General features: G+C 38.9%; 10 protein-coding genes, 1 long non-coding RNA gene and 3 other non-coding genes across 17 annotated transcripts in view; 9 read left to right on the top strand and 5 right to left on the bottom strand.

Moving 5' to 3' along the window:
• Nucleotides 1-1,463, top strand: part of nlgn2a (neuroligin 2a) — a 229,095-nt gene extending 227,632 nt beyond the window's left edge. For both annotated transcript variants that reach the window (XM_056242851.1, XM_056242852.1), the window contains one exon: nt 510-1,463. In XM_056242851.1, the coding sequence (XP_056098826.1) occupies nt 510-1,341 (832 nt within the window). In that variant the 3' untranslated portion in view covers nt 1,342-1,463. The remainder of the gene's footprint in view (nt 1-509) is intronic.
• A 6,242-nt stretch (nt 1,464-7,705) lies between these two features.
• On the bottom strand, nt 7,706-22,403 carry si:dkey-85k7.12 (interferon-induced very large GTPase 1). The gene is made up of 5 exons (XM_056242850.1): nt 22,374-22,403; nt 22,118-22,217; nt 12,878-13,135; nt 12,511-12,771; nt 7,706-12,398 (listed from the first exon to the last, which is right to left on the bottom strand). Exons 1-5 carry the CDS (start codon nt 22,395-22,397, stop codon nt 7,711-7,713), a joined length of 5,331 nt encoding a protein of 1,776 aa, XP_056098825.1. The 5' UTR covers nt 22,398-22,403; the 3' UTR covers nt 7,706-7,710.
• A 1,216-nt stretch (nt 22,404-23,619) lies between these two features.
• On the top strand, nt 23,620-26,911 carry si:dkey-85k7.11 (endonuclease domain-containing 1 protein). The gene is made up of 2 exons (XM_056242857.1): nt 23,620-24,094; nt 26,121-26,911. Exons 1-2 carry the CDS (start codon nt 23,633-23,635, stop codon nt 26,718-26,720), a joined length of 1,062 nt encoding a protein of 353 aa, XP_056098832.1. The 5' UTR covers nt 23,620-23,632; the 3' UTR covers nt 26,721-26,911.
• A 3,017-nt stretch (nt 26,912-29,928) lies between these two features.
• Nucleotides 29,929-32,584, top strand: si:dkey-85k7.10 (endonuclease domain-containing 1 protein). The gene is made up of 2 exons (XM_056242858.1): nt 29,929-30,276; nt 31,690-32,584. Exons 1-2 carry the CDS (start codon nt 29,959-29,961, stop codon nt 32,269-32,271), a joined length of 900 nt encoding a protein of 299 aa, XP_056098833.1. The 5' UTR covers nt 29,929-29,958; the 3' UTR covers nt 32,272-32,584.
• A 1,057-nt stretch (nt 32,585-33,641) lies between these two features.
• Nucleotides 33,642-34,434, bottom strand: ufsp1 (UFM1-specific peptidase 1 (non-functional)). Its single transcript, XM_056242859.1, has one exon. The coding sequence runs from the start codon at nt 34,408-34,410 to the stop codon at nt 33,673-33,675; it is 738 nt and encodes a 245-aa protein (XP_056098834.1). The 5' UTR covers nt 34,411-34,434; the 3' UTR covers nt 33,642-33,672.
• A 14,805-nt stretch (nt 34,435-49,239) lies between these two features.
• epoa (erythropoietin a) lies at nt 49,240-60,394 on the top strand. Of its 2 annotated transcripts, none has more exons than XM_056242865.1 (5): nt 49,240-49,391; nt 54,998-55,128; nt 55,212-55,298; nt 55,421-55,585; nt 59,300-60,394. In XM_056242865.1, the coding sequence occupies exons 1-5, from the start codon at nt 49,379-49,381 to the stop codon at nt 59,450-59,452; spliced, it is 549 nt and encodes a 182-aa protein (XP_056098840.1). In that variant the 5' UTR covers nt 49,240-49,378; the 3' UTR covers nt 59,453-60,394. The 2 variants fall into 2 exon arrangements, with proteins under 2 accessions (XP_056098840.1, XP_056098839.1); XM_056242864.1 differs by lacking the exon at nt 49,240-49,391 and adding an exon at nt 49,464-49,822.
• Nucleotides 60,395-62,030: 1,636 nt separating this feature from the next.
• pop7 (POP7 homolog, ribonuclease P/MRP subunit) lies at nt 62,031-63,900 on the bottom strand. Its single transcript, XM_056242867.1, has 2 exons — nt 63,787-63,900; nt 62,031-62,707 (listed from the first exon to the last, which is right to left on the bottom strand). Exon 2 carries the CDS (start codon nt 62,696-62,698, stop codon nt 62,252-62,254), a length of 447 nt encoding a protein of 148 aa, XP_056098842.1. The 5' UTR covers nt 62,699-62,707; nt 63,787-63,900; the 3' UTR covers nt 62,031-62,251.
• Nucleotides 63,901-64,154: 254 nt separating this feature from the next.
• Nucleotides 64,155-72,493, top strand: mettl3 (methyltransferase like 3). Of its 2 annotated transcripts, none has more exons than XM_056242853.1 (11): nt 64,155-64,360; nt 64,716-64,906; nt 65,809-66,264; nt 66,347-66,522; nt 68,236-68,449; nt 69,456-69,643; nt 70,130-70,168; nt 70,255-70,363; nt 71,212-71,277; nt 72,030-72,142; nt 72,265-72,493. In XM_056242853.1, exons 1-11 carry the CDS (start codon nt 64,258-64,260, stop codon nt 72,374-72,376), a joined length of 1,767 nt encoding a protein of 588 aa, XP_056098828.1. In that variant the 5' UTR covers nt 64,155-64,257; the 3' UTR covers nt 72,377-72,493. The 2 variants fall into 2 exon arrangements, with proteins under 2 accessions (XP_056098828.1, XP_056098829.1); XM_056242854.1 differs by having other exon boundaries at nt 64,719-64,906.
• A 703-nt stretch (nt 72,494-73,196) lies between these two features.
• On the bottom strand, nt 73,197-81,470 carry LOC130077581 (uncharacterized). Its single transcript, XR_008805785.1, has 3 exons — nt 81,359-81,470; nt 76,286-76,384; nt 73,197-74,170 (listed from the first exon to the last, which is right to left on the bottom strand). It is a non-coding gene; the product is annotated as an uncharacterized LOC130077581 (long non-coding RNA).
• Nucleotides 81,471-88,618: 7,148 nt separating this feature from the next.
• tm4sf5 (transmembrane 4 L six family member 5) lies at nt 88,619-93,804 on the bottom strand. Its single transcript, XM_056242863.1, has 5 exons — nt 93,549-93,804; nt 90,744-90,824; nt 90,135-90,277; nt 89,744-89,936; nt 88,619-88,698 (listed from the first exon to the last, which is right to left on the bottom strand). The coding sequence occupies exons 1-5, from the start codon at nt 93,717-93,719 to the stop codon at nt 88,681-88,683; spliced, it is 606 nt and encodes a 201-aa protein (XP_056098838.1). The 5' UTR covers nt 93,720-93,804; the 3' UTR covers nt 88,619-88,680.
• A 2,884-nt stretch (nt 93,805-96,688) lies between these two features.
• Nucleotides 96,689-96,879, top strand: LOC130077589 (U2 spliceosomal RNA). The gene has a single exon (XR_008805792.1). It is a non-coding gene; the product is annotated as a U2 spliceosomal RNA (small nuclear RNA).
• Nucleotides 96,880-102,411: 5,532 nt separating this feature from the next.
• On the top strand, nt 102,412-102,575 carry LOC130077595 (U1 spliceosomal RNA). The gene has a single exon (XR_008805798.1). It is a non-coding gene; the product is annotated as a U1 spliceosomal RNA (small nuclear RNA).
• Nucleotides 102,576-106,970: 4,395 nt separating this feature from the next.
• On the top strand, nt 106,971-107,134 carry LOC130077597 (U1 spliceosomal RNA). Its single transcript, XR_008805799.1, has one exon. It is a non-coding gene; the product is annotated as a U1 spliceosomal RNA (small nuclear RNA).
• Nucleotides 107,135-130,664: 23,530 nt separating this feature from the next.
• Nucleotides 130,665-132,813, top strand: LOC130077560 (serine/Arginine-related protein 53-like). The gene is made up of 3 exons (XM_056242840.1): nt 130,665-131,716; nt 132,303-132,475; nt 132,809-132,813. The coding sequence occupies exons 1-3, from the start codon at nt 131,526-131,528 to the stop codon at nt 132,811-132,813; spliced, it is 369 nt and encodes a 122-aa protein (XP_056098815.1). The 5' UTR covers nt 130,665-131,525.
• The last annotated feature ends 11,031 nt before the right edge of the window (nt 132,814-143,844 follow it).

The raw sequence follows: 143,844 nt of genomic DNA on the forward strand, positions 1-143,844 counted from the left end.
TATCTATCTATCTGTATGTCTGTCTGTCTATCTGTCTATCTATCTATCTGTATGTCTGTCTGTCTATCTGTCTGTCTGTCTGTCTGTCTGTCTATCTATCTATCTATCTGTATGTCTGTCTGTCTATCTGTCTGTCTGTCTGTCTGTCTATCTATCTATCTGTATGTCTGTCTGTCTATCTCTCTGTCTGTCTATCTGTCTGTCTGTCTGTCTGTCTATCTATCTATCTATATGTTTGTCTATCTATCTATCTCATGCAGACTTTTGAGTGACTTGCACCAGATCGTATAGATGTAAGCTAAAGTTTATTATTGATATTGTGGATTTATTTTTCTGATAAATATCGGTTTATCGCCCAGCCCTAAATCAAATTGCATTTATCCATCCAGTTATAAAATTGCAATTTTGATAGTGTTTCGAGAATTCACAATTTGGTTCTGAATGTCTCACATCCTCGGTGTGTAATTCATTAAAACACCTTTTTGACAAAATATATCTGTCGTCTCTAGGGATCCCAACTTGCCTGTTCCTCAGGACACCAAGTTCATCCACACCAAGCCCAACCGCTTTGAGGAAGTGATCTGGACCAAGTTCAACTCTAAAGACAAGCAGTATCTCCACATTGGCCTGAAGCCTCGCATCCGGGACAACTACCGAGCAAATAAGGTTGCCTTCTGGTTGGAACTGGTTCCCCACCTCCACAACCTTCACGAGGAGGTCTTCAGCACCGCCACAACCCGACTCCCTCCGGGTACCGCCCGAACCCCACACTGGAAGGGTCCGGGACCCCGTACCACACGCCATCCCATCCCAACCTTCCCTTCAGAGCCGGACGCCGATAGTTCAGAGCCGCCTCGATTCCCTCCCTTCCCGAGCGACACCCGGGATTACTCGACAGAACTGAGCGTGACGGTCGCCGTCGGGGCGTCGCTCCTCTTCCTTAACATCCTGGCCTTCGCCGCGCTTTACTACAAACGCGACAAACGGCACGAGATGCGACGGCACCGGTTGTCCCCGCAACGAGGCGTTCCCTCTAATGACTTGGCACACAGCCAGGAGGAAGAGATCATGTCCTTGCAAATGAAGCACTCGGAGCACGACTCCCACCACGACATGGAGCCATTGCGACCGCATGATATTTTACGTCCCGCATGCCCTCCCGACTACACGCTGGCGCTGAGGCGGGCGCCCGACGATGTCCCGCTCATGACCCCTAATACTATCACCATGATTCCTAGCACCATCACCGGCATGCAACCGCTCCATGCCTTCAACACCTTCCCCACAACCACCGGGCACAACAACACCTTACCCCACCCTCACTCCACCACACGTGTATAGTAGCGCCACCGAACGAGAGGACTAGCTCTCATACGTATCCAGTTTTCTCTCTCTGTCCACCTTTTCAAGCTCCTGAACTTCAGACGCTCTCGGTTACGCTGCCAAGAACAGCGACAGCGAATCCCGTTTATAGACAAAATCAACGGTTTGGTAGAAGTTGTTCACACTAGAGGAGCTCTGTCTATAGACTCTGCGGCGAGCAACAGATTCGGCAGGCAGTGACAAGCCATCGGCCTCGTCCTCGATTCAACTTGCTGTTTGTTTTTCCACAACGTCCTTAAGAAGAAGGGGCGTCGATGATTGACTAAGCTGATCTGATGTCATGAGTTGGCAGAGTGCAGATTTCATCCATCCCTTTCTTTTTACCATCCTTCCTTGTTATTCCATTACCAGCGAAACGCTCTGTCCGAATGTGATCTGTGTCCTTGGATTATGTTTTACATGAATCGTAGGGGCATGCGATAAGACAGAAGCTGGATATGTTGTGTTTACCTGCAGTCTTGTGTCAAGTATTAAATCATACCTTGTAACAAGAGACACAGGGAAAGAGAGAAAATAACAGCGTCTGACAGACAGCGAAAACAAAAGTGCCAACCTCCTCTCTTTTTCTCTCGCCCTGCCCTGTCATTCTATCACACATATTTGATTTGGCAACGTGTTGTTTCTTAGGAAGATTTTTTGTATGTATAAATATAAAGACAAATATATAAAAGAATGATATAAATATATATTTACATGGATTGCTCTGGGGGATCTATGCATGAAATATTTTAAAGCACCAAGAAGGACACTGAGCTGTAAACTCCCACAGCATTTTGCTTATTTGCATTTTTTTTTTTCCTTAACTTTGCTTGCTTAAAATGGTTGCAGAAACTTCTCCCCAGTGGTGTTTTCATCAGCATTACTCAAACTGTAACGTCCTCCTCAGTCTGCCCACTCTATAGGACACATCCAGAAAGAGATCTATTGGCAATATTCTTTCAAATGGTTTTATATATATATATATATATAGTTGTTGGTGCTATTATTTGACCATCAACCATGTAGTGCTCTACCAGAGCCATCTGTGATGGTCCGGACTGTTGCATAAATACTGCAAATGGCGAATGCATATGTAGCTTTGCATCTCTTTCATGGGCCTGTGACCAATATTCAGCTTTTATTAATATCATTTTTTCACCGAGACAAATACAAATGATGGCCTCAGCCCATCTCTCTCTCTCTGTCTCGGCCTCTCTCGTTCAATCTCTGTCCTTGCTCTTTTGGTTCTACATCATTAGGTATTTGACGACCCAGTTTAATCAGCATCTTTTTTGTGTATTGGTGCGCGTACAAACATGAAGAGTGTTTTCTTGCCAATATGTCTCTTGCCAGGTGCCCTGTAAATGTGTGAGATAAAGAGTATATGTGACAGAGGCCCACTTGGTAATAAGATTGATCGGATCACAAGTAGACACATTCCCGTTTACTAGTGTTTTAATCTGTCTCTTTTGTCCACTTTCAACCACTTCTGTCCTGATTTCTTCGAGCGGAGGGTCTATGGCCGGGTAAATGTATGCGCTTTATTCAGATCTTTCGATCTAATGGACTAAATAAGCTTGTCTAATTTACATATGAACAAGACCGGAGATGACAGAAAAACACACAGAGAGCATCAGCTTTAGTTTCTGCTCTGACAACAGCAACACCAGCTGAACACTGTCAGTGTTAGATATCAGGAATGGAGAAAGAACATGGTACGTTTTTCATCTCCACACCAAACTTGGGTCTTCAGCCGAAAAAGTTTAAATCCCGACTGGCTTGAGCGCTTCCCATAATGTTACGCATGAGGTCAGGAGACGGAGAGAAGACGGTCTTTTGAGGCTGTTTGATCACATGAGCGTTTACACTACGAAAGCAATCCGATCGAATGTGTTTTCTACCTCTGGAAGTGGTTGAAAGTGGACAAGCTGAAATCGTTTTAGACCCTGTTTACACCTGTATTTAGTGTCGTTCACTAGTGATCCGGTCGGCCAAAACACATAGTAATATCAGGTGTAAACAGGGTCAGCAAGGCACAAAGAAAGAGAAGGCTTCAATCTTCATAACACACAAATCACATCTGTGGTCCTCTGTCATTCCTTCATGAAAACCAACCTGGCTTTAGGCCGTTTTACATGCAAAGCAGTTGTATGTTGTGCAATAGGAATAGGCTGGAAGTGCCTAAGCACCTCATAATATCAGTTTGGTGTGTTTACCCACATCTCGACATATCACACATCTGTCAGTGCACACTTGACCTTTTCGGTTATGACAAGCACAGCAAATAGAGGTTGCGGCGAACCAGATCTATATAAACGAATTTTACATGATTGTTTCATGTTCAGGTTAAAGATCGAATGGCTCCGAATCACTGCGGGATTAACACGATCACTTCTCTTCTGTTCATGCCTAGTCTTATTTTTCTGCCACTGCTGTCTGTGTCAACGGGAGGATGACGGTTTGTGTGTGTCTCACTGTCGGCTCAGTGTATCGAGTCTGAGGCCCACAATATTTCTCTCAGACAAACACAGGACCATCATCACGGAGCAAGAACTGATGCCAGTACGCTGTACTAAAACATGAACAGACTCGAGCTGAGTGAGCATACTGGAGGCTTAGTGTGTCATTAAAACAGGACTTTATTCTGTGTTGTGGACTAACAGCCCAATGGACGACAGCAACAACTGGACACTAACCAACGGGAGACTGTAACAAGCTTGGGTTACTGAGAGTCTAGACTGGACCTGTGGATATGTACCATCTGTGGACTTTTGTGTGGTTGTAGGTATATCTAAACTCTATTTTAAACAAACTATGAGGAGTTGACTAGAGCTGCGTACAAAACAACCTCAGTTCTAATAATCAATACTGGTATAAGAGATGAGTTGACTCTCTTTTGTTATTTTTCTTGTTTGGTTTTGTACGCTCAACCACTAGAGTGTGATGTTGTGGTACATCCAGAATAAAGACTCTACATCCGTTATGAGCCATTCATTGGGTCTTCAGTAGGCGTACAGTGAGAGGAGGATAATAGAATTTAACTGTACATTTTTAAGTGTGAGAACAAATCAACTGAAAATATTTGTAAATATTCAGTTACTTGTTTGTTTAATGGGTTTTTTTTTTTCCCCCTTTGGTTTTTTTTTTTTTGTGTGTTTTTTTTCTGGTCAAATGAAATATAAGATACTCTGTGACCAGGACAACAGGTGCAAGTTGTAATTCAGCCACCAGCAAAATTGATGAATCCCATTCGTTGGAGGTTAAATTCACTTTCTGCTGCTTCATTTAGTTTTGTGATTTGTGTATAGAGGTGATTTATTGCTCTTGTATTTGAGCATAGAGATGGTGTATCATGTAGCATATCAAAGTCACTCATATTTCTGCACAAGTATGACCAGCTGTTCATTTCAGATACAAATCTTTAATATGGAGATATGGACTGGAAGCACTGGAAACAATGGTGGATATGAGAAGTATTTCATCTGCCATGAAATTGTTGTAGCATTAAACCAAAATGCAACCAGGACTTCTTTAAATATCTAAAATAGATGAAAAGTATTATTTTGTGATCACATTTTTACTACACTTAAGTATATACTATTGTTAACGAATTAAGCATCTAGTAGAATAATGCCAGAATAAAGATGGCATAAAGTGCGCAAGAGGCTCTCAATATGTCAAGCCTGGTGTTTTAAAGATTACTGAATAAATGAAGCACATGTTATTTCTAACAAAATAAACATTTTACTGGGTCCTAAAGCAAATTTACACCTGTTGCCCTGTTTTACTATATGTTCAGAATCAGAACGCCACACGTGATGAAGAATAAACATGCTAATAATGGATTTTAAAAAAGAAAAGGTAAAAATATATAAATAAGGTGATGATATTTCTCTTTATTTAGAAGTTATTACACACTGTATGCTGTGACTCTGATCTGGGGAACATTAAAGAAATTCATAGCCAGACATCAGACTCTGTTTCCTTTTAATCAAATTACTAATCATCTAAATGACTCATTTAATTGGAAGTAGTGCATTAAATAACTGCATTAAATTGCTGTACCTGAAGGGTAATTTCCAACAGCAACCTTGATGGACAACAGTATGGTCAACACACTATCAGGAGATCAACATGTTCAGCTATTCGCCACCCATCACTGGTGATTTGTTTGTGTCCGAAGTGCAAATGAGAAGCAAGTCAAGTCATCCTCATTTATGTAGCGCTTTTAACAATGTAGATTGTTTCAAAGCAGCTTTACAGAGATAAACATATCATTTAAGGTAACAGAGATTGGTTTGTCTTTATAGCGGTTCTTGAATAATGTTATTTCCAGCTAAAGTTAGTTTTGATTGATTCACTTCCGTCGAAATAATCATTTGTTATTAAATTAAGGGCCGCTAAGACGACACCGTTCTCTCTAAACAGACTTTAAACGCGAACCTGTGATAAACGCTTATGGCATTCACATGCGCATTAAGAATTTATTCTATAGTTATGTGCGTTTGAATATATGTGCGCAGGTTTGTAATTCCCTACAAACCATGCCTAAACTAACTACTTGTCTTGCCTATAAATGTATACATTTATAAATTTAAATTTAAAGCAAGGCTGACTGGAGAAGAGAGCGTTATCATTAGTGTTGGATAATCATTAAAGAAATTCATAGCCACACAAAACTAATTAAAATTAGTTAAAATCGGTCTTTTGAGGCTGTTCAAACACATTTGATCACATGAGCGTTTACACTACGAAAGCAATCCGGTTTGAATGCATTTTCATCTACCTCTGGAAGTGGTCGTAGTGAAGCTCAAAATGTTTTAGACCCCTTTACACCTGTATTTAGTGTCATCCACTTGTGATCCGATCGACCACAACGCATCTTAATAGCAGGTGTAAACGGGGCCAAAGGGTAAATAGACGTTTGTCATTTCAATTCAGGTTTTTTCACCTCAGAAAAAAATGTACCAATAAGTTGAATAAGCAAAACTTTCAGTTAACAATAAGTAACATTTTGCATTTGCATTCACATTTATTTATTTAGCAAGCACTTTATTCCAAAACAGAGGTTTGTTTAATTGGTTACATTAGGTAGTACATTAAAACACAATACATCAATATCAATACCTACATATTTAAAACAATAATTGTTTTAGAATTCTTCACATAAAAGTATTCATGCAGTATATAGTTTAATATCATCAGTATATAGTAGTATATCATCATAAAGATATAAACTATTCAAATTTGATTATTTTGGCAACAATGAAGAAAATGTTTTATCAAATAAACAGTAAATTTACACACAAAAAGAACAAAAAAACATTTCACCATGTTGTTCCACATTGCATATGAAGAGTTCAGATGCAAAAGCCTCTAAGTGCCATCTGAAATTTTCTTATAGAATGATAATTTTTATCAAGCTTGTTTATTTAAGTTCAATAATTTCACTTAAATGACAATTAATAGGTAATTTTCAAAGGCATTTAAGTGAAATTACTGAACTTAAATATACGAGCTTGATAAAAATGATCATTCTAGAAGAAAATTTCAGATGGCACTTAGAGGCTTTTGCATCTGAACTCTTCATATATATTTCACCTTTTAAATGATTAACCCATATTCCCATTCCCCAAGTGCAAGCAGTATTGATGGTTACTGGAAGTCTGAAACCTTTTGCAAGTAATCAAGTGTTATTCGATCACTAAGCAGTCATGTGTTTTGGTGATGGTCATATGTTACCAATGTATATTTTGTGTTTATTTTGTAGGCTGAGTGTGAGAGCGTTTCCAAAATGCTGAATTTATGGTTGTGAAATGGAACAATTGTAGCCTAGAAATCTAGACTCCCCCTAGCGGCTGCGAAAATTATTTTTCAGCCAGTGTAGTCTAGCAACTCTCCGTTGACTTTCGAGCTGGAAAAACCAAACTCTGGTCAGGCCAATCACATCGTGTATAGAGTCAGCGGGCGGGCTTAACATAATGACGACAGAGACAGGTTCACTACTACTTGAAAACAAAGAATGGCTGCTGCTGGCGAACAGCTGTCTTTCGATTCGGCTTTGGCCGCGACTCTGGATGATTTAAAGTTAAGCTTTTCTTTGAAACATGAACGGCACTTGAGTCGTTTTTAAAAAAGGAAGATGTGTTCTGTGTGAAGATGTGTGAGATCGCTCTGACTACATCACCTTCTTCGTTGCTCTGGTTGGTTGTAGCGCTATCCTATTGCGTGCAGAGGGAATTTGAAAGACAACCGTTTATCCCGCCCCTCGTATTGAGCCCTGTCAATGGTGAGTTCCCAGACCTAACATCCTGATGTAGGTCTGGCATGCCAGGCTAGAACAATTGTTTATTTGATGCTAAAAGATTCTTTTAAACTCTCCTCTGCTTGTTGCTTTGTGATAGATTTCCACATCAAGGGTACATCAGCAGGGAGAGCATTGTACTCTTCACCAAACTTATCGTTAAACCGGGCCATCACATATTTCCAGTAATCTGAGGCCTGTATGCTAGCATCTGCTGGGATGTGCCAGTCAGGAAAGATTTCTCTGTATCTTTTGTAAGGATGATAGTTATAATTAGTCTGGAAACACCTAAACGCTGCTTCACTGTGGACATCTGTTGAGCAGATGTTAGCCACTAATTTTTCATTCTTTACATATCTGTATCCACCGAGTCCCTTTGGTCTGTGAACTGAAGCACAGTGATCAGTGTGAGCTTCTCCACCAGCCTCACATGGAGCACTGCAGAATGGACACTGTTTCCCACATCCAAACACTCTCTTGAAGAGCTCATCCTGGGGTTTCATCTTGAGTTTGTGGAGTTTACCCTGTATGTCGACTTTCTTCAGTTGTTCCTTCAGTGTCTGTTCCATCTCCTCTACAGATTTGGTTAGCCAGTCAGCAAATGGCTCTTGAGATGCATTGTTTAGGACCATCACTGTTTCTAGAGCATCTTTGGGAATTATTAGCTTTTGTTCAAGCTTCTTGCATACGCAATGTATGAATCCTTTGATACCATCTTCATATGTCTCATTCTGTGCCATTTTGACAGCTTCTAATATCTCCTTAGTGATTCCTCTAAGGTGATGTTCCTCCAACTCAAACACTTGATGTTCATTTGAAAACTGTTTGGTGATTTGATCTAATATCCAGCCCTTAACAAAACACTCATATTTGCTGATGTATTTTACATACTGTTCAAACTTATCTTCATTCACAAGTTCCTTTAAGAGCGTGTACTGAAAAAATCCTCGAGTGCTGAACTGAAATGCATTTTTACCCTGAAGCATTTTGTCAACGATGTCTGGACCCAAGGAGCTGTAGATGAATGCCTCAACTGCAGGCATCAAGCACAGTTTAGTGAATTCTTCTGCCTTTCTCTGACACTGGTCACGGTCATGGAACAGGTCCTTGAAATCATTGCGATATTTGTCTTTATACTGATCAAGGCATCTACGTGGGTCATTCTCCTTGATGAAACACTCATGCATTTCTTGAAATATTCTTGCAGAAGACCCACAAATGTGCAGTTTCAGGGACAGCTCAAATTCCTCTGAAAACCCTATATTCTTGTTGGACATAAATCTGTCATCAATTCTGTGTAGGATCTCCTGAATGTAGTTGTCATGATAATCTAAATGCTGTGAAGTTGTGTCCAGGACAAACTGAGAGCATGTCTGAATGATATTATCTGCTAGATTTTGTAGGTCCATTGCAGAGTTGTCATTGATTAAATGTTTATACCACCTTTTGTAAAAGATTTCTTTATTGATTTTGAACAACCCTGTTCCAAAATTCACCAGTTTTACTCTCGTTAATTTCTCTGCAACAGAACTGCTTTTCATTTTCATGTTTTCGCGAAGTTGCCTGAAAACAAAATCGAATATATATTTTTTCTTCATTCCAGTAAATGACAGCTCGTTTATGGTTTCTTGCCATATTTGTTCAAAATATCCATCAAGCTCTTTGTCAGTCGTATGTGCATCACTCTTTGAGCTGTTATATTTGCGTAACTCCTCTAGTAGACCCAGCACTTTTTTCTCCATTGTATCAGTGAATGTTTTCTTGATCTTGTCCAGATTATTCATTCCTCTCCTCATATCCACTGTAGCCACAAGGTGTGTCAGCAAAGAGCTCTCAGTTTCCCTCCTGAGACATTTTACGCTGCTCGCAAATTCTTCTTTGTACTTTTCCACAAGATAGACATGACCTTCTGTTTGTTCAAAGTATTTGGACAGATTTTCCATTGTGGTCTTTTCCAAGGTGTCAAGCTTTGTGACAGCTTCTTGTTTCAGTTTGCATAAAAGATCTTTCAGATCTGATTTGTCTGATTTCAGTTTGAATGTCTCAAAATTTGACACTCTGGTTTCAGCTTGAGTTGACCAAGAGTGCATATGCTTTTTGAAAGACCATTCCCATTTGTGGAATTCTGTGCACAGTCTCATGTATGCATCAGCCACCAAGCTGTTCCTAAAGCTAAATATGAAGTTTTCGTACTTGACTGCATTCCATAAGCTTTTAGTCCACTCCAAAAAGTCTGTTATGTTGTTTCCAGATGTCTTGTTTTTGCATTTTCCAATTACTTCCATCATGTTCTTTTTAAGGTCATAGACAGCCTCGGAGTAGCCAGCGTTCACTGGTGCCATTGGAGGATTTCCATGCCAGAGCCCAGGGATATACCAGTTGCAAGTCTCTGGATCATAATCAATCACATCACTGAACTTTTTATACTCCTCCTTGTTCTCCATTTTAGCTGCCGCTTCTGTCATCTCATTCAGCTGCTCCAGCAGAAGCTTTCGATCTCTCATGTTCTTATCGTGGGCTGATACATCAGCAACATTTTGGTGGACGAACAGACACTTGGGTTTTTTACCTATTTCCTTCATTCGGATGAAAGCATGGACTACAATCTGCAAAATGTCCTTCATCTCTGTGGAATTCTCCATTGCGATGTTGATAATTGTGATATCACTCAATCCAACAACAAGTGTGGCTAATTCATTGTCATGTTCATGACTGTCATCTAGTTTTGCCAGTTCAGGTGATTTTAGACCTTCAGTGTCAATTATCACTAAATAATCACAACCAAGTTCTTTCTTGATGTCCTCTGTGACTTTGATCAGCTGCATAAAAGCTCCTCTGGTGCATCTTCCACTGCTGACGGCAAACTGAACTCCAAACATGGTGTTCAGCAAGGTGGACTTCCCTGTGCTCTGGACTCCTAAAACTGTGACCACCATGATTTTATTGTTGGGCTGCACCGAAGAGTTCAGATACAGAAGCACATCACTCACCCATCTAAGAGGAATATTTGATGCATCTCCATCAACCAGTTCCAGAGGGAAGCCATCCAACATCAGCTCAGCACATAGCCGAGGTAAGTGTAGCATTTGTTGACGTGATTCTACGTTTTCTGGAAGCGACACTGCGGCTTCATAGAGTTGTCCCATTTCCCGCAGAAAGTGCTCTATTCCTAAAGAACTGTTAGAGATCTGTTGGTCAAGCAGTGCGATTTCCTCTTTGTTTTCTGAAAATTTCTGACACTTTTCTTTGTACTGCTCTCGGAGGCTTGAGAGGTTTTTTCGGGAGAGATTGTCAAGGTTCATCCGCATCCACTTTAAGAAGTAGGGCCTCTCCTGGCTCGAACTTAGTGCACTAACAAAGCAGGACATTGCCTCTGAGATGTCATATTTACTTTGTTGTTTCCTGAGTTCCGTCTTTTTAATCTGGAGATCACTCTTGTATGTCTCTATGTTTTGATTACCAGCTTTCCGGAGTCTGCATTCCTCTTTTTCCAGTTTTGCTAAATCTTTCCAGATTTGGTCTTGAAGGGGAAGCTGATTTTTCTTGAACTGCAGTGTTTCCTGTATATTTGTCGTCAAGACATGTGCATTATTTTTTGCTTTCTGACAATCTTGAATGTCTTCATCAACTTGAATTCCGAGTTCATGTGCTACAGTGTCCATTACCTCCAGACAAGCTTTTTTGCCATGATTATTAATTATGAGATTTACTACAGAATGCAGATTTTTGACAAAATTTGCATCATTTTGATTGGTCTTCAGAATGATGTTGTTTTTCTTCAAACTCATTTCATTGGCTGTCCTTTTCAGCTGCTCCAAATCAAATGCTTTATTTTGCACATTGCCCACTAAAAAAAACTGTGCTTTAGCATGTTGGTTGGTGAGTAACTTGTAGTTTGTGTCCAGATTGTCAAAGAACACAAAAACTGCAGTGGAGGTCTGGCATAAGAAAGAGTACTGTGTTTCAAAGGTCCTGATGTCACCTCTCAAGTTTGCAACAGCCACAGGTTCAGGAAAAACGTCAATGTTTTTGTTTCCACAAGGTAAATACCAACCCATCTCAACTAATCCATTTGATATCTTTCTTGGAATGTCTCCGCAGTCCATGTCATGATGTACAAAAGTGTCATGATATTGTTGGGGATTGCTGAGCAATTTATTTAGGATCTGAGATTTAGAAATGCTGCAGTCACCAAGTCTAACAAAGGACACTAGGGGGAACTCAGAGTGAACAATTCTGTCCTCCACAAAACCTTTTGAGTCTGACAAGGAATGAGGTCTATATTTTTTCACAATATCTCTCATGGCCCAAAGCATGTACATGCACTGTTGTGTGTCACACTTTGGAAGAAGTAAAGGAACAGAGAACTGACACATTGACATTTTCGAGACCATTTCCTGTTGTAGAAAACCATCTGCACAAAGCAACAGGGCAGTCACTATATCTAAAGGGTTTACACTGCTATTCTGATCATTCAGAAAATCAAATGTGTCATTGTACAAATCTAAGCTTTGCAAATCCTCAATCTCATCTGATGAATATTTGACACTTCTTGTAGTCACATTCACCATCATCAGTTTCTTCAGGAACAGCCATGGCAAAGACGATAGAGACTGGGCTGGCTCATCTGTCACTGACCTTTTGTCAATCTGTAGCACATCGCTGAGTGCGAGTTTGTTCGGGTAGTACTGCTCCAACCCCAAATCATGTAAAAGGCTCTGGATGTTTGTTTCTGTTGAAAAAGCAAGCATTTCATCAATTGTTTCAACTCATTTCACAATTTAAAAAAATGTATCAAATAAAATGAGGCATGTTTGTAGGGAAGTTTGCTATATTATACTAACTGGTTTGAGCATATGTGACAGCTTCTTTGCTTCTGTTGCCATTTGAAAGAATTTTTGTAATGTGAAAAGAGTACTTCTTTCCAGGAATTAGGTCATGGAAAACCACAGTTCTTGATTCTTTTATCTCTTCCTGAATGTTTTTTCCATTGTGGCTGCAAACAACATGAAACTTGTTCTCCTCACAGCCAGATCCATCCCAAATAAGAGTAACTGATGTTGTGCCCACACTCTCAACTTTGAAGTTTTTAGGTGGGACTGGCCCTGCAATCATGAAAACATTTATGTTGTTAGTTCTTTTTCAATTTCAAAGGCACATTGTCATACAATTCTAGATTCATACTACATGGATAAACAGAAAGAGAATTACTGGTGCATGCAGTCACTTCAACTCCCACACTTCGTTTTTCATTGTCTGATATTGAAACAAGGGTGAAAGTGTATTCAGTTCCTGGACATAGATCTTCCACCTCTATGGCTGTGTCATTTGTGATAGTAGAGGTCTTTGTAGCGGTGATATCATAGTAGGTCAACTCAAATGTAGATATATTGTCTGGGCTATCCCAAGCAAGAGTAACAGAACTGGTCCCAATAAGCTGCACTAAAATTTCCCTTGGTGCAGGAACATCTGTGGAAACAAGAAGCATACATTTTCAACTTCTGGAAAGAGTATTAATAAAGAATTGTCAGTAGTGATTTGTTTATCAATATAAATATGCATTCACTAATGCTCAAACAGTTATCTCTGCATCTCAGATGACGAGGGATTTTTTTCTTTTGTAATAATTTGCAACCTCAGTTACGTTAGTAACCAAACGTTTATATAACGGTTCACTCGACATTTCGTCAGTAGCTGATGCTATGGGGAACGCAATCCAACAACACTGTATTATTAGTGCAGGAATGTCCCAGCCCATAAGGCAGAAAAGAGGCACTGCGAGCCTGGCCCAGGGATGGCTAATTTGCCTAAATTTGAGGCAGGATGAACTAACAGAAAGCGCCTACAGGTCTCCAACTTGATTAACCAAGGCTAGAGTCAGCAATAGAGTGGTTTTAAGCAAGTCGGCTGACTGCAGCCCTGAAGGGCCCTCAGAATGGTGGACAGGTCCCAAGTCAGAAGCATATCCCCGGATTTCCACCAACTGCGGGACGGCTGCGGATCGGCTCCGCTACGTGTCGGCTCCGTGCTCTGCCGTCCTTCAATACCCACCAGGTCCGGATTTGTTGCGGAACAGCTGCGGCCATGACTGACAGCTGAAGTCACAAAGACCCACAAGATCTCGCAAACTCGCATATGATCGCGCGATATAACAATCTGCCCTGTGCTGAATTGCTGCAGAGCTCTCTGGCACCGGCAAAAATAGAAGCTCTGCGTATCTGCTCTGGAGGACTGCGGATCGCCGGAGCTGGGACGGAGTCGGAACGCAGCCGTTCCGCAGTCAGTGAAAATACACATATTGACTTTAATGGAAACCTATTTACTCCGCCGCCGTTCCGGAGCGGATCCGCAGCCGTTACGCAGTTGGTGGAAATTGCAAGTTAAAGGGCGAGGTGGGTTCAGCCTTCAGACTCCTCTAAGGAACTTAACAACTAGCTAATTCCTACTCACCAACTGGCCTGCAATGAGGGCGTGGTGCGCTGCAATAGTTGGCACATAAACTTTGATCATGGAAGGGGTCTGGCCCTTGTCAGCTGCTCTTGGAGAAAGGACAGAATTGACGTCACAATTTACAGGCTATGATTCCAGACTGCACACTAGTCGGAAAAGCGGAAGCGGCAGCGGAAGCGTATCAGCCTCCTCGTGTGAAGACCGACTCGGGTAAAGACCATCGACTCTACCTGTGCGACTCCACCGAGCAAGGCCTCCGGCAAGGCACTTAGGTATCGACTTCTCTCCTTTTCCTTTTCCCACTTCTATCGTATTTCCCTTTCGCAACATGTGCTTTCAATACATTCCTGTTGTCTCTCGACAACGTGCACTCATCACGCACAGAAGGCAGCGCAATACTGCTAATCTGCGTCCTATTCTCTCATCCACACACACACCTCTCTCTCTTTCTATGGGTCTATGGAATTGTCAGTCAGCAGTCAATATAGCTGACTTCATTCCAGCCTTTGCATCTCATTCTACTCTTAATAAATTGGGCTTGACTGAGACCTGGATCCGTCCAGAAGACTCAGCAACCCCTGCTGCTCTCTCTAACAACTTCTCTTTCTCCCACACCCCTCGCCAGTCTGGTCTTCTCATTTCTAACAACTGGATATACTCAACTCTCTCTTCTCTATGCAATAACAACTCGTTTGAATATCATGCAATTACACTTACAACTCCCATTAGGATCCATATTGTAGTTATTTATCGCCCCCCAGGTCAACTGGGAAGCTTTGTTGAGGAGCTGGATGTGCTGATGTCCTCTTTCCCTGAGGATGGCACCCCACTCGTAGTCTTTGGTGATTTCAACATTCATCTAGAAAAGGCGTATGCAACAGACTTCATATCTCTTCTAGCCTCATTCGATCTCAAACGGCTCATCACCACAGGTACTCACAAATCAGGCAACCAACTGGACCTGGTTTACACACGCAACTGCATCCCAGACAACATTTTGGTGAAACCTCTCCATGTTTCAGATCATTTCCTCATTACATTCAATCTACAGCTCACTACCCATGTTCCACCAACCCCCCTACCAGTTACTTTCAGACGTAACCTGCGCTCACTTTCTCCGTCCCATCTTTCCTCTGCTGTGTCATCTTCACTTCCCTCACCCTCACAATTCTCATCTCTAGATGTGAATACCGCAACAGATACTTTATGCTACACTTTAACTTCTTCTTTAGACAATATCTGCCCTCTCTCCTCCAGGCCAGCACGCGCTACTCCCTCTAACCCCTGGTTATCTGAGGTTCTTCGTGAACACCGGACCAAACTCAGGGCAATGGAGAGGAAATGGGGCAAATCAAAAGACTGACCTGAGTATGTATGTATCAATCTCTGCTCTCTTCCTTTTCTGCTGATGTTCACGCTGCAAAATCTTCATATTTCCACAGCAAGATTAACAGCGCCTCTAACACACGAACACTTTTCAAGACATTCAATTCTCTCCTCTGTCCACCTCCACCATCACCCACCTCCTCTTTAACTGCTGATGACTTTGCTAACTTCTTCACCAACAAAACAACCTCTATCAGCAGTCAGTTCTCAACTCCACACACACAGGAACCCAAACCATCCTCTCCCACTACCAGAAACCTTCTCTTTACCTTCTCTCCGCTAACCGAGGAAGAAGTATCTAAACTTCTCCTCTCCCGTCATCCTACCACCTGCCCTCTAGAGCCCATCCCCTCACACCTTCTACAAGCCATCTCTCCCACACATCATCAACTCATCTCTCCACACTGGCATTTTCCCTACAGCATTCAAGCAGGCTCGGGTAACTCCACTGCTTAAAAAAACAACACTAGACACATCACTTTTAGAGAATTACAGACCTGTCTCTCTCCTACCATTCATTGCGAAAACACTTGAACAAGTTGCTTTCAACCAAGTATCATCTTTCCTGTCTCTGACCAACCAGCTGGATGTCAACCAATCTGGCTTCAAGAAAGGCCATTCAACCGAGACTGCACTACTGTCGGTCACAGAAGCCCTGCGGATCGCAAAAGCTGCTTCCAAATCTTCAGTTCTCATTCTGCTGGATCTTTCTGCTCCCTTCGACACTGTGAATCATCAGATCCTTCTGTCCACCCTCTCATCACTTGGCATCAAAGGAACTTCCCTCCACTGGTTTGAGTCCTATCTCACAGGGAGGTCATTCAGGGTTACATGGAGAGGCGAGGTATCCAAAGCACATCAACTGAACACAGGGGTTCCTCAGGGTTCAGTTCTTGGACCACTCCTCTTCTCCATCTACACCACATCATTGGGATCCATCATACAGACACATGGTTTCTCTTACCATTGCTATGCGGATGACACACAGCTCCACCTCTCATTTCAACCAGATGATCCCACAGTAGCTGCACGGATCTCAAGCTGTCTGGCGGACATCTCGGCATGGATGAATGTACATCACCTGCAGCTCAACCTGGCAAATACTGAGCTTTTCGTCCTCCCTGCCAATCCATCTCTACAGCACGACTTCACTATCCAGCTAGAGTCATCCTCAATCACCCCATCAAGGTCAGTCAGAAATCTTGGAGTAATATTTGATGACCAGCTGACCTTCACAGATCACATTACAAAGACAGCTCGATCATGCAGGTTTGCAATGTATAACATCAGGAAGATCAGGCCTTTCCTAACTATGCATGCAACACAACTTCTCGTCCAGGCCCTGGTTATTTCTAGGCTTGATTACTGCAATGCTCTTCTGGCTGGACTTCCATCATGTGTTACTAAACCTCTACAAATGATCCAGAATGCTGCAGCCCGCCTTGTCTTCAACGAGCCCAAAAGGGCCAACGTCACTCCGCTGTTCATTTCCCTGCATTGGCTACCACTCGCTGCTCGCATCAAATTGAAAGCTTTGACGCTTGCTTACAGATCTACCACAGGATCAGCTCCGTCCTACTTTCACTCCCTACTACAAGTCTACGTCCCTACCAGAAGCCTACGATCGGCCAAGGAGCGACGGCTCGTGGTGCCATCACAGCGAGGCACTAAATCACTCTCCAGAATATTCTCATTCATGGTTCCATTCTGGTGGAATGAACTCCCCACCCTTGTCCGTAATGCAGAATCCCTGACAGCATTCAAAAGACAACTGAAAACTCATCTCTTCCGTGAGTACTTAACATAAAAATAAAAAATAAAATAAAAATTCTTCTCTTTTAAATCTTTCCTTCCCTTTTAAATCTTCCCTTCCCTTTTAAATCTTCCCTTGTCTGGCTTTTGCTACTCTGAGCAATGCCTGAACTTTGTATTTTGAGCACTTCTTGCGTCGTTCTTTCCTCTTCACGATGACTCGCTTGCTTTAGTCCTCTGATGTAAGACGCTTTGGATAAAAGCGTCTGCTAAATGACTAAATGTAAATGGAAATGGAAATGGAAAAGACAGACCATTTAAGGTTGCAGAGGCGTCTTGTAGATGGGGCTCTTTCCTCCCAAATGGTGTTCAGCACACTCTGAGACAAGTGCAAAGGGCCCCTTTGAGGGGCCACATATGAAGGCTCCAGCTGAGGGTGCCAGATGGAACTGCCCGCTTGGGAGAGAAGGTACCTCCGCAGCAGAATAGGCCAGGGTGCTGCCGTCAGCAGAGCGGGGTCAATGACTGTATGTCCTCTCTGATCTGGTTGATGACCTGTGGAGCAAAGCCACTGGTGGAAAAGCATACAGGCGCGCAAGAAAAATATTGCTACATCGGGAAAAATATTAGACAGTGAGTGATCTCCTTCGAGGCGAAGGGTTCCACTTCCGCCTGCCCACAGACACTCCAGATCATCTGAATCATCTGGGAGTGAAGTCTCCATTCCCCTAGAGTCACACCACTCCGGGAAAGCATGTCCGCACCCTGGTTTAGTCTGCCCGGCACATGTACTGCCCTGACCGAAGATTGTGCTGTGCCCACAGGAGGAGTCTCACCAGTCTGTTCAGAGGGTGCGATCTCAGGCCTCCTTGGTGGTTTATGTATGCGACCCCTGTCATGTTGTCCGACCAGGACACGGTGGTCTCTCAGGTCTGGCAGAAAGGCCTTACACCAGCTGCACCACCATCCTCTCCAGACAGCTGATGTGCCAGTGGAGCTTCGGACCTGACCAGGTGCCGAAAGCTGACCTGCCATTGCACAGCACGCTCCAACCTGTGTTGGAGGCATCTACAGTGACCATTTTCCTCCCGGAAACCAGCCCTAAATTCACTCCCAATCAGTACAATTGCGGAGCCAGGACTAAAGCGGTCGTGTTCGAGTCAGGCCTAGTGGAATGACTGAGGAGGCTGCTGCCATCAGCACCAGCATCATTTGCAACATCTTGAGCAGACAAAGATTTGAATGATTCCCTGAGTCACTGAATTTTCAGAGAGCACTCCAGCAACAGCCAGGTCTACATCTGGGCAGAGTCGAATGCCGCAAGCACAAGGAAACATATTCACTGGCTGGGTGAAAGCAAGATTTTCACCAGGTTGATACTGAAGCCCATACACTCTCAGTGGCATAGCTCATTCCTCAACTGGGCCATAATAAGTCAGTCGTTGAGATAAGGATGCGTACCATCTTCTGTCTCAGGGGGGAGAGTGCCGCATCCATTTCGTGAAGGTGAAGGGTGCAAGTGACAGTCCGAATGGTAGGACGGTAAACTGGGAAGCCAATCCTATGAACCCAAACCTCAAAAACAGTCTGTGATGAGAGGCTATCTGGAAATCAAAGTATGTACTTTTCAGATCCACTGATAAAAAATAAATCCACTGAGCGAATCTGAGAGGGGATTTGTTTCAAGGTTAACATTTTGAACTGACTATTTGAAAATTTAGCGCCTTCTAAACCACAGTGAAGTATTCTGGAAAGCCGTCCACTGTCGAACCGATAAGCCAAAGGTGGCGCTCAAGGTGGCGGGCTGCCGTGTAAGCCCTTGCCACCAGGGTTGATGTGGCTCTGCAGGGGTTAGAGAGATGGGCAGCTCGGTCAGGCGTTTCAGCCGAGGGCCGCAGGTGGACAGAGGTGCGTAGTGACAGCCTCTTCCGGCGGGGTTCTCGTACCCCCTCTGCTCCACGCCATCAACAGAGGTGAGGGTGGACAAAACTGATGAGTGGACGTGAGCCAAATAGGGGGCACGCCATGACTTAGTCAGCTCGTCGTGTACTTCCAAGAGAACTGAGCTGGTCTCTGGCCCGTTGGCAACAACCCGGCTGCAGGAATCAATAATTGAGACAGCTGCATGAGGGCTTGGCCAGAGCTGATCAGTCCAAACCCAGCACCTCAAGGGTCTTGGACAGGACTCAGATGAGATCGGGCTGGGAATCATCTGGCCTGCTCTGCAGCAGGGTGGCGAAATCCTCCACAGGGATTGACCACTCCCCCGTATCTGAAGCAGCCAGGGACAAGGCATCATCGCTGTCATCCTCCTCGGAACCACCGAACAAGATCATGCTGCTTGCACCGGAAGAGCCCGCTTCCTTAGCCCAGCAACTTCGCTGCTTCTTCCTCTTAGGCTTGTGAGAGGAGGGGGATGAGAACAGGGGAGCGTGAGGGGTGGAGTCACTTAGCTTGAAGGCGATCCGCGAGTGCAGCGAGGCGAGACTCATGCTCTCAAAATGAGAGCAATCTATCTCAATGAGCGCGGCCTCGGCATGGCTGGGCAGGCATTCCACTGCAAGTGCCACACTGGTGGCAGAACCTTTTGAAACAAACGTCGCTAAAATTTGCTCTTAAAACGTGAGATAGCTCACAGGATAGCCGCAGGGGTGAAAATAATCGACAACGAATTTGATTATCGATTAGTCTTGTCTGCGTGCTCTGCTTGGAAACCATCTGCCAGTTACATCGCTTTAGAGTAGTGAATAACCCATTTCTGTGGACAAAACGCATATGGAAAATAGCGGAGGACACAGAGAGAGCTGCTGCCAGAAAGGTACATGATCCAAGTTGTTTGAAACATGAGAATGCTTTATATTTATAAGAGCTTCAATTAAAAGCATAAGTGTTTAACGCCTTTTGCCCTCTCGTGCTTTGACAGATGCGCGTGCTGTTTAATAATGCCTTTCCTCAGCACACAACTTAAATTTTATGGTTATATCCTAATCTGCAAATGCTAGAAAGAATAGCTGTGATGATTTCTCGATTAAATTTGAGTACTCTATTTTTTTTAATCATCAATTGCAATTTACCTGTGTCGAGTAACCGGCAAAATATCGGAAGTGGCGCATTCCACGGACGAGAATCCATGAATCGCTTTATTAGACCATTTTCTAAGGCTGCACGATATATTAAAAATGCTTTAAAAATCATAGCATAGTGCTATTGTGAATTCACAAAGGCATAAATGCCCCACAGGTTTAATATATGTGCTTTATTTACATACGTCACGTGCGTCTCAGAGCGGCTCCGTTCAAATGCTGCTCAAAGGCTGAGCGCGTTTCAAACTCCATCTCTGAGTTTGGGTTGCTTATAACGTTCATCTGGGAACGCAATATGCACCAGAGAGGCATCAGAATTGTAAGGTGAATCATTTATAAACCTACGCCAATACAGGAGAATATATCAATGTGTTTCTAAATATGCAAACTGTTCATCGCAATTTCAAAATAAAAGTTTAAACCGTCTGAATTTTAATGTTTTGATGTCCACATATTCAATTACATGCCATTTGGCCAAAATTAAACAAGGATTTGATCTGCTGTAAAGTGTAATAACACCAGACCGCTGGCGCCCTCTGCAGGCATTTGTTATAATACATAATGAATTGTTTATATTATATATATGTATTTTGACAGTGATGTTCTATGAAACCATATGATTACTTTCTTTTGATACTTTATTTGAAGAAAATTTGCTTCATTTATATGTATTTTAAGTCATTTTAAAGGCTTATGTCTTTGCTTAGGTCTATTTTTATTACCAGAAAAAAACATTATCTGATTACTCAATTAATCATCAATATAATCGACATATTACACAATTACCAAAATGTAACAGAAGTAATCATATTTATGAAAGTAGGAACAGTAAAGGCACTATTGTTGGTATAACCCATTAATGTAATATAATTACTATGTTCAGAAGAGTGAATGTGTGTGTTCCTCATACAATTTAACATTTTGTGCTTTTTTTTTTTTTTTTTTTTTTTAATTTTTAATTTAGTCATTTTAATTTCTGCTTTAAAATAGTGCTCAATTACCCTACATATTAACTATGTTTCTGTCACGGCACGCACACGCAAACAGGTAATATCCAAGTGCATTTATTGGTTAATCATAAATCCAGGCAGGCAAAAGGTAAAAGTCCATACAAGGCAATCCAGAAACAAGAGTAACAGACTTCCAGAAGCAGTGTGACATTCAACAAGGACTCCGTGACAATGACTGAACAGACAGGGTATAAATACACAGATACTAACAAGGTGAGGGGAAACAGCTGCTTGCCATGATCAATGATGAGACAGACAAGGATGATGGGAAATGTAGTAAATAAGTGTAGGACACCGTGGAGGAAGAGGACCTCTAGTGGTTACCCAGGGATACACAAACCAGACACTGTGACAATTTGTTTTCATAGGCTTTATATTATACGTTGTTTGGAGGACAGCATTGGGCAGGATGTGGAATAATATTGTTTAAAATAATATTATATATATTATATTTCCTGGAGTTTTTTTGTCTACTGAAATTCCTTGGAAAGATATTTTTGCAGTGTTTCGTCAGCAGAAATTCAAAAACAACTGTTTTTGTACAGTAAAGTACAACCCACTGAAGAGATTTATGTCTATCCCTCAGCCTCACTTTCATTCCCGTTAAAAATCAAAGATGGCGCTTGTGGATAAGGTGTATTGTAATGATAAAGGCTGTTTATATGTGTTTAACTGTTGTATAAGGTAAACATGTCCATTTAAATTGTGGCCAACATTCCAAAATCATTATTGTGCACAAAGATGCATATATGTATAACTGATACATTTACCTTGTTGTAACTTAGAAACATCCTCCTTGTGATATGACTCAACAGCACATGCTCCTGTTTGTTGTTTGTCTTCAAGGTGTTCAATGGCGTCTTCAAATTCCTTGATTTGAAAGTTTTTCAAGCATTAGTGGGATGCAAACTCATGTCTGTCAAGACTAAATTTGACTAAATGCTATATAAGTGTCTGCAACTCTGTCTAAATCACGTTATTTGCAAAGAAATCTGCCTTATGAAAGAAAGAAAAAGTGGTGCTTACTTCATCCTCACTGGGGCAGTCCATTTTTCTTGCGAGACTCCTATAAGAAATATGATGCAGAATTAATTACATAAATGAATAGGCTATAAATATGATTCAGTAGAGTGATAAAAATGGTGGCTTCAATTATTATACATTATTATACATTAAATAATCTCACATTGTATTTTGGATTTAAAGCTTTCTTAACGATTTGGTACATTTCTTTTTGCAAACCATTTTACTTCTAAAATGTGATGTAGGCCTATGTGAAACTTAGGCTACAGCCAGATATGTACCTACTGTTCAAATGTTAAAATGGGATAAATCAGTAGTCTACCTATCAAACAGTTTGGAACAAAGCAAAACTTTTAACACTCGCATGAATTATCATGACCAGATTATCCAATTAGGCTTTTGTCATTTGGGAACGATTCCATTAACCGAGGATGAATTCACAATCACAAATAACACTGTAGGCAAATAAAGACGGTGATTCAGCAAATCTTATCGATTATTAGGCTACTTACAGCTTATTATCAAGTGAAGGAAAACCTCTGCATTTCAAAGTCGTCACTCCAGATCTTCTTTTGACGGGGGCGGGGGCTCTAACCCAATTTATACGCTAAAAAAGCGAGTGACTCACCAGACTAAACCATTTAGGCAACAAGTCTATTTTTCAATAGCGTTTATACCCTGTTAGTTTAAGCGCTTTAAGAATACTTACGTTTGCTTACAATTTAATTTTCTCCTAATTAACCGAAGTTTCTACGCCTTAAATTTGTGCAAAAACGCAACCACAACACATTTTCAGTGGTTTGGTCCTAACACTTAAAATGAAACTATGCATTACCGCTAAAACGAAACTTAAACTAGAAGGACTAGCCTGTGGCATTTCTGGTAAAAAAAAAAAGCCGAGTAGGATTGTGAAATGGCAACGACAAAACCTTTTTATTTATTTTTATTAGATGTAGCCTAGCTAGTAAATGTAATTAAAAAAAAGTAAAAAAAAAAATGGGTGTTAGTTTACCATGTGGTGTTAGTCATAAATATAGCCTACATGGATGGAGGGCAAAACATCCATAGAACTGTCAATTGTTCATCTGTTTTAAACTAAATATTTTGATAGTTAGTTTATTCCAATAGACATAGGCCTACTCTGATTGCCATTTCCTATATGAACTGAATTTGTGATCGATCATTAATTAATTCATTCATTCATCATTCATTCTGTTTTTCGAAACCTCCCAGTGTTATAGTGATCAGATAGGCTTACACATATGCAGGCTAAGAGAGGTGATGATTTGCATATGGTGACTTTCACTCTTCCAGGTTATCAGTCTGGCTTGGAACACCATGGAAGAACAGATGGTTCGGCGTGTCTTTGCCTACAAAAAAATGGAAATTTTGTCATAGACACTGATATCTTCTCAACTTCTCAATCTCTGATGGCTCTTTGTAAGGTTTTTATCTTCAGACTTCTTCTATTGACAGGTTTGCGTCTGGCAGGCGGCTCAGTCTCTGACAGCTTTAAGGAGTGCAGTCAGTTCTTCTATATGCATACGGCGCCCACAGGCATCCGAGGGGGGAATCTGAAGAGGATATGCCAACGCTACGGAGATAAACTACGTTATGCCACTATGTACGACAGCAGTCGCCGGCAGGCACTTTATTCAGCGTACACCTTTAAAAAGTCAGATGGACAGAGGAGGATGGACACACCCTGGATGTATGAGCCACAGGTAAAGCAGAGAGCCTTATTTTATCTCATTACATTTTATTTAAAGGTGCACTATGCGGGAATTCCGTTTTTGTCAAACAGCGACCCCTAGAGTCGCTGTTGAGTACTTGTACTGTCGTGAATAGCACTCACGCAGAGATGGCTCTGCACTCACGGCCGGATCCTCTCCCCCTGTACACCGGTACCTGTTCAGTAGGATGGACGCTGTAACGAGTGGAAATAAGGTATGGCCCTTTAAGAGCTGCGCGCCCTGTTTAACTGTCGGCAGTCTGTATTGTATGTGCGCCTCGAACACCACATGTATACGGCGCCGGGTTATTTCGGTTTGATGCTTATTTTATCAGAATTTTATCAGATCTTTTTTGCCGTAAAGCAATGCGTTACATCGCGAGACCTGATATCACACGATACTTCCTGATGCTGCGGCCGGCGGGCCGCCGGCTCAAAGTTGCAAGTGTGTTTTTTCCGCTCACATGCGATAGGGGGGTGCGAAACGACCACCATTCAACCTGAAAAGAGTAATATAACCATTCCAATGACTCTGAAGCTGTTCGGTTGAGGTAAAAAACCTGCATAGTTCACCTTTAAAAAATAAATGAATTGACCATATGCACGGTTACTTCCTGGTTTTCGATAAGCTTGGGCATTTCCATTGTCATTCTTGCTGTAAATCGACACAAAACCACCAATGGTTGACTTTTCAATGTTGTATTTATATTTCAATGCAGTTATCACACTTATAACTTGTCAATAAACCAGTTTTATTGATTGCAATAAAGACAAAGCTAATGGGAACGTTGGAATAAGAAACACGGTGTCTGTAATTGGACACATGCACGCAACATTTTTCCAGCACTTCAAATGTTATTTTTAATGTAATGACCAAAAACATTATTTTTGTTCACTCTTCTGAGATTGTCCCCATTTGTAAAACCGAATGTTTCAAGATTTATGAAATACAACATTTGATAGAATAACATTTTATATTTAAAAATAAACAAGACATTAATTACCACTATAACAAGTAGATGGCAGCAGAGAGGCATTTTTTTGGCTCATGTTAGGTTTCGCTTTTGAATAAATATTAAATATAATAAAACCCTGGGTTTATAAATACATTTTGCCAAGGTGAAGTATGAAGTAGGCTACTTACAAAGTTTTATGAAAAACAATAACTTTTCTTCAAAATGCAAATAAATTTAAAGAGAGCAACGCGCACTCCCTTTATAATCACAGAAGCTGTCAGTCAGTGCAACGCATTTCACCGGAAGTTTTCCTATATTATTGCGGAAGTTCTTAAGAATATTCAAACATTCACATTAAAATGCACAAATTCACGTCATTTCATATTTACATGCAATCCAGGGATGCCTGCATAATTTTTGAGGTCTGAACCTCTTTGACCTAATATATTTACTTAAAGCACCCCCTGAAATTTTAAGGTTAATAAGGTTAATAAAATTAAGTTAATTATATATATATATATATTTCATGGTTCTCTGATGTCGATTAATGGTCACATGACATGCAGGTAAACAAATAAAATATGTATCTTTTTTATAATTTTTAGTAAGTGTTTTATTTTGATTGTTTCTATTTTAAAATAATGTAATTTAATTAAAAAAATGTATGATTTAATAACTTTTTAGCTTTTCATCAAACTCATCATGAGCCCCTGTCAGGTAAACCCTGACGTAATAATGCACTTCATAGTTATTGACAACAAAGAATGGAATATATTTTCTTTCTCTTGTATTTCTATATCAATACGGTACAAGAATATCCTATTCAAATCAATATGATAAACGAGTTAGGTCAAAAGTAATCAAAAAGTAGTCGATACCTTAAATGTGTAATGTAATGGATTATGTTATGTAATTTGTAATCAGTAACCGACTATAATTTGTACGTAATATACTCAGCACTGCTCATAAAATAAAACCAAATTATACTGTTTAAATACGTTTGATATTCTTTCAATATGAGTTTCTATGGTTTCTGATTTCTTGTTCTTTTGCCTTCCACAGCTGGTTTCTGCTGATGAAAGCGGGAACATGAGAGTCTTGCCCTCTAGTGGTGAAACGGACCAACTGCTTGAGGAGAGCCAGGCCGTGCTAGCAGACTATGTTGATGCAGTGGAGTTCGTGCGAGGCTCACTCAACCCTGACCAGCACCAGGCCGACAACCAAGACAAAGCAGCTACCTATACACTCACAAATGTGGTACCTCAGATCACAGACTTTTTGGAGGGCCCATGGGCCACATATATTGACACGGTGCGGCGGCGCCTGAATAACTTCTGCCGTGGGTCTGCCTATGTGGTGACCGGGGTGACTGTTTCGGGGGTGACCATCCGAAGAGAGAGTGAGGAGCGCATGGCTGTCCCGAAGCACTTGTGGTCGGCTTATTGCTGCCCCCGCTTTGATCGAAACTCTCCCTATGAAGTACGGTACATGTTCCCCACTTACGCAGCATATGCTTTGAATGAGATAGTGGGACACAGTGTGACAGAAGTGCCTTTGAAGGCTTTAGAGACCTTTCTGAGAAGTCAGACTGACATGGACAAAAGCGTGAGCATCTTTTTCAAGGACTGCGTCTCAGAAAATACGCATACCAATGGGAAGTGAATGAAAGCGAATTGAACTCTGGATTTGTGTGTGCATCTGTGCATGTAGTAAATGCAAGAACCAGGCAAGATAATCATATAAATAAACTAATAATGAAAAATTAACTATGAAGAAAAATGTCTATGAATGTGGCTTACGGGGAGTTCTGCTAAGAGCGCTGAGCAAAGACAGATAAAGGTTTAATAATCAAAACATATGTGCTCTAACCGTGTGCTGTAATATTTTGGACTTAATTAATTAGTCAGCCAGTAAAAACCCACACTCTAAAAAATGCTGGGTTGTTTCAACCCAAATTTGGGTCAAATATGGACAAACCCAAATGTTGGCTTAAAAATGCAATTAAAAAATTTACAGTTGAAAGTGAAATTTGAAGTTGGGTTAAAATTTGAAATTACTTTTTTAACCCAACATTTGGGTTTGTCCATATTTTACCCAAATTTGGGTTAAAACAACCCACCATTGTTTAGAGTGAGAACATTGCCCTGATTTCCACTAACGTTCTAAAGTTATGTATGTTAGGACAGCAAGTTTTAAAATAATGTTTATGGAACATTCTTATAATGCTATTAATATTTAATATACGTTCTCATAATGTTGAGAAAACTTTCTTAGAATAGCATTCTTGGAACATCTTTATAATGTTATTTTTATTTTCTGAATGTTTTCATGCACTCTAAAAAATGCTGGGTTGTTTCAACCCAAATTTGGGTCAAATATGGACAAACCCAAATGTTGGGTTAAAAATGTAATTAAAAAATGTACAGTTGAAAGTGAAAGTTGAAGTTGGGTTAAAATGTTAAAATAGATCTTTAACCCAACATTTGGGTTTGTCCATATTTGACCCAAATTTGGGTTAAAACAACCCAGCATTGTTTAGAGTGTGATGTTATCATAAAACGTTCTGGAAAATGTTCATACTTTGTTTATAATTTGTACTTAATGAATGTTCTCGTAGAGAGAAGCCTTCATGGAATGTCCTTACAAGGCTATTTTTACTGGATGAACATTCTCATAACATTGAGAGAACGTTCAGAAAACATTCAGAAATAATGTTTCATAACATTTTCAATATGATAGAATGTAATGTTCCTCTAACGTTCACATAAACCAAGAAAAAAACATTCTTGAAGGTGCAGTAAGCGATTTTAATAAACTGTTGAAAGTGGATCGGACTGAGCACCAAAACACACTTGTAGCCAATCAGCATTAAGGGGCGTATGCACTCATTAGGGGGAGGTGCCTGTGTTCCATAGCGGGTTTGTGAATTTGGGGGCAGAGCTATCAAGATAAGGGTGTGATCCTTTTAGGTAGGGGCGAGTTTATTTTGGTGATTTCAAATACAGTATCAACAGTGTTTCTCAGAAATCGCTTACTGGCACCTTGAATACATAAAAAAACCGGATGTTTTGAACGTAAAATTTTCATAACATTTTCAAAATGGTAGAATGGAATGTTCCTTTAATGTTCACATAAACCAAGAATAAAAAGCTTTCTTAATACATTAAAATGAATGTTACGAATGTTAAAAAAAAAAAACATTCAGAAATAACATTTTCATAACTTAAGGGGAATGTTAAAACATTTGTGTTACCTTCCCAGCAAACTCTACCTGGGAAGTGAATAAAGTCACATATCAGATTTTGTCATACTCTTTGTGGATCATTTCCATTCTTATCCTGTCGTCACACTGTAGAGCAGAGTGTGTGTTATGAATTCATTTAGCTTATATCATTCCATTAAAATATCTCTTTGGTTTTATATATATATATATATATATATATATATATATATATACATATTCATATACAGTATATAAAGTGGTGCTTGAAAGTGTGTGAACCCCTTGCAGAATCTGTGAAAATGTGAATAATTTTAACAAAATAAGAGGGATCATACAAAATACATGTTATTTTTTATTTAGTACTGTCCTGAATAATATTTACATAAAAGATGTTTACATATAGTCCACAACAACAAAAAAGCTGGATTACCTGGTTGGTTACCTTTTTTTTTATGTTCTCCCAATGTGCTTCAGAAAAATCCTCCAGGCCCAAAAAATTCTTTAGTTTTCCAGCATCTTTTGCATATTTGAACTTTTCCCAGCAGTGACTGTATGATTTTGAGATCCATCTTTTCACACTGAGGACAGAATTGAGAGCCTCAAACACAACTATTAAAAAAGGATCAAAGATTCACTGATTTTCCAGAAATAAAAACACGATGCATTAAGGGCATGAAAACATTTGAACAGGATGAAGATCTCCAAATTGTTCTTATTTTGTTTAAAAATCTATTTATTTATTTGTTTAATTTAGTTCTGCACTTCTGAAGCAACAAAAGATACTTACATGTTTCCTGGAAGACAAAAAAAGTACAATTTACCAAATTTAAAAAAGTTTTCACTGTGAAAAGTGTTTCTATCTGGAGCATTAGTGAATGTTTGAACTTTTTTAATAGCTGTAATTCAGTCCCTCAATTGTCCTCAGTGTGAAAAGATGGATCAAAATCAAAATCATACAGTCACTGCTGGAAAGGGTTAAAATATGCAAAAGATTCTGAAAAACTGAATATGTATGTTTTTAATTGCTCAAATTGTTGGCTTTTTTACACAATTCACAGGTGAGCACTCATATAGTTAAAGTCTGCTCTTGTTATTGTTAGATGGTATTTGTTAGAGTAACTGCTGACATTTTGTCCTGAATGAAGAACATTGGTGTAAGGAAAAGTCCCTGAGTACAGTTTATTGTTTTCACATTTATTGTGCTTGCGTAAATTAAGTGTTTCATTGCATCAAAAGTTTGTCTAAAAGTAGATGTCAGTTCAATTTTAATTAATTTTTCCAAAGCGTCTTATTTAGGCACAGTGCTGGGAGACTATAACATTAGTGAACATTAGAGCAGTGAGCAAATTTACCTTCCTGATTTGCATGTAGACGAGGATAACGGCACACTGAAGTTTGTCTTATCAATATGCTTTACATTCAAGTTTTACAGATCAGACTCTCCGAACATGGTTTTGCATGTAGGCCTACTTTGTACTCTGTCTCGGCATTTTCAATGGCTCTCGTTTTATTCTCCACCTACCAGTGAAGAGTCGATTTTAAACGAGATTAAGACAGTCGATTGGAGACAGCGAATAAGCCAGTCACGGAAAAAGGACCAACGTTTTTTTCTGAAACTCTTTGCTGTGTTACTCTCCTCCTAGAAGAAAGACAACAGTTTAAGCTCTTTAAAAGAACATGAAGCTCTTGGTCAATTGCTGGTTCTGGTTTGGATCCTTGTTGATCCCACTGACGTGCTTGATATTAAGATCACAAGCTGGAGTGGTGGAGGACTTCTCCCATGTCGAGCGCTGTAAGGATTTTCTTTATATGGGCACTCCGCCACGAGGTTACCTCAGTACTTCTCTAAAAAAGATCTGCCAACGGTTTGTGGACGAGCCTCGCTTCATCACCTTCTACAACCCCCAAAAACACATCCCCATCTATTCAGCATACATCTTCAAGAAATCAGATGGGGAGAAGCGGGTAGACGTTCCCTGGATGTTTGAACCACAGGTGAGTGTGTGCTAAGAATAACATATTCAGTAACCTCTGTATGAACACTTTTGAAACATGATCAAAAGTGACAGTAAGACTTTTACATTGTAACAAACAAACAATGCTGTCCGTAGGACTTTCCTGTATCATGTTTCACATGAAAATTTTAATCAGCACAACTGTTTTCAACAATGATAATAATAGTTTCAAAAAAAAAATTCTTGAACAGCAAATCAGCATATCAGTAAGATTTCTAAATGATCATGTGACACCGAAGACTGGAGCAATGATGCTGAAAATTCAGCTTTTATCACAGGAATAAATTATATTTAAAATATGTTCATATAAAAAGCAGTATATATATAATATATCAAATCTGTTTTAAAACAAAATGTTTATCTGTGAATGTGAATGTATGGAGCCCCTAAAGGAACACTGTGATGGAAAAAATATAAGAATGGAGGGAAAATGTATTTTAAAAACATTAGCATTCTCTCGCAAAAGTTTTGCGTTCCCTCACAAAGAACTCAAAAGGTTTGCAAAGATTTAGCGAAAGAACGCAAAAACATCGAAAAATATTTTTTCCTCCCATCTCATTTTTTCCCCTCACCATGTCCCTTTAGGGGCTCTGTATGAATATGATCTGGATATTAGTTTATTGTAATCATAACATTTGGCAAGGGGGTTCAGTCTTCTTTTTCTTCACTCCTCTGGGTCTCTTAATCTTGAATCGCTAGAGACTGCGGTCTTTAGTGTCCTTGTTAGCGCACCAGTCTCCCATGCCGGAGATGCAGGTTCGAATCCCACTCGGAACGGGGCGAGTAGGACCGGAGGGGTTACATTAGTGCCGTGATCTGGAAAGGAGAGAGGTTTAGGGCCAGCTAGTGAGAGCTGTACATTTAAACCTCACTCCCCTGATCTCAAGAGGCGTACTAGCGACTGATTTTATGGCGCTTATCCACTGCATGGTACAGCTCACTTTTCATATGCATCAGACGTTCAGCCCACGATCCGTGGGCGTGACGTCAGAGGCTAAAACTATACAGTACCTAGTACTTTTTTAAGTAGCACCTTGGTTCAGGTTATAAGCGAGCCGTACGATACTAAAATGTGACGTGTAAACACTGCAGATCACTGATTGGTCAGAGAGAATCATTACTACCAGCGTCATTCGATTTGCAATATTTGGATTTGGCGCAATCAGTCTATAATCCCACCCACTTTGAAGCTGTACTAAACTGCAGTGGAAAAGCAAACTAAGCCAAAGTAAAGCGAGCCGAGCCGAGCCGTACCATGCAGTGGAAAAGCCCCATTAGAGACTTGTTAGCACGCCTGACATGCCGGTTCGAGTCCTGCTCAGAGCGGGGTGAGTAGGACCAGAGGGATTACATATGTTAGATCTTCCTCACCTGTGTTTCTTATTTTTCACAGCTGGCAACTGATAAAGGAAGCAGTAACATGGAGCCGTTCCCCCAGTCCACCTTCATGCACAAAAACTTTGAAGACACGCAGGCTGTGTTAGAAGACTACGCGGACGTGGTCCAGTATGAACGTGGCCAACTGAACCCAGATGAGCATCAGGTAGACCCGCTGGACAAGGCCGCCACCTACACCTTGACCAATGTGGTTCCCCTGATAAGAGAGTTCAGTTTTGGTCCCTGGAGCACACAGGTAGAGGTTACCCGCAAACGCCTCAACAACTATTGCCACGGAAAGGCTTATCTTATCACTGGGGTCACAACATCAGGTAATATGATTCGACGTGAGAACCAAGATCGTGTCGCCATCCCAGAGTTCGTGTGGACGGCCTATTGCTGCACGGATTACGATCACAACGCCCCCTACTCAGAGCGGTACAAGTTCCCGGCGTTTGGTGCCTATGGTCTCAATGATCGCGTGAACAACCACATAGTGGAGGTTCCCATCAAGAATCTGGAGAAGTTTCTCAAGGGCAAAATGGAGGTGGACAAGAACTTCCAGATCTTTTACAATGACTGTGTGCCAGACTTGTAAGGATTCATTGAATGAAGGCCTTCAGCCACAGGTTAAATCATTATTATTTCAAGATATCATACAGGGTTTCTGCAGGTTTTATGAAGGTAACCTTAAGACGTTTTTAAGACCAAGTAAAGAATATTTAAGGAGTAAATTGAAGGGAACACAAAACATCAATATTATGTTCTCTAAATGTCTAAGGAGAAACACAATGAGTTGTATTAGCAACATTTCAGAGTTTGAAAATAAAACTTCCAACAGATATCCCTTACTTTTTAATTCATTTTACAATTATTCTGCTCAAAGCCACTACAATATGGAAATAAATTTTACTGTACCTTCTGATCACACTGCAAAAAAAGTCTTTATTTCCAGTACAAATATCTAAAGATTCCTAAATCAAGATATGTTTACTTCAGATGTAAAATGACAAAATATAAAGTCTGTGAAATTGATTCAAATTAAGTTTATAACTAAAACAAGAAAAAATATCTGCCAATGGGTTTAAAAAAATAAGCTTAATTTAAAAGTTTTGACAGATATTTGTTCTTGTTTTAAGCATGAACTCACTTCATTTTGTTCAATTTTTCAAGACTTCATTTTACATCTCAAGTAAATGTGTCTTGGTTTAAACTTGTTTAGATATTTGTTTTGGAAAACAGGACAAAAATACTTCAAGATATTTATTTTTTGCAATGCATGCAACATTTAATGCCATGACTTTATGAATTTATGACTTTCTGCTCTGATTTAAGACTGTTTTAAGGCCTTAATTTGTGTCAGGGAGAATTAAAACTTTTTAATATTTTTTTAAATCTTGCAGAAACCTTGTTATATATATCTATACACATTACAACATTAAAATATATATGATAATGATGAACTTATTATCTATTCCTTGGGGACAAAGTAGTTCAAACTGCTTTTTTTAGATTAACAATATCTACATGCTAAACATTTAAGCAAGGCAACTGGGCCTCATTTATGTTTTGATCTTTTTCTTTAGAAGCAGTATGTTTTATAACATGCTTTATAGACTTCATGTGAAAGTCAGATTTTGGATCATTTAAAAATAATAAATTACTATAAATGTAAGCAAAACAGTGAGACAAACATCAAGATGCCGTTATTAGAGTGAGAAAAAAATGTTGAAATAAAATGTAGTAATAAAATGTAGTGTCCCATATGGTTCATTTATCAGTTCGTTGTCATGGTTTGGTATTCAAATCATCTTTGAGGTACATGATGATAATGCAAGAAAGAAATGATAATGGAAGTCATCATGCCATTTTTATTTAGTTTTTTTTTATTCACGTGATGAGGTCAAACAGAAAATGACTATGACATCTGTAAAAATCCTATACTACAGGTTACAACAGATAATGTGAATTTTATTTTTTACAATCTAACAAGAAACAGTCACTTCTTGGCACTAAGAGGCAGGCAAAGATTATAGAAAGAACACTGATCCATAGAAGCAACTGGTTTCCATGAAACCCAACCTTTTCTTTGCAAAGAGTTTTTATCTAAGGGACAGCCAAAGTAGTGAGGGTCCATAACAAGCAGATAACTCTCCTGTTTACCAGTGCACACACCTAAGATCCCCTTGGAGGAATTATCCCTGTCTCCTCCCATCATAACAGGTGACCCACGGGTAAGAAAGTGGTTGTGAAGATCCTCAACGGTTTGATCAAGCTCCTTTCCGTTCCGCACATGCACTATGCGGCAGGGAACATCATAGAGCTGGTCAAGAACAAGACTTGCCTCAAATGTCCCTATCCACTCCCTGGATCCCATGAATGAATCTGGTTTGTCCCCTATTTCCACCAAAGTTTGTTGTATTTCAGGAAGACTAGGTGGGTGTCTGCGCCTGTGGCTCACACTCTGAGGTTGATTAAGACACAGCCATGAACACATGGTCTGAATAGTCCTGTATCCACAACCCCAGCCTCTGTCATCCTTGCCATCACAACCATAATGATAATAGAGACAGTCTCCTGATATCACTGAGCATCTGTCACAGTCTGGAGACGGCTGAGGTAGTCCATCGTGAGCATTTTTTACTAATATATCATCCCATGTTTCGTTGTTGGCTGTTATTTGTCCACAAACATGTCCACCCCAATCTATACACTCAGTTTTCTCGGTCTCTTCCATGTCAATACCAATTGCGTCGTGTATATCTACGATAGTTACCGTTTATTTACTAAATAAGAGAATGAGCGTTATATGGGATTTTGGCATCTCGTTACAAACGTCCATCTCCGAAAGTCTTCCCTGTGGTGTGGGAGCTCGCTCGAAAACAGTTCCGCCTCAATTTCGCGCAATTCACGAATCTTTTCTGTTTTACACACAACCCCCACATATGACGACTTATGCTTCTGATGTGAAAATGTGTAAAGCAATTACAACTAAATTAGATTTATGAATCTTCAGTTATTATCAAATAACGAAACAAGGACATATATTCTTTACCTTATGTTTAGAGGGTTTATTTAAGATTGACGCTATGGAGGCCTTCGCAAACGGTCCAGGTAAACTTTAGATAAAAAAATATGTCAAAGCAGTAAATCTTTTTGAACGATTCATCAAAAGAAATATGAAAATAATAGAAAAGAATGCTGTACAAAGTCTTTTTCTTGTCACAGTCCATCAGCAGAGGGAGCCAGTGTTCTGGGAAATATCCCTTAACCCATTCAAGTTTTGCTGTGGAGAGAACTGATAATTTTGGCCAGGACTATGAATAAGGTAAGGAGTGAACCGCAACGTAAAAAAAAAATGATACCATTTCGAGATTAAAGTCGAAACATTACGGGAATAAAGTCGTAATATTTTGAGAATAAAGTCAAAATTACTCGAATACAGTCTTCCGTATAAGTTCTTTGTGTGTCTGAGAATAAAGACAGTTGACTCTTCTGTCCATTTAGAAACAACTTAGAAAAACAAAAAGAGTGTAACCTCCAATCAAAAGGTTAGAAAGATAAACCACACAACAAGGGGAGCTATAAGATGTCAAATAGGCCTACATTGTTTTCTAACGCATATTACGCAAGACACGTGATCTCTAAACAATCATATGCATTAGCACAACAAAACATAGGAAATATTTCGACTTTATATTCTCGCAATATTTCGACTTTATTCTCGTAATTTTAGAAAAAAAATGCGTTCTGTTACGTACATTAATTATTGAGACAATTTGGCTGTGCAATAAATCCCAATCTAGAGGTTGAGTATTGCCTATGTTTTCTTGTGCTAATGCATAATTGTTTAGAGATCACGTGTCTTGAATAATGCGTTAGAAAACAATGTATTTGACATCTTATTTGCTCCCCTTGTTGTGTGGTTTATCTTTCTAACCTTTTGATTGGAGGTTACACTCTTTTTGTTTTTCTAAGTTGTTTCTAAATGGACAGAAATAGGTTCATCCTCAACTGTCCATTTCCCATACAAGTGAAGATAAACATAAACAAAAACTTATGCAACCAGAGAAACGACACTGGTGGCAGAAGGAGTATTATTATGCATCACTCTGTCAATAATGGTTCCAAAGCAGAAACAAAGCCCAAAATATCTCTGGATAGACTGGATGCCATTGTCAAGGAAAAGAAAACAACCTGTATGAGTATAAACAAATGGATTGGTAAACACAGTTGTTTTTGACCTATTATTGCATATTTCTGTTTGAGGCACTGTACGCACGTGATGGCCATATTTTCATTGAATTATTAAATTAAATGACGCTGAATTAAGAAACGCTACAATTCAGCAACCAAATATTTAATTTTGAAACAAAATGCTGGAAATTAAGGAAAATTTTATACTTAGATAATGGCTGACGATACTTAATACTTGAAACATATTATATTCCAATCATATATTTTGAAGTAAACATAATAGGGCTTGACATTGACACTCACCCAATGCGGGTGTATTTCAGCAGTGGCGTGTAACGCAGTCACTCCTACTATCTACTTTGGCTGGTTGAATTTTATATATAATATATCCATTTTTATTTTGTAGTCTTTTATAAAGGCATCTGAAATAATAAACTAAGTGCAATGTAGTGTTGCCAAAAAAAATTATATTTCGATACATATCTATACTGAAATATATGAAACGCTTAATACTCATTTTCCGCAGAATAGATACACGATACAGCTGTGCTTTCCTGCTCTCTCATCTCTCCGACAGCGAGTTACACACAAACCCGCCTCCCCTCACTCACTCGTTTCATTTGCTCCGGATGAGTATTGTTGGTGTTACAGGGCTTGAATATCGGCGTGGGATTGCGTGTATTGTGCATAATTTTACTCAATCCTGCAGATTTGTGCTCACACACAAAGTGCAGTCAAATACACACAAAATAATTTCAAAATGCCCGTCTTGGCAAGTATTCACGTAAATACAGTCAGTTATGTTTTAAGTGAACGTAAACAGTTGAGATTAAGAAAGAAAACGCATGTGTAATGGTATAATGGATCCGTGGGTCAGGTCTTAAAGTGACAGCAGCCTAATATACCGGCTGCCAAATAATGAGATCATATTAAAAATATCTATATAACCCCAGGCAGTTTTCTTCCATGGTATCGATGTCAAAATTGTGGCCAGTGAAAATGTTGAGTGGCATTCACTTTTTTGCTCTCCAGCTTGTTGCTACTGTTGCTAGTTGCTGGTGAGCAAAAAAAGTGAATGTCAAGCCCTGGTTGTAACAATGGCTTTTGTGGATGGTCCATTGAAACCAAAGGGGTTTAAACCATTACTAAAACAAGGTCAGATTTAGCAGGTAGCATGCATGAAAACAGATCACAAGGTCATGGAATAGACTACGATAAACAATGCATGATAAGAGAAATATGAATGCTGGCCTGAAATTGAATGTTTTGACTTGAGATAGACTAAAGATGAACACTTAAGATCAGACACAAATCTGGATATGGAAGACATTTCAAAACTAACTTAAATGTCAAGTCCCTGATGCAAAATACTGTGGTTAGGATGGAAAAATAAAACCCTGTGCTTAAAGAGGTCAAACTTGTGGGTATGTAGTTATGAGTCAAGCTGGACACAAGACTGTACGGATAACTGTAGGTGAGTGGAGGCTGGCAAAGTCATTGGATGCAACTTTTTCTTGATGGGTCCTTTTCTAAGATTTTGTTGACAATGTGTGTCCATTTTTAATGCTTAAGAATAGCATGCAAATAGTTTAATTAAAAAGCATATAGGAATTATTCATTTGAGTGTTGCCAAAACGTTTTTTTTTAACACTTTGTTGCCAAAACCTTACTAAGCTCACAGATGTAACATTTTTTTTGATGTGTACAGAACATTTATGTAATGTTATGTAAGACACTTGCAACTGCATTATTGGTTTAGCTTCAGAAGTTGTTTAAAGTACAGCTGTCTTCATTCATGAAATTGCCTCAGGATTTCTTTTTGTCTGTCGGCTGGCTGTTTGTAATTCTCTGAATGGTTTAACTGTGGATTTGGCATAGTGACATGATTAGCATGCATCTGCTGTTTAATAATGTGCAACGGCTAGAACAAGGTGTAATTAACCACAATAACTGTCAATGGTAGCGCATTACACACAAGCCTCTAATTTAAAATGTTCTTAACCTATGTTTATTGGTGTTGAATGAAATGTACACTATGTGACTTTATGCACAGCGGGTTTTTGACTAATGCTTTTTTGCACTAACTAAAAGCTTAAAAAAAAAAAAAACATTTTATCCAGTGGCTGTTTGGCAATTTCTGGAGCAAAACTATCTTATAGCATTTTAATTATAACGAGTTGTAGAAAGGGCAAATCATATGCATTGGGAAAGAAAGCTGTTAAGCTGTGGATGATATGGAGGTTGTTTGAAATTACGCTGTAATTTATTAAAGAAGCCGTTTGAATGAATTATAAAAAAAAAGATTTCTATTTCTTTCTGCTGGAGAGAGCAAAGGCTAAAGCTAGAAATATCCCGATATTCTTCAGCCAGTAAAAGCTGGCCTTCTTATCATTGTAAAGTGCAGATTTTATCAGTAGATGAAGCTATTTGCAGTCTATTAAAATCCCCACACTTCGGAAAGAGCAGTGTGATATTTATAGCTGAAGATGAAGAGGTGGGTAGCAGGGTCCCGGGGTCTTCCTGAAACCATCAGTCAGGTTGATTCGAGCAGAGCCACCATCAGGCTGTGTGTGGGAGAACGCTGCCAAAGATCATCGGCAGCTTTCCTCTTTTGGCCTGCAAACCCTTATCTTGAAATGAAGAAAGAGCTTCACATATTTATCTATCACTATGACAGCAATGCATTAACATAACAGTGCTTTGGAGTGATGCATTAAAGTTGGGATAGAAAATGGGATATCAATGTGCTGTGTGTGTGTGTGTGTGTGTGTGTGTGTGTGTGTGTGTGTGTGTGTGTGTGTGTGTGTGTGTGTGTGTGTGTGTGTGTGTGTGTGTGTGTGTGTGTGTGTGTGTGTGTGTGTGTGTGTGTGTGTGTGTGTGTGTGTGTATATATACAGTATATATAGGCTATATATATATATATACACACACACAGTACTGTAAAAAAAAAGTTTTTTAAATACTCTTATGCTCACCAAAGCTTTTTGATTTGATCAAAGATACAGTGAAAAAGTTAAATATTTTTACAATTTAAAATAACTGTTTTCTATATTAATATATTTTAAAATGTAATTTATTCCTGTGATGCAAAGCTGAATTTTCAGCATCATTACTCCAGTGTCACATGATCCTTTACTCTAATATGCTGATTTGGGGTTCAAGAGTTATTATTAACAATGTTGTATTGCTTAATATTTTTGTGATAAGACACATCAATATTCTTTGATGAATAGAAAATTCAAAAGCATTTATTTGAAAATCTTTTGTAGTATTATATTTACTGTCACTTGTGATCAAATTAATGCATCCCTTTTGAATAAAGGTATTAATCTCTTTCCAAAGAAAGAAAACAAAAACATTTACTAACTTTTTTAATAGTTTGTGCATGCTTGCGTGCGTGCGTACATGTGTGTGTGTGTGTGTGTGTGTGTGTGTGCACGTGCGTGTGTGTGTGTGTGTGTGTGTGTGTGTGTCTGGTAGCATGTGGGCAAGGATAGAAATACCAGTAAATTTTGACCTTATGGGCACTTTTTTTTGTTCACATGAGGAAAACAGCTTATAAATCATACTTAATAAAGTGTTTTGAAAATCTAAAAAATTCCAGCAAGTTTTCTGTGATGGGTATAGATTTAGGCGTAGGGTTAGTGTAAGAGGATAGAATATACAGTTTGTACAGTATAAAAATCATCATGTCTATGGGAAGTCCCCGTAAAACATGGAAACCAGTGTGTGTGTGGGGGGGCAAACAGTTTGTCTTGTAACAAAGAAAGCGCTACCCGATGAACTCACGATTATTCTGGATGCTTCTTATTCAGAAACAATAACTTCCGACAGGCCACCTTAGTGGCTCCGACGTCCCCGTCCCCCATTCTTTCATGTGAGTTTCCTGTCTTGTGGCGCGCCACTGGACCTTAAACAAGGAGCCTGATCTGGCTCTCGTCCCATTCAGGAATCAAGACAGTGGACGCATAGTCATTCTCTATTTACTATGCAGATCTCCCTCTTATTCTCACACTCTCTCTCTTTCTTTGCATTGCCAAATTCTGTCTGTCTTTGTTTAGTAGTAAAGGGGGGTTGTCCTTGGGTCTTCCTCCCACACATAACCCCCCTCTCTTTTTGAATCATGGCAAAATCAATGACAGGGTCCAAGCCTCGGAGTCACTATGCCGAGACTGTCCCGCCCTCGCCCCCTCCTCATCCATGACACATGTTCCACAGCACGTACCTTGTCTCTCCCTGCTCTCGGTTTGGCTCAGGCAGAGCAAACAGTGGTTTGATCAAACAAGGCGACAAGTGATTCCGAAAGATTTCTAGCTATGACAACAAACACAGTGTCTGTAGGCAATACAGAACTTGTCTATGTGTATCCAAACACTTTATTATTGTGATGTTTACTAAAACAGAGGAAATAATATACAGCGATATCCAAATTGTTTTTTACAGTTTTGTGAACTGCAGAGCCATGACAGATAACACAATGACTCTAAGGCTTTAGGCTTTTCTGAATAGTCTATCGATCTATCTATATCTATCTATCTATCTAGACTGAGCACAAATAATTATGGGAGCGTTTAAAAGCAGCTGCCTATCAGTGAGTACCGAATTGAGTCGAAATAGTCTTGGTTATTGGACCCAGAGTCCGCCTGTGCCTATTGATTCCCGACCCACACCCGCACCAGAAATGACAACGTAAATATTAACTTTCACTATCAAATATTACATCAAATATTAGTAGTACCCGTCCGCATGCAGGACTCTGCTATGATGACCCCTGTCCCCCGTTGAAAGCACCTACAATGGACACGCAAGTATCAGAACTGGACCTTGGATCAGTAAAAGAAGATTCAGTTCAGTTCAATTCACATTTATTTGTATAGCGCTTTTCACAATACACACCATTTCAAAGCAGCTTTGTCCACATCTGAACTGTTATCAGAGGTAACTGTCTAAGTTATGTATTTCAGAAATGTACATATAGTTATTAATTTAAACAATGTGATATTTAATGCAGAAACAATGAGCTCATTGAAGTAATGAATACTTGTTTGTTAACAAATGATATTATGACATTTAGAAAAATGTAGCATTGGTGCATGTTGATTCAGAGTTGCGTTATCTGAAGTCTTCGCGGGGGTTGGCGCCGTCTCTTCATAGGTGTTGGGCATCTGAAGTCTTCATAATAGGCTGGATCCAAACTGGAGCCGACACACTCTCAGGATGGGCATCCCAAGATAAAACAGAGAAGCAAATAGAACATAATTAGCGTAGCTGCTGTTTATAACATTAAGCAAGAATAATCATGTGCATTTGATCTGATATAACTATAAGGTTAGGAGATGCATTATGTGAATGCTAGGCTAGAGAGATGCATCTTTAATCTATTTAAACTGGGAGAGCGAGTCTTAGCCCCGAATATTATCAGGAACGCTATTCCAGAGTTTAGGAGCAAAATGTGAAAACGCTCTGCATGCCTCCTTTAGTGGACTTAGATATTCTAAGTACTATCAAAAGCCCAGAGTTTTGTGACCTTAAAGATCACCTGGTCCGATGAATCCTGTTTTCTTGAACATCGTGTAGATGGCTGTGAACATGTGCGTCGTCTAAGTGGGGAAGTGAGGGCTCCAGGATGTACTGTGTGATGACAACAAGAAAGTGGAAGGAGTGTGATGCTCTGGGCAATGTTCTGCTGGGAAATCATGTGGATGTAAATTTGACACGTGCCACATACCTAAACATTGTTGAAGAGCCCTTCATGACAATGGTGTTTCCCGGAGGAAGTGGCCTCTTTCAGCAGGATAATGACCCTGCCACACGATCAGGAATGAAGAGGTCAAGGTGTTGGCCTGGCCTCCAAATTCCCCAGGTCTCAATCCAATTGAGCCTCAACAAGTTCGACCCATCAGCGGGTTGGCGCTGTTTTGGCAGCATGTAGAGGACCGACAACATATTAGCCGGTCATAATGTTTTGGCTCATCAGTATATACAGTCATTGTCAGAATTTTTGGCACCCTTGGTAAATATGAACAAAGCCTGTGAAAATAAATTTGCATTGTTAATCCTTTTGATGTTTAAATTGCAAAAATCTTGAAGATTTACAGTTAATTGCACCCTTTTATATTTAGTTGTTTTTTGCAAGATAAGAGTCTTCTCCTATAATGCCTGATGAGTTCAGAGATCAGAGAATCTCTTGGGATTACATGGCAGAAGCTTCACTTTGTGCTAGATTTCTAGCAGAGGCAGTCAAATTTAAAAAAGTTTAACTCTTGGTATTTGATAGAATCCATGATCATGTTTCTTAACAAGATGATCAGGACCTCCGGCAGAAAAATAGGTCCAGAATTTCAAAGATCCTGCACTATTTAATAGTGGGCATAGGGTACTATTTATCCTCCTTTGCACCAAAGTGCGTTTGCTGGCAAAAAGTTATTTATTTATTTTCATTTTCTCGTATCTTCCTCCATCAGAGACGCTCACAGATCTGATTGTTTTAGAACCCAGTCCTGGTTGAAGTTCCAGTAGTGTCTGAATTTGCTGGAGTTTGTTTTTGAATGAGAGCAGAGAATTTTTTTGCAATCCTCCAGGAGTGATCCTTTGGCCATTCGAACTCTCCTCTTCGCCGTGCATTAAGACAATATAGACAAGCATCCTCTTGCAGGCATATTTGTAACATCCATGCTGATGACCTGGGTCTCGAGGTTCTGTGGGGTGCGGACTGGATTGATTCCATTCCTAGAGCTTCCGAACAAATGGGTTTTTGGGGCAGTGAACCCGAGGTTACCCCGTGAGTCAGTCCTAGAGCTCCTCCTGTCCATCGGAGATGTCCAATAAATTTCTTAGGCAACGAAATAACACCACAGACACAGTTTAATCACCATGGGAAAATCTCAGAGTAAAAGGAGTTGTGAAATATATGATACACCGGTGTTTTGCCAGATGAGAAGTTTATCTATGTATCATATTTTTACTCTTTTCATTCCTTTTTTACCTGTATCATATATCTATTTTAATTTCTTTTATAACTGTTTTAATTTCCCTTGCTTTTATTTTGTGATTATTTTCATGTCTTTCTGTAAAGCACTTTGAATTGCCATAGTGTATGAAATGTGCTATATAAATAAACTTGCCTTGCCTATAGTTGATTGGAACTTCTTAATTAAAGGGATAGTTCACCCAAAAATGAAAATTACCCCATGATTTACTCACCCTCAAACCATCCTAGGTGTATATGACATTCTTCTTTCAGACGAATACAATCGGAGTTATATAAAAAATGTCCTGGCTCTTCCAAGCTTTAGAATGGCAGTGAATGGCCGTTTATATTTTGAAGTCCATCAAAGCGAATCGAAGGAGCCTCAATGCAGCCTCTGAATTGGGATGCAGCTAGTAGTGTATGCTCACACTGTTGTCACAGTCACGTTCAGTTTGGTTACTGATATGATTAGTCTTCTTAGTTCAGCTATGTCTCCTTATTAACCTTACTTAAGTTCCTTTGGTCCCTCAGTTCACTGTTGGTTGTTGTCTGTGCACACTGTTTCATATGTTGGCTTGTTATTCTGAGTTCATAATAAATCGTCTCGGTTACGGATGTAACCCTCGTTCCCTGAGTAGGGAATGGAGACATCACGTTATGACGACAAATGGGGTTTTGCTTAGAAAGCCTATCAACTTCGAGAAATATAAAACAAGCCAATGGCAAGAAAATGCCATGGGTCAGCGGAATTTGCATAGCGTAACTCCGCCCCACCTCGTGGGTATAAAAGGAAGGACGCTGGCAACATGCAGATATGTTTCTTCGCTGAGGGGCCGAGACTGAACTCAGGCAATTCCTGCGGTACAGCAGAAGTGGCAGGGAGACGTAACATAGTCCCTTTCGTAGTCACTACGAGTTATGTCTTGCAGGATGGAATGTTTCAACTAGTGTTGTCACGATACTAGAATTTCTGACTTCGATACGATACCTTGAAAAATATCGATATTCGATACCATTATTGATACCACAAAGAAAAAACTGCCACAATATTAAGGGTGCTTTCACACCTGGATCGATTTGTTTTGTTCCGGAACAGATCCGAAACAGAATACTTTGTTCCGAATCAATTTAATACGTCACTCTGTTCACACCACACTGTTGTAAAGCGGTCCCTAAATCGCGCACCCTTCGAGGGCTTTCCTTACGCCTTTTCGTCACTACCTCATGCGTGCAGGTCGCGCATTCCATTGTGGGACATCGCCATGACAACAGTAGCCTAACACAAAATGAATCGCGGGTTGACTTGGTGCTACTTTGGTGCTACGAAGAGGTGAAATGCCTCATAGATATTTGGTCGGAAGAACACATCTCCCGGATATTGGACACTACACACAAGAACACGAAGTGTACAAGAAGATCAGCTATAAAATGAAAGAGCTGGGTTATGAACGGTCCGTCGAGCAGTGCCGCCCAAAGGCGAAAAAACTCCGACAGCAGTACATAAAGGTACGAGACCACCTTGCCTATTGATTTGTTCCGGTTCGTGGGTCGGTCGTGTTCTCACTACAAACGAACCGCTCCAGGGTTCGTATGGAATCGAGCCGAGACCACCTCTTCTAGGCGGTCTCGGCTCGGTTGTTTTGTTCCGATTCAGAGTGCGATTGTTGTGTTCACATATGACCAAACGAACCGGGCCATAAGGGAACAAGGGCTGCCTCGACGACCTTCGTGAAGACGCGAGGAGACAGGACTAGCCCGAATGGGAGGACCGCATACTGGTATGCCCGCCCCTCGAAAGCAAACCGTAGAAATGGTCTGTGTCGAGGAAGAATGGAGACATGAAAGTAGGTGTCCTTCAGGTCGATCGCTGCAAACCAACACACTGGAAAATGTGTTTGGCCATGAGCATCTTAAACGGAAGCCTGTGAAGGGAACAGTACAAGACGCGCAGGTCTAGGATTGGTCGTAACCCACCGGTTTTCTTGGGTACAAGGAAGTAGGGGCTGTAGAAGCCGGACCTCATTTCGGCTGGAGGGACAATCTAGATCGCACCTTTCGCCAGTAAGGTAGCAACCTCCGCACGCATGACAGGGGCATTTCCACCGACCATAGTGTAACGGACTGCACGGAAGCGGGGAGGAGATCGCGCAAACTGAATCATGTAGCCGAGCCTGATGGTTCTCGTGACCCAGTGGGACAGGTTGGGAAGCTCTAACCAAGCTCCCAAGGACTGTACCAGCGGGGTCATACGAACCACAGACATACCACAGTCATTGACCGTGTCCTCACAGAGGAGGCCAGGGAAGGACCAGCGTTCCACGGGGGCCTGCTCTGCCAGGGGTCTGGCGACAGAGGGGGACGAGAGTGGCGAGGCTCGTGAGCGACACGCACAGTCATCTGGGACCTCTGATGGCTCAGAGATGGGTGGGTCATTTCTTTCTTTAACCACATTAGGGTGCTGCCCACCAGGGGGCGAGCAGCGGGGAGTGGAGAACAAAAGATTCTCCCCCGGCCCTCCACCGGGGGACGGAGAGGACCTGCTACCCTCTCCTGGAAAGAACTGAGTGCCATCTCTGAGCTGCTTGTCTCAGGAGCGCCGCTTGGCCTGGCGTTTAGCGGGGCGCGGGCTGGACCACCTCCACGGCGTGGCCCGGATGAAGGCTGCTGCTGGGGCCGAGCAGGAGGGGCGGGAGCCACAGGAGAGCGTCCTCGGTGGCGAGCAGGCTGAGGCATCTGTGCCGACGGTTGGGTGGAGGCAGCAGCGGGCCGTAGGGGCAGAATTTGTTTTATGGCCTCAGTCATCTTCTGGACGGTTGAGAACTGTTGGGTAAAGTCCTCAACCGCGCCGCCGAAGAGGCCAGCCTGGGATATGGTAGCGTCAAGCAAACAGGTTCGCTCAGCGTCTCGCATATCGGCCAGGTTCAGCCAGAGGTGTCTCTCATGTCCCTGAGCATCCGTGCCTGATATACTTGCAGGATGGCCATGGCATGCAAAGAGGCGGCAGCCTGCCCCGTAGCTCTATAGGACTTCGCGATAAGGGTTGATGAAAACCTACAGGCTTTGGAGGGGTGCTTTGGGTCACCACGGGAGGAAGCGCTCTGACGACACAGGTGCATCACAACAGAACGTTCCACCAGGGGAACCCCAGTGTACCCATTGGGCGCTGCAGAGGGTTCCACTCTATTCCGATGCACGCGGCTGCCCGAGAGAGCATGGCTGTCGAAGGCGAAGGCGGCAGCACAGCCGAATCATCATCTCCCAACGACTCGAGCCCGCCTTGTGATGTGGATGAGGGGACTCTTGCTCTAGTAAGCTCATGGAGTCTCGACCGCAGTGTCGCGATGGTCATGTTCCCGCAATGAGAACATGAACCATCCACAAAATGCCCTCCAGCGGGATCAATGCCCAAACACACAAAGCAGCTATTGTGCCCATCAGACTGAAAAACCATCCGACCGCAACCAGAAGTGCACGGGCGAGACATCTTTCACTGTTGTCTTGGAAAGACGTGCCGCGTGCGCTAACTCTATAATGAGAGTAAAAAATACTCCGCAGATGCTGAAGCGACCAGGGAGAAACACACGTCTGGCAATCACTGCACAGATTAGCAGGGAATGTGAATCTCGCTGAAATTCGCCGTCACACCAACACCTGGAGAGTTAGCTCGTCTCGAAGAGTGAAGAGAAGATCTCAGAATGGCTTGTGGGGTGAAGAAATGCTCTTGGCTCTGAAGCGAAAACATAATTGCATGTTGCCAGCGTCCTTCCTTTTATACCCACGAGGTGGGGCGGAGTTACGCTATGCAAATTCCGCAGACCCATGGCATTTTCTTGCCATTGGCACGTTTTATATTTCTCGAAGTTGATAGGCTTTCTAAGCGAAACCCCATTCGTCGTCACGACGTAACTCGTAGTGACTACGAAAGGGAACTCATGTTCTTTTATAATCATCTTCATCTTCTGTGGATCAAAGCATTACAGCTGTAGAGTTGCAGCCACTGGGCTATAATAATATTCATAGATCTATCTTGCCTATGTGATGTGATTGTGCATGATTTGGCAATAGGGAGCCTATATACACACATAAAATTTAAGAGTTCGGGAGGTGCTCATAACGTGCTCGGCTTGTAATTCCTCTCACACAATGCGAGCCACGACCATACAAGCATCAGCCATTTCCATGCGATTTCTCCTGAGAGAAAGAAATCGCCTGCAAGCTCGTACAGCATAAATCGTACGGCTACAAGTTTCCGACTCATCTAGATCATCTAACTTCGTGACGCAAATGACATTAATAAAGGCAATTTCAAGTGCTTCAGTAATTTATTTGCTTAAAATTCTTTTAATGCGTTACAGATTTTAAATTAATCGCATGCGTTAACGAAATAATGTTGACATATGTATATATATATATTGTTAACCATTATATTTGGAAAACGTTTATAAGTATAGAGAGGTTTTCATATTGATTATCCTTAGAACTGAGAGAAGCTGGGCCTCATATCCTAATATATACATTGTACAACTATTGCCCAAACAACCTCTATCCTGCCCTGTCACCCTTCAACAAACAGACCTGGTTTAAAGAGCATGCAAGATAAAAGTATAACCAATTAAACTATGGAGACAAAGGGAACTTCCAATTTACTCAACTGAACATCATTTTAATTCAGCCAATTTTGGCTGTAAGTATATAGTCAAAAAGCCACACAAGTAGGCGAACCTTTGAGCTTAGACAAAATGCATAGAGATTCTGTTTTGAATGCCCTCTAGATATGTATAGATAAACTTTATTGATCCCTGAGGATAAAATCAGGATCTTTGAACTCTGGACACTCTGTCTTCCCAGAGACCTAATATGTTTTCCTGGATAGACTCATATCTTCCTGGATTACACTATTCTGTGCCAGCTACTAAACACGTTTGAAGTTTAATATTTATTGCTGTCGGAGCCAATAGCCCCATGGGCAGCGCTCTGACATGTGGAGCAGTTGTGCTTTGGGTGACTCGAGTTTGAGTCCCAGCTTGTGGACATTTCCTGAACCCGTCCCCCTCTCTCTCCCGCTTCACCTCCTGTCTATCTACTATCCAAAGAAAGGCAAAATGCCAATAATTTATTTTTGTGTGTATATATATACACAAAATATATATAAATCCTGGAGAGTGGTAAAAGTAAACAGATTTTGCTGTTCACAATGGAGGGTGGTGTTTAAGTTCTCCTGATTAATTAATATAAATTTACGAAATAAGGGTGGAGTTGATGTTGTGAAGGGATTCTGGAAGAATTGTCCCACAGGTAAGGTAAGTGACTGCTATATCCAGGATTAGGACAAACTTTAATTTATCCCCTTTTTTTCATTTTATAGTCACAAAACAACCTTCCCAGAATGTTTTTTTTTCTTTTTTTTCTCCTGAATGTTACCCATTTAGATTTAATTCTTGGGTTTTTGGCTTTTCAACATATGTGAAGATAGTCCCCCTGATTAGTGATTGCAAAAATCAAAGTTTCAGTCGTTCGTTTGACTTACCACCTTAAAATTTATAAAGATTTCAGCATTTATCTGAAATAGAAAGCTTTTGTAACATTACCGTTCAAAAGTTTGGGGTCAGTAAGATTTTTTTTTTTTTTGGAAAGAAATTAATCATTTTACTCAGAATGTGTTAAAATGGTCAAAAGTGACAGTAAAGGCATTTATAATGTTACATTTCAGATGCTGTTCTTTTGAACTTTATTCATCCAAAAAATGGTACACAACTGTTTTCAAACTCGATAATAATATTTCTTGAACATCAAATCAGCATTTTAGAGTGATTTCTGAAGGATCATGTGACACTGAAGACTGGAGTAATGATGCTGAAAATTCAGCTTTGTCATCAGAGGAATAAATTACGTTTTAAAATACATTCAAATAGGAAACAGTTATTTTAAATTGTAATAATATTTCACAATATTTTGGATCAAATAAACACAGCCTGGGTGAGCAGAAGAGACTTCTTTCTGACAAAAACGTTAAAACATCTTCCTGATCCCAAACTTTTGAACGGCAGTGTATGGATACTTCTAATGAATAGGAAGAACTGCCTCCCTGATCCCTGAACAAAAGTACCAACCTTTAATACAAAGCATGAAGCAGGGGTACATAATTGTGAGTATTGTTTCATTTCTTTGTATTACCACCTTACCTGGAAGTATGCCAAGTGGAAAATGCAGTTAAAAGATCATTGTAGAAATTGCATTGAGAGGAAGCCCTTTTTAGTACACTGTTTATTTTGTAGACTACTTTGAGAAACCAGATATTATGTGAGTAACAATGAAAGACTAATTTCTTCCAAAACAGGAAGTTGATCTGATAACTATCACGAGACTGTTATATTTAATTTTTTATTTTCAAAGTCATGGATTGAAAATAAATAAATAGCTAAGCATTACGGAACCGATGAGTGCTGACAATACCTTAAAAAGCTTTGGTTGCAATTAATGGGCTATAGACGGAGCTATGGACAAAACGGAGAGGATCCTGTGAGGACTGGATTCTGAGATGCAGATAACCAGTGAGTAAATTAAACGACCTCAGCCTTTTTTTTCTTTTTCCTACCTGAGCTTCAACATTTTGTAGCTGTCTCGTGGATGACACGTCCATTCATTCTCCACCTCTGACATTAGTGAGCGCGTTCCACCGTTTCTGCTTAATCGCTTTCGTGGAGAGAGGGGGCATTTACATTCATAGAAAGCTTGCCAATAGTGTGATGCAAAGCCTGACTGATCTGAGTACGTGCCTCCTGGGAAGGGACGGTGTCATTGCATTTGATCTCGTGTGCGTCCCACAGAGGACTTGAAGCAGCGCGCAGGGCTGGATGCGTCTGTGCTCCAGTCTATCCATGTCTTTTGCGCCACCAGTCGAGCTGTCTTTGCGCGATATTTGTCATTGTTAATCATGTGTTTGAAAAATGCCAAGTTGCTTTGCGAATGTTTCACGGTTCAGGTAAGATCCTTACGCTTTTACAAAAGTTGGCTTTACATGTGCGCTTAGCAACAAGTGGAAATGTATGTTTTTTGTTGTTTTGGTGCGTTAAATTCATATTGAATTCAATGAATAGCAAGAAATACGTTAATCGTTTACTGTTTATCAATGCATAGGGCAAAATACTTTTTTTTTTAAACACTGGTATTATTAATAATTTGAAAGTGAGCATGTAAGTGAAAGTGAATTGAATGCTGGAGCAAATCATCACTGGAATTATAATACGTTATTAATAATTATTATCATATTCTCCTAGTGATCAATCAAATTGCATTTTAATTGGTAAACATAAGAAGGTATTATTCATAAAGGGGGTTGTTTTAAGCTTTCAGTATTTCTTGTAATGAATTTGTGTTGGAATTCCCCATGCATGACCTGGCAATCTTTATAAGCATGAGCTTTACATTACAACGAGAGCTGACTCAGTGCACTCTGTGTAAAAGTGCTGCATCATCAGTTGACAATTGATTAGCAAATTCATTGTGAAAATGAGAGTGACTTTGCAGAAAAAAAAAAAGCTTGTAGACAGATCGGATGTTCACAGATTGCTTCTCTAGGGGGTTTCTCTGCAAGAAGGGAAAATAAAGTTATCACAAATGTAAAAAAAAAAAAAAGATATTTTAATTGAACCATTAAGTTAAATTGTACTTTCCTGTACAATTGCATTAATGAATTTCCACAGCCGAAGTCCAATTTAATGAAATATTATTATTTTAATGAAGTGTTCACACACAGTTAATGTATTTGATGATTTTTTTTTTTTTTTTTTTTTTTTTTTTTTAGGTCAAGGTCCTTGGTTTACCAAGGGTAAAACCCGCCACTTTGACAGTGCTCTCTCTTGTGAGGCAAAAAATAGACTCTAGTTGTTGGCATTTAGTGTTGGCACTTCCCCTGTTACCTTTAACATTGGCTATGATCCCAACTTCAATCCCTTAGACACTCGGTGTAGTTGGCGGTTCCCTCTGCTGGAGAGTAAGGCATGTGATATAGTCTCTCCCCCTCTTTCTGTTGCTATCCGTTAGTCATTCAGTGAGGTATAAAAGCCTTGTGTTTGTGCAAGGATATGGAGAGTTAGCACATTCTCCATTGAGTGATTCTCTTTAAATCAACCTCTTGCCTCTGGCTGTTTAAATCTTAGGCCCTATAAACAAGTGAATAATTTATTGTCTTTGCATGGCTTAATTGTTGTAATTTAAGTATCCCCTTGAAAACATAATCAACTTCCTTCATTCCTCCTCTTAAACTAAAATTCTCAATTATATTGATTTCACTCTTTTTGACAATTATTTATACTTTTTTATTACATTTTATAACTCACTTAAATTTGTAATATGATAACCCACTAATAAAATCAGTAAAGTTCGCTGGGAGAAACTTTTATGTTGGCTTGACAAAGCCATGTTTAAAAGTTTTATAAAAAATTTGATCGTCCGGTTAATGAAAATCTTAAGTCTGATCATTTGGAAAATAAATGGCAACCCAAATCAGAACAGGCCTGACCCGAGTTTGGTGGTTGTATACTGAAATTCCTTGGAGATACTGTAAGTTTACTTTCTCAAGCCAACATAAATATATTACGATAGAAAACAGTTGTTTTAAAATGTAATATACAATGCAACATTCACTATACTTTTTGATCAAATAAATGCAGCTCGGTAAACGTAAAAAAAAAATCCCACTGTGTAGTCCTAACTTTTATAGTGTGACTAAAACAAATGTGTATATGGGGGCCTGCAAGTCACTATAACTGAATGAGAGATGGAGATGGCTGTTTACAGAGATAATATCCATATGTTTAGCTGTGGGAGAAGTGGCTTCATCTAATTAAATTACGTGACTGTAAAATGCTGTTGGCTTGGTCAGATGAAATGTAGCTGTTAGGGATTGGCTGATTACACGGTGGACGACGTGCGTTCTGCAGCATTCAGACAGACTCTGTGTGTTTCTGCAGCGGTTCTTGGTTTTTCCACAGGTCATGGTGTCAACAGAACCTCTGTTGCTTTCGTGACAAGACGCCATTCTCTGCCAAGATCAGCAGTAAAGTGATTTGTCAAGCTGAGGCCGACAGAAAAACTCGCAAAGAAAATTCTGATCGTTGACATTCTACTCCAAATTTTGGCCCAACTTTGAGTGTTTCATGTGCTCAAGATCAGAGGGTATCCGCTTTGATCAGAGTCCCGTTGCGTCATAGCCTGCTAAAGCTGAAAGAGTGCATTCAAAAATGTTCCAATAAGAAATAAATGCTGTTCAATCACATGGCCAGCTGCATAGGATGCATACTTATTCACTGCCCTAAACAAGCAATGTCGAACCTCATGGCTTCAGCTCGGCAGAGTAAAGAGAGGAAACGAGATTGAATTACAATTTGTTGCCACTGCAAATATGTACTTTTATCATTTCATTTCTGCTTTGACTCGGACGTTAGGTTTCTGACACGCATGTGATAGAGGATTAAAGTTTGCAGACCAGACACACACAAACACTCTTTCTGTGTAATCTGTCTCTTTATTCCAGATAGACAGAGTAGTCGAGCGTTGTGTGGGTGTTGCCTTTTTTCTTATGGTTTTTTCGTCGTCTTAAATCTTGACCTCTTTTACAGGTCACGGGTCTTATTTATTGGCTTGTTTGCCCAAGTGATTTTTTACAGTGGTTTGTTTATTTACAGATGGCTATTTACTGCACACACATCATGAAACTAATGGCATCTGTTGGTGTCTTTCAGAGAAGTGGCGTATAGTGTAATCTCGGGATTGTCCTCGTCTGTCGGTGCGGTGTGAACTTGCCTTTAAAGGCCACTTCACAGGCGACGACCAACAGCACTTTGTGGGATCAGTGTTTCCCCCTGTCTGCGGCTGTTGCTGTTGGTCGGCACTTGTTTTCACCGATTGAACGTTGAATCGCCATTTGTCGGGTTTTGTCATGTCTGAGAAGTGACGGTCCCATTGTTCTGTGTCTGTCGGTGCTGTGTGAATTTGCCTTAAGAGTCTTGAAGTCACTGCTGGCGTATACAACCCTCGTCTACACACACCTTGGCAATAGAATCACCATTGGCTATCACATTTTTTAGTTTACTCACCAGACTGATGTACATATATATATAATTCCAACAAATCAGCTTATCTTTGTAAAATAGCACGGCTTTTTAAATATCTCAAACGTACACTCTTAACATCAGTCAATCAAGAACGTAACATTTAGTTCAATTAGTAATTAGAACTAAAACTTGGTAGCCATGTATAGTTATATTTGTCGTTTTGCTTTAGTTGATGTTTGATTTATCGCGGGTTCCCTCAACGTCACATTTGCACTGCTTAAAAAAACAGTGCTGATTGTTCACATGCTAAAATATATAGATTAAAATCTACATACCTATTTAAATGGGATGAAAGATGTACTGAATGTTAGCTTTCTTATTGTGCCTAAGAGTACGATCTGTTTCCACATGTCATTTCAACAAGAAACTGTGCTTCTAACCACAGATCAAGAGCTGTTGTTCCAACTATACGTACGTTTGCGAATGTTTTTTGGTATTATGGTTTCGTGAAATGCCAAATTGCTCAACTGTGTTGGTTCCCACGGGTCCTTGAAATCCTTGAATGTTTGTGAATCTGAATTTAAGTTCCTGTAAAGGTTTTGAAAATAAACCTACAAAGATACAGGTCCTTGAAAGTGCTTGAATTTATTTTGTGCAAGAAGTTTTCTGGAAAAAATGTCATATTATTCCCTCCGGTCTGCTAATGTGTTATTTCGCCAACACTTTGTGGCCTATGCATATAGCTTGCATGATTTATGTTAGTTACGCGCATTTACACGTTACGTTAAAGTAGTTCACTTTAAAATGAAAATCAGCCCATGATTTACTCATCCTCATGCCATCCTAAGTTGGGCTTTAGACTTAAGTGGAATCCGTATGTTTGTTTGGCTGGAAGCTAGTTATTTTACTTTATAAAGTTCTAAATATGGATATTTTTCTTACACAAACTCATTGCTTGGCTTCAGAAGGCCTTTATTAACCCATCAGAGCCGTGTGGAGCACTTTTAACATGAATAGATGCACTTTTATGAGCTTGGTTACATACATTGGTTGCAATCCACTGGCATTATAAAGCTCGGAAGCATCAGGATGTTTATTAATATAACTCCGATTGTATTCGTCTGAAAGAAGAAAGTCATATACACCTAGGATGGCATATACTCCCGCGTGAGGTACTTTGTGATGTACGTTGCCATGCATTCAAGCGCACACGAAACTACTACAATGGTACCTCAACGTTTCACAGACACACCGTGAAACATTGCAAAAATAGGCTGAAAGCGCTGAAACGTGATGCCTGGAAAATGCTTCAAAGTTTAAATATATTTGGCTCACCTAAGAAGATTACAAAGAATGCTTGTTAAGGTAATTTAAACCCATGAGGGAAGAAAAACTTAAAAGCATATATATCTTAAAACTATGGTTACATGAGCCTATAAGCTTTTTTCCAAAAAAATCCGTGCAAAAGTTAATACCGGATCATTTTTGAATACAGAATAGGATGTACCAAATATTTTTCAGTTTTATACAAAACAGAAATACAACACTCTAAAAAATGCTGGGTTGTTTCAACCCAAATTTGGGTCAAATATGGACAAACCCAAATGTTGGGTTAAAAATGTAATTTAAAAAATTACAGTTGAAAGTGAAAGTTGAAGTTGGGTTAAAATTTTAAATTACATTTTTAACCCAACATTTGGGTTTGTCCATATTTGACCCAAATTTGGGTTGAAACAACCCAGCATTGTTTAGAGTGAACAAATAGAATATCAGATATCTGTCATATGGGCATAGTTGTGTTTGACACATGAAAACTGTAACAATGTATAAGGTAACACGATGTAACCTTGCTCTCACTTGAAATGTATCCCCACATTACTTCTTTGAATTTGAGGGTAACGAAGGTGTGGGAACCCTGTAGTTGGCTAACAAACTTTTTGGGGAACGCACCCCTAGAATCTGTTTGTCCCGAGTCCCAACTTGAATGCTAGTCTCTTGCTAGAGAGTATAAGTGTAAAAGTGCTGGCGTTTTTTTGTTTATTTATCTCATCCAAAGATTGAATTGGTTTGTAACTGATCTTCATCTGTTCTGTGTGTGTCAGGACTCTTTGCCTTACTGCTGATGGTGCTGGAGTGGACCCGTCCAGGCCTGTCCTCCCCATTACGCCCCATCTGCGACCTGCGCGTCCTCGACCACTACATTAAGGAGGCATGGGATGCAGAAACTGCTATGGTGAGGGACATTCACATGACGGCTAAAGCTGTTCATTAGAAATAGAGCTCATTCTCAGCGTGTGAATGTTCTTGTTATCGCAGAGAGCTTGTAAGGATGATTGCAGCAGTGCAACAAACTTCACTGTTCCTCTGACCAGAGTTGATTTTGATGTCTGGGAAGCGATGAATGTAAGTAACATGAAGCTACATGTTCCTGTGATATAGTCATTTCCAAAATCAGTACGATAATAAATAACATGCTTAACACTGCATTTAGTTTTAATATTCCTCTCTTCTGTATGTCGCTTCAGATAGAGGAGCAAGCTCAGGAGGTCAAGTCAGGCATTCACGTGCTGAACGAGGCCATCAGCTCATTACAGGCATTTAATCAGACTGACGTGATACAATCCCACATAGACGCCACTCTTAGAAACATTGTCAGCATCAGACAAGTGCTGCGAAGTCTCAGCATACCGGTGAGTTACACAGAGACCTCTTGAGTCTCTTCTGCTCACCAAGGCTGTATTTATTTGATACAGTGAAACAGTGCCCCTTTTTACAAGATGTAATATAAGTCTCAGGTTTCCCCAGAATGTGTCTGTGAAGTTTCAGCTCAAAATACCCCACAGATCATTTATTATATCATGTTGTTAATGCCCATTTTTGAGTGGAAGGAAAAGCATGCTTTCTTCGTGCATGTATCTTTAAAGGAATAGTTCACTTAAAAAAAAAGAAAATTCTGTCATCATTCACTCACCCTCAAGTTGTTTCACACCTGTATGAATTTCTTTCTTCTGCTGAACATAAAAGAAGATATTTTGAAGAATGTTTGTACCCAAGCAGTTGATGGACCCCATTGACGTCCATAGTATTTTTTTTTCCTACTATGGAAGTCAATGGGGTCAATTCACTGTCTGCTTGATGACAGAATTTTCTTTCTTAAGTGAACTATTCCTTTAAATGCAAATGAGCTGCTCCTCCCCGCCCTACTTTCCAGAAGAGGGCGGAGCCTGTACAGCTCCCTCGGATACTCTGCTAAAAATTAAAGGTGAACTAAGTAACTTTTTTACCTTAACCGAACAGCTTTGGAGTCATTGTAATGTTTATATTACTGATTTCGTGTTGAATGGTGGTCGTCTCGCACCCCCCTGGTGCCTGTGAGCCGCAAAACCACCCTTGCAACTTTGGGCCGGCGAGCCGCCGGCCTCAGTGTTAGGAAGTATCGTGTGATATCAGGTCTCGCGAGGTAACGAATTGCTTTACGGCAAAAAACAGATCTGATAAAATTCTGATAAAATGAGCATCAAACAGAAATAACCCGGCGCCGTATACATGTGGTGTTCGAGGCGCACATACAACACAGACTGCCGACAGTTAAACAGGGCGCGCGCAGCTCTTAAAGGGGCCATACCTTATTTCCACTCGTTACAGCGTCCATCCTACTGAACAGGTACCGGTGTACAGGGGGAGGGGATCCGGCCGTGAGTGCAGAGCCATCTCTGCGTGAGTGCTATTCACGACAGTACAAGTACTCCACAGCGACTCTAGGGGTCGCTGTTTGACAAAAACGGAATTCCTGCATAGTGCTGCTTTAAATCATCTGTTTGGTTTTGATTAGCATCTCTTTCGCGGTCACACTCACGTGACACTGCAGTTCTCAATTCATCCCTAATTTATGGAGTGTGTAGCTTTTCATTTCTTAAACAACCATGTAGGAAGACACATCATGGCCATATTCCAGGATGAACATGTCAAGATTCACTAGGCTCAAACTGTGAACGAATGGTAAAGAATCATTTTCACACATGAATTGGCGCCTCATGATGTGTCTTCCTACATGGAGTGTGTAGCTTTTCATTTCTTAAACAACCATCAATTAGAATTAGAAAAACACAATAATCACGGCAATAATGATCCAATCATTGACTCTTAAGTATTTTCCTATTTAAATCCAAACTGAGACTTTTTTTCTTTTTCTTTTTTTTGGCTGGGCTATACCAAAATGTATTTGAAATACATTTATTTCATACTAAGAATAATACAAACCATGACATATCGCTTGAGAATGACTGACATAAATATTATAATGAAACTTTACCTTAAGCACGTCTTTATTGCACAATGCAAATGTATTAATATTAAGCCTAAAATGTGTTTTAATATCACTATTAGTAAGGATATTATGATCTCTGTATAATATCAATCTTTAAATGCAAGATATTTAAAGTTTACCTAAAGTACTTGCAATAGTTTCACTTTAGCACAATCAAATAAACTTAAGTATTTCTTAAGTTGGACCTCGGCACTTTTCCCGGATAACTAAAGTGCATTAAGTGTAGACAAAATTTAGCAGACTCTAAGTATACCAATTTAGTATACCATAAGGTCAATGGCAGGGTATTTATATGAAGTACATAAATATGTAAACGTATTTGTACTTAGCATAAAATAATTGTATTTCAAATACATTTTAGTATAGTTATTTAACTAGGGTTATTACAATTTAAAATAACTGTTTTCTATTTGAATATATTTTAAAATATAATTTATTAAGTAACAAATGTATTGCTCATGGTTAGTTCATGTTAGTTAATACATTAACTAATGTTTAATAATCTTATTGTAAAGTGTTACCAACAAATCTTACTAACCCCAAACATTTTAATTACATTCTTCATTAGTGTAACGGTTAGGATAATACACTTAGAACTGAATTAGCTTTTTTCTAAAGCATCATACTGTACTGTCCATTCAAGATATACATTTGATTCAATATGCATACATTACATTTACATTTCATTAGCTTGTCTGTTCCCTGGGAATCAAACCCCATGACCTTGGCATTGTTTGCTTGCGTCATGTCATGCTCTACTACTCAAGCTACGGGAACAGGAAAATGGATGTTATGCTAATCAAGTGCAGTGCACTACAAACTTATGTCAGCTTCAGGAAGAGATCATGTTCGTCCCTTTGATTGTGTCATAGTGTTACATAAAAACAAGCAGCAACTATGGGAATATACTCTAGTCTGTAAAAATAGGGTCCAATGTACTGTCTTTATATGAAGGAATTTGTCCGGATTTATTTTTTTAAGTTTTTTGTGTGTGTGCAAATTTTTTAATTACTCATTGTTTTGTGTTGTGTTTTATGGTTAAAGGAAATGTACATAAACTTAATGTAAAATATTCTGGCAGAAAATGACCAGTACCTTTTACGTTACGATTTTTTTTCTTTTCTTACGGTGAATACAGACAGATTGCTTACAATTTTAAATCTTGAATTTGTGTGTTTAAAATGTAAAACTGTCACAGAACATTTGAGTCAGTGTTATTTTAATTTTATTATAGATATAAATAAATTTGATCAATATTTTTGTAATTTTACTTTTCATGCACATTTTTAGCTTAATTTGTCATTTTTTATTTTTTAAACCTATTTTGGTTGAATTTTTTTTTTTTTTTTTTAGTTTTAGTTTTTATTTATTTCCAGTAAATAATTTTAGTGCTTCAACTGAAAGAGGACCTATTATACCCTTTTGCAACGTCTTGATTTTGTTTCTGGGCTCTATTAGAAGAGGTTTTCATTGCTTAAATGTTTAAAAACACCTTGTTTTTCACATATTCTCCATTGTTGCAGCTCCTCTCTTCCCAGTCTGTCAGTAACGCTCTGTTTAGTTCCCGTCTCTATGAAGCCCCTCCTTCTGAAAAGCACAGTGTGCTCTGATTGGTTGGTTGGACCAGCGTGTTGTGATTGGTCAACCACTTCAAACGTGTTTAGGAAATGCCACCGCCAGTTTCAACACACTACTAACTAACTCAACCCGGCCTCGTCCCTTTATTCTGTGTATGCCTTGGGCGGGAATTATTTAAATGAGGAATATTATAGCTGGAGGCGTTTCAGGGAGTTCAGAAACAGTGACACTGATATAGAGAATAACTCCCGCTGGATGGACTTTGTGCTTTTGTCCTTTTTTATGCTCAAACAGCAACATTACACACTAAAGAAAGTTGAAAATTTAAAAAAGCATAACATTTTAAATTTCCGTTTAATCCAAGTTTTTCCAACTATTATTTATATTTTTATTTTTTATTTCACAGAAATGCTTTAATAGTTTTAACAACTGATAATAACCCTGATTCGAGTTACACTGTATCCGTTTATTTACGCTTTCATTTCTCTCTGTCTCTCAGGAATATGTGCCTCCAACCAGTGGTGGAGAAGACAAGGAGACGCAGAAAGTGTCCTCGATCTCAGAGCTGTTTCAGATCCACGTCAACTTCCTGCGGGGAAAAGTGCGTCTTCTGCTGGCCAGTGCACCTGTCTGCCATCAAGGTGTCAGCTGATACACACTTCAGGGCAAGAGTCAAACTAACTGAAGCTCCTCATATCAGGAGGCAGGATATGGACTATTACAAAGGATATGTCGCCGAAGTTTGAATGACTGGGAGTTGTAGCACTTTGAAAGATTTTACTCACAAAGGGAAAAGAATACATCCCCCAGAATGCCAAGCGCCCCCAACGGCCGTCTTCACTGTGTGTCGAGCATTTGCAAACCCACCCGGCAAAATCAACCAGAAGGCATCGTAAAACTGCAAGAAATCACTCCTCTTTCCCCATATGACTGATGCAACTTTCCCAGCTCGACTGGGGAAGGGTTATCTGGGACTCTTTAAAAAGTGTTTTGTACTGCTTATGAAATTGTCATTATTTATATAGATTATATATATTTCCTAGAGCTGGAATCACTGGCTTTTTGCAGGTTCTTCTCTGAAGCTATTCAAGAGAAAGCCTCTCTTCCTCCATCCACCATGGCCTCAAGCACCTCCAAACGTTGAAGATGTTGATAGAGAAGACTATTTATCAATATTAATTATGCACTGTAGGTTTTATATTCATTTCCGTGTATATGTGTGTGTGTGACACTTTTTGAGAATGCTGCAGGGAATGATTTAAATGTCAGGGGAGGAAGGTTGTAATGCTGAATTCTTACGGGTCAGTTGGGGTGAACAGGAAGAAGGACTAGATTGCTGCTTGCGTCGGGGGAATTGAAAGCTTTCGTGAGAGAGCTGATGAGGCTCTGCGTTTGCTCATGTCTGAATTACGCCGATGAGCGCGGCCTTGTACAGATAACGCTGGTGCCAGGAAAAATATTGATTAGTGTATGACGAACATCCTTCCACTTCACGCTCAACGCTGCATACTTTCCTTTGGGAAATGATCGTAAGGTTGACATCTTGTTTCTCTTTTTCTGTTTAACTTGTTTGTGTTTTTCGTAAATAGCCTGTTTTTTTACATCTGGGTGCAACTAAGTATGTTTGTAGATGTTTTTTCCTGTTATTTTGCTGTTGTGTGGTTCTTTCATCACAATGTTATTTGGTATTCAAATACAAAGTATTATTCTTAGCTAAAAAACAAGGAGGAAGTTTTTATTTTCGTCTTATGAAGCATCTTTGCCGAGAATACACTGCAATACATGAATTTCCAAGGTGAATTTGATGTGAATACAAGTACTTTTTTATAGCTATATGATAGAGTGAATATAGGCATACATTATGCCTAAGCCATAACTGGAGTATAAGTATTGCATTTTTGTCATGTTGTTTCCTCTGAGGGAATTTAGTCACACCACTAAATATTTTTGAACACAGTTTTGTGTCATTATTTTCGCCTTACCAAAATTTCTGCTCTTTTACAGTCTGGTCAAGAATGGCTGGACAAACACTTTAATCCAGTAATACTTTTTGAAAGAAGATCTAATCTATTACTGGTCAGCCAACAGCTGTCAGGTATCCTTGTATTCAATTCACATTTATTTGTATAACACTTTTCACAATACATTTCATTTCAAAGCAGCTTGGCTGGAAAATGCATGTTTCTACATTACAATTTAGTCATTTGTTATCAGAGGTGACTGTCAACGTAATGTCAAAAATGTACAAGATAATACAAATCATGCAGTTAGCCAACATCATGTATTCATTTAGGCAGAAACAATGAGCTCATTAAAGCAATTATTACAAGTTGTGATCGTAATGGATACAATATATAGAAAACTAGCTTTTCCGCATCAGAAACAGATAGCATGTGCCGTAGCTTAGCAATGTTTCTGAGGTAAGAAGAAGGCTGTTTTTGTAACATTTAAAATATGATTATCGAAAGACAAGTTGCTGTCAAGTATAACACCCAGATCTTTAACTGTAGAGGATGAAGTAACAGGACATCCTTCTAGATGAATATACAGGTTTTTGGTCCAATAAGTAAATACCTCAGTCCAATCCAAATTTAAAATTAGAAAATGACTGGTCATCCAGTATTTTATATCTTTAACACAATCTGTCAAATTGGATAAATTAAAGATTTCGTCTGGTAGTGATCATCGGCATAGTGGAAAATAATTCCATGTTTATTGCAAAATAGTAGAGGTTCTAAAACAGACCCTTGTGGCACTCCATAATTTACTGATGTTCACTTGGATAATTCTCCATTTAAATAAACACAATTTTAACAGTCGGATAGGTACAATCTAAACAACCCTAATGCCTGTCCCTGAATGCCGGTGTAATTTTGTAATCGATCTAAGAGTACGTCATGATCTATAATGTCAAACACAGCACTAAGATCAAGTGAGATATCGCCTTGGTCAGAAGCTAGAAGTCATTTGTAATTTTAACGCGTGCAGTTTCTGTGCTATGATGGGGCCAGAATCCTGACTGAACTTTTTCATAGATATTATTATTATTATTTTAAAAAAATGTTGACGGAAGGAGCAATTGACTGCACGTCAGATGTAGGTATAATGTATATTAGGAGGGGGGGAGGCAAGGTCCAACAATGTCTTTTTACTTGCCAGCATGGTCATTAGTATACCACACACACACACAAAAAAAAAATACTTAAACTGTTTCTGAAAGGGGAAACATATGAAATGGCACATTTCCTTTTTACTTCTTGGTACACTAAAGCAATAAAGTTCATATGCAAACTCAAATGCAAGGCTTAAAAGTTTTAGCTTTAGTCTGAACAAGACCAAAACTCATACCAAATAAAATAGACAACGCCTTTAAAGCACACCACAAACTTTACATTAATGTTTATGAAGTCTTTGAAGTTCCCATTTATTGTGTTGATAGTTGATACTGGCTCTACGGGTTGGGATAAAACACCTTGATGTGGATGGCCGAGTTATTACGGGTGCGTGTTAGCGGCTCTCCAGCTTCATCTGGATCCTCGGGCTCCAGGTCGTCGATGAGCTCTACGGTGGATGTGTTGGCGGCCAGTTGCAGCGCACCCTGGCTGGACGTCTGAAGCTGTAGGGCGATGTTAATGGCCCGGTTGATAGCCAGTCCCAGACCGTGGATGCAGATTTCCCTATGAGCGTCCAGAAGTTTCTGACATCTCGCCAGCTGGGCCTTGAAGTCGGTTTTCATGTTGACGTAGACGTCGTTCCGTCGTTTGGGCAGTTTGCGAGGCAGACGCTTGCGGAGGGTGTACTCCATCGGGTCCATCTCAAGAGACGAGCCCTCAGGGGTGGGCAGCACCATCGGATTGTGGGGTACAGAAGCGGACACTGGGCTGCGTGGCTCGGCCATGACAAATCACTGAAAAAGCAATGTACAAAGAGAATCAGACGTGTTAATCAATGTTTAAAGGTGATTTCTTCACAGAGTGACACAGAAGACATTTGTGTGCATACTGGGATTGTGTAACCGGTCCAACTCAAGCGGGACTCGAATCAGCGTGGGAGGTGGGCGTGCTAACAAGGTAGCTAAAAACCGCAGGCGCTAGTGTAGGTCGCTAATGCGCCTCTTGAGATCAGGGGAGTGAGGTTTACACGCACAGCTCATTCTGGCCTATGCGTTACACTCACCCCCGTAAACCTCACTCCCATCCGGGTCACGGCACCAAATTTAAACGGTCCAACTCCACCCACTCTGTGCGAGATTTGAAATAAGGAAAAATGCTATTCCAAATTCAGATATAAATAAAGCTCTGAATAATTCATGTGTTTTTTATTTGAACTAAACGAACTAAAACGCAAATCCATGATGTACTACACGGCTGCATCCGAAATCGCATACTTCCCTACTATATAGTAGGGAAACACAGTATGAGACAAAAGTATATCCGAATACACAGTATTCATAAAAGAGTATACAAAAAGTACCCAGATGACCAACTACTTCTGGTGAGATTCTTAATACGATGGAGACTTTACTATCCCATGAGGCCACAGGAGATTTGTGAATGACACAGCGAAGCAAGGGAACTGATGCTGGTAGGTCACATAATAATGACAACATGGCGAATGTTGTATGTCCAGTTTACATTCACTAACGTTACACACATTCATACTACATAGAACATACCTTTTTTTAGCGGTCCTGAAGTAATTACTTAATTATTCAAAATAAGTAGCTACTCAAGTATGCGATTTCGGACGCAGCCCTTATTTCGGTTTTGATTCATAGAACCGGCACGTTCATTCCGGAATCGGATAGTCGCGCTGTATGTTAACGAATCACTGAACACGAGCCGACTCATACGAGTCTTTCGTTTGTGAATCTATACACTGTTCGCTCTGTTTGTTTTGAGTGTGTATGTTTTTAGCATTACGGATTAATCGATATGCTACATACATTTATATAGTCGTTTTGTTTTTTTTGATTGTGAATCGTACCTTGAATTAGAAGAGCTTGGTTTTTTTCCAGCTCTACGCTAAATAGATGGTAAATAAACTAATCTTCGTTTCGGCAGGTCTGTCTTCTCTTCTCATGTACCGGAAGTTCTCTCGCTTCTCCCAGGAACTGATACTTAAAGCCGCTCTGTTTGTTTACATAATACTACCCTGTTTTTGAAAATTATGTATTTGCTTATTCCGTATACTGTATAGTTATAAATTAATATAAAATAAAATAAACATGTATAAAACAGGTTCTATTTGTCTCCGTACCAGTATGAAACTAATCATTACTAAATGGAGAATATTGCCCTGTGAGTGTCTTTTATTTTGAAATTCATCCAGTTCATCCGCGTATGACCAGTGCACTCACTCAGCGTTGGATTACTAGACGTAAACTAAACTCAATGAAATCTGTTTCGTTTGTAAGGTCTCTTTTTAATTCACTGTTTATCTAGTTTCATTTAAACCATGTCGGACACATGGAGTCACATCCAGGCGCACAAAAAGCAGCTGGATTCCCTGCGAGAGAGGCTACAGAGGAGAAGAAAAGACCCAACTCAGCTGGGCACTGGTGTGTTGACTAACTTCTTTACATGCTATGAGATCTGTTAACTGTGTCTTACGTGGGATTTTATTTACTTGTTAATAAAATATAACTACCCAGAAACGTGATGAGAGTTACCACGTTTATGCTGATACAATCAGCTTTATTTTGCTTGCCTTTAAGTGCTGAATATTGAAAACACACAGGATTCTGTCAGACCAGAAGTGATGTTAAAAAAACTAATTGAGAATTTGAATGTGTGTCAAAGAAAGAATGAACTAGGTTTCACTTTCAACCATTATTTGCAGTAAGTGATTTGGTGAGTATATGGTGCCACCTACTGTATGCATTTCCCAACATTTAGTTCTTGTTTTTATTTTAGCAGAGGTTGGAGGTGTTGAGGGTGGATCTGCGAGGAGCGACAGTCCTGGACCGGCTCTGCAGAGTCCTCCACAGGTGGAAGATGAACAGCCTCCCGATCCAGAACTAGAGAAGAGACTGCTGGGATACCTGTCCGAACTGAGTCTTTCTCTGCCTACTGATTCCCTAGCAATCACCAACCAACTAAACACTGTAAGAACTGTGAACGTGCTTTTGTCCTCTACCAGTCACACACCTGCTGTTACTATTTTCCACATTTTAGAAAAATAGTAAAGTTGTCAAAACTGTGAAGTATGTGGATTATGAGAAACATAAATTGAGTCACATTTTATTGTGAAAACTCCAGACACACTCATATCTGCGTAATTGTGTTTCTATGGCCCTGTTTACACCTGGTATTAAGATGCGTTTTGGTCGATCAGATCACAAGAAAACTACGAAGACATACACGTTTACACTTGATGTTTTAATCCGTCTCTTTTGTTCACTTTCAACCACTTCTGTCCTGATTTCTTCGAGGGGAGTGTCTATGGGCGGGTAAATGTATGGGTCTTTTTCAGATCTTTTGCTCTAATTGACTAAAGAAGCTCACGCAATTTACATATGATTACGACCGGAGATGATGGAAAAACACACAGAGAGCATCAGCTTTAGTTTCTGCTCTGACAGCAGCAACACCAGCCGAACTCTGTGAGTGTGTGTTCGAAATCAGGAATGGTGAGAGAACATTGTGTTTGGTACATTTTTCATCTTCAAACCAAACTTGGGTCTTCAGTCGACAAAGTTTAAATCCCGTCAGTCTAGCCGCTTCCCATAATGTTACGCATGAGGTCAGGAGACGGAGAGAAGACGGTCTTTTGTGGCTGTTTGAACACATTCGATCACATGAGTGTTTACACTACGAAAGCAATCCGGTCGAATGTGTTTTCTACCTCTGGAAGTGGTTGAAAGTGGACAAACTTAAAAGGTTTTAGACCCCGTTTACACCTGTATTTAGTGTCGTCCACTTGTGATCCGATCGACCAAAACACATACTAACATGACCTGTGTTTTTCTGTAATTCTTCCCTCTCACTCTTCCTTATTTATACTCAGTCTGAGTCTGCAGTTTCCCATGCCTGCATCCAAAGTCTCCTCCTCAAATTTTCTGCTCAAGAGCTAATCGAAGTTCGTCAGCCATTCATCGCTGCCTCCTCATCCTCTTCCTCGTCCACCCTCGTCACTTCTGTCGACCACACCAAACTATGGGCTATGATTGGCGGCGCAGCCCAGCCGCAAAGAACCGGCGTTAAAAGAAAAGGAGATGACATCATTCATCAAAAAAGAGCCCCAGGCTCCTCCCCTTTGCTTCAAGCTCCATCTTCCCCTCCCAAGAAATCCTCTATCTCCCTAGCTCCTGCCTCAAACTCCCAGCTAACCGGATCGTCTGGGGTCGGGGGGGGCGGACCTGAGAAAAAAGGGCGGAGCAATAAAGTGCAAGCTTCTCACCTGGACATGGAGATCGAGAGTCTACTGAGCCAGCAGTCCACTAAGGAACAGCAAAGCAAAAAGGCATAAAACTAAGTAGCAAATCACTCAAGCTTTGACTATTTGTATGTATGTGGAGTCTTATGTATGCATGCTTGTGCGTCAGGTGAGCCAAGAGATCCTAGAGCTTTTGAACACCAGTTCAGCGAAGGAACAGTCGATTGTGGAGAAGTTTCGCTCGCGAGGCAGGGCTCAAGTACAGGAGTTCTGTGATTACGGGACTAAAGAGGAGTGTGTGCAGTCGGGGGACACACCACAGCCCTGCACCAAGTTGCACTTCAGGTCAGTTCACACGCACACATTATTAAACGATAATAAATAACAATGCACACACTCACACACACACTTTCTTCTCTGCATTTCTCCTCTTCTCCAGCTTGCTTCCTAATCTAGTTGTCTAATAAACTTGGCATTGTATATTTCTATTATTGTTGGCTCTTTGACAAATCACTTTTGTGTAAGTCACTTTGGATAACAGCATAAATGTAAACAACAAAACAACATATACATTTTATATAAATAGTTTTAATACATTTAGAGATAATAGTAATCATAATAATCATGTTTTTTTTTTTATTAAATATAATAATAGGATCTGAACACTATTTTTTTTTTAGCCTTTTTATTTGTTGACTGGGTTTCTGCGGGTCTTGAAAAGTCTTAATTCACCCTTACACAAATTAAGGCCTAAAAAAGGTCTTAAATCAGAGCAGAAAGTCTTAAATCCATAAAGATGTGGTATTAAATGTTGCATGCATTGCAAAAATCTTCCTCAGTATTTGTTGTCCTGTTTTCCAATGCAAATATCTAAACATCTTTGAATCAAGATACGTTTACTTGAAGATGCAAATGTAAGTCTTGAAAAATTGAACAAAATAAGGTGGGTTTATTCTTAAAACAAGGGCAAATATCTGCCAGTGAGTTTTGAAAACTTTCCCTTGAATTATGTTGATTTTTCTGAGCACATTTGCAGATATTTGTTTTTGTTTTTTAATCATGAACTCACTTCATTTTGATCAATTTCACAGAAAACAAGACTTCATATTTTATGTCATTTTCTATCTCCGGTAATAGTATCATGTAAAATTTATTTCCATATTCTAGTAGTTGGAACTTGGAAGCAAAAGCAATTCAAGCTACTTTTTTTTTGTTAAATAAATTGAAAAGTAACGGATATCTGTTGTAAATTGTTTTTACAAAGTCTGAAGTGTTGCTAATACAGCTCAATGTGTTTCTCCCAAGACATTTACATTTAGAGAACATATTGACATTGTGTTCCCTTCAGTTTCTTCAATTAAAATGTCTGTAAAAAGTCTTAAAGGGTGAGTTCAACCTAAAATTACAATGAGGTCATCGTTAACTCACCCTGGTTTTGATCTAATGCTGTATTACGTTCTTTCTTTTTTGGACCACTAAAGGAGAATTAAAAGAAAAATGTCCCTCTCGTCTACATAATGGCAGTGAATAGCAACCAGCATCAAGCTTTCAAGAAGAGACGCAAAAGTATCACAGAATGGTCTAACGCGACAAATGCCGTGTATTCCAGGTGTTCTGGGGGTTTACGATAGGGTTTGGTGAAAAACAAATACTGTTCAATGAAAATCCTACGGTGGCCGAGGTGGCTCAACATGCAGTAACTGAAGAAAACGCATGTGAATAGAAAAAACACCAGCAAATTAAGAAAACATGTTATCAGTTTGACAACAAAAATACTCCCGACGCAACCAAATACAGAAACGCTGCAAATACTCACAACAAGTGACTAACCTGGCTGGGACATGCTTGTTGATTATTTGCAGGGCGTTTCTGTATTTGGTTGCGTATATGGACAAGTGTGAATAGGAAATCTCCTTTTGTGGGCTGAAAAAGAAAGTTAGACATACTTTATTAGAACAACACCAGGGTGAGTAAATTACAACTTTTCATTTTAGGGTGAACCATTTGAATTTACCTTTATAAAACCTGTAAATGCTGATTATAATGTGTTTTTCCTAGGCGAATCATCAACAAACACACAGACGAGAGCCTGGGCGACTGCTCCTTTCTGAATACTTGTTTCCACATGGACACTTGTAAATATGTGCACTATGAGATTGACAGTCCTCCCGAGGCCGAGGGGGATGCCCTGGTCCTGCAGGCGGGGGCCGCTGAGCTCGGACTGCACTCCACCGAGGAAGACAGCAACGTCGGCAAGCTGTTTCCTTCACAGGTACAGGATCGGACAAATTGGCCTTTTCCACAGCTTCTGTCAAGCTATAATAACATTGATCTGAAACTGAAAATCACCAAAACCAATATAATATAGTAATATAGAATTAGGCTAAGTCTCTTGATGTGTTTCTAATCTGTAATTGCTTTCAGAGCCTCTTCTATTGCACATTTGCTGTTCTCGTATTTATCTCGTAAAATTATTTTGATTTTGATTTCAATGGTTACATTTTTTTTTATTTTAAGACACACTACAGTTCAATACTTTGTGGTTGGTAAGATTATGTAATCATTTAATGTTTTCGAAAGAAGTCTCTTATGCTCAGGCTGCATTTATTTGAGTATAATACAGTAAGGACAGTTTAAAATAACTATTTATGTATTTTAAAAAATACAATTTATTTCTGTGATTTTCATTATTATCAATGTTGAAAACAGTTGTGCTGATTAATATTTTTGTGGAAACTGTGACAATTTTTTTCAGGATTCTTTGATTAATAGAAAGTAGAAAAGAACAGCATAATAGAAAAAGCATAATAGAAATAGAAATCTTTACTCTCACTTTTGACAAATGTAATGCATCCTTGCTGAATAAAAAAAAAAAATAATAATAATAATAATTTTAAATCGTACTGACCCCAAATAAGTAGTGTAGACTAATATTGAAAGGTTTTTGGGTCTATTTAACAATGAATCCTAAAAAAATAATTCATTCGGTTAAAACATTTACACAAAAATACTAATCAGCACAACTGTTTTCAACATTGATAATAATCAGAAAAGTTTCATAAGCAGCAAATCAGCATATTAGAATGATTTCTGAAGGATCGTGTGACACTGAAGACTGGAGTAATGATGATGCTTTGCATCACAGAATTAAATTATATATTAAAATACATTGTAATAATATTTCCCAATATTACTGTAGTTTTGATCAGACTTTCAAAAGCATTAAAACTTTTGAGTGGTAGTGCATAACAGACACATGCCCTCTGACCTTATCTCAGTGGATTTGCTGTGACATCCGTTATCTGGATGTGTCCATCCTGGGGAAGTTTGCAGTGGTGATGGCCGACCCGCCGTGGGACATTCACATGGAGCTTCCCTACGGCACGCTCACAGACGACGAGATGAGGAAACTCAACATTCCTATTCTGCAGGATGACGGTTTCCTCTTCCTCTGGGTGACAGGAAGGTGTGGGCTCTGGGGGATCGGGGCGCACAAAGCTTCATGAGACGCTTCTGTCTCGGTGTAATCCAATCAGCTCGCGTCACTAAATAAAGCTAAAATACAAAGAGTAGTGATCGTAGCATAGAGGAATTTGATATATCAGAGTTACATATTCAAAAGCTTTCAGCAACTCTGCACACTTGATTAAACCTGTGACTAAATACATTTTCCATTATCGTATGCATGCCATAAGAGGAGTTAATAATAATAATAATAATACATTTAATTTTTTAATGCACTTTTCTCACACCCAATGTGCTAACAGAGTAAAAGACAAGAAAAACACAGATAATACAATATACAACAAACAATTTAAAACAAGACTATACCCTGATTAGCATCTAACACTATTTCTTAAAACGTTTCTTAATGTATGAATAAATGATCTGAACAGTTGGAAAGGAGGTGATGTAATGCAGGTCAACAATAGTTTATTTTCTGTTTCCACAGAGCTATGGAGCTGGGCAGAGAGTGTCTGAGCTTATGGGGGTAGGTGGAAAAACGTAACGTGATCTCTTTTAACGGAACTAAATCAGTAAACGAAATCTTTTTATCTGTTTCTGTCACTCAATCAGCTATGAGCGTGTGGACGAGATTATCTGGGTGAAGACTAACCAGCTTCAGAGGATCATTCGTACCGGAAGGACTGGACATTGGCTGAATCATGGCAAAGAGCATTGCTTGGTACGTGTGAGAATATATATACACTCCAGTTCGAAGTGTTTGGGGTCAGGAAGATTTGTTTTGAGGTTGATCAAATGTTTTTGAAAGGACTCCGTTATGCTCACCAAGACTGAGATTTGATCAAAAACGCAAAACAGTAATATTGTGAAACATTATTAAAACTTAATATTAATATTAATTTATTCCTGTGAATTTTCAGCATCATTACTCCAGTCTTCAGTGTCACATGATCCTTCAGAAATCACTCTAATATGATGATTTGCTGCTCGAGAAACATTTCTGATTATTATCGATGCTGAAAACAGCGATGTGTTTTTGTTGCAATGTTGGTTTTTGACGCTTTTGATCAATTTAATGGATCTTTTCCTGAATAAATGTTGTTGTTTTTTTATCTTACTGACCCCAAAGTTTTGAACGGTAGTGTAGAATAATTTTTTTATTCAATCTGACAGTGTTCAGATATCATTACACGGCTCTTTGGAATAACTCAAAACTACAGAGCCCTTAAAGGGACATGGTGATGGAAAAAATATGAGATGGGTGGAAAAAATATATTTCAATGCTTTTGCGTTCTCTTTATGAGAAACTGAGAAACTTTGCTCAAGCTCGCAAACCTTTTGCATTCGCTTGCAAAGAAAGCATTCATTTTTCCTCCCATCTCATATTTTTTTCCATTCCCATGCCGTACAAAAACAGAATTTCATAACCGTATCACAGTGAAAGAATCCTGATCTCACTGTCGGGGTTTATTTTAGTGATCATAATGACAAGTTGGATATATATTAACCCTTACATGTACTCTCTCTCTCTCTCTCTCTCTCTCTCTCTCTCTCTGTTTGTTTGTTCAGGTGGGAGTAAAAGGAAACCCACAAGGCTTTAACAGAGGTCTTGATTGTGATGTTATAGTGGCAGAGGTCAGTCATAACCAATATTACTGATAAAGCAGTGATGAATTTAAAGTGCCCCTATTATGCTATTTTAAAGGTTCCTAATTTTGTTTTGGAGTTTCCTACAATAGGTTTACATGCATCTAAGGTCAAAAAACACTTCTCATATAATATACATTGCACATCACCTCATTTCTCAAAGATTCAGTGTCTCTAAACCCCTCCTTTCTGAGAGTTTACTCTGCTCTGATTGGTCAGACGGCCCAGTCTGTTGTGATTGGTCGACCGCTTACAGCGCATGTCAGAAACTAAACATCCATTATCATATCTGAATATCCGAACAGTAACGATGGCGTCGGTTTTACCGTGTCGATTCCCGTGTGAGTCCTTGTTCTTTTGAAGTGCATCACAGTGGATTCTCAGCGCTGAAAACAGCGTCTTCTCGACATGAACAACACGAACCAAATTCTTCCAGTCTCAGCTACAACTACAGTGTTTGAGGGTCAAAATAGACGTTGTTCACGGACAGCCAATGAACACCATAGACTGGCATTATGCAAATGTGTTACAGGTTTGTAACAGAGTGAGACTGGAATTACTGATGACTCGTTTCAGCAGATCAGAATCAATTCTTTCATTTAGGAGACAATTTTTTATTATAAAGCAATATTACGCACTGCATGAAAGGTAATATTTGAAAAAGCATAATAGGGGCATAACTTTAAAAGTCTGTGATGATCAGTACACTAAATTATCTGTTTAATCTGTCTACGCAAAAGGTCCGCTCCACAAGTCATAAACCAGATGAAATCTATGGAATGATTGAGCGTTTGTCTCCGGGCACAAGAAAGATTGAATTGTTTGGTAGACCACACAATGTGCAGCCCAACTGGTGAGTCAGACGTTCAGGAGCTTTCTTGATTCCCAAATCACTTATAAGACAAAGTTGGAGAGTGTCATCAGATGTGCTGTTGTTTTCCTTATTAACTTGTTATCTTTCTCATTGTTTTCCAGGGTAACTCTTGGTAATCAGTTGGACGGTATTCACCTTTTAGACCCTGAAGTAGTGGCACGTTTTAAAAAGCGCTACCCTGACGGGGTCATTTGCAAACCTAAAAACATGTGAGGACTAGACTAGTGAGAGAACGTACGGCCGCTGGATGAACTCTGCCTCAGGATTCAAGACTGAAAGGAACAGACTTTTGTACCACTTTGCTTTTTTCAATAAAAATGCCAAACCACATTTTTAGTTGTCTTTCCTTACAGATTGATTCATAATTTCACAGATAATTCTTTAAAGTCGGCATGAAATTGAAGTTCCAACAGTCTTTTCTTCCCTATTGTGACTATATCCAAGTAAATTGTCTTCTTAAACGAGAAAAAATGTAGGGCGGGGCTTGATTTTGTCCCTCAGGAATTGATTGGATCGTTGAATCATTGTGGTTTGCGATTGGTCGATCTCTTGTGAGTGACAGGTTTGCCCTCCCTCGCGCCAGTAAACATCATCAGAGATATTGTCGCGAAGGAGGGGAAGTTTGATTAAAGATTATGAATTATGGTGACTTCAAGACAACTTTTCTGATAGAATAGCATAAAACAACTTGTTTCTTTTTGACAGTTTTATTGTTTTACAATCATTAATGAAAGCAAAAGTACATGTGATGTTTTTATCATTTAGTTTAGTTGCGGTCTTTTTACTTATTACGATTGTTATTTTTTAGAAAATTTATTTACACATAGTTTCATACAAAACATACAAAAATATCTTTCATATTAATTGCGACTTCAGAGGTGTAACATGTCTTCTGTTCTTTTTCTGGGTTCGGGTGTAAAATACATATTTAACATCTAAAAAAACACATGTTAATACGTGCACATGATAAAGTTAAGGTGGCCGTATGCACATAATCTAAAACCTGTTATTCAATGACAAACACCTTCGTTCACTCGACTGGTTTTATGCATACAATGAGAAAACCTTTTAAAAATGTTGAAAATGGAAAAACTTTAGAATTATACATTAGTTTTATGTTACATACAGTTCATGAAACAAACACTTTTCAAACAAAATGTGTTTATGACGGGGTCTGTTTCAGAAAGTCCTGAAATCTATACATCAGAAAAATGAACAGATTGTATATACGGGCTAGAAAATGGAACTTGCATAGAAAGCAAAATAAGCTTTAGAGACCTTTCCGTTTGTGTGAAAGAGAAAAACATTCAGTTGCTTTTACAGTACACTGTTTTTATAATCAACGAGGCAAAGCGTGGTTAAATTTGACAGGCAAAATAATCGGTAGACTGCTAAACAGATTCATATCTGGCTCAAACCCCTCAATTGCCTTAAGATAACAGAGTCTCCTCTGATAAAACCAACCAGAAGCATCCAGTTCAGATCGTGAAGATGCATATATAGCAGAGATGGTGGAGGGCAGATGCTACAGGCTAAAAATTAAAAAGCACTTTGTGATCATGTAAACGTTGCCCCTAAAAATGTGTTTCACAATTCCCCCCTTAACCAAATTACACTCAGCTGTACCGTTACTGTTAGAGAACATCAAACACTTATCTTGACATTGTTACAATGCATACAGCTGACGCTCATGAGTGTCCAAACTCCCAGTTCCTACTAATGGCTCGTCCTCCAGTTCCCCTCAAACGCACTCCAATGAGGGATTTAAACTGGATTGGGACGGTAAATCTGGTTTACTTTCAAGGATTCTCCAGGGATCACTTGCAGAAGAAAGTTAGTATGTGGCGTCCACTGCATTGATGTTGCTATCCATCTGGTGCCGAAGCGAGAGCCGAGCCTTGTGGGAAAAATAGGCCTGTGGGCAAGTTGGACTGCTGGCGCTGTCCCCTTCACTGCCCCAGGAGGTGGTGGAGGACAACCGGGGCTTCAGCTCTTCACTTGCTACTACTGAAGACATAAGTAGAAATGAAAAGAAGTTAGAAAAAAATATATATTTCTGCTTGGAACTTAAAGGGATAGTTCACCCAAAATTCTGTCATTAATTTCTCACCCTCATGTCGTTCCAAACCTGTAAGACTTTCGTTCATCGGAACACAAATGAAATCTGAGAGATTTCTGTCCCTCCATTGACAGCTATGCAAATGACACTTTGACGCTTCAAAAGGTTCATAAAGAGATCGTAAAACTAATCCATATGAATTGAGCAGTTTAGTCCAAATTTTCTGAAGAGACATGATAGCTTTATATGATGAACAGATTAAATTAAAGGGTTAGTTCACCCAAAAATGAAAACTCTGTCAGTAATTACTCGCCCTCATGTTGTTCCAACCCCGTAAGACTTTCGTTCATCTTCGGAACACAAATTAAGATATTTTTGATTAAATCTGAGAGCTGGATCACTCCTCCATAGGCTTCTTAAGGGATCGAAACTGGCTGGCCCAAAAGTTATGAAAGACATCGTTAAAATAGTCCGAGTGACTACAGTGGCTCAACCTTAAGTTTATCAAGCGACGAGAATACTTTTTGTGCACAATAAACAAACGAATATAACGAATTTATTTAACTATTCATTTCCTTCTCTGTGGGCCGTGAGATTTCACGTAGTGATATTGCGCAAAGCTTCTGTGTTGCACGTCACACGCAGGCTCACTATTGGCCGACGCTGGTCATGTGTGTGATGCGTGACGTACAACCTCTATGGTACAACCAAGAAGCTTTGCGTACGTGAAATATCATGGCCGTACAGAGAAGGAAAGGAAATGAATAGTTGAATAAAGTCGTTATTTTGTTTGTTTTTTGCACACAAAAAGTATTCTCGTCGCTTGATAAACTTAAGATTGAGCCACTGTAGTCACTCGGACTATTTTAACGATGTCTTTCATAACTTTTGGGCCGGTCGAAGCCTATGGAGGAGTGATCCAGCTCTCAGATATAATCAAAAATATCTTCATTTGTGTTCCGAAGATGAACAAAAGTCTTACGGGGTTAGAACAACATGAGGGTGAGTAATTACTGACAGAATTTTCATTTTTGGGTGAACTAAACCTTTAAGTCTTTTATTCATGTAACATGAACAGAAGCTCAAGCGAACATGCTTCAGCTTCCGTTGATCACAACTGATGTGTGAGTTGATTAATGTTTAGATGTGAATAAAAGCCTAAATTCAATCTGTTCATCTTATAAAGAAAAAATTGGACTAAACCGGTCAATTCATATGGATTCGTTTTACGATCTCTTTATGAACTTTTTTAAGCGTCAAAGTGTCATTTGCATAGCTGTCAATGGAGGGACCGAAATCTCTCAGATTTCATCAAAAAGATCTTCATTTGTGTTACGATGAACGAAAGTCTTACAGGTTTGTAAAGACATGAGGGTGAGTAATTAATGACATAATTGTCATTTTTGGGTGAACTATGATATCCCTTTAACCTTTTCTGCAGAAGTTTATTTCTTCTACAAAAAAGCGACATCGCCATCTACCGGGCATTGGAGGAACTGTATCTCTTGTTTACCCAAACTTGTCAACAAGGCTAATGTAATGTGAGTGCATTAGCAAGTGTTTCATAGGCTTTATCAGATGAGGACATGACTGCAGCCGAAACCAGCACGTCCAGTGTAAGTAGGCTCTGACCATTTAATTTAATTTTTACTGAACATTATTTTATTTCTCCGTTACATTGAAGAGACCTTTTCGGAACTTGAGCTTAAGTCTTGAGTGTTTGTAGGCTTTGTGTCGACTTGGATTTATTGCAACATGAGGTGTTCACTTTTGTTTTTTATCGATTTTAGAAAATAAATGTGATTGCTCTCCTCACAAACCAACTGTTTCTTGTTTTTCACTGGCATCTTAGGTTTTGAATATTTGAGCCTAAAGTCGGTACGAATAATAAAATAAGATTAAAGACATTTACCCAAGTGACACTGGATGGAATTACGGTAACTTGTAATTTTCGCTATGTTTTTACTGTTTTCACTGCTTACATTTTACACAACCAGTTTATCATTTAGCCATCATCAATTACAATTTGGCATTATAAAGTTTGAGAATGTGAAATATCTCACCCGTCTCAGGAGGGCACTGTCTTTTGCACCTCTCCTTGCAGCGTCTGTAGAAGGGGAAGCACTGCAGCATTTTTACACCCATTTCACCAGCAGGGGGCGCTAAAAGACAAGAGAAACACCTGTCAGTCACACCAGTGCTTGCCTGCCGACTTATCTCTATCATTCATAACAACCCAACCTATAGGGTTTCCTTCTAAACCAGCTGGGGGGTCGATTGCCATTTGCCTTTCTTGTAGCCTACTGTACTGTAAAACAGCTTCAGTTTGTTGTGTTTATTAGTTTTCTAAAACTTCCCAGTGACCATGGGTTTTATGCATACCGGTAATCTCATTAGCTACAGCCGTGTGTGTGCATGCATGTAGACTTCAACTCTAATCCCATAAAGCGACGTCATTGGATAGCCTGACCGGAGACATCCGATCTAATAAATCCTTGATTGGGACTTATGCGCCAGGTCAAGTTCCCTGATGGAGACGCCGGGTAGTTTTTGTAACGATATGCAGTTTGTAAATCACTTTTAAAGGGACAGGTCACCCAAAAATGAAAATCACCCCATGATTTACTCGCCCTCAGGCCATCCTATGTGTACGGTATATGACATTCTTATTTCAGACGAACACAATCGGAGTTACGCTAAAACATGTCCTGGCTCTTCCAAGCTTTATAATGGCAGTTTCTGTTTTGAATTTATGCATAAACTCATAAATACAATCTTTTCGACATGACTTGAACTCATGTTTGAAGGGATGCACCCTGCAGTTGTTGAATATGAGAGTTTACAGAGGGTTTGGTTGTATGGCTCAGTTAACTTTTTATCAGAACCTATAGCCAAAGACAAACACATCTCAAGAGTGGCCAATGCATCTCTTATCAGCTTTTTTCCCCTGGTTTTGCATGGCCTTTGGTTTGTAGTATACAGGGTTAATGGTTAATTTGTAATGACTTGGCTTTTACACTTCTTGTATGTGCTCTATGAATTCTGTCTGCTCCAGAAACCAATGTAACATTAGTGGCCGACCTGCATATATATTCTTGGCAAGTTTGCACAACAACAAAAAAGACATGGTGAATGGGATGTGGGATCACAAACTACAACAGAGCTTGTGTAATAGGTCATTGGATTATAGTTGTCAAGCATCCAATGCAATGCAGGGCAGAAGATGTTTTCCATCCAGCTGCATGTCTCTCACACAGAAACTCCATTAACTAGTAGAACGACTGTCACAAAACCATGTCACCACACGCCACAGAAATATGGACGTTTACTGTCATGCATAACTCAACTCTGTTCCCACCCAACCCTCCGCTGTCATTTCAGTGGTGAACTCGTAAAACATTGGAAATCTGTCATGTTTTCGTTCAGCTTGTTAACTTGCCAGAGTATGCTTGAGGACAAAACATGCACAATTCAGATTAAATGCACTTAGCCACTGCTAATGTTTGAGTTCATACAAAATATATATATATATACATTTTGGAAATAAATGGTGTTGAGAATTTTGCAAGTGCTTGGATTAGCTCATTTAATGGTGGAATAATGAATACAGCATCTGTGCACTCAATTCATTATCATTAGCATTTAATTTGATGTTTGATTTGAGTTTCAGCCTTACGATCATTTTGCAGTTTTATATCTTCAGATCTTGATTATTTAAAGAGTCAAAATGATAAGAAAGAATAGTTTTTAATTCAGTTTTTCAGGTTTCAGCTAAATGTCGTCTTTTCGTTATAGGCATAAAGACTGCATATGAAATGATTTGCGTATGGTAAATTATGTCGAAATAACCTCTTCATAGTCTTTTATACTACCTCAGATGGTTTGCATCAAACCCCAAGAACCTCGGAGCGTTTGTGGAGAACATTTTTCTCCAAAATATTTTCCAATACTGACGCTAAACAGCAAAGGTTAATGTTGTTTTTATTAAATGTCCCTTGGTTCCAGTAAAAGCGCACACACAGACACACACATTTCCATTACGTCTTGTGCCAATCATTTGATATGCATTTATCCGCAACAATTCCTCTTTTCTTGTCTCCTCTCAGTCCTTTTCATAACTCGCGCAAAACATAATTCATGCGGAAGGGCACGTCGGGGTAATTTCAGGGTTTTTTCTTAGTTCTTTGTGTGTTCATTTTCTGGCAAAATGCATAAGTGACCAGGCCCAGAAAAATTTGGGGGGGAAAAGTGGGCATAAGAATGGAGGAAATTCTTATTTTTGGAAAGGCTCTTGCCTGGAGACCCAGAAATGACGCAAGACTTGTACAATTTTAAGTTGTTTGCTAGTGATATGGACGTGCACTTGTACTACAAAGCAGATGCAAACACACACACATCCTTATAGGGTGTTTAATCTAGACTTGCGAGCTAACATGACGGCCCTCTCCATGTCATTTACTAAACATTGCGAGCCATGTTTGTGTATGTATGCCTGTGTTTTGTCTCTTATAGGTTAAGCACACTCTGAGGACTGCTGCTTGAAATGGTTTGGGAATCTCTAGTTACGACACTTCATTCCTCTTTACCTCCATCTGAGACTCTTTTCTGAGAACGAGACACTTTATGCACACATCCAATTATACACCCTCAGAAACAAACCAAGGCTGTCAGTCTCATCTCTCATTGATTTACAGCACAACAGCATTTTTCTCGGAATCGCAGAGAATTCCAGAGGTTTATTTGAGTGCCTTTTTTTTTCCATTATTACAACATATTGCCTTTTGGTGGTCCAGTTTAGAAAATCTAGTAACTTTGAAACTACATGTCAGCTAACTCTCATTAGAGTAGACTGATCTGTAAGGTTAGGGTTAGAATAAGTTGACTGCAAAGTTACTATGTCTGTTGGGGAGCATCAAAATAAAGTGTTAGTAGAAGAGACAGTCTACAAATAATAATTAGAGTTTGTTAACATGTCGTTGCAAAGTTACTTACATTCAGAATGTCTATAAAGTGGACCATCGAAATAAAGTGTTATCTGCCTTTTTTCTCAACAAGCTTGTGTGTTCATTAAAGTTTTTTCTCAAGGTTAAAGAAGAAAAGGATGTGCATTCACACTTTATTTAAAATCCCGCCACAGGTTTTACACATATTAATACTGCAATTTAGTTGTACTTTGTACAGATATAAAACTATAAGCTTTAATTGAATAAATTAGGTAATCAATATATACATGTTTAGTATATTTGTGCCAGTATCTAAGAATAATATAATAAGGGGCTGACAGCCCTTTTTTGGCCTCTTAAAAAAATTTATTTTTATTTTTTTATTTGCATGGTTTCATGACGAACCTTCAACATTCATGGAATCTTTCCAGTGCACAAAGGGTTATTTATAGAGGAAAGGGGTTCTTTAGATTTTTGAAATATTTTTCACATATAAGAAATATTTTAAGAACTGATCGCTGAATAATTGGGGAACCAAAAATGGTTGTACAATTGCATTGCTAAGAGGATGAAGGAAAAAGAAAAACCTTTGGAACCTTTATTTTTGGGAGTATTCAATCAATTTAAAAAATAGGCGTTTAGGACTCGATTGAATGCAAATGCTGTGATTTAGGTTCTTGCCATGCAGGATCATCCGATATTTGAGTGAAGGATCTCAAGGATTTTAATTTTATGATTTTGATTTCTGTCAACCCCCACACTCTTAAAAATAAAGGTTCTATATTGCCGTTGATAGTTTCATGAAGAACCTTTAAACATCCTTGGAACCTTTCCATTCCACAAAAGGTTCTTTATTGTGAGAAACGGTTATTAAAATGTTCTTCACAATAATAAAAACATGATTCTTTTTAGAACGTTTCACTAAAAGGTTCTTTGTAGAACCAAAAATGGTTCTTGGCATCACTGCAAAACCCCTCTTTTGGAACCTTTATTTTTAAGAGTGCAGCCCACCCCCGCGTGCCCGCGCACACGCGCTTTCCCATTGAGTATTTTTGTGTGTATGTGCAGTACGTGACGCTCGGCTCGGGCACGCGGTGGTCCACTCGGGCGATGGGGGGTGGGGACTGGGGACTGTGTACAGGCGGAAGCATACCAATTATTAATTATTAAAGAATGTTGACAAAATCTCTAATGATTTCCATATGCTGACATCAAGGCTATTCTTGGTCCAGACGCATCATTCGCTGAAAAGTACGTTACATAAAATCTCAGTGCAAGAGATCAGCCAGAGTTCAGAGGAAAAGTAAATCTCTTAAAGCGAAAAGTAAGATAGGACTACCTGAGCACCTTCTTTGCTGTTAATTAGTGTGCCAAGTGATGAATAAACGTCTAACGAGCAAATATAATGCTGTCTGAATGACGAAGAGTTCGTGGATTGATTTACTGTTTTAATGATGAATTTAACCCTCAGGGAATTCAACCTGTCAGAAGAAGCTATAGGCCTACTGTTAATAAATAAATAGAAAAAAATGCTGTGGTTGCCAAAACTGTCTTGTAAACGATTTATTTTGGTTCCCGTGAATAAAATAGATGATCAAATATAAGTCACGTGATGAACGAATAGACCTATTAAACAAAATTAGACTTGCTTTATACGCAATAATAAACATGGTCAATGCAGTGTTCCCTAAAAAGACAAAACAAAGCAGTACCTAAACAACATAAAATGTAGCACAATGTAGATGAATAATTATTAAAAAAATAAATAAACAGCTTTCATTGTAAAATACAAAGTGACTCATATTTTGTAAACAGACTTTTAAAAATGTTACTGTATAAAGTGTATTCTTGTCGAAAGCAATATATTATTAGGCTTAACTGCACATTACAAGTAGTTTACAGTAAAACTATGGTTATTGTCTGTTAAATGAAATATAGCTAGCCTATTTAAACGAATTAACAGGCCAGGCTTTTACGTAGTTTTTCCTTTAAAATGACAACAATTTGTTTAAGAATTAGCCTGCAGTCCCTGAAGCAAGTTTGACAGTGTATTGTGAGACTGACACTCCCACTTTTGACACACACCTCCAGTGTTTACCCTTATACGACTGCGAATTTACTTTGGAATTTGCACGCTAGTTCGGTGTTTTTAAAATAATGTTAATAAAAAATAACGTAATCAAATGGACTCACCGATTGGTTCTTGCGCGAACTTTGTCACTGTCAAATTCCAAGTGACTTACGATAGTTCTTCAACTCTGACAGTTCACTGGCGATGGCAGAACCCGTTCAGTATGACAACATGGAAAGCTTTAGTTTTGAGCACACTGAACGTTCAGCTTTAAATAGCTTATCTGAGCAGCACGCCCTGCCTCCTCCTCCTCCTCCTCTTTCACTCAGTTTGCTATAGAGTGCTGCCAGGTCTCCAGCAACCCATAGGGAAACATTCTCACTATTCAGGATCGATTCATGAAACTATTTAGAACTTCACACGTGCAAGGACTTGAGTTTCTTGAGTTTTGGCTTTGAGTGTTGCTGGTAAATTGCAAATGCTAAATCTTTTTCAACCACATGCATGATTAATTTAATTAGTGGACATTTAAAGGAATACAAACTCAAATGATAGCAATAGATGGGATTATAGTTGTGTGCTTTCATGCATTCTTAGAAGTCATTGAGAGAATATTCACCTCCCGTCGTTTTTCTCTCTACTGTATACTTTAAATGTTGTAAAACTGCCCACACAGCCATTATGGTGTTTAAGTGTTTAGATGTTTAGTTGGATTTATAATCATTATTAAATTGTTTAGACATTTTTTACAAAAATCTTACATCACAACTCTTGGCCATTTTTATTACTGTTATATATATTTTTTTTTACATATAACTACACCTTTAGACATCAGTGCTCTTAAATTCAGACACCCAGCATCATTGAACACTCCGAATCTATAATTTAAATCACAGTTTAAAACACTTTAAGTGTTAATTTTAACACTATACTTTGGATCATATATGGTCCCAATCTACATGGAAAATTCTCATGAGTTAATAAAAGCTCATCTTTATAAAGAAACGCATGCCAGCAACACCAGCATACCGGGAAATGTGTATTTACGCCCTTATTCGTTTTGACAGTCTGTTTGCGGTTTTTCACCAGTGGAAATTTACAGAGGCCAATTCCAAAGGAGAAACGGATTAGAATTCTGAACAGCAAGTCGGCTGCACAATCTGGGTGGAAGGCCAAGGCCCCCCATTGATGGTCATTAGTATTGTGTGACTTAGTACCAATAGCATTAATCTGTTTGCCACTGATCAGAGAGCAGTCTGAGTTTGTCCTAGCTCTGATGAAGGCGTTGTTTGGAGGCTGACTCAGGAACAGTGTTAAAATGGTAAATAAACCCTGAGATTTTCTTTGAATTCTCATTGTGTAACGTCGGACAGCAGGAAATTGTTTTTGAGTTGTGGTGGATTTTCTTTCCTCGGTTCATTAGCTGAGGTCCGATTTGCACTCTGAACTCAAAATCCCCTTTACAACACACTCCAAAAAAAAAACAAGCAATTAAAATTCTCATTGTTTTTGACTTGGCCCCAAAAAAATGTCTCTCTGAATGAAGCCAATTTTATGTTCCATGTTTAACTCTCTCTCTCTCTCTCTCTCTCTCTCTCTCTCTCTCTCTCTCTCTCTCTCTCTCTCTCTCTCTCTCTCTCTCTCTCTCTCTCTCTCTCTCTCTCTCTCTCTCCTCGTCTCACCTGTTTCTCCTGTTTAACTCCTCCCCTTTTTGCCTAACTTTGACAAGGAAGGTGCGTGAAGAAGAATTCTGCAGATCTGAACTAAAGCATTTTCAATGAGTGACACACATAAGCATTCAAAGTATGCGCACATCAAAAAAAAAAAAACCTTAGGCAGGTGCGCGATCAAATAAAGCACTAGATTAGAGTAAACAAAAATGGGCACACTGCCATTGCTGCTTCCAAAAATCAATTTATTAAAATCTGCAACGTTTCGACCCGACACAGTGAATTGTGAGCCAGTGTCTGAAAGAGTTGGATAAATCACTAGTTTTCATTTTAAGCTTTTACAGATCCAAATGAAAACTGATCTCAGACCTGCATGGAAGGTTTTAACAAAATGAGAATTTAAATAATTTATTTTTGGCTCATGACTCTCTCCTTCCTCACTTTTAAAAGCAAATATACTTTCATAAGTTTGTTAAAATGGTTGTTCAATTGAAAAAGGGCGTCAAGCACCTGCACACATTGGCTTATGCATCCTAAACCCTTTGAAAACCTTGGTCCCGCAAGTAAAGAACAATGGGATTTGACTGATACCTCATGAATGATTCTTTGGCCTTCATGCTGTATAATGAAACGGTGTTGTTGAGGTCATATCACAGGCTAGGAATAGCAACTGTGCAAACTATCACAGAAGTGAGATGAAACAATCAAGGTCATAATTACAGACAGTGCATTACATCATGCATACATGGGGCAAGGAAAGAAACTGTTTCTGCTTATGTTAATTATTAATTCTGTTCAATTAATTATGGATTACAACTTTTTACATTCGATACTTATAATCTGTTAGTTGCTGAAAGCATGCAAGGCTGTTATTTTCTATAATTCAGTATAAATAATTAAGATTCATTATTAATGGCATTATTAATGAAAAATGCCGTATGTGCCATATAATAACTATTATGTCAAGTTTTCCACGAATACAGCTGTGTATGTTGATTGATGGAGTGCTTTGGTTTTGCTTCACCAAATTCACATAAGCTTTAAACACTTTTTAATGGATTATCTGTAACAAGAGCACCATATTTCTAATCAGTGATTGTGTGATTACAGATGTTTTTTGTTGCTCCAATCACGTGGATTTATGGTTTTTCCCCCTTTGTTATTGATGGTTTAGCCAAATCTAATCAACTCTCGTAGTTTTGTGTGGCATTGAGAGAAGATTAATTGCTTAGATCAATGCCATCATCAGCTGTAGAACAGGAATAGAGCAACAAGATGTATCTTTATTCAGTGGAAAGAATCACTGATAGATACTCACTTTCAAAATACCATGATGGGTAAATAAGCTATGCCTATAGTAAAGAAAAAACATTGTGCTTGAGTTTTGTAGGAAAGCACAAGCATTTAAAGGAGAATGCTTGTTTTCATGATAATCGAATGTAAAGAGTTTTATCTCTAAAAACTGTTTAGCGTATAACGCTAGTAATGGGGGCATTTAATAAGTAAAAAGAAATCGCTAGTTTATACCACTAACAAGGCTCAAAATAGCCCCACACTAACACGGTAACATAATGAGGATCCCTACATGCAAAACGAAGCATTGAGAACTTTGTAAGTGTACAGACCGTTTAATAAGAAGATAAAGATAAAGACAGTCCACTTCGTGTATACAGACAGGAGCCATCTTTGGAAAACAGTCTCGACTAATCAAACCACGAACGACGTGCTAAGTGAGCTGAACTGTATGAAGTTCAGTGAACTTCTGAACTGTATGAATGGCGTTCGTGGTTTGATTAGTCGAGACTGTTTTCCAAAGATGGCTCCTGTCTGTATACACGAAGTGGACTGTCTTTATCTTTATCTTCTTATTAAACGGTCTGTACACTTACAAAGTTCTCAATGCTTCGTTTTGCATGTAGGGATCCTCATTATGTTACTGTGTTCGTGTGGGGCTATTTTGAGTCTTGTTAGTGGTATAAACTAGCGATTTCTTTTTACTTATTAAATGCCCCCATTACTAGCGTTATACGCTAAACAGTTTTTAGAGATAAAACTCTTTACATTCGATTATCATGAAAACAAATCTCAGAGAACGGTTGACTAGGTACCAATGTTTTATTAGACCAAAGGTTCATTTTGCGCCGGAGTTCTCCTTTAACAAAAGTGTGAATATAACAGAATGACAAAAACCTGCAGAAACCTAAAAACAAATGAAATGCCTGACTGTTGTCTTTGAGTTGGCACATTCACACTCTCAGAGGAAGATTAGTGATTTCATGAGTATTTACTCTCTCCTGCAGAGCTTACGCACATGTTTTTGCCTATATCGCGTAGCCGGACCTTCAGACTGACGACGGCAGAAGGTCTGGACTCCATCGCAGCTTTCATTGGCCAAGGGGCCAGAGGCCGTCTGACTGACACGTAAAGCAACCAATCACAGTTTTAGTTGTTCCGCGTCATGTTTAGAGGCGTGAAAATTGAACGTCTATGTCCCTAACACAGTGTGTAAACCTCTTGGACGTGTTTTAAAGAGTCTATGCTGTGAACTTTACATACTTCACATACTTTTGAAAAACCAGCGTTTAGTTGATCCTGCGCTCATTGTCACTACTTGTAAACACGACGGCGTTCTTCTTCCATGAGGGGGTTTGGCTTCCCGGCATCTATGTTTCCAGGTGGACCGTTAAGAACACGACGCACACGTCTCCCAGACATCCTGAAGAATTCAACCAATCAGATGACGACTTTGAAACTCCTGAAGTGTTTCTAGTTTTGTGTGGCTTATGCATTCAGCCAACGGTCCGTGGGCGTGACGTCTGAGGCTGAGAGCTGCTGCACGCCTTCAGTGCACAGTATATCTGCCCTAATCCAGCTCAGATCGCTTTTGACCAGTTCTCCCACCCTGTTCTCAACTAAAATATCCCCTCCCCAAAACTGCCCCTCCAATTTTTTCTTTGCATGTCAACAATCCACCTCCCCTCCACACACTATTCCCTGGGGCGTGTGGGAGCTCACAAGTCAGCGTCAAATTCCTAAATTCACATATCCAATAACACAGAAGTTACTTGTCATTTTAGTTAATGAGTCATACTGAGAAAAACATGCATTGACTTGAAGCTGTTGATCCATCAGGATTGCAATCCAAGTTTGTGCATGTATGTTGCATTCTTGGAGACATACTAAGACAAATCCTCTTTAATGTCATCAGGATTATTAATGGAAATACGATTTAATAAACATAATGCTGTCTGACTTGTAACTTTTAATACATCAATACATCATAAATTCTTCTTCCAAAACATGTTTTTGTCCTACCCTGATTCACTATGGTACGCCTATTATAATTGTTCATATTTTAGGCCATGTCGGGATGGTTTTAGTGGGAAATTGTGTACATATGTCACTCGTCCGTGTGTCTTTGTCACATCCGTAAATGGAGAGAATAGCTCCGGCCACTTTGACGCGTGTCTGGTGTGAGAGTGGCAGAGGTTATTTTCACAACGAGTGAGAAAAGTTGACATGGAGCGATTAAATCTCAAACCTCCAGAGAAGAGCTCGAAGAATCATAAAACAAGAATCAACATTGGCTTGGCTTTTCGGAGATGAAGAACTGAAGGATTTTAAATGTTGCAAAATTGACGCAGAGATGATGGTGTTTTTAATACTCAACAGTTTAGTTAAGTATTTTATTAAAGAAATAAATAGCCATATAGCTCTCTAACAGAGTTCATTATAAAGCATTATCTATTGTGAAGGCTCATTTCATTATGGTTGTTGTATCGCTGTGCTGGAATTGATTTTCAATGAAGTAGCGTGTGTATTAATGGGTAAAGATACAGTAACGTCTTCAGGTAGTCAGCTTGAGATCCTTTCCATCTATACTGGTTATATCTCTTTAACCTATAGTGAATGTTTTATGAGCAGTTTAATCATATTCATCCGCACACTCACACAGAGACGAAGCACAACCAAAACAATGTTCTTCCGCAAAATGCATGCAGTTTTGTTTTTAACCGCAGAGGGACAAAAGTTACATAGTGTACTTTATTGAATTCCATAAAATCGGTTCACAAGCTCTGATCCAGCGCTTTTCTGGTCTGTTGCCTTCTGCTATTGTCTGGACCCATTGGTGAGGTTGATGAGTGTTTTGTGTCTGTTCTCTGTGTCTAATTGGTGGACGGTCATTGAATTAGTCTGGATGGGTCCGCAACAAAGCTTTTTTAGAACAACCGCTTCTTTCCCTTTTTTGTCTAATTATATGTGGCAAAAATGTCATGCAGTTATTATAGGGCTGTGTCTGAGTGTGTGCGCGCGTGTGTGTGTGTGTGTGTGTGTGTGTGTGTTTACATGCATGATCTCTGTGGCCATAAGAACAGAACATCCTTTCCTGGAACACTCTCTCTGGTTTGAACAAGTTAATAAGCTGACGTAGTAATATAGGACATGCTGTTGCCTCTCCCCTTTTGTGGCTGAGGCATGTATAGTATGTTTACATCGATCAGTTGGCTTGGTCATGGGTTTCGAATCTGTAAGTTAGTTTTGAGATTCTCCAGCCTTTATCCTATCTTGGGCTTCGAATGAGTGTTTGTTGCAGCGGAGTGAAGGATTGCTGAGGTTACAACGTGAGCACAGGGTCTATAGACTTTATATTCATATGCAAATAACAGTAGACATTGCTGAGCGCTGTGAAAGAATCGCACGCTCTTTTGGAGAATGGACACACATTCCCTGGTTTCAATGTATGAATGTTGTCTCAGCTGCAAATCTGGCCTTCACCAACAGGGGGTTTGACCCACTGTGCTGCGAGATCCGGTTTGATCCGGTGTCACAATAGTTGTTACAACAGTGAAAGCAGTGATTTTAAAGAATATATAGAGAATGGCACAGATGTTGAGATGGAAAGCTAAATTGAACATGTTGGCTTTATCAGCCAAAACATGCTGTCAGAGTCTCAACCCAAATGCAATGGAAACAAACTTGATGCCCCCTGCCAAATATACCAGAAAAAGAAAACACTCATGGGTATTTCTGTAACCTGTAAAGGAAATCTTATTCTCATGCAATCTGATGCCAAGTCTAAAGATAGACATTGCTTATTTTAAGTTAATAATTTATGCCATTGCCACCAAACTAAGTTGTATGGCTCATGAGAGAAGCAACATTTCAGCAAATTATGTTTATTGTGAAAGGCAGTTGCTTTGGATCATTAATAGGACCTGATTTTTTTCCACATAATTTCTATCAAAATCATAGTTTTGAGCTTGATATTTTAAATACAAAAGGTTACATGGGTCAAAAACAACCAAACCAATCAAAATTGCTCATTTCAACACCATAAATAGAGAAAATAATCCATTTAAAAGAGACATCAGTGGCAGTCATACTGGCTTTCATTCAGTAAAAGATGCCATTAAACAAATATTTAAAATATTAAATATTTTAATATACCGACTTTATGTTGTTCTATTTGGAGATTCAGTGTGAAATTATGAAATGCAATAAAAATATATATTGCAAATGTTAATGTAGGTGCGATTAATTACAGAATTTGTTTTTTTTAATTGATTGACAAATATAATTTACTGATACAATACTAGAAAATACAGAATAAAGTAAAAATAAGGTTACATTTACACACACAACCCTTTTTAGTGATGCTTATTGCATTATTTATAAGCAGTCTGTGTGAAAGCTGTTATTCCAGATCAAATCGTTGTTTTATTTATTGTTGTTGTTGTTGTTGTTGTTGTTGTTATTTCCCTCCTCAGCAGATCTCACAGACCTCCTTCATCCTGTTGTACAGAGAAAAGAGATCAGTCTCAAAGCCCAATATATGAAAATGACATCTAATTATTTCAGTGTTGAAGAGGTCATTATTTCAAAGGTCTTAAAGGTTTACAGTTTGGATTTGTTTTAGTTTTAGTTTTTTTTTATTGACCTCAAAGACTAAAATGGTAACCGGTTGTAAGCAGTGTTGGGGGGAACACGAGTTATGTAATCAGATTACTTTTTTCAAGTCATTACTCAAACTTGATATTATCTGAGTTACTTTTTCAAATGAGTAATGCAAGTTACTTTGTTTTCCTATGTATGCTGACAGCTCTCCTGTCCTCGTGTTGAGTGAAATCATGAGTAAAATAAGTAAGAAATAAGTAAGTAAAAAAATAAGTAAGAGAGGCGTTTTGAACATGATGGTGTGGTAGACTAAATGTGAGCATTTACTCATCTCACTTGCATAAAAAAAAATTCAGTATTCCTCAAAATGAATAAAAACAGTGAAGTGCACACTCAGAATATTACACAAACGCAATAATTAAATGCAATAATTAAATATATTGAATGAAACATATACTTTATGAATTTAATCTCACTTTAATGTCTTTGCCGCTGATATTCGATTATCCAATTCAACCATAATAAACAAAAATGATTTTAGATAAACAACACGTGTTTATTTTTTGTTTTCATTTATGAATTTTCAACCTGAGTTTTTACTTTTGTCGTGAAAGCCCCTTTACATTTGCCAAAAATATAACTTTTGTTACTTTTTCTCATCACCAGCCCAGTTGAGAAAACGTAATTCAAAAGTAACGTGACATATTACTTTCCTAAAAAGTAACAAAAAAAATGTGTTACTTTTAAGGGAGTAACACAATATTGTAACGTATTCAATTTAAAAGTAACTTTCCCCAACACTGTTATAATAATTCCTGTAAAAAAAATAGTGTTTCTCTACATGTCAATGTAGTTTTTGCTCAAGAAATTAAATTCCGTTTAACTTTTTTTTTTTTTGTATGTTAATGTAAATGCTTTTTTAAATGTTTCTGTAAGATATACCGATTTTCTTTTTCGGCAGTCTCCACAGAAGCAGCCCACACATCCGTTCACGACCTGAATGACACAGAGTATCATCTGTAGCAGAGCCAGACCCAACAGTATGGAGAACAGCACAATGTGCCAGAGAACCACATTCTCAGGAAAGACACAATCGGACCATCTAGTCTTATCCACCAGGTAACTAGTGCTGTTCCTGTTCCAGCGAGACAGAAAGAAGAGAGAAGGAGCTTTAGATGAAGGGCCTCATCTAGTGGACACACAATCAACTGCAATTTTCCCTTGAGTGACTTTAATTTACATTAAACCTGCTGACTGTAGTATTATCCATATTAATATCCATATTAACAACTGAAGTAACTCTGCATTGCATTCGTTTGATTTTTGTTCTTACTCTGATTTATCCTCAAAGGGATATTCCCATTTCTCGTTCATCACTTTGCATTTTGGCCCAACAGCCAGCGCTGCAATGGCAACACAACCACAGTAGACCGACCCAATAACGCCAAATACAGACGAGAAAACAGAATTCAGCATCTGTGCAAAACAAAAACAGCATGATATAGTGAACAATCAAAATAGCCTTATTATGCTGGAAATATTTTTACATTGTACATCTCCTCTATAGTGAGTTTCTTGTTGTGAATGATAGTCAAGTCAAGTCACCTTTATTTTTTACTATAGCCTATATTGTTTCAAAGCAGCTTTACAGTAATAAAAGGAAAATAATGCAACAATAATGAAAATAATGCAACAAAGTTTGTTTTTAGAAGAAAATCGCGTCATAGTCCAGCTTAAGTTCAGTGATGGTTCATTTTTGTTGTGAAAAAGTTATTAATTTAGTTCATTTATATATATATATAGGCCTATATATATATAGCCACTCTGGAGAAAAACATGATGTCATTGTCCAGCTCAGTTCAGGTCTCATATAATGGTGTCAATGCAGGCAGATCAATAATATTAATGAATATGTGATAGTGATTTTACATATTTTACTCACACGGCAACGGTTTCCACAGCAACCAGCCCCACAGCAACCTTTGCCCCCGGCTCTGATGGCTGAGCAGCTTGGACACAACATCTGATGAATGAAAGTGAGCGGAAATGTACTTATCATTAACTGTGATGTCAAGGTCAGAAGATTCGCTGCAAAGCAGTTTAAATAATGTTTGTATCAAATACTTAATGAAACTCATCATCAGCTCATTCTGGCTTAAATATAATATATGTAATATATATATATATATTGAGGTGACCTTACTCAAGAAAGTACACTGTTGTCTAATCATTGTCTAATTAAAATCTAAATACGTATTATGTTTCTTTGAAATAAGTATACTTAAAGAACCTTTACCATGCATTGAATAGAAAAGGGTTCTTCTGATTATTAAAATCTTAAAAGAAAAGGTCACAGGATCATGCTATGTGCAAGTACAGAAAACGTGGAGTGCCTGTTCTCACGTAAATGCGTCTTTATAGCACGCATTTTGTATTATCGTGACGTGCAATTTATGCGAAAATGAGTTTTTACGTGCACATGATACGCAGTTTTCGCGTGCATTTGATACGCAGTTCATTTGCGTGTAGTACACACGCACCCCACACCACTACTAAACCTACCCTAACCAACCCATGCGTATCCTATGCACGTAAAAACTCATTTTCGCGTATAAATTACACGATAAACACACTGCGTGCTATAGAGACGCATTTAGTGTGATCGGGTTGCTAATTTAGTGCATTTTGGGGGACAATTAAACTCTTAAAAATAAATGTTCCAAAATGGGGTTTTCACAGCGATGTCATAGAAGAGGAATTTGGGGTGGACAGTTTTAAAGGGGACAGTACACCCCGAAATAAAAATCTGTCATCATTTACTCACCCGCCACCATTGACTTCCATAGTATGAAATCTGGTTTAGGTTCAATAGGGCCCAGCAACTGTTTGGTTACCATCATTCTTCAAAATGTCTTCTTTTGTGTTCAACAGAACAAATAAACGTATGGAAGCTTGTTTCCGCCACAGAATGAAAAACAAAAAAGGTAATTGCGCCTTTTTATCCCACAATTCTGACTTTTTTTCTCACAATTGCTAGTTTACATCTTGCAATTCTGACTTTATTCAGAATTGCGAGATATAAAGTCAGAATTGCGTGATATACAATCGCAATTGCGTGTTATAAAGTCAGAATTGCGAGATATAAAGTCAGAATTGATTGATATAAAGTCGCAATTGCGTGATATAAAGTCGCAATTGCGTGATATAAAGTCAGAATTGCGAGATATAAAGTCAGAATTGATTGATATAAAGTCGCAATTGCGTGATATAAAGTCGCAATTGCGTGATATAAAGTCTCAGTTGCGTGATATACAATCGCAATTGCGTGTTATAAAGTCAGAATTGCGAGATATAAAGTCAGAATTGATTGATATAAAGTCGCAATTGCGTGATATAAAGTCGCAGTTGCGTGATATAAAGTCGCAATTGCGTGTTGTAAAGTCAGAATTGTGAGATATAAACTATTCTGAGGGGAAAAAAGTTAGTCATTTTTTCCCTTAGAATTGGACTGATAACTCGCAATTGCGAGTTTATATCTCACAATTCTGAGAAAAGATGTCAGAATTTTCGAGACATAAACTCGCAATTATGTGTTATAAAGTCAGAATTGCGAGATGTAAACTCACAATTGTGAGAAAAAAAGTCAGAATTGTGAGATAAAAAGTTGCAATTCTGTCTTTTTTTCTCGCAATTGCGACTTTATTTCTCATAATTGCGACTATATATCTCGCAATTGCGACTTTATTTCTCAGAATTGCGACTTTATTTCTCAGAATTGCGACTTTGTATCTCGCAATTGCGACTTTATTTCTCAGAATTGCGACTTTATATCTCGCAATTGCGACTTTATTTCTCACAATTCTGACTTCATATCTCACAATTGTGAGATAAAAAGTCACAATTTTTTTTATTTTATTTTTTTTATTCAGTGGCGGAAACAAGCTTCCAAACGCATACAGCTTTAGATAAATAATAACAGAATCTTTATTTTTGGATGAACTGTCCCTTTAAGAACTATTCACCCAAAATTGCTCTTCTATGACATCGCTGAGAAAACTACATTTTGGAATCTTTATTTTTAAGAGTTTAAGCGTTTTCTCACGCCAAAATGCATCAAACTCAGTCCAATTTTTCTGTAACATTTCTATTTGCACATATAGCATGATTCAATGCAATTATTGCTTGATTGATGTGAACAACAGAGTATGTAACTGTACTCAGGATTAATCCATTATGGTCATATCCAGGATGTTACAATGTCAATAAACCAATTTTTCAGGGTGTGAGCAGTGAAGCTCTGCATGCGTAATGGCCCCTTGTTTCTAATAATAGCACTTTCTCGCCACATCCTTGTTCCTCAAATCGAAGGTTCCCTTATTCAGATACACTCCCCTAACTACAGTGCAGTTTCTTATAACAACACACAAATTATTCAACAATTCTATTTCTCTTTATCGATCGTTATGCCATATCATATTCAATAAAGAAAATGCCACATACGCACAGAGGCCTGTAGTCAGCGTGTTTGATGTATCATGTTTAAAACATAGGTTGGAATTTAGGTTGAGTGGGACACATTTTACCATTGAGATGACTGGGAAAAAGTGTCCCAATCAACCTAAACTCACCATAAGTCAGTTCTATTCATTTGACTAAATTCCTAATTTGTATTCTCAGGGGAAAAAAGCCAAGTTCAAACAACCCATGAATGATATGACCATCAAATCCAGAAAGGCTGAATACTCACAAATAGTCCTCCACCAAGAACACCTCCCATAAGCCAGACCTGCAGGGAAATCTGTCCCGATTCCAGCTTTTCCCCATTAGGGAAGAATAAAAGTAAATTGGCCACTATACACAAAAAAGCCGAGGGTAGAAGTATTAGCCCCACCAACCGCGCGCACTTTCCAGTACACATTGTGATGAATCTGTATTAAAAATCAAAATCAAGAGAAATTGTCGAAGGTTTTTTTGTCCTCAGCGCGACACAGACTCTGACTGATACCACCGAATGCCCTTTGAGACTTGACAATATTTACAGTGCTTTTATCAGTGCCATTTATGGTCTGTTAGCACAAAAGTGGGCAGTGGATGACGTTTCTGATTTATTGATCATTACTGTCTAACGTGATAAGTGGCTTGGTTGATCAATATGAGGACAAGAGTTACAGTAAAGCCATGACAGAACAACAAGGCCCTGTTTTACAGCCTATTTCATAATATCTTGTGTTACAAATGGCAAATATATGATCACATTTATTGAGCTATTGTAAGGCCAGTGATATTTCTACTTCTAACGTAATTTCTCCTTCATTCATTCTTTACTGATGTATAAAAGCATGATTAAAACGCTTAAATAAACAAATTAACTGTTTGTTGAACCACCCCATCACAAGTTTCTGATCCGCTAGGCTAATTCAAAATGTGCATAAAAACAGGGTGATGGAAATATAGCTTATGTTATGGTAAATGAATGAAGCCCCGCTCCTTTTCAGCGCTGCACTCGTCGTGTTCTGTCTTCCGGTTTGTATTTCTTACGGATTTAGGAATGAACTTTGAATAAATAATGAATACATTTGTTATGAGATCCGCTTCAAACATTATGCTCATGATAACATTCGTTAACTCTAATAAGTAGCCTAAATCTGCTTCGCCAGCTAATTAGGGGAGCGCGGGGCTAGTTGTAACACACTTGTTTTAAATACTTCCACACATGCTACCATGATGAAACTTGGTGTATTTACTAGTTGCCATTTCAAAACTATATAGAGAAATAATTGCGCCAAAATTTAGAAATCTTTGTAAGATATTACTGAACATTGCGTTACAATGTGCCCCTAAATATGCTATATATTCTATGAATTCTATTGAGAAAACATGAGAAACATGTAAATAAAGACTGAGAGTCAATGTTCAGAAATTATTAATTATTATTTTGTTTTGAACTATGCTGTAGTGTAGGCTATAGCCTAGCTGTATAGCTCAAATTTGTTTATTTTTAATTATTAAAAAATGCCATTATTTTATATGAAAAATTTAATAATTGTATTTTATTAAGAAAATATTTTGGTTTGACTTGTATATTTTTTTTGATTAGATCAGATAGCATTTTAAGCTGTCATATGGTGATGTTACAATGCCACATGGGGCATGTTGTCACATTTCACTTCCATTCTTTCAGGGTAAATCAAGAAAAAAGTATACACTGTATTAATAAAAAAAACATATAAAATAATTGTACTAGACATGTGGGAAATTAATGTGGGAAAAAATAAATACTCTAAACCCTAAGTAGATTTACACAATCTGAGAAAGTCAAAAAGTGTTACATTGTGAGCAAATTACAAACAAACAAAGAGCGTTACATCTCTCCCCTACTCTTCGACAGTGATGCCATAGAAATATACAGAGATATACAGAGCAACCGCAAAAAGTTCAGAGACAAAATTCTAAGATGGCTGAAGACGCATAAGGTCTATTGACAAATCGTTAGCGAGAGCAAACATCGACATGTTTATTTTACAATAATATATTTTGATTCTACATTTTTATTCTGGGCCGGTTAATTGATGCATAATATAATTTTTAATAACATAACAGTAGGCTACACCAATCTTTTGGGTTCTAAAGTTAGTGAAAAGTGGAAATATTTGACCCATCTGGTCGCGTTACATATCACGTAAATCTGTAACACGTCATTATGGGGCGCACTTGAGCAGCGGTCGCGTGAGGTTTGGCGTTTAGTTTAACAATTGTTACAGCTCGGGATGGAAGCAAGGTGAGTAATTTAAAACATTTTGTTTAACATTAATCGAGAGTCAAATGTTATTTTACATGTTTTGTCAAAGTTGTCAATCGGTTGTTTTGGCGTTGTTGTTTGAATTCCACGTAACGCTATCCAGTTAACGGGCCTATGTTAACTGGATAGCGTTACATGTGGAATTCAACACATAATACACGTTGTTTCAACTTTTAAAACGTAACGTTATGCATTTACATCGGGATGCTGTCTTAATTATTGTGTTATCTGAGATAAAATATATGGGTTGATGTATAAGTTATATGACGTAGCCTGCGGGTCCTCCTATTATAATAATTAATAGTGTCGATGATTAGGTTCATAATTTTGTGCGAGGAAAACATACATTTGAGTACTTTTCTGAATATTCTGACTTGAAATTGTAAAAGTTCCTGATGGGGCTGGTTGGTTGTCTGCATGCGAGATGCCATGTTTATTGATGTGGAACGATGTGTCTTGCTGTTTATTGTCAGAAAAAAAGTCACGATGTCTATTGTTCTTTAGTTAGTTATAGTGTTGTGTACAAATGTATTTCCCTTTCAAAGTATTATTAATATTATTATTTGCATGTGTTCATCATAGACTGTAATGTGTTTATACATGAGTTTCTACGTGTCAATGTGGAGCTGTTGGGAAGGCAGTTGCATTTCTTCATTTGTCCACTGGGGGCAGACCCTCACCGCATTTAAAGGCAATATTTTACATTAACTTGATAGATTCTGTGTATTTTACCTGTGCTGTCATGTCTTAAATTAAGCTTTTTTTTCATCTCAATTTGATACGTTTGCCTTTCTTTTTTATAAAACTCCGGGAATTATCCATTATCGAAGCGCGCAAGGATCCAGGTTTCTGGTTGGAGAACTAGTACCTCATTAGCATGTCCGCTCGTCCTTGTCAGGCTTCATTGAAGAAAGTAACCATCATTCTTTTTTTAACTACGTGATATAAACCAGTGTTTATATGATAACTGTGTAAGCTTTATAATATTAAGGACACAAAAGCTTTTAGAATTTAAATAAATAAAGTCTCACCGTCGTCATGTTTGCTATTTCCAAGAATCAGTTCGCTACTGCAAACCTATTGTGGGTATCGCTTCTCGGCCTTTTGGCTAAGATCAAGTGTAGTATCTGTTCTTATCAGTTTAATATCTGATACGTGCCCTACCCGGGCACCATATATTAAATTGATTTTTGGATCAGGGAGATGGAATAGGGGCTTGCTCCGTCCACTCCACGCATCGACCCGGTATTGCAGTACCTCCGGGAACGGTGCACCCCCTAATATGGTTAAAAACAGATGTCGGTGTTGTCTTATGCATGTTTTAGCTATAATATTGTAGGTATGTTAGCGCAGCATAATTAATAGATACTATGGAGTGTTCCAAGCTTGAGTTATTTGTGTAATGACTGTGAAAACGAGTCACTATGTCGAAGAAGTCGAATCGTCACATGCTGGATCTTACTGTTTTCAATTTCAGCGTATATGTATTGTAATAATATTGTATGTTAGCACTTCGCAAGATATTAGAATCGCTTTGAATAAAGTGTCTGCTAAAATGAGTGTATTTGTCGTACGAACGGACACTATTAGATTTCCTCGAAGTAGGTTATGCTTTTTTCAGTGGCACCAGGAAGAGACGTCTGCTTGTCACGTGCTTCTGCAAGCGAGGCCTTTAAAGGGACAGTTCACCCAAAAAAAATCGGTCATGTTTGTTGGGAAGTTCAGGTTTTTTCATTATACTTTGAAGTTAGTGAATGCACACAATACACAGATCAGTTGTAGTTCAATGTATGTGAATTTATATGATGATGGACAAAGCTGAGCTACAATCACTTCATGTAGAACTGTCAGTCTGACTTCACAAAAATCAGACTAGTACAAATTCAGACTTACAGGATTAATTCACCCAAAAATATAAAATTCTGTCATTAATAACTCATCCTCATGTCGTTCCAAACACTTAAGACTTTCGTTCATCTTCAGAACACAAATGAAGATCTTTTGATGAAATCTGAGAGATTTCTGTCCCTCCATTGACAGCTATGCAACTACCACTTTGACTTTTCAAAAAGTTCATAGAGATTGTAAAACTAATCCATATGAACTGAGTGGTTTAGTCCAAATTTTCTCAAGAGACTTGATAGCTTTATATGATGAACAGACTGAATTTAGACTTTTATTCGCATATCTTATATCAAAAAATGTTGTGCTCAGATTCTGAAGATGAACAAAAGTCTTGCGTGTTTGGAAGGACATGAGGATGAGTAATTAATGACAGAATTTGTTTTAACCCTTTAAGAGAATGATTCAAATTTATGCACTGGTGCTTCGTTAGTTTTTGCATTATTGCCTCTGGCATTTTTAGTCAAGTCACCTTAATTTATATAGCGCTTTTAAAAATATAGATGGTTTTAAAGCAGCTTTACAGTGATAATAGGCAATTAAAGTAACAGAGATTGTTTTGGCTTTACAGCAGCTCCAAAAACGCCAATAGGTGTTAATGACTTTTTTTTCATGTGTTTATCATTCCAGGCTATATAATTAATTTATTATCCTCTTTATATTTGTAATTATGAGCCACTTAACTTGTATACTTAAATATACTAATGCTATTATTTTAAACTAACTTAGCATAGGCCTACCTAAAATACACTTGTTGATCCCGGTTCAGTTTATTATTGTACGGTATCTCGCATACAGGGAGAGAAAATAGTTTAAAATGTGGTGCTACCCGTTAATGCTTCCAGCTGAGTGCTCACTTAAATTCAGCTCACTCACAGGTCATCATTTTGAGTCATTTAATGATCATTTTTGGGACAATACCAGCAACACTCGTGAAGTGGAGAGATCAAAATAGTCATAAAATGGAGCTGAAAAGAAATGGCTCTTTATTTTGCCAACGCGTTTCGCGCACAGGCCTTCATAGGTGCTAAAAGATTACAGTTGCACAAAAGGTCATTTAAATACAAATAAGGGCAAAATAAAAACTTACGGATAACCAATGAAAAAGTCTGGTGGTGTCACATAACATGTCATGTGAGTGATCGCATATCAGGCCAATAAAGCATCTGTTTTTATGGTAAATTTGTAATCAACATGTTCAAAAACATGTATTTATGTGTTTTAATATGAATGTACAAATATAGTTTTTTTTTTAAAACTCTTTAAACGAACTCCTGTGTTCAGTGATAAATGACGTTCCTTAAATGACGAGATGTTTCTCTGATAAACTTTTGCAAGGGCGTTGTATTACATTTTTTTGGGATTACATGTGATAAAGCTTGTAATATTTTATCATTTTTTATAGATGGGATGGTCATAACTTTTAATATTTTTGGTATATTGGCAGTTAATGCAATTGCCACATTTAGGTTTTATGCTGTGACAGTCTTGGTTAAAGACTTCTTTGGGCAACAGGCTCTAACTTGTTTGTGCCTGATATTTCTGGCTCTTTTGTAAACAATAGTGGAGGATCTTTAAATTTATATTTTAAAGACTGATCATCCTGCAGAATATGCCATTATTTTTTCCCCACCTTATTTATATTGAAAGTTTTTGGTGCATATGTTGTACCCTACAAGACCTGACCTTGATGATATCTTCTTAATTTCATTGAAATGTAGACAATCCTCACGACTTCTAGCTTGTACCTTTTGTTCTGCTTGCTAGAGCCACTTTTCGTTATTTCTCTTTAAAATTTAATATAATTTGATGTTTTTTGTCTCATATTCATCACTATCCTCACAAATACATTTTATTCTTGTGTGCTGACTTATTGGTAAACTTCTTTTTAAAGAAACTGTCTGAAAACTGTTGTCATGTTACAGTATATTTCTATCTGTTGGTTTTGTGTATATAAAGATTACGTTTTTTTTATTTATTGTTTTATGTATATTCAGGAAATTAATTTCTTCCATGTTAAAAGTAAAAAAAAAATTAAACCCAAACAATTCGTGAAGAATGGTAACCAAAGTAAAAACACTTCGATGTATCTTTTCCACAAAATGATATGGGATTATTATTTAGGTTATTTTTGTGGTTAAAAAAATAAATATTCTAAATATAGCTGCAAGCAGCCATTACCGGGGCCAAGCGCAAGAAGCGGCATCAGATGCCCTCATGGGTGGGAGTGGCAGACCAATTGCAGCAAGGAGCAATTAAAGACATTTTAAGATAATTTTGGGCAAATGGCTAAAAAATCATATATACAGTAACTTTTAAGATGATTTAATGGATTATCACTTTCGACCAATAGGTGGCGCAGTTACGAAATCGATGTGATGTGGTCAGAGTGAGGTGACAATGACACATACAAAGTTTGGTGTCAAAATGTGAAGGCATTGCAGAGATAAAGACTTAATAGTCATTTTGGCAGCATGCCTCAACTTTGCTGCTGCGGTATACGAAAACGGTTGCCTCTATCGTCACGAAATCCATAACTTTTAGTCGGCACGGTATGGAGATGACACGATTCGATTTTGGTGAAAATCGGACGAATGGTCTAGGAGAAGTTCGAAAAAGAAGGTTTTGAAAGTAAATAAAGATGGCGGACAGGAAGTTCGTCCAAATACGTCAAACTTGGTATCTATGTTCTCGGCATGACCCAAGGAATCTATTAAGACCAGTGTCATTACAATAAGCACATTTTAAAAAAAGTTATTAGCATTTTTGGAAATGTAATTTTAACTTTTGACCAACAGGTGGCGCTGTCTTGAAATCTTTTGAGTACCTTCAAGGCAAGGTGCTGGTAACAAATTCTGAGTTTCGTAATGTTACAGCAATGTGTTCATTAAGTATAGCATTTCACATCACAAAACTGCATTGAAATCAATGGGATTTTCATGTTTTGTTCTATTATAGCGCCACCAAGAGGCAAAATCCCACAATTTTTTTCATGTGTTCTCAGAGTGAGCCTCTACATCTGTGTGTCAATTTTGGTGAAGATATCTCGATTAACTTCAGAGTTATAGACATTTATGTGAAAAAACACGTAAAAAATGACCGCTACGTGACTTTGATTGAATTTTACGACCCCTTACTATCAATATTTTGGCATTTGGGCATTGGCGTATAGCTATCGACCTATGTTTTCAATTTTCTGACGGTGGTTTCGTCTCGATCGGACTAACGGTTTCGAAGATATCGGCAAATGTTTTTTAAGCGCTAAATCACAACGCTACACAAACCGTAAGTCGAAACCTAGCATATTTGGTATCTCTGGACTCGGCAACGATTCAGGACCTCAACGAGATGACTCCCGTGAAAATAAGTCAACCACAGCCAGAGTTATAAGCATTTGAAAAATAAATTTTACCACTAGGTGGCGCTGTTTCGAAACTTCTCAGGCTCCTTCAGGGCATCGTACTGATGACCCATACCGAGTTTCGTAACAATTCGTTCATGCGTTCAAAAAATACAGCATTTTAGCACATAATTCAAAATGGCCGACAGCCAAAATGGCCGATCTGGGAAAATTGGATATCAGTCGACTCGGCATGATGCCCTGAATCTAAAGAGACCACTTTTATGATTTTTGGACAAACCGTTCAGAAGTTATGAGCGAAAATAGCCGTTTTTCATATCTCCGGACCAGTAGGTGGCGCTGCGCCGAAACGCAGCATGTAGCCTCAGGTCATGCTTGTGATGACATGTACCAAGTTTGGTCTGAATACGATTAAGCGTTGCGGAGATACAGCCTTACGTCTGTTTTTGCAAGCGCTACGTAAAATTAATTTGCGCGTTTATCGAAAACTGTTAAGCGAATCAACTTGAATTCCATAACTTTTTGTCGGCACTGCCTGGGGATGATCTGGTGCAATTTTGGTGAGAATCAGACAAACCGTCTAGGACGAGTTCGCAAAAGTAGGGTTTTTAAACAATTCAAAATGGCGGCCATATTTTTATGACGGAAAATGACGTCATAGGGTGGGATCAGGAATCAGAGGAAAAAAGAATTTTGTTGATAGGCCTTACAGTTCAAAAGTTATTAGCATAATGATTTTGAAATTTTGGACAGGTGGTGGCGCTAGAGGCAATGAGTTAGAGACACCAAAATTGGTGCAATTACTGGTGGGACTGTCCTCTATCAGAATGTCAAACCGGAACAACTTTCCCGGATACGGTTCTATGGGCTGCCATAGACGCCCAGTCGGAAGAAGAAGAAGAAGAAGAAGAAGAAGAATAAGAACCGGAACAGATACAATAGGTGCCTCCGCACCTTCGGTGCTTGGCCCCTAATAATCTCACAAAAAGGCAAGCAAAACTGGGTGCCATTTTCTCCTCCTGATATTCTCCAATCAAGTTTGCTCCTAATAATTCATAACAATGTTAGACTGAGCTCTAACCTATTTTAGGTTTGTCTTGTGTCGAATTAGAAACCTTACTGTTACTGGAGTAATGTTTTATTAGTGTTTCTCTACTTCAATTTAAGTACAGGGTTTGTGTACACCGTGAATAAACATTTCAAAATTCATTTCTCTTGCCATTGCGGGATGTAGGCTAATGTTGTATTGTCTCAACTCCGAACGCATTTCCTATGTATGCCTATGAAAGACGGCCGAGCCAATCAGAGTAAGTATGGGGTGGAGTGACACGTGTAGCTCCGCCCCCTTCTTCGGGCTGCATCCAGGTCCTTCTCAAAATAGCTCCCCGGAGACGTTGCAAATATGGCTGCTGAGTAAACAGACTTTTCTTGAAAGGCGCTTTGGAAACGTGATCGATTGCTTTGAATTAAATGGACGTAGTAACGCCTCACCGTGGTTGAGAATGATGTTGCCTTCAGTAACTGCTCGAGAGGGAACGTGTACAACTCATACTTACCTGGCAGGGGAGACACCATGATCATGAAGGTGGTTCACCCAGGGCGAGGCTCAGCCATTGCACTCCGGTTGTGCTGACCCCTGCGAATTCCCCAAATGTGGGAATCTCGACTGCATAATTTCTGGTAGTGGGGGACTGCGTTCGCGCTCTCCCCTGATATACTGTGTTAAAGGAAGATTGGACATTTATACCGAGTGTGAAATGTGAATTTGTTGCATATTGTAAGTGCAGTGTTGCACAGTTTCACGTACTTTCAAATTATCTTACACCCAGCTTAGTACATTTTTAAGAGTGCATTGTGTTTGAAACCATACATATTAATAAACATTTTTTGGTGCTGCCCTTGCATGGTGTTTTTTGTAGGAGAACATTTTCTGTCCACCTTTGCATGTTTGTCTTTGTTTTTTCTATGACCATACATCTATCACTGAGATAGGGTTGGCAACTTGACAAAAGAAAATAAGGGATATATATATATATATATATAGGGACAATGGGAGTATATCACTCGCACATGTAACTAGATTTTCATGCTAGGCCTTTAGTCATTGGCTAATAAAATGTTATATTTTACTCTCCAGTGTTTGAGATAAAGGCTAAGTTTAAGTTTAGCACAGATATATTTTGACTTGCCTGCCTCCACTCTTGAACACTGACGGAGTGTCTCTCTCCATCTATATAGCACACTTTTGCAATTGATCTCAGGGGATGCACAGCGTATTTGACGCACATTAAACTAGTGTGAAGTAAACTAGTTCGTAGTATAACAGTAAACTGTAGTGTAACAGTAGTGTGTAGTGTAACAGTAAACTAGTGTGAAGTGTAACAGTAGTTTGTAGTGTAATAGTAAACTGTAGTGTGTAGTGTAACAGTAAACTGTAGTGTGTAGTGTAATAGTAAACTGTAGTGTGTAGTGTAACAGTAAACTAGTGTGAAGTAAACTAGTTTGTAGTGTAACAGTAAACTGTAGTGTGTAGTGTAACAGTAAACTGTAGTGTGTAGTGTAACAGTAAACTGTAGTGTGTAGTGTAACAGTAAACTGTAGTGTGTAGTGTAACAGTAAACTAGTGTGAAGTAAACTGTAGTGTGTAGTGTAACAGTAAACTGTAGTGTGTAGTGTGTAACAGTAAACTGTGGTGTGTAGTGTAACAGTAAACTGTAGTGTGTAGTGTAACAGTAAACTAGTGTGTAGTGTAACAGTAAACTGTAGTGTGTAGTGTAACAGTAAACTAGTGTAAGTGTGTCGTGTAACAGTAAACAGTTACACTACATACTAGTTTACTGTTACACTACACAATACAGTTTACTGTTACACCTCACACTAGTTTACTGTTACACTACAAACTAGTTTAGTTACACTACAGTTTACTGTTACACTACTACAGTTTACTGCTACACTACATAGTAAACTGTAGTGTATAACAGTAAACTAGTATGTAGTATAGCACTAAGCTGTAGTAGTGTAATAGCAATACTGCTGAGAGTATAACGCCGGTTTCACACTGCACGCGTTAGCAGAGCGTAAGCGGCGCAGGAGCAGTGCGTACGGTGAGCGGAAGCAGGACACGCGCGTTTTGCTTTCATACTGGCAGCGTTTGACGCGCGCGGCGTGTTTACAGACAAAGTACTCTATAATGGGTAAGTTGGCATTGCTTTATTTCGTTTTCAAATACATTTAAGAGAAAAGACTTGTCAAGAAGCTTATTTCATTAATTAATAGGCTATATTATATAACTTTTGGTTCATATTTGTCTTTGTTGACTTTGTTTTATGTTTAAATTGATGAAGGTAATTTGATTGACTGTTTAAAACATAATAGATATCACCAATGCGCTTTTGGGTCAAACTGCTGTGTTTTTTGGCCATGATCAATGCATTGTCACTTTAATTCAGCGTAAGCCGCGCGCCAAAAATAGACAGGACGCCGAAACGATCGCGGCACTGCTGCTCCTGCTCTGCTCCTGCTACGCGCTACCGCGCGCATCTGCGTGCAGTGTGAATGCTCTAATCTGTTAACATGGGCGCCGAAAAAAATACGCGCTGCTTACGCTCTGCTAACGCGTGCAGTGTGAAACCGGCGTAAGAAGTCGCTGAGAGCGTAACGGCAGCAGACCGCGCATGCGAAGCGTGCTCTGTGGGGGCCCCGCTGGGCATTACTGGTGTAGCACATAGACTGTAAAAAAAGATGGACGACGCCCCTTCGCTCTTTTCCATTGGAGAGAACTGAAGCTGCCAGAGTCCCGATATGGCGCTGACATATTGGAACTTGAGTCTGCGCAGTAGCGTTTTCGGGACCAGTCATGCGCAGTCGTGAGCAGGAAGTAAAGCCGCGAAATCAAGGCCCCGCCCCCACTCTCGCTGAATCAATCGTAAGCACACGCCCCGCACTTTCCTTAAGTGGCCTCTGTCTGCTCCGTTCCTCTCCAATGATGTCTGCTGATTGCAGTACCTCGTTAAAATAAGGTAAAATACAACTACTAACCACATAGTCAACATTATGAAAAAAAGTCCGTTGGTGCTTCAGTTACTACTTCGCACAGAGAACCTGTCAATCACAGCTGTCAATCATGATGTCACAGCACCGTTTTTATAGCATCAAATAACTAACTAAAAACTAACTTATTTTAAAAACAAACACTTGAAATTACATCAACATGATAGAAACTACAGTAAATGACAGAAACTATCTTTAGAAAAAAGATATGTGAAGTGTAATTTAATTATTTTGTTGGTTTCACGTCCCGATGAATAACATGGGGAGGCGGGGTTTATGAGCTATACTAGGACCGGTCACCGGGGGGCGATCGAGACGTTTTGGCTTCACTTTTGAGGGCTTGTGCGGCACGCTTGGTGTAGCACCACCCCAGCGGAGTACGTCCCTGGGCTAGAGGTCCAGTGGCACCATTAACTGGCTTAATCTCTTCCATCTCAGATAGGGGTGGACTAGTACTACTTTATTTTATTTTTTATTCTAAACTGTTTTAATTATTCGTTTTGATTATTTTAATTTCTTCTATGTAAAGCACTTTGAATTGCCATTGTGTATGAAATGTGCTATATAAATAAACTTGCCTTGCCTATACACTACAGTTTACTTTTGCACTACACACTATAGTTTACTGTTACACCTCTAATTTTAACCAATTAATAATAGCCTAGTATAATTTGCTGCTTGCTTAAAAAATACACTACAAATATTTCACTTATAAGTGGCATTTTATTGCATTCAGAAATAATACTGGTAAATAAAGCAAAATTTTATGATGTAGGCAGGCATACACACATTTAAAACACTACAAACATAGCCATAGGCTTTTTATTTCCCGTAATTCCACAACAAATCCTTTACATATAACGGTATTAAGAACAGAACAAGAGTGAAAAATAGAAGTGACTATAAACAACCAAAAACAAAATATTTAAACAGATAAGAGTAGGACATCATTCAAAACTGCAAAGTGTTTACTTTTTCTTTCTGTACACTCTAGGGGTGTGACGAGACACGAGATTGGGTTCACGATACAGAGACGAATTTTTAAGAAATCCTCAATGACAGAATTCATGACTGGAAAAATAGACAGGCATTAAAAACTAAGCTCAGAAATAAATCAATGCATCGTGATTCTCTCTCCAACGATTCTGGATCGGTTCTGATAATTTCAGAATTGATCCAGAATCGTGATGCATCTATTATTATTTTTTTCTCCCACCCCTAGTATATAGTTTAAAATACTTATTTTATTTGTTGTTGATGGATGAAAGTATTGTTTCTCTGATAAAGAAAGTGTTGTCATATATGGTCCTATTTTTAAAATTGTGTCCCCAACTCTTTAGTTTCACTCAGTCTTTCGTGTCTGTAGTGAGTGGGACGCAGGTCTATTGAGTCATTATTGTCTTAAAGTGGTTAATGAAAGAAATTACTTTAGACTTGTGTGACAGTAGAGATTAGTAGAAGTAGTTTATGGTGTTGTGTATGTGTTTTAAAGTTGTTGTGAGTGATCATAGTATTTTGTATATTAAGCAAGCATTCCAAGCATAATCATCATTCTACCTTTACTAGTATATATTGTGTGGTGATGCAGCCGACTATCTCCTTTTTAATGTGAAACCGAACCGTACCGTACTATGCAGTGGAAAAGCGCCAAATGATACACTTTTGTGTGCAAAAGCAGTGGTTCACAATTATTTGATTAGTCCCCTTTGCCCCTGCTGGCAGATGCTGTAACTGCACCATTTCACATGCAAAACATGTCTCTTGTCTGATTGGTGGAGTCGAGTCAAATCTTCTCTATGATTGGTAGAGAGATCCACAGTCGAGTGTTTAGGGAATGTAGACTCTCGGCCAGTCGAAGGTCTAATTGTCAACAGTCACCCTAGACAGTACAACTGGTAAAACATGACTGATGATTTAACAAGATCCAGAGTTTAGATAATAGATTGAGGGTTTCTAATAGATCTTGATGATGAACCATGTGTAGTGAAGTGGCGTCTCACCGTGGTTGAGAATGATGTTGCCTTCAGTAACTCCTCGAGAGGGAACGTGTACAACTCATACTTACCTGGCAGGGGAGACACCATGATCATGAAGGTGGTTCACCCAGGGCGAGGCTCAGCCATTGCACTCCGGTTGTGCTGACCCCTGCGAATTCCCCAAATGTGGGAATCTCGACTGCATAATTTCTGGTAGTGGGGGACTGCGTTCGCGCTCTCCCCTGATATACTGGTACAAAAATAGAACTGAATTATAGTTACAGATTGAGTGCATCTATATCTATGGAAACAGAGCAATGCTATCAAATGCTTATTAATTTTAGTAATTGAACCATGTTCAAGTTGTATTTATAAAGCAAGTTTATGAAATCATATGCTTAAATTTAATTCGTAGTTAGTTATTCGTTGTTCGTACAGTTACATAAAATATAGTTACATTGAATATGGCTAAGTTCTGTTTTAATATTTCGAGTAAACTTTTGAAAGAATTATTACACAACAGTATTCCTGGTTGAAATTCACAATAACAAGTCTAAGTTTACTTGTGTGCATCCACAACTGGTGAAATGTTAATAACTTCTATACACTGTTTTGTCTGATACTTTTGAGGACAAAAACTATTTTTTGTACTTTTTGTGTCCCTGAGTTGTTTGGAGAAGTAAGATTAACTGTGTGTTTTCTTTTGTACAGTGTGGCTCTGGACAGGATCGCTCCGCTGTGTGAGACGCCTGTGCAGATTCAGGGAGTTTTGCTGAGACTGAGTCTGTGGATCTGGCATCATCGTGTCTGTTCTTTCAAGACCTTGTTCCTGCTGTGCTTGTAATATGTACATATTCAATCTGTGTGCAGTCAGGTGGAGGGAGATCTTTAGAGGAGATCGACGTGGTCTTCAATATGGTGGCAGATGGTATTTTAGGGCGTTTTCACACCTGAAAGTCCGCACCAAGGTCCGAACCAAAGTTCACGTTTTGATACGTTTTATACTTTCAGAAAGTTTTGGTTTTGTTTCACACTGCAATTATGCGAGCGCACTAAAGAACTTTACGTGACATACTTGCGTCCTGTCGTCATCATCTATGTGGGCTGCATCCTGACATTGATTGGTTTGTAAATGGACGTGCGTCTGACATCAGTGTGTTGTCAATTCGGTGGGTAACTTTGACAACATGAATGAACAGACGCATATCGTTGAAACCTATATTGTTATTTTTATGGCATAATTACCTGCAGCACCAACTATACACAAGGCCAGTTCAAATTCGCCAAATGAACGTCCGCGTCGTGCGAACATTTTATCGTCGCCGGCAGGAAAGGAGGAGAAGACTGCAAGTTGACTTCTTATTATGTCATCAGACCATATTTCAATTAAAAACCTCGTCTCCTCCTCTCCCCATGTGCCACCACGGCTCATTTTGCCTGCTACCTTCTGTTTTTCCGGCTATGCGGGAACCACCGGAACTTCCTGTAAAAGGTCCGAAAGTCCGAACCATACAGAAATGCTTTCACACTAGAAACGAACCAAACCTTTGTTCAGTTTGATCCGGACCGAGACTACCTCTTTTCGTCGGACCAAATTTCATCAGTGTGGTCCGGGGGAGGTTTCACACCTGTAATTTTAATTCGGACCAAACTGAAAAGTCCGAAAGTCCGGACCAAACAAGGTAGGTGTGAAAGGGCCCTTAGTCGACTAAAGGGTGATGCGTTCAACTGATTAAATCCTGGACAGTCTTGGATTTAATCAGTTGAACGCATTTAATCAGTGGTAAAGGTCAAAGATTTCGACCTTTGCCACCGAACGACGAGTCAGAACTGCGGTCCGAGCTTCACAGAGCAATTCTGCTGATCAGGTAAACCTGAGTGGGACCTTGAAGCGACAATATAGGACAAATCAACACATTTATTTCTAGGTTTAATTCATTTACAAATTAAATGAAAATACGTTTAAATAATGTCATGCTTGGAAATTATTGAATTGCCACACATAGCACTTATGACATTATTGACTTTACTATCACAGGTTTAGCATTTGTTTTATAAATTCATATATGTGCAAAACTGTAATATGCAGACCATTAAAATGACCAGTATGAATAACAGTAGCTCATTCGAGGGGTGTTTAGAGTGAAAGAAACAGCTGCACCATGAGGTTTGAACCATCATGTCCCCATAAACCCATCAAAATATACTATAAGTAAAACAGAAACTTGCAATTGGCATTACAAAATGTTGCAACATGTGCAGGGCCTCTAACTTGTTCCCAAATAAAATTAATTGCAACTGAATGCTTTTTCCAAGCGCCTCCATAGTTGAAAAGCCGCGGAAAACTACTTTTAAACAGGAAATGACAGAATATTTATGTACATATTTACAGCGGGTCTATTCGCACAAGATTAGTATTACCTGAGGTCATTTTTCCGGACCATTCTACAGAAGGTAAAAGTCGCTGAATCTTTACTGACATTGTCCGTGATGATTACTGAAATTGCACATTCGGACGGGACTAAAATCACTGAGAAGCTCTGGTAATAATTACTTTACCCCATCTCTCTATGTTAAACTAACCCAGTCCGAATAGGGCTTAACAGTATAGTACATAGGACAGTGTATAGATCATGTAGTTCATATGTACCTCACATGCTACGTTTTCAGTTCTGGAAATACTGCTAATAACTTTTTATGTGTCAACAATAGATTATTAACCTGATGACTTGGAGGCTGACTCAACTTTCGTCGAGCCCAGCGAGACCTTTGAGCTCATCAACGGCTGTCTGGACAAGCCAGAACGTCTCCTGGATGAGCATCACACATTAAAGTTGTCGGGTCCTTTGCCCTTGAGCAGCTCCAGGTCTGTTGTAGGCCAGCACCGCTCCTGCTAGAGCAGATTTGAAGACTGCATACTTGGGAGTGGCTGTCTGTGTGAATGACTGCATCAAATCGATGGATCCAGTGCAATATGTCCAAAAGCTCCACCATGCCATTGTCCACCCATGTTTCGAACAAAGTCTTCAAGATGGCCGGGCCTTGTGCACGACAACAGCCACGGTCAGTGTACAAGATCTTGGTTGCAGGTTGATTGGCCTGCTGGAATCTGTCCAATACTCCACGACACAATGGGCTTCAAACACTCCTGGTATGGTGCTGTCTGTGAATGTATTTACAGAGAAATTAATCATATAAAAACTGCTCTATTAAGAGCTTATATACAGTCAAAGCAAAAATTATTCAGACACCAGATATAATTTGACATTTATTTACTAGTGGGTGCAGGACACTATAGTTCATTTATGTGGAGGATAGCAAAATAAAGTAAACGGTGACATATTATACCCAAACATTCTTCATACAGTGGACTACCCATTAAACCTGGGACCAAAATTTATTCAGACACTTTGACCAGACCATGTTTTGCTTAAGTCTGTAGTGTAAAAAGGTCGCATTAGCAATTAAAGAAAAAACACTTAACAAAATTAAGCATTGCTTTGTATTGGTTGAACTAAATTGGTATTATATAATTGTGTACTTAATAAGTTGATTTGATTTTGCCTATTTAAGAGCTGCTGGTGGTGCTTCACCTCGGCCTCAGGAAACCTGTGGTTGGTGTTTTTTTTCTTTTTGTTTGTACAGGATGGTGAGGTTTTTGTTTGTTTAGTTATATTCGAATAGAGGGAAAGCCTAGGTAAGTAAGCTGATCCGGAAGACCCTTGTGTTTGTTATTTTTCACAGCAGTTAGGAAAATTTTAACTAGTAGTAGTTTAGATTAGTTAGCTCACCGGTCCTTAACTTCTGTATGTTTATATTTTCCTTGTTTGTTTTTGTTACTTTTTGCTGCCAATTAATTTTCTCTTTCTCTTGCCCTGGCCATTGCGATTTGTTTCGCTATTTTTCTGAACAGCTTTTTATGTATTTCCCTAATCTGGCTTGTAACTGAAATGTGGGAGTGGTGTGGGGGGGCCGGTAAGAGATGAGAGTCTCAGTTTGAGTTTTCCGGTCCCTGCCGAAGACGGAGTGACCTCATTCTGCACTGTAGGTCTTTCATCTGGACGCTCAGTCGCTGGTGCCAGAAACGCTTTGATGACGACGGAGGACAGACAAACATTGATCCGTCACATTTGTGGCTGACAAGCCCTCCTGATGAACTCCCTAACACACTTGGAGTTGATTTTCAGGATCAAAATCCCAAGTTTGCTGAGTTCAGCATCATCCACAGTCACTCTGCTGCACACGTTGGTACATTGTAGTGATCTGATGCTCCAGTGGAGACGTTTGAGCCTTTCCGCCACAACCAGGATGAAGCCACCACAGCTGTTTAATTATGCAGTCCATCAGCCGGTTCTTTCTGGAGTAATTTTCCATTACGCATACCAAGCCATGAGTACAGAAATCTTGCTCTGCTGTGGATAATAATCCTTGCTAAATTCAGTGACTGTTTACAATCAGACATTTTTGTATTTGTAAGACTGTTAAATTCACCTTCTTGGTGGAGTCGTACTTTAAGACTTTCCCAAAAGTGGACATGATCTGTGTTCGATAGTCCTCAATGTTTTCAGCTTCAGCAACGAGAAAGGCTTTCCTCAGCAGTTTTGGTGATGCTTGCAAAAATTGTTGGCACAAATTCCCTGAAAGCAGAGAAAATAGACACAGACGCAGACTTCATTATTGAATAGATACTACCTATTTATTAGATACTAGTATTTATTCCAAATGTTACTTGTAAAAAAAAAATGTACTAGTAAGATTTTTAATTGAACTCTACAGTGGCCGTTCTGACTAATCATAACATACGACGTGTAAAAAAGCAGTTGTGGCTAGTAAGATAAGAAATGTTACTAGTTACAATTAAAAAAGATACTAGTGTCTAATAAATAAGTACCTAACGAATAACTACTAGTAAATGGGTACTAGTATCGAATAAAAAGTAAATGTATACAATAAATAAGTACTAGCATCTAATGAATACTAGTAATATTTCAAAAGATACTAGTCAATATTGGAATAATTACTAGTCATAAATTAATAGATGATATCAAAACAGAATAGCTACTAGTATCTATTAATTTGCAGATAACCTCAAACTCATAAGGAACTAGTAAGAAAATATTAAGAGATATCTTCTTTCAAACAGGTCATTACATAAACATGAGTATACTCTCAACCATCCGATCAGAGTTCATATGGTAATGCAGGCTAAACTAAGACTATATAATAGAAGTTAGCATGAACGCAAGGAAAGATATATGTTTAATATGACATTTATTGTTTTGAATGTACAGTAGGATATAATAAAGACTTAACTGCCAATAATAAAATCCAAACAGTTAAAGTCCCTGTAAAGGCAATTTCAAAAAAAAAATCTAAACACATTATAAATGTTAGAAATGTATTGATTAAACATATTACAAAGACTGTGAACTGTGAAGTACTGAATTGTGGAGTTAGACCGTTAAACAGTTTTTCACCATTGCTATTTTCCGGATTTTCTGGGCGGGGCTAAAACAGGGCTCGATGACGCACTGGAGCCCTTGAGCTCCTGGACACGCCCCTACTTGATGACGCACTAAAGCCGCTGAGGCTGGCCGCTCCTAACAATATTATAGAGCACATTCACATCAGTTTGCCGCTCATTCGCGAGTTACTGTCAGTACTATTATTAGTAGCAGCCTACAGATTGCTAGCTAGCTATGCCTTTGTCACGGAAATGCGTAACGTTACTACCTGGATGCGATCACCGGATCACGTACAAAACAGATCGGTGTCCTTATTTACATTTCCGAAAAACGATTACATCAAGAAGAAGTGGATTAATTTTGTGAAGAGCCACCTTGATGGAGAGCTGAGGATCACCGCCAAAACCCACCTCTGTAAGTGATTATTTTACACGGGATAGTTTTATAAACTTTCATCAGAGACAACTGGGATTCACTGATAATCCGCTGTTACTGGTGAATGGGGCCGAACCGACTATCTCCCGCCTCGGCCTTCATCCTCCAGTCGCGCCGACAACTGGTGCCATCGTCGGCAGTGCGTGCCCACCATGCGAGCATCCATTTCGGCTGTAGAGTTGAGTGTGGCGACGGCAGCTTACCCGCGAGTGGGCGTGGCTTCAGTGCAGCCAGCGGACACGCCCCCAGCGTTTGAGAGCAGAGAATACTGCTCATTTTTTCAAGATTTTGATAGCTTATTTTATGTACTTGCTGGCTTTTTTTATCATTCAAATTTGGCTGGGTGACTAATAACACATTTTTCTGTGGTGTGACAAACTCAGAACACATACTTAATTTTGACTTTACAGGGACTTTAAGTTGATCCAAAAAAAGGTTCATGCCCATCTCTCTTTGATATGTTGTTGATTCATTAATATTCACCATATTATTTGCATACTGATTATTTAAATAGTAGGCTACTAGTTTCTATTAAAGGGGTGGTTGATTATGATTTCACTTTTCTAACTGTAGTTAGTGTGTAATGTTGCTGTTTTAGCATAAACAACATCTGCAAAGTTACAACACTCAAAGTTCAAAGCAAAGGGAGATATTTGCTTTTAAAGAAATCTTTTTTTAAGGACTACAACAAACGGCTGAGTGACATCACTAACCCTAAGATTTACATAAACCCCGCCCCCGGGAACACGCAGTCCATGTTGAGTAGAGGAAGAGCTGTTGTAGTAGAGCACATTTGTGAGTCAGCTCAAACTGTAGCATCTGTCTTTTCACCTGGAATAGAGAAAGTCACTCTATGTGCATCTCACAACAGTTCCTATACAAGCGATTTATAGATTATCATGACAGAATATCTTGAACACACTCTTGAAGCTCCGCCCCCTGTGTCGGGAGCAGCAGCTCATTTACATTTAAAGGGCCAGACACAAAATGGTACGTTTTTGCTAACCCTCAAAAAGTGACAACTTTGACATGCTATATAAAAATATCTGTGGGGTATTTTGAGCTAAAACTCCACATACACACTCTGGGGACATCCGAGATTTATTTTACTTCTTGTGAAAAGGGCATTATACCACCCCTTTAAGGTAAGGATATCTTTGATCTAAAATGTAGTAACTAAAAAATAAGCACAAGTAGCTAATGAATAAGTACTAGTACTTAATGGAATAGATACTAGTATCTAAAAAAATAAGTACTAGCATGAAAATATATTTTGGTAGGTTTTAAGGATTAAATGTTAAAATGGCTTGCCATACAAGATTCGCTATGCGCCACAGGCAGCCAGTTGCTCTGTATATGTCTATGGTATTGCTGTCGAAGAGCCTGTGAAGTGGATTTACTTATAGATTAGAGTTAACGAAAGTTTTCATGAGCATTATAATGTTTGAAGCGGATCTCGTAACAAATGATGCCAGTTGAACGGGAAGATTTTAAAACAGTTCATTCATAACCCTAGCCTGGTTAAAACCAGACCATTCTCAGTTGTAACTGAGTTATGGTCTGGCAAAGCGTCATAGGCAAATCATTTCCAGAGGGGCGTCACCAACGGACGTCGCGGATAGACCTAAACCCAATCAGAGCGATGAAGGAGATGACGTATGCAGAGCGGCGGAGAAACATCTCCGAGTGTTGTTCTTTGCTCGGTTTTTTACAAAAAGGAAACGTTCAAATCGCTTAAAACAGACGCGATAGCTGATTCGAACGAGTGATGTTCGACGGCGGCATCCATCTTTGTAATGTAGGCTACAAAATCTGCTTCAAAATCCCAGCGCTGTCGTCATCGTGTAAAGCCCGCCCCAACGTTTCTGATTGGTGCCTCGATTTCGACGGATTGAAAATGGGCTTGAATGAGCTCTTTGCCAGACTAACTTTCAGAGCAAATCTAAATTTGCCGGAAGTTGTCTGGGTTTTCCCAGGCTATCATAACCCAATAATATGTTGTGGAAATATAAACCTGAAGACAAAACACAAACACAACGAGCGCGGGGCGGGCAGTTTGCAACGTCTCAGACTGTAGATCTACCAATCACAGAACAGAGTCTACTCCAGCCAATCAGAAAGCCCAATTCACAAAATTAGTATCTGATCTATGGTTGGCGGTCTACGGTTGAAAGCTGCTTCATTATTGGCAGTCTACGGTCAGCGACTGTAGACTCGGTCAAAAAAAAAATTGTCTACTACGGTCACTAGATATTGCATTATCAGGATCACGATCGTGCTGATTCACTTATATTTTGACCCCTCTCTTGTCGCTCTAGCTGTATAATCCTGCATAATGTCTCTTGTTAAATTATGAAAATGGGACGTTTGTGCTTATGAAAGTGTTTATTTTTTTATTTATTATGAAAGTGTTTATTTTTTTTTTTTTTTTTTTACAAGGTGTTCATTTATGGAAATTCCGTAGTAAGTAATACAATCGAAGACTGCAATCTAACATATATAATGAATAACAAAGTAATACAATCAAAGACTGCAATCTAACATAATTATAGAATGAATGAAACGGTAATGCTAGCAGACGCTTCGTTCTCACACATCATGTAATAAACAGTTAAGTATAGTCATGCATCACGTTTAGCTTGTACTTTGACACATAATACAATCATATTTATCATTTTTTACACGATAATATATATATCATTGTCACTTACCTTCAAATTCTGAAAAGTCTTATTCCGATCTCCATCACCTGTTCGCTCTGATTGGTAGTCTACACTCGCCGGCTGAACGTGGACACTTCGGCTTTCTGATTGGCCTAGAGTCTACAGTGAACGTAGACTCTGGGCCAATGACGGTTCGCCGGCTGAACGTAGACAGTTCGGCTCTCTGATTGGCCTAGAGTCTACAGTGAACGTACACTCTGGGCCAATGACGGTTCGCCGGCTGAACGTAGACAGTTCGGCTCTCTGATTGGCCTAGAGTCTACAGTGAACCCCTTGCGAATTCCCCAAATGTGGGAATCTCGACTGCATAATTTCTGATAGTGGGGGACTGCGTTCGCGCTCTCCCCTGATTCACTGGTACAATAATAGAATCGAATAGTAATTGACTCTGGTTACAACAGATCACAGTGTAAAGTCCGCATTGATGTATTAGACTTAAATATATAATTCTGTAGTTGATTGAGATTCTTTCCTCGCGTTTAAAATTGGTCAAAAGCCCTAAAATTATCCTTTGTTTTTGTTCAGAAAGCTTATATCATTTCATTTATATATTTTTTTTTCAAGCAACTTTTTTGGAGATTTATTTCATAACTTCATAACTTTTCAAAATAACTCGTATTTTCATCCATAACCCTGCTAATCAATGTGAGATTGAGCTGAATTGTCTCTGCCGACCTCTTGTGGAAAAAAATCAGTAACGCAACATAATATTTCATGACTCTTGCCACTAGATGGCATGGAGCAAATGGACTGCAAATGGACTGAGTCTTAAAGTCAGTTTTCTTCCTTTTATTTCTTCACTATTCATTCAGGTATCTATTAAGACATTTAAAAATATTTTTTTTTTATAAAATTGTAGCATTTTTTTGTTTTAATTTTGACCTTTTTTTCTGTATATACTGAAGTGTCAGATATTGTAATACCGTATTTCAAATCAGTAAGGTGGACACTACAGCAGGGATATTATAATAAAAAAAAACAAGTAAAACCTTTATGAATATTTATTAGAAAATGCTGATTTTTAATTCAGAATTGATTTTTATTTGACAAATTGAAGAAGAAAAAACATTGCCCCGTTATATCACCCCCAGTCGTTTTATTAGGATTTCTAGGTGTGTGTGTGAGAGAGAGAGAGAGAGAGAGAGAGAGAGAGAGAGAGAGAGAGAGAGAGAGAGAGAGAGAGAGAGAGAGAGAGAGAGAGAGAGAGAGAGAGAGAGAGAGAGAGAGAGAGAGAGAGAGAGAGAGAGAGAGAGAGAGAGAGAGAGAGAGTGTGTGTGTGTGTTCTGCATTGGAGATGAGTGTTCTGTAGTCTCATGCCTTCATTTGTGTGTGCTTGTTCTGGATTGTGCCAGATATTTTATATATTTTGACAAATAAAAAAATTCCTCACATTCCATTGATTCATATGTGGGTCAAATTAAATAAATTATAACTTTTATTACAACCACATAATCTCCTCGAATGCAATCCATTTTGTTTTTGTGTGTATTCCCAAGTTCAAGTGCGACAAAAGTCCTAAGGTATTGGACCACTCTGATGAACATTCAATTTAAAAAAAACAACAACAAAAAAACATTTCGGGTCAAAATAACCCGAAGAGAGGATGACGTATCGAAAGGGTTATGGTTTATTAAAGATGATGTAACAGTATCCCCAGCTACAAAAACATGTGGTGAACCTACAGCTACAAACTGCTGTGATTGTCCCTAGTTATATGAAGAAATAGTTATATGAGGACAAAAACTCTTCTATTGTACTTTTTGTGTCCCTGAGTTGTTTGGCTGTTTGGAGAAGTAAGATTAACTGTGTGTTTTCTTTTGTACAGTGTGGCTCTGGACAGGATCGCTCCGCTGTGTGAGACGCCTGTGCAGATTCAGGGAGTTTTGCTGAGACTGAGTCTGTGGATCTGGCATCATCGATCGTGTACGTTCTTTCTTTCAAGACCTTGTTCCTGCTGTGCTTGTAATATGTACATATTCAATCTGTGTGCAGTCAGGTGGAGGGAGATCTTTAGAGGAGATCGACATGTCCCTGCGTTGGCTCGTTGCAAAGTGTACAAATAGGCAAGTTTTGTACACATGACGGCTTGGCTCCAACATTTGTAAGATTGCCGGTGTGTTTTCTTCTGTATATTGTAGCCTTGGCCCAGACTGAAGGGGTGTCGGCGCTCTGAGACGTGTCGTTTGGCTGGTGGACGTCGTCACTGGTGTTGTGTTGGTGGAAGTGGATCATTTGTGAGGAAGATGAAGTGATTCTAGGTGGAGGTTTGGTGATGGTGGAAGTGACCAGTGTTTTTCTTTTAGTTACACCAGATTCTCTCACTGTCGCTGGTTAGTGGGGCATCAGTGCAGACTTACTGTGTTGTAATTGAAACAGAGCTTTTAGATCTGGCATCGCAATGTCTGTTAAAGCCTTTGTCCCTGCATTGCTTGGAATGAGCTCATCCTCGATCTGCGGTTATTCAGATGGAGGGTTATAGAAGATCGACGTGGTCTTCAGAGGCATTTTTGTGGACTGCAGGTCGATGAGTCTCTCTTGGCGACGAATGAAATCACGCAAAGTTTTAGTGTTCATTTTTGGCAAAGAAATACCCAGTTTGCACTATATGCGATGTTGAACTCAAACAGGCTTTAGTGATGTTTTTTTTTTCTCAGGGCTTATCTGAGTACTTACCTTGTTCCTGCTGTACTTGTAATATGTACATATTCAATCTGTGTGCAGTCAGGTGGAGGGAGACGCTGCTGGAGGGAGATCTTTTGAGGAGATCGACGTGGTCTTCAAAATGGTGGCAGATGGTATTTTAGTTAATTAATCTCTCTTTACGACGGATTAAATCACAGACCGTTTTAGTGTTGATATTTGGCAAAGGAATACCCAGTTTGCTCTCTCATAGGCTTTTGTGAATTTTGTTTTCACGGCGGGCCTGAGTGCTGCGAGCTGACCGGAGAAGTTTTACAAAGGTGTACATAAGCCTGTTGTACCGAGCGCCGATGTCTTGTTTAGACATTGACACCAGTAGCGGCTCCTGGCTATACATTTAGGAAAGGCAGATTCTGGGTCTTAGCGCTAGTTTATGATAAACACTTTGTAAGCTTTATATTCTAATCGCTAATAGGGGTGGGAATCTCTAGGCACCTCACGATTCGATTCGATTACGATTCAGAGGGCTGCGATTCGATGCTAAATCGATTATCAGAATCTTTTTTGTGTGTGTGTGTGTGACTATAAATACTTTGCTTTAAAAGTACAAAGTAATGACCCATAAAGAATTAACGTACAATATATTTTATTAACATTGCAAAGAACCAACAGGAAAATACATGTGTGTCTGAACTAGCAGCAGCATATTTGTAGTAAATTAATAATATAACAACGACCGGTAACGTTACAGCCGAGTGTTTTTCCTCCTCTGGCTGGAAACGTGTCATTTGGCTTCATGTGTCTTGTTTCCGAAATATTTTAGTTTTACTCTACAAAGCTTACAACTAGTGTGGCTCTTGTCCAGCTCCTTCCCCCTTCAACTTCAGAAGCCAAAATATTTCCACACGTCAGCTTTTAACGAGGAGGGTGTTTGGATTTGGCGCTCAGCCATCGCGTCCGCGTCTGTTATGTGCACGCCACAGACGGTCCGGCCACTGCACTTCCGCGCTTCAGAGTTCCGTCTTTCGCGTTCCGTCAATATTACGTTATTATATACTAGTTTATGATAAACACTTTGTAAGCTTTATATTCTAATCGCTAAACACATCAGACTCCATTTGGCTGGTTGTGTGAATTTGTGGATCGTCTGTACCAGGAGTGTCATGTCGTGCTTGGACAAAATGGACGGATCCAGTGAAAGATGTCGAGCCGCACCAGCAAACCCCTGTGTGTCCACTCACTGAAGAGCTGTGTTTAGAGACACGCCATGGACAAGATTACAGCCACGGTCCACATACATGCGTTCAGGAGGAGCTTCACCAGCTCTTCTGTTCCTCTGCATGAGGCCTTCAGCCGTCGGCCGCAGTTTGTCCAGTGATTCCTCACAGATCAGGACCGATATGAGGATCTGATCCGGATCATTGGACACGTTGGTGCTCCATTCAGCAGTGCCATTCCCGTCTCCAGAAAGTTTCTTGCAGATCTGATAATGAATGCAAAACAAAGATTCAAACATTTGTTTTGTTTTTCTCAGTGTTGACTTAATAGTTTAGTCAGGTGTTTTTTCTATTATTATCATAACAGTTATTATTACTATTTATTAATGATTAAGATTTTTCATTACGAATACCAAGCCATGAGTACAGAAATCTTGCTCTGCTGTGGACAACAATCCCTGCTAAATTCAGTGACTGTATGTTTACAATCAGACATTTTTGCGTTTGTAAAACTGTTTAATTCTCCTTCTTGGTGAAGTCAGACTTTAAGACTTTCCCAAAAGTGGACATGATCTGTGTTCGGCAGTCCTCAATGTTTTCAGCTTCAGCAATAAGAAAGGCTTTCCTGCAGTTTTGGTGCTGGCACACGCTCTGAAATAATCTCCTTTAAATGAGGATCGTCCAGCCATGAAGGAAAAGCTTCCAGCTCATTGATGGAAGAGCTTGACATCTGTGTATAAAATATAAAACATCAAGTAATGCACTTAGATTTTCTTTTAGGAAATTCTTACGAGCCCCTGCTCTGTCTCTTATTTTACCTTTTTTTCTGAGCAGTTGTGGTCAGTTGGATGGAGGCGGAGCCGGATTATTATACATTCTCACTCCAATAATAATATAATAATAATAATGATTATTCCCAACACCGGCGGCCTTTTCCTATTTAAGAGCTCAGGAAAGCCTCAGGAAACCTGTTGGTGGTGGTTTTGGATTTTTTCTTTTCTTTTGTACAGGATGGTGAGTTTGTGTTTGTTTAGTTATATTAGAATAGAGGGAAAGCCTAGGTAAGTAAGCTGACCCGGAAGACCCTTTTGTGTTTGTTATTTTTCTCTGGAGTTAGGAAAGCTTTAACTAGTAGTAGTTTAGATTAGTTAGCTCACCAGTCCTTAACTTCTGTATGTTTATATTTTCATTGTTTTGTTTGTTTGTTTGTTATTTGTCTCTTTTTCTTGCTCTGGCCATTGCGATTGTTTCGCCATTTTTCTAAACAGCTTTTTATGTTTGTCCCTAATCGGGGTCGTAACAGAAATGATTCCTGATATGTATTTCTTTGTATGTATGTATTAGATACAATATGATGTAATCTGAATGTGGTAGTAATTTGAATAACATTCAATCAACATTTTATTGTTTGTGTTTCAGACGTTTTATGGCAAGAAGTATAAATGTACTTTTCATAAATGAAAACCTTTTCGTCTGCACACTGGTCATAAGGGTTACAGGTGTATATGCAGACAGAGCTCTACGCCTTCTGGATCAAATCCCTCTGCCTTCTGCTGAAATCATCTGGCCGGTCCTTCTGCGCACAATACTGGCTGTAGAGATCCCACATCTCCTGAAATGTGTGGTTCTCAAATCCTTTCTGTCTATAGATACACTGCTGGATGGAGAACAGATAATTAAGGGAAGCTTCTGGATTGTCTATTGTCTATTTTCTTCCTATATTATTTAGAAAGTTCTGCAATCAACCCCACTGCAATTACATACATTAATTGTAAAATATTTGAATAGAATCTTTGCAAAGATGAAAAGAAAAACACAGAAAACAACCATCGGCATTTATGAATATAGCAGTTAGCTCAGGGGGCAGAAGAATAATATGGCCGGCTGACGGTGGATTACTGGTGTGACCATCTCAAGGTACACTGAAATTAAAATACATTTCTATAAGTTAATGCAGTTCGTGTTGATGAGCCGCCAACAAATAATTCATACACAATATTCCGTCATTTAAAATGTAAGCGAGTGTAAATGTCAGCAGAATCAGATTGGAGTCCGTCGGATAAAACGAGTTTACTGAATCAGTAAGTCAGTCTGCTATTTTATTCCAACTATATTACTATATTATACATTATACAAGATATTTAGTTGTGCTTTGCAAAAAAATAGCCTATTTGGTAATGTGAAAGTTATAATTTAGTGCTTTCTCTTAACGTGAAAACTAGGTTAAGTTGTAACCACTTTGGTGCAACCGGTCCAGAATAAAAAACTGAATAAAATGTCATATGAGCCTAAACTATTGTAAAAAATTATATTTACAAACTTTTCAATAATAGTTTATTTTAAAAAATTCACCAGTTCTAAAGTTAATTTAGTAATGTATAATTTGACAATAAACATCTAAATCTTTTTGAGGAAAATAAACCTTCAAATCTGCCTGTTCAGTTTGTGTCGTGTACTAAAGGTCCGTTTTCTCCATATTAGGATTTTTCCGCGTTCAGCGCTGTGATTGGTGTTCCAGCGTGGCAACGAGAGACTAATTTCAAATGACAGGAAAATTGACCAATCATATCGCTCCTCTAAGTGGGTGGGGCTTGATATCACTAAGTTTATGACAAGATCCGCCGGCGCCGCTGTGACTGTGAGGAACTCGATCCGGGGAAAACGCTGATAAAATAGATAACGTTATTCGCTATGAAAACTGCAAGCAACATAATTGAGGAGGATATATTTGCTAATTTGTTATCCACGCTGTTTTCAAGATTAACTTTTAAATAAAAAAATACGTTAATCGGCAAAGGAAGACCTAACGTTACTCGTGCTGAAAGCCAAAGCTTTTTAAAGCATTTCCACCACAGCCGTTAAGCGACACCACTGGATCACAGCATCAGCCCGGTAAGTTATTTAAAAATCTAATAGGTTACGTGACTGATTTTATTCTGGCTGCCACTGTTTTATATGTCCAGCTTTAGGTGAGAAGAAAACGGTTATTTTGCAGAATTACTGGTCAGTCTGTAACGTTAAATTTACTAACTTAAGTCCCGTCCGAATGTGCCATAATGCCATCAGTAACGTTAACGTTTATCATCACGGTCACGGACAATGTCAGTAAAGATTACGGCGACTTTTACCTTCAGTAAAAGGTCCGGGAAAATTACCTCCGGTAATAGTAACGTTAATCCCTTGCGAATAGGCCCTCTGTAACGTTAAATATGTACCACTGATCTATATAATGACTGGATAGCTCATGACGTTCTAAACTGCCACCAGGCAGTGAAGCCACCGGAAGTGTTCGAGCGGCCATCTTACGGTTCCCTACCAGCAGAGGGCTCCAACGGCCGTTATACAGAGATAGGTAGCTCCGACGGCACTTTTAAGATGACCCGCTGCGCATCAACAAGTGTAAAACGAAGATCACAAAAGGATCTTGAAAAACTGCTCACAGGTTGTACTTTAAGCTCATATATAGTAATTTATATGCACAATTGTCGCTATTTCCGTGTTGTTTAAAAAAAAATTATAGCCTACTATGCATTCTTTCACAGACGTATTAAAGTTTAAACCCAATAAACGTATTATTCAATGCATTACTTCTTATAAATTTAATTAAATGCATATATTTAATATTTTCATGTCAACCCGTGTTCAGTTTGACCACGAACCATGCGCTGTCACTTTAATTCAGCGCCTGCAGCAGAAACGATCTCTGCACGCACCGCACAGGACGGGCATCCGCGTGCAGTGAAAGCTCCAACCTGTTGACATGGGTATGGTAAAAATATGCACTGTAAACGGAGTAGGCCTATGTGTAAACCCCTTATTTACACTGCACACATCCGCGGCGCATTATGGCTCCGACAATGTTTTATTCCTACCAAGGGCGTAGGTTTAGGGGGGGACGCTAGGTACTAGTCCCAATCAATATTTTGAGATGACAAATTTGTCCCCACCAATATTTAGCAAGCTCCTTTGAACTGCTATTTTGATATATGCGCTGCATTTGGATCTTTGCGCTGCTATTTGGATCGATTCCAACGGCCAGGACGACGACAGTACAAGATACGCCGTAATTTGATTGGCGGCGGGGTATCTGACAGGCAGGCTACACGCGCGGGCCGGGACTACTTTTTATGCTTGCACTCACTGGCAGCGAGCGGGTGGTGTGTGCGTGTGTGTGCGCGTGACGACGCCGACGGTAAGTTACCAGGGCTCTCTGCCTGCCATATACAAAGGCCAGAGTAAAGCATTTTAATATTCCGTTTTTTGTCCCTTTTTGTATTTTGTAGACCAGCTATGTCACCCAAGAATAAGAAAAGGGACATACGAAGCTTTTTCATAAAGCAGAGTGTAAGTAGCCTAGGCACAAATAACTAGCCACACAAATAGTGACTGACCAGGCTTTCAAATGCAGATTCTACTGTGGAAAATAGTATTAACTGGTGATCCTGGTTACCCAGGATATTGTTACAGTTAAACCTAGCTTCTGCAATCTTTCAAGGTTAGGAGCATTAATTAGGGGTGTGCAGCACGGATAGACTCATAGAAGTCGCGCTATCATGACAGAATGCTACGTTAGCAAGTCACTGAATGTTAATAAGCCTACCTTAACTTAGAATCTTGCAGTCATAAACAGTGGATCATCTGAGACATTTTTCGTTTCTACATTCTGTTTATGTAATGTATTTGTGAGTGTAGCCTAAGTTACTTGCTAGACACATGTGCTGGAAAAACATGTTGGCAATGTTAAAAAGGCAAAAGTTAACACTGTTATTCAAATATAATGAATCATTATTTGATTGATAATATCCAAATAACAATATCTGGTAGGAGGGTTAAACTTGCTAGCCAGGATAGACTACAAAATTAATTAACCATTTTGTATGCAGGGAAGACAGCATCAAACCACAACAGATTTACATTAATTTAGCAGACACTTTTTATCCAAAGCGACTTACAATTGAGAACAATAGAAGCAGTAAACCTAGGATAACAATATGCAAGTTTTATGACCCTTCCCAGTTTAATCTAATGTACTTTTTTTTAAGAATAGAATATATCAATAGAATTTGATATAGAATAGAAGATACAATTTTAGTATTAATAGAATACTGTAATAATGGATAATAATAATAATGGATTTGTTAATCCACAAAACCATGTCCCCTTCATATTTAAATTGCTTTGAAATATAAACATGATGTGTTGAATGCTATGATATGTGTGTATCACACATGTGTATCACCCAGGTATTAACGTGAGTGTGAGTATGAGTATTTGTTAGAGGTACTGGAGGGTAAAAAGTGTTTATAATAGAAAAAGGTTATTATATTTATTTATTTAGATTTGTTTTGCTCCACAAGTTCTGAAAGTACTTCCTTGTGACAGTATTTTTTGTTAGTGTAAATACTAATGTACATAATAATTTATGTTAAATAAAATGTTTGGTTGTTCAGCATTACACAGTCTCAGGTTTTTATTGTTTGAGAGTGTATTTTTGAGATTATACAGTTATATTAGCTCTTTATTGACAGTATACAGGATGGTGTATCGGGGTCAGGATACAATATAATGAGATGAAGTAGATTCACTTATGTGATATTCTGTATTGCCAGCAGTCTGAAATGACAAAGGACATCGCCATTAAAGCACTGTTACTTATCTTACAACAAAATAATTCCTGGGGGAAGGGGGGGGGGGGGTTTGTCCCCACCAAAGCTGAGACCAAACCTACGCCCATGATTCCTACCTTCACGCGGTGTCAACTCGCACCGGGAGCATTTCCACGTGATTTGCCGATTTGTGGGCGCGATCAGCTCCGGTAACTTAGCCGTGTCGCAGCTGTAAACGCGCCGCAGACGTGTGCAGTGTAAATGGTGTAAATAAGAGGTGAAACAGGTGTACATTAACCCATACAATTTGTATTATGCATTTCCTGGACATGTTCTTGCTAACTAATCAAATACTTGAACAGACTACTGATCTATCTGTAAAACACAATCAGAAAGAGCTAAATTTTAAGTTCACAATTCACATATACTTAATTTTTAGTAAGCAGGAATAATTTCCGACTTTAAACAAATACCCATTTAAATGCTTAGGATGTTTGCGTTGTAAGACTGTTCAGGGAGACTTTAGATTTAAAGACGGTGTCTCGTTATGCAATGTTTTCTCAGTCAAATCATACAATTTCCTATTGATTCAATAGAACGCGTGAGCTCACTAGGGAATCACAATATGGCGGCGCGGTGGCTTCACTGTTTATGATGTCATGAGCTATCCAGTCATTCTATATAGATCAGTGATATGTACGTAAATATTTCGTCATTTCCTGTTTAAAAGTAGTTTTCCGCGGTTTTTCAAGTATGGAGACGCTTGAAAACGCATTCAGTTGCGTTCTAGAACATCTTTTAGCGTTAGGTGACTATTAGCTACACAATCCAATCTGAAGTTAATTAATACATTGTTCGACTGGACATAACTGTTTTTATAAATATAGGTTATGTGATTGCGCACGTCAGGAAAGCAGCGTAATTCACACCTGACGACAGGCAGGTCGGTCGAGTTACCCTTCACACTTCTGCTAGTTTTACTTAGATATCTTGTCCCGTGCGAACTAGACATTATTATTATTATTGCAGATGTCCTGTGGTAAAATTATATTACATCTACCCTCCCTTGTAAAGTTAATCCCGTCCGATTAGGCCTTTAGCAACCATGCACATTTGCGCCAATTCTGCACAAGTTAAGTTTTCAAACTCTGTTGTCGCTGGGAAGTTGGTCATCACGGTATCTGACAAATAATAATAAAAAAATTGCATAAGGAAAGCATTATTGACATAATTTTTAACTTTAATTACAGTAATTGTGACGAAGTCATTCTCTTTTGGTTGGATGCACATTAGAGCTGGGCAATATAGATAGGTTTCCGATGACGTCACATTTCTCCCGCAAGTCCTTTCGGCGCCATCTTGTGTGTCAAGCATTTGTGTTATGGAGAATTATAATATCCTGAAGCAATGGGTCATTACAGACTTTTAAACCTTAATTATACATGCACATTGATAATAATATTAATACCTTATCTTTATATTTTCTAGTCTAGTATCCGCCTACCATCCATTATCAGCAGTTTTAAAGGGATGGAAATAAAAAAACTGCTTAAATTTTCTATTTTTATTTTGATGCTTACATTGAACAGTAAAAATTTAAAGCACTGACTGGGAGCCTGGTTTTATCATCAATTTATCATCAGTTTAGTTTGATTTGTTTTTGCCAAAAGGACGTTGTCCCAGTTCACTTTATATTATTGTCCTGGTTGCTCTCATGGAACTTTTTAAAAGCTTGTGTATCGTCAATTAAACTGGGCATTATTCTCCGTTTGGCTGGAGTTAATGTTCAGTGCTGCTCTTGTGAACATTAAGAGGTTTAGTGCTCTGGAGATGTGACACTTTATCTAATCATTTCCAAGATGGGCTAGCTAAATGCGCTAGCTCATCGGGTGTCAAATCACTGTAACGTTACCCAGGCGGCTACTATCGACACAGACCTTGAGAGGTGTTGGCTCGGCAGAAGTACACTCTGACGATTGTCCACCTTCATCACTTGCTCTGTGGCCACATCAGCTGGACGAGGCAGAGGCTAACTTACACCTGAAGCACATCGCTCCGTGCCTCTGCTATCCATCTCTCTCTCCTTCACTGAATTAGTTCGGAGCGTGTTGTTGTTGTTTTTTCACCCAGATATATAAGGGCTGTGCAGATATCAGCTGCCTGGCTACAGCATGTGAACCGTCAATGCAGGGCTCCAGACTAACTTTTCCACGAGGGAGTGAGAGCAAGACAACGCTTAGTTTGGAGACGGCGAAAGTCTTGTTTACACTTTTCAAAACTGACTTTTGCCTGGCTCCGAGAGAGGGAGTGCGCGCGCGCAACCGGCTCTTTCTTTCTGCTCGTAACTCGTTCTTTCGAACTGTCACAAGCGCAGCAGTTCATCTACATTACTCCCCAATCAAATAAGACTTTGGCGGGACAAAAATGTGATTGAACGAATAACACACGGATTTAAAACGCATACAATTTTTTTCCCCTTTTTGACAGCTTTTGACACACAACATGGCGGCGCGCCGCAGAGGATAATGGGTAATTTGAGAAATGGAAACCCATCTATAGACAATAAGATCTATAAGATAAGATAATATGTATATATTTTCCAAAGCAATATAGATTGAGACTATATCATTTATATCAATATAGCCTGATGGCACATTAAAAGAAATTATTAAACCAGTTCTAATAAATAAATAAATATACCATTATTCAGCCTAAAATAGCTGGGTTTCAGTCACGTGATTATTAGGAGTGTAAATATGAATCGATTCGTATCGATGCATCGATTATACAGCCGACGATTCGATGCGTCCGCAAGAGTATCAATTAATGTGTTTGTTTTGCCGCCTGTCTATTTTCAGCATCCGCTCATATGCGTACAAACAGGGCCGGCGATTGCTATAGGCGAACTAGGCGGTTGCCTAGGGCGACAAATGTGTTGGGGGCACGGGCGCCCTCTAGTGTCGCCCTTGGCCTACTTCCCACAGAATTAGAATGACAAGGGAAACAAAAACATGTTTATTAAACATCCTAAGGCGCCCCTCAGCCATACGTTCAATTACTTGTCAACCTGATTATTAGATTGAATGGATGATTATTGTCGATCATTTCCTAAAGGGGGGGTTAGTTGCGTTACGTTACGTTCTATGGTTACGTTAGGCAAGTGCTCAGCTGCTGGCGCTTTGATGGAAAATGAAGCGGCCTAAACCCTCTGGTGCACAGGGACGAAAACGGAGAAAGCAACAAGATAAAAAGAAAGCCCAGTATAGAAGTAAGTCTTCTCATCTCAACCATTAAGGTGTCAAACGTTCTGGCCATCGGGACTACCGGGAGATTCCCGCGGGGCCGACGTGCTTTTTGGGCCGATACTAGGGATGAGTCGCGATCTTCTAATAGTCGAATAGTCGAACTGCGTTCGAAATTCGATCATAAAATTGCTTATTCGAATATCGTTATATTTTCAATCAATTCCAATGTGACATAATTGACGGCGCGCCTACTGTCACAGATCGCGCAGCAGGGTATTTTCCTGTCGGGGACACAAGGTGTCACTAATAACATGAATGAAACCCCCTCCTGCGCGATCTAGGATACCAGCGTTTTATACATAGTGTAAACAAACAACAGAAGAAGAGCATTGTCGTGACCGTTAACTCTGCGCCCAACAGAGGTGGGTAGTAGACTAACCTTTACTGTCTATGGTAGTAACCGTCTATGGTAGTAACAAAGTAGGCTACATTTACTTCACTACGTTGGGCGACGTTCCTCTCGTTACTTTATTTTAATGCAATACATGTTGTTAAATGCGTAGTTTATTCCAAGCGCGCTGTGTCTTTTTTATGGGCATGAGCGATGCTCCATTCACAAATGAATCACTCTTTTGAGTCGATTCTGTTCAAAGACTTCATCAAACAAGTTGGCAGATCTGTCTAAATCGGTTCGCGAATCAGTTTGAATGATCTGTTCAGTTCCTCGCGCACTGAATCGTCTGAAGCGCTTTCAATTCACACTCGACACGGAGTCGTAACAGGAAGATTTAAGAACATCAAGAGCGTTGGATGAAGTGGCCGTGGACCTACAGTACAGTCTAGTGAAAGCAAATCGGCAAATGCATCATATTTTTGCCAGCGATGAAGATCTAGTTGAACATCTTCGTATGATGTCTGTGAATGAATGATTCCACAGGACGATACATTCTAGTTCATTTCATTCAGGTAATACATTTTACAACCAAACAGATTATTACACGACGATAGCACTACAAGTATGATGACATTATCCGTTTTTTGGACATATACATTCATTTATAGGCTACATTAAATAAGCTACCATTGTCCACAGTTTATGAAATGAACACCCGCCATCCCGCGGTAATGTGTGTGTGTATTGCGCAGTGGCATCACACCAGTTCTGATTGAAACTAATTTGTTTAAAAAGTAGGCTTTTGCAGTAACAAGACAGGTTTGCATAAAATCATTTGGACATTATTTTTTTTATCTAACGGGCATCTGGTTTGGCGATGCAAAAACGGACTGTCATGCTTATTGTTTTTTTCTTCTATGTTAACTACGGTATGTTAAAAAAAACGACGAAAACATGTTAATTGTTCGAATAATAAACAGTTTGTTTGATGACAAATCGCTAAAGATGAAATTGGCCTCCCTTTCTGTCATTGTGAGTGTGCGTTTTTTTGTTGTTGATTTTTTTTTTCGATTTTCGAACGATAATCGACTTTTGCTCCTCGATTTTCGAATGTCATTTTTGGCAGAAATTCACATCCCTAGCCGATACATAGCCTACTTTTATTTTTTTATTTTTCTATTTTTGTTTTAACGGCCCATAAAACTCGTTGGCCTTCATCGGTGGCCCATTCGTTTTGTTTTGTTTTGCTTAATTGGCGGCGCTGGGTTACTTCCAAATATATAACTTTCTTTCAAGTATAGAAATTTGTACAATACTTATGAAAGTTTCCTTTATTTTTCAGTGCATTTGTTTTACAATATATACCTATGGCTATTACTGTCATGGGATTAATATTATATCTATTATTATGTAGTAGTGTAATGTAGACAGACACTGTAATTAAAAGAGGTTTGAATTTTTATTTGTTCAATTTGCACACTGAATATGGGTTGGAGCTTTTAGTTTTCAAACTCAATACTCAATATCGCCTAGGGCAACCAAAGGGTTAGAGCCGGCCCTGCGTACAAACGATTGTTGTTATGCACTGGGCTAACGTTAGTTATGCACTGGGCTAACGTTAGTTAGTCACCGAACTAAACTGCCAGTGTGAATGTACCCTTAGTCGGCGAATTCCAAGCTAGCAGTTACTAACGTAAACAAACAGGCGCTAACGTGTACAAAAGGCTACTTCAACAGCTTACTTGAAAAGTCTAGGGTGCTTTCACACCAACTCGGAACGGAACGGGAACGGTTCGCATGAAAAATCGCTAATTATGTAAACACTGTCTGTCATGCGGACCCGGGTGCGCACTGGGGTACCAAACCCGAGACTGGCTGGAGGAGGTGCGCTGAGTTCGGTTGCACTCGAACCGTGCCGCGGCTCGCGTGAATGTGAAAGCATCACGGACTCGGGTGCGCACTTGTTCAGGAAGTGACCTGCGCATTCTTTTTAGCTGATTATGATGTATTTAGTTAACTTCTTAACCCGCACCGGCCCGTGGCCGGGCCGTCGAGGGCGTGGCTATACTTTTATTACCCTTTTTAAGCTTTGTTTTATAACAAATATTCATCTGACTATCATAAACTATACATCATTTGAAAGCTAAAACACTCAAGAATCGTGTTCTAAACTTGTTTTTGCAATCAATACACCAGAGAGGAAAGGGTTAAATTAAATGCAAAAGGACTGCTCATTTGAAAATGAGCAAAATGAACCGCTATACTCATCTTTCATCTCGTATGGTTCAGATCAGTTCGGAAGAATCCAAGAAACAACAGCATACATTTCAATGTAAGGGTCCACTCTTCAAAATGCATCCCACTTTTTAATCCAAAACAACGAAAAATAGGGAAAAAAATGAAATATCCTCCTTTGTTTACATGAGCGTTTTCGAGATAGAGTTCGCATCATGTTCATTTTCAAAGAAATATCGATTCTAATCCATATTCCAACACTCAAAAGCCATCTCACCCCTGTAGTTTAGACTCTTCCGGATGAAATGAGTCATCCCCCTTCTCTCTGCTTCAATCACAGGCTATGTAATCGATCAAAATGCCAAGGGACCGCCTGACAGGCTTAGAAACCTGTCAATCTTGCATCTCGGTTTTTGACTGGATAAAGTCTGGATAAAGCCAGCCAATGTGTAATCGGCAATGTTTTGATGGATGTGAGTATTAACCAATTAAAACACGATTGCAGTGATTGACAGTTCTCAAGCAGATTTGTCAAATACAAGTGCGCAATGTTGTCGTTCGTTCGTGCGCTTCCGCCATTTTGCGCACAGAGCGCATAGGCTAGGTATTGGTTTGCAACACGGAGCTCGTATCAACTCATAGATTTTCTCCAAAGTTATATTTGACAATCTCCATCATGGATCGTCGTCTACAGAAGGGTTTTTGTGGTGTTGAGAGTATTTTGGAGGAAGTGATGAGAAGCAGCGACGAAGAGCAGCAGAAAGACGCAGAGAGATGCATCTCAGACAGAGAGAGCACGGTGTCGAGCGTCGTCGATTCGGCAGAAGAGGAGATGTTTGTTCATGGACTCGATCCCGTTTTAGATCGGTAAGTTTCAACACATTTTCATTAATTGTTATGTTTATTATTGGCAGTTTTTCTGTTCATGTAATGTTTTTGATTATAAAATGACGATGGACATTAGCTACTAGCAAAGACAGAGGCTACACGAGCAGGTGATAGAGATGTATATTATAACGTTACATAAAGAGAAAATATTTATATCACACACATTATATTTATGATGCATTAAATATAACAATAATGGAAGAAAAGGATTATAAGAAGTCAGGAGAAGATGTGTTGATTATAAAATAACAGTGGAGATGACTAGCAAGATATGAGATTACAGTGATACGTTTATATGAATGAATGGTGCATTGAATATAAATATAATGGAAGGAAAGGAGTACAAGATGTCAGGTGAAGATATAATAAATATATATATAATTATATATATAGAAAAAAATAATAATTACTAAGCATTTTTAATATTGGTCATTATAATGATAAGGTATGTGACATTTGATATTGTAATAAGATGGAATATTGATGCTGCTAATAGATGAATGTGACTCAAACTGAAATCCTCTTTTGTGTGTTTGTGAGTGTGTTTTCCTGTGCTGTAAAATAGGCCTTCAACTGAATCAGATGAGGAATGGAATCCGGAGTCCAGTCATGAGCGACAAAGGAGACGCCGGCAGTCATCGTCATCTTCTGCATCTCCATCTGAATCTGCTTCAGCTACCAGAGGCAGAGGCAGAGGCAGAGGCAGAAGTACAGGTACAGGTACAGGTACAGGTAAAGGTAAGGGGGAGGCACAGGTACAGGTACAGGTACAGGTAAAGGTAAGGGGAGAGGAAGAGGAAGCGGTTGCTTTTTGTTTTAGTAATTGGATATTCATTGTAATTGTTTATTGTAATTTATTTGAGTAAGGTACAGGTACAGGCACTGTTGCAATTACAAATGTTATTTTTTTTCTTTTTATATATTTTATTCATTAGTAAAACAATCACTTTTGGAATGTATAAATGAAGTGAGTTTTTTTCCCCACTGTTTTTGCTATTATAAATGTTCAAAATAAAGAGTATTTTGTTAAAATGTTAAAATGTTGTGCTGAAATCATTTTTTCTTGTGTAGTTTGATGGGCAGAATAGTTCTGAATGGATAAACATGTATGTATTATGTAGTGTTTACTCCTTGTGTCATTTGGTAACCAGGTGTCCATTTGGAGTCTCCAAGTGGCCTTTTGGATAGGACGCCTAGACTTTTCTTGAATAAAAGCTTACAGGAACTACATTTTTGGGAGTATCATCCTCAAATTTGAATCAAAACATGGTCAGACATTCAGTTTTATATTTATGGTGTTTTCAGGCCCTTAACATAAAATTCTGATACATTTTCCCCTAAATGAAGTTTATTCAAAGAAATCGTGAGTCAATTTCATGTATATTTTACCTTGTTTTACTCTGTTCCTATGCTACTTTGAGTTATAATGACTCTTGGGTAACAAAGTTTCAAGTGTCTAGTTTAAAAAAATATCAGAGTTATGAAGGTGGACCATAGGGTTCAAGAGCTACAGAGATTTGTATTTGGGTATGTCGTTTTCAGAAAATTCTCAAAAATAGGGGCGCTGGTTAAGAGGTTAAATAAAACACATGTAAGGGATGATAGTGTTGATAATAGGGGTGGAACGGTACACAGAAGTCACGATTCGGTTCATACCTCGGTTCAGACATCACGGTTCGGTACGATTTCGGTACAATGGAGGGAAAAGCAAAACAAAAATGCAGAAGGTATTGTATTTTTTAAATAAGTTTTATTAATAAAGGCATTGAACCAGTTTATTTGTAGTGCACTGACAATAGTTTTATATAATTAGTTTATTAAATAAATTAATAAAAAAGACAAAAAGACCTTGCGAGATGTTTGGTAATTGTACCTGAATGAATTTAAACTTAATTTGCTATTTCAGATCAATATATTTGTTGTCTTTAATTTTAATTAACATTATTAATTAACAATGTAACATTATTCTCATCTGAATTATAAATAATTGATTTCTGTATAAAATAATACTACCATTAAAAACACATTCAATTTTCTTTTTTAATCAATGTAGAATGTGTAAGATTAGCGCTCCGAGGACAAGAAATGAAAACCAATGCAATATGATGAATGTCCAAAAGATGGAACCCAAAGACTGTTTTGAAATGGAGTTGGATAAATAGGTTTTGCTTTTAAAACTGTGTGTGTGTGTGTGTGTGTGTGTGTGTGTGTGTGTGTGTGTGTGTGTGTGTGTGTGTGTGTGTGTGTGTGTGTGTGTGTGTGTGTGTGTGTGTGTGTGTGTGTGTGTGTGTGTGTGTGTGTGTGTGTGTGTGTGTGTGTGTGTGTGTGTGTGTGTGTGTGGTTGAGTGACAGTTTGACTGAGGTGGAAAGTAACGAATTACATTTACTCGCGTTACGTAATTGAGTAGTTTTTTTGTGTACTTCTACTTTTTTAAGTAGTTTTTAAAATCTGTACTTTTACTTTTACTTAAGTAAGTTTTCTTTGAAGTATTGTACTTCGCTACATTTTAAATCATATCCGTTACTGAGTAAAAAATAATAATACAAGAAGAAAAGAAAAAAAAAAAACACTTCGGAAACTACTGCATTGATTGAAGGGCGGGAGAACAAACGCGCAAAAAAAGGTGACGCAGAACCAGCTGAAGCTGAAACCGAAGCGCCAAGCGAATTATGGCCAGTATGAAAATACGTTGTTGAAAAAAAGCGTGGTTGTCCTCGAGGATAGATATCCAATTTGCAAAAAATGTGGACGCAAAGTGGCTGCAAAAGGAGGATATAGGACACCATCCCTCCTGCAGATAAAGGTATGTCCCGATGTACGTGATGCAGAGGGAACCCCGGAATCCAGTCATGAAAATGAAATTTACATAACGCAGATGTCACGTAAAACACGCAAAATAATGGATGGATGAATACATGGAAAGTAGAACTGTGCAATAAATCCAATCGCGACATGGTCTGTGAATATTTAAGCTTAGCACAAAAATACTGCATGTAAATACACTCACCTAAAGGATTATTAGGAACACCTGTTCAATTTCTCATTAATGCAATTATCTAATCAACCAATCACATGGCAGTTGCTTCAATGCATTTAGGGGTGTGGTCCTGGTCAAGACAATCTCCTGAACTCCAAACTGAATGTCAGAATGGGAAAGAAAGGTGATTTAAGCAATTTTGAGCGTGGCATGGTTGTTGGTGCCAGACGGGCCGGTCTGAGTATTTCACAATCTGCTCAGTTACTGGGATTTTCACGCACAACCATTTCTAGGGTTTACAAAGAATGGTGTGAAAAGGGAAAAACATCCAGTATGCGGCAGTCCTGTGGGCGAAAATGCCTTGTTGATGCTAGAGGTCAGAGGAGAATGGGCCGACTGATTCAAGCTGATAGAAGAGCAACTTTGACTGAAATAACCACTCGTTACAACCGAGGTATGCAGCAAAGCATTTGTGAAGCCACAACACGCACAACCTTGAGGCGGATGGGCAACAACAGCAGAAGACCCCACCGGGTACCACTCATCTCCACTACAAATAGGAAAAAGAGGCTACAATTTGCAAGAGCTCACCAAAATTGGACAGTTGAAGACTGGAAAAATGTTGCCTGGTCTGATGAGTCTCGATTTCTGTTGAGACATTCAGATGTTAGAGTCAGAATTTGGCGTAAACAGAATGAGAACATGGATACATCATGCCTTCTTACCACTGTGCAGGCTGGTGGTGGTGGTGTAATGGTGTGGCACTACACACCATTGTATGTTGGTGTGTTTTCTTGGCACACTTTAGGCCCCTTAGTGCCAATTGGGCATCGTTTAAATGCCACGGCCTACCTGAGCATCTTTTCTGACCATGTCCATCCCTTTATGGGCACCATGTACCCATCCTCTGATGGCTACTTCCAGCAGGATAATGCACCATGTCACAAAGCTCGAATCATTTCAAATTGGTTTCTTAAACATGACAATGAGTTCACTGTACTAAAATGGCCCCCACAGTCACCAGATCTCAACCCAATAGAGCATCTTGGGATGTGGTGGAACGGGAGCTTCGTGCCCTGGATGTGCATCCCACAAATCTCCATCAACTGCAAGATGCTATCCTATCAATATGGGTCAACATTTCTAAAGAATGCTTTCAGCACCTTGTTGAATCAATGCCACGTAGAATTAAGGCAGTTCTGAAGGCGAAAGGGGGTCAAACACAGTATTAGTATGGTGTTCCTAATAATCCTTTAGGTGAGTGTATAACCCTATTTGTTCTGCTGAGCTGCGCTGCTTTGTCTAGGCTACTACAAACTCAAGTACGCGTGACATTCAGAGTCTCACAAACAATTTGAGGATATGAATACATGAACATTTCCAGAGCTGCTCTGAGAGAATGCCTAATGAGCATTTTCATAATTTTATTTGAGATAAACCATTGTCAAATACACTTTGAAACACTTTTTTACACTTTTGGTCTTCACTACAACCCGTCAAAATAAAAGTTTGGTTTATAGGAGAAATTAGAACAGACATATATTACTATTATAGGCATACAATAGAACGTAGCCTACTTCTCTAAATAATAATAACAACAATAATAATACATTTTATTTAAACATTATTTAAAGGAAAATATTTTTTGTCCATGGTTTAATTTAGTAAATCTGTTTTTGCAGCGCTTCCCCAAAAAATTAAAGGACACAATTTTAAATTTACAATTGATTACAACCGTTTTTGATAATATATTTGGATTAAATCATAAAAAGAAACATTAATTTTCTGAATAAAATACATTTCATAGGACAATATTTTTCTTAAACATTTTAATAAATTATTAATGTTAAAAATAAGTTGTTCATCTAATTCATTATCAATTATCAAATGTAATTGATTAGACATGTTTTATTGAAATTTTATTGAAGTTTGTTATAATAAAAGCATTTGTTCATCCAAAAAAAAAATCCTGTTTTCATTAATTTAACTGTCATTTTAACTGATGATAATAATAATAATACCCATAATTTAACAATACAGTTTATTTATTTAATGACGTTATCATACTGTGAAAATCTCATACCATTACAACCCTACACGGGAGAGTCCCCCACCCACGCTGTTAAAAAAGTTACTCAGTAACTTTTACTCTGAGTAAATTTTAAATGAGCTACTTTTTACTTTTACTTGAGTAGATTTTTAGACCGGTACTTTTACTTGTACTTAAGTAAAATTTAATTGAAGTAGTAGTACTTTTACTTGAGTAGAATATTTTATTACTCTTTCCACCTCTGCAGTTTGACAAGAGTTTACAGTGTGACAAAAGCACAATGTTGTGTTTTATTGCGAGTGTACACAAATATAAGTAATCACTTTGCAGGTTTAATGATCTGTATGAAAAAAAATGACGGAGTATGTTTTTTATGTTTCCACAGTTCGATCGCGGCTCTCTCTCGCGCACACACACACACACACACACACTCCAGCATCGCAATCTTGACATCGCAGCCTGCAACTTCATTATGCGGTCACACCAAACGCGAATAGAGCGTCAAATTCGCATCTAGTTTGTCGCTAGTCCAAAGCGAATAGGACGCGCGTATAAAGCCAACGTTTGAAGTGAACGCGCGTTCAGAGCTAAGCCGATGGTACAGATTATGTGTCCCTAAAGAACCCGCGTTTCTAACAGTAGTTCCGCATTACATTAATTATTTTGCACGCAAGTTTTATTTATTTTTATACCGTGTATTCTCCGTGTAAATTCGTGCACCGAACCGTGACGCCCGTACCGTTTCGGTTCAATACGAATACATGTACCGTTCCACCCCTAGTTGATAAATTTACCTTGGAGAAGAGCGAGAGTGAGTCTGTATTCGCACACACATAGCGCGTGGACTCAGGGCAACAAATTAATGGAAATCCACTGTCTCCTGCGTTTGCAATCAGCAAAAAGCCAAATGCGACACACAGTAAACCGGTGTTGTTCACTCAGCTGTGCATAATAGCACCAAATAAAATAAAAAAACACAATATATTGACCCGCGTTCTGTTTTCTATCATGCGTCGTGCACGTTTGCGATGACGTAAGATGCACGGAAACGCACCAGGATTCGATAGAATCAAGTTTAGAACTGTATGCAGTAACTGTTATATTTGCTGTTCTATTTGCAGTGCATTGAACACAACATACACATTATGTGAATCGAATACTGTTCCTGTATTCTCAATAAAAGGCCAATTATAAACATTTTTGTTGATTTATTTGAAACTTAATAGATATCATGTAAAAATATCGATTATCGAATCGTATCGCGGGGAATTCTGAAGTATCGAAAATAATCGAATCGTTGGCTTAAGAAGTCGGTATCGTATCGAATCGTCATGTAGGCTCCGATTTACACCCCTAGTGATTATGATGACGCGGGAAGGCAGGGCGATTTCAGATGGAGGGCAGGAAGTAAACATGGAGAATACGTCTATGGAGGAAACCGTTGCGGAGAGTCCATATTGAGTCTAATTTACCTTGATCATTTCATGTCCCATTCCCACTGATCCCCTGAACGACAACCTAATGCTATATAAACACAGACACAAAAAAACACGTTGGCTAGCTAACATACCGTCGCTGCAGAGACACGGCATTAACAGACTCTGCTCCTCCCAAACCGCAGACGTAACGTTGCGTTAAAAATCCACTTTTTACGGCGTTGTTCTGTGAGTTTTTTACATTTCTCACCTTTATGAATGACAATCTTTGGTACTCTATAAAAACCCTTTCCCTTTTCTCGATTAGAATGATTGGAGCCGCCGTAAACTACACAAAACATTGATGGCAGATCCTCAGCTATTTCACTTCCTGCCCTCAATCTGAATTTTCGCGCTCTCGCGATGCAGCAGCGTGACGTCACGTGAAACCAACCTATAGAGATAAGCTCTCTGGTCAATGTTTGCATGCGCTCACACACACACACACACACACATACACACACACACACACACACATACCTCTAATGACCAAGAACAATGCAGTGTTTTTAAAAACCTCCTTCTGCAGTGGACAACCCCCCTTGAATTGAATTTCGACATGAGGGAATTTTCGAAGACACTAAAATATAATACAAATTAAGGTGGTTAACAATTGAGGTTAAGACTGACATTTCAAAATTAGCATTAACCTGTTAGGCTGCAACCCCACTTTTGAAAAATCCCCAGAAATGGCATACCCAAACTGAAACAGATACAGTTCATGAACCCTTTGCACTAAAAGCACAAGTTTGATCTCATTTGAAAGCTGACCCCTGGCAGTTTATTTTAAATATAGAATTAACTATTGTCATAATGGATTTTTTTTTTATAAATAGCTTCAAAGTTTTGCAAAGTAATTAGAAATGTATTTTTATGAAACATCTTCATGAAAATAAAATTGAAGTTGGCATTGTATCAATCTAGAAATGCACTGCAGCTAAAGCCACATGTCTGACCATGTTATATTTAAAATTTGAAGAAGATAAGTCTAAAACTCTGCATTTAGTTAACTGTTTTTCAAGATCATGTCATATGACTTTATTTTGACTCTAAAATGCAAACTGATGTTTATTGTCATCTTCTAGCATCTATTCAGTAGAGATGTTCCGATACCCTTTTTCCCTTCCCGATACCGATTCCGATACCTGGACTCAGGGTATCGGCCGATACAGAGTACCGATCCGATACCTGGGTGTGTACAGTATCTATACAGCTGCAATTCATACTAGCCCTGTATGAATTGACAGAATTATTTTATTGCGTGTTTCAGACTTATCCCTTAATTAAACATAAACAAATACATACTGTGAACTAGAGTATTTTTATTATCTGACATACATTTAACAGCAATATATTATTTATCTTTCTTAAGTGAAAAAGAACTTAATGCAACCACACATCTAATACTGTAACTGAAAAGGGTATTTTAGTTTTACAATTTAACTGCATAAAAAAAGTGCAACAAATAAATCTAGGAATCTAAAAAATGATATATGAACAATATAAGAAAATAATCTCTTTATAATTTAAAGTCCATAAACAATTTTGTTAAATAAACGGCATTTCAGTTTTGACCGCGGCTGGTCATCCAGAACAATAAACTCAATACATGTTGTCGGTTATATTTATCGCTCGTTGGCTGTCTTTTGAAAACATTTCTCTTTGTTTGAATGAAGCTTTCAGAGATTGTTGATTCTGGCGCGGCTCATTCTTCTCTGCCCTTGCCTTTGTGTAATCGTGTTCTGCGGGGTGACCCGTCTTCAAATGCTTTAAGTTACTCGTGTTGAAGTTGCTAATACTTGTTCCACCCCTCGAAATTTCAGTATGGCATACGAGACATGTCGCCGTTTTCCTGGCTGGTTGGTCCAGTCTGAATTACTGCTATACAGCGGACATACTGCTATCGCGCGCGCGTTTTCTTCTTCGCTGCTCTGTCTAAACAGTGGTTGCTTTTGGCAACAGCACAACTTCCTGTGTCGCCACAAGCAACCACTGTTTAGAGCAGCGAAGAAGAATTGAGCTCCGATTTGCAGCGTTATGCAAAGCTAGCGTGCATAACTAGATATTGTTTAAGAAAATGGTATCGGATCGGTACATGGGTAGAAGTACTCGCCGATACCGATGCCAGCATTTTTATTGGTATCGGCGGCATTTCCGATACTAGTATCGGTATCGGAACAACTCTACTATTCAGTCTATTGTCTCTATTGTTTTGTGCTGCAAACGAGCCCCATTCAGTGTCAGTCTCCCCTGCACACATTCACACCTCTCCGGCCTGGTTATGGCTCTAAATATGCTTTTCTTTTGTCTACATTATAATTAATAATGACTGGCTATTCACACTGTTTTAATCCCTAATTTCTTTGATCAAAGTTCTCTCTTCACATTTGAAACTGTATCAAATGACTTTCTTGAAAAAAAGAAACATTTCAGTAAGCATTCCTATTTAGAAAACATCATAAAAATAACAGCTAGGTGGCAGGTGCACCTAGGGCTAGCTAGCATGTTAGCTTAGCACACCATCAATACACGACAATTTATGAGAATAAAACCATGTTTGTGCTCAACTTACTTTATAGCGCAAGTCGAGTGTTTTAAATTACCTTCTGTGATCTGATTTGGCTTCAGATAAAAAAATCAGACAGAAAATATATTATTTTATAGTATTCTGCATAGGGGTGTAACGGTACATGTATTCGTATTGAACTGTTTCGGTTCGAGGCTTCCGGTTCGGTACGCATACAAACCGAACGATTCCTTGGACCATTTTTCCTACCGACAAAATCCGCGCTGGCGCGACCACCACAACGTTGCGCAACATCAAATGGCAAGCGTAAAGAAAGCGGAACGAAACTGCGCTACTCATGTGCTTCACGGATCGTTTATCAGTTCGGAGTTCGGACCAGCAACATCTGTGCAGCGCGAGCCGATCTCGATCAAGCGACACTGTCACTATACACAGCGCTAAGATCCAGTAAAGAAAACATTTGAATTCGCCACTGAAGTAATAACATCGCTGCGAGATCTAGTGAGAAGCATTCACATTTCTCCGTTATTAACCGTAGATCTCTATTAGATCAAACAGCGCTGACGTGGACACCAGGAGAAATATTGTGCCCTGAATGAACTAAGTTAGTAATACTTTACGTCCACAGACCAGCAACATTCACCATAACTGTAACCAGTTTGGCTGGAATAGTGAAATGCTTTCAAGTACTTCACACATCTTTTTCCAGCACTTCAAAACTCAAATATTATATAAATAAATATATGAAGAGTTCAGATGCAAAAGCCTCTAAGTGCCATTTGAAATTTCTTCTAGAATTATCATTTTTATGAAGCTTGTATATTTAAGTTCAGTAATTTCACTCAAATGACAATTAATAGGTAATCTTCATTGCCATTTAAGTGAAATTACTGAACTTAAATATACAAGCTTGATAAAAATAAAGAAAATTTCAAATGGCTTTTGCATCTGAACTCTTCATATATTTAAATGTTATTTTTAATGTGATGACCAAAACATTATTTGTTCATCCTTCAAAGATGACACCCATTTATAAACCTGAAAGTTTCAAGATGTAGGAAAACTCAACTTATTTAAAAAATATTTTTTCTTTTAACAAATAGGAAATTTCTCTGGCATTTCTTACTTTTTGCTGTATCGAAAACGTACCGAACCGTGACTTTAAAACCGAGGTACGTACCGAACCGTGATTTTTGTGTACCGTTACACCCCTAATTCTGCACGATGATAAAGTCTATATCGATTAGCATTACATTTATAAATATAATCTATTATTCTGAAAATACCTGACATGGCTCGAAGAACACGGGTAAATCAAATATCTTTGCAATTATGTTTATTGTCTTCAAAACATCTTTATCTGCATGTTACAGCGATCTCTGTTAGCTTTTGTTTATGTCAGGGACTTCTTGGAATGTCACATGATTATGGCACTTCTTCGTTTGTTCCATATATGGACTATACTGTGTATAAGGTGCCCTCAGGCTGCCTGTATGGATTGAAAACACAGTACATCAGAGTATCCAGCGCTCATAATTATTACATCGACGCATTTGGGTATAAATTCAATAAATATTATTCCTGTCTATAGAAATCTGATGTAAACCTATGAGAATCGATCAACATTTGTCCAAATCTGCACATTGTTGAGCTAAAAGCCTTGAGGGACGTTGTTTTGTCAAGCGCTGTCATGACGACAGCACAGGAGTTTTTTTCTGAATGGGAGCGGCTGACGCAGGGTCCGAAATTAACACCCGCCAAGCGCCAAATGCGGGTAGATTTTCCGTTTGGCGAGTAAATCTCAAAAGGCTATCCGCCCCACTGGCGGGTGAATGTTCATACCAAAATAGTAATGTAACGAGTTAACGTTAATGAGTCCTCTTATCGATGCTCCTGCTCCAAAGCGAATTTTTTGTCTTATTTGATCTGTGAGTAGGGCTGCAACAAACGATTATTTTGATAATCGATTAATCTAACGATTATTAGAACGATTAATCGACTAATCGTCGATTATTTCGCAGACTAATCAGTAAGTTTGGAACGATTATTTAGCTTTTCCAATTAGTTAAAACATTGAGTTATACATATTCTAACTATAATATAAAAGAAGGAAATCACTTCAGCTTTTGAAATAGTTGTTTTAATGAACTTTGAGCCAACTAAACAGGTCATTCTCTAAGTTTTCAGATTTAGGTCCAACTCAAATCACACACAAATGCCCTCTAAGCATTGTTTAATAGGCCCACTGCTTTTCTTAGAACTGAAACAGAAAAAGGGACATTTACTTCAGGACACAAAGAATAGTAAAATATTAATCTCCAAACAATTATTATAAGTATAAAATTACAATCTTTTTTTACATGACAATTGAGCTGACAGAGACGTTCTCATTCACCTTTTAATTTACAGTATAAAAAAGTAACTGCCATGATATTCTTCCTATATCATAGGAAGGATATAACATCTCGTTTTGTAAGTATTCATGATTAATGAACAAAATACAGGCAAGTGATAAGACTATAATAATACCTAATGTTACAATAATAAAAACAGCCCTGACTCGTAAGCTCGATCAAGCTTTATTCTGTGCAATAGAATAAATAAGTCATCACATTACTGTAATTATATTACTATTGATAATATTATTACTATTATTAGTAGTATTGCATTCTCTAATAAAGAGATTTACCGCTGGTTAGTAAGCTCCAGCTGGAGAACACTCTCCTCTCACCGGCTCCTCTTGTGCCGGGATGTTTCCTCTTGCACACATGCATGTTGTGCTCCCGTGAAAAGCAAGTTCCGCCTTGCATGTATTGCACACGACAGCATTCTTGATTTTAAGTTTTGTGAAACTTTCCCAAACCTTGCTAGTTCGGATTCGTTTGCCCTGTCATAATCCGCGCTGTTTATTCTTCTACCGCAATAGCATTTGCAAGGGCTGCACTACACTAGCGCTACAGCGCCGTAGCGGTCAAATCGCGATATTGCAGGCCCTTACATTAGGTCACGTGAGATCAGACGACTACTCGACAACAAAGATATTTGTCGACAAATTTTTATTGTCGACGTTGTCGACA

The sequence above is a fragment of the Rhinichthys klamathensis genome, unplaced genomic scaffold (genome assembly GCF_029890125.1).
Source record: "Rhinichthys klamathensis goyatoka isolate OS25496 unplaced genomic scaffold, OSU_Roscu_1.1 h1tg000760l_1, whole genome shotgun sequence".
Taxonomy (NCBI): Eukaryota; Metazoa; Chordata; class Actinopteri; order Cypriniformes; family Leuciscidae; genus Rhinichthys; species Rhinichthys klamathensis.

What these genes read in the sequence shown, in the direction of transcription:
- si:dkey-85k7.12 (XM_056242850.1), bottom strand. Translation starts at nt 22,397, where the DNA reads ATGGACTGCCCCAGTGAGGATGAA. An exon ending in TGAAGTGACTGCATGCACCA is followed by an intron (nt 12,772 to 12,877) that starts GTAATTCTCTTT and finishes TCATGATTGCAG; the next exon opens with GGCCAGTCCCACCTAAAAAC. An exon ending in TGTCACATATGCTCAAACCA is followed by an intron (nt 12,399 to 12,510) that starts GTTAGTATAATA and finishes CTTTTTCAACAG; the next exon opens with AAACAAACATCCAGAGCCTT.
- si:dkey-85k7.11 (XM_056242857.1), top strand. Translation starts at nt 23,633, where the DNA reads ATGCAGGCTAAGAGAGGTGATGATTTGCATATGGTGACTTTCACTCTT. An exon ending in CCTGGATGTATGAGCCACAG is followed by an intron (nt 24,095 to 26,120) that starts GTAAAGCAGAGA and finishes TGCCTTCCACAG; the next exon opens with CTGGTTTCTGCTGATGAAAG.
- si:dkey-85k7.10 (XM_056242858.1), top strand. Translation starts at nt 29,959, where the DNA reads ATGAAGCTCTTGGTCAATTGCTGGTTCTGGTTTGGATCCTTGTTGATC. An exon ending in CCTGGATGTTTGAACCACAG is followed by an intron (nt 30,277 to 31,689) that starts GTGAGTGTGTGC and finishes TATTTTTCACAG; the next exon opens with CTGGCAACTGATAAAGGAAG.
- ufsp1 (XM_056242859.1), bottom strand. Translation starts at nt 34,410, where the DNA reads ATGGAAGAGACCGAGAAAACTGAGTGTATAGATTGGGGTGGACATGTT.
- epoa (XM_056242864.1), top strand. An exon ending in GGGATGCAGAAACTGCTATG is followed by an intron (nt 55,129 to 55,211) that starts GTGAGGGACATT and finishes TTGTTATCGCAG; the next exon opens with AGAGCTTGTAAGGATGATTG. An exon ending in ATGTCTGGGAAGCGATGAAT is followed by an intron (nt 55,299 to 55,420) that starts GTAAGTAACATG and finishes ATGTCGCTTCAG; the next exon opens with ATAGAGGAGCAAGCTCAGGA.
- pop7 (XM_056242867.1), bottom strand. Translation starts at nt 62,698, where the DNA reads ATGGCCGAGCCACGCAGCCCAGTGTCCGCTTCTGTACCCCACAATCCG.
- mettl3 (XM_056242853.1), top strand. Translation starts at nt 64,258, where the DNA reads ATGTCGGACACATGGAGTCACATCCAGGCGCACAAAAAGCAGCTGGAT. An exon ending in CCCAACTCAGCTGGGCACTG is followed by an intron (nt 64,361 to 64,715) that starts GTGTGTTGACTA and finishes TTTTTATTTTAG; the next exon opens with CAGAGGTTGGAGGTGTTGAG. An exon ending in GCAAGCTGTTTCCTTCACAG is followed by an intron (nt 68,450 to 69,455) that starts GTACAGGATCGG and finishes ACCTTATCTCAG; the next exon opens with TGGATTTGCTGTGACATCCG.
- tm4sf5 (XM_056242863.1), bottom strand. Translation starts at nt 93,719, where the DNA reads ATGTGTACTGGAAAGTGCGCGCGGTTGGTGGGGCTAATACTTCTACCC. An exon ending in GCTGTGGAAACCGTTGCCGT is followed by an intron (nt 90,278 to 90,743) that starts GTGAGTAAAATA and finishes TGTTTTGCACAG; the next exon opens with ATGCTGAATTCTGTTTTCTC. An exon ending in CCCTTTGAGGATAAATCAGA is followed by an intron (nt 89,937 to 90,134) that starts GTAAGAACAAAA and finishes TCGCTGGAACAG; the next exon opens with GAACAGCACTAGTTACCTGG.
- LOC130077560 (XM_056242840.1), top strand. Translation starts at nt 131,526, where the DNA reads ATGGATCGTCGTCTACAGAAGGGTTTTTGTGGTGTTGAGAGTATTTTG. An exon ending in CTCGATCCCGTTTTAGATCG is followed by an intron (nt 131,717 to 132,302) that starts GTAAGTTTCAAC and finishes GCTGTAAAATAG; the next exon opens with GCCTTCAACTGAATCAGATG.